The sequence below is a fragment of the Eptatretus burgeri genome, chromosome 2 (genome assembly GCF_056783735.1).
Source record: "Eptatretus burgeri isolate ZD-2024b chromosome 2, Ebu_testis_v1, whole genome shotgun sequence".
Classification (NCBI taxonomy): Eukaryota; Metazoa; Chordata; class Myxini; order Myxiniformes; family Myxinidae; genus Eptatretus; species Eptatretus burgeri.
Window position 1 is genome coordinate 70,808,929 of NC_140962.1, and position 130,000 is coordinate 70,938,928.

The window sequence follows — 130,000 nt, forward strand, 5'->3', positions numbered from 1 at the left end:
CCCCGCCCTCCATTTGCTGACCAATAATTCCAGCCAATGATGTCCCGGAGTGAGGGGGTGGGCATAAAGGAGTGTGTGGCATGCCAGAAAACTAAGCAGACGAGACGTTTGTGCTCATTTTAGTTCGCTGTTCACGCCTCAGTGTTCGCGGCTCATTTGTACAAGTGAGAAAAGGATACGAACAAAAAAAAAATTCATTCGTACGATTTTTAAAGGTTGAAAAATAATTTTCTTTATTTTCTTTTCAATCCTGTTGGATAAAGCATGATTATCCATTTATTTAATACGCAAAAATGGCAGAATTCCCCTTTTGAAGGCCAAGGGGTGGCGGGCTAATGTGACATGGTGCTTCACAGAGGGGAGAAGCCACATGACCTCAGGGTCTTGCTGTTGATCACCATCTCAGCAAAATCTTGAGAAGTCGTACTTGTAAAAATACCCTTCCCCGCAGTGTCAGGATTCCCACGTGATCGATAAGTTATCATCAACCTGGAGCTCTAGTTGCCTCCGTCACCGAAGGTGAAGGAAGTTATGTTTTCACCCCTTTCTGTTTGTTAATAACGAAATCTAAAGATTTCGGATAAGCGGTTCCCAAGTTACGGCCATTTATCTGTTAATCAATGACAAGACACGGTGCTATGACATCACGAATGACGTCACAATTAATGTTTATTTATTATTATTATTTTTTGTTTTTTTTGCACGGTTGACGTCACAATTATTCTTCTTCGTTTGATATGACGTCACAATTGACGCTGGGGACCTGAGTATGTGCCTTTTCAAGGTTTGATATCGTTCTTCATCCGTTTCAGCTGTTTCCCAAGTGTTTCCCAAGGTTTGAAAGCTGTTTTTTTCCCAAGGTTTGAATTCATTGTTGTGCTTGGTAGACATTTGTGAATACATTTACAGAGAGAGGGGCGAGAGAGGAGGGGCGAGAGAGGAGGGGCGAGAGATGGGGGGTGAGAGTGAGGGGCATCACAATTCGAGAGAGGGGGAGAGAGGAGGGGGCGAGAGAGCGGGACGGGAGAGGGGGTGAGAGAGCGGGACGGGAGAGGGGGTGAGAGTGGGGGCGAGAGAGAGAGAGGGGCGAGAGAGGAGGGGGGACAGAGGAGGGGCGGGACTAGGGGAGAGGGGGGGCAAGAGAGGGGGGCGAGAGAGAGGAGGCGGCACAATTCTTCTTCTTCGTTTGATATGACGTCACAATTGACGCTGAGGACCTGAGTATGTTTCCCAGGTGTTTGCCAAGTTACAGCCATTTATGATACGGTTGGTCCGATCTAATTGAAACAATGCCCCAATCCAGTCGTCGTTTACGAGAGCGAAGGAACGAAACTGCACGTACGGACACGCACCTATGGGCCCGCACTAGTTCTTTAAATCCATTTAAAAACCATCGTCCATTCTTTAAAATGTTATAATTTAGAGTAAGAAATACCAGTCACCTGCAGGTTAAAATGTCATTTCTTCTTCATTTAATATAAGAATCTTCTTACATTGGAACATCAAACCTCATATGCCTCTTTAAAAGAGAACATCACATCAATAGTTGCCTACTGATTTCAAATGCACTTTTACTTCAAATTTCCTCCTGTTGATGTCATCGTCAAACCACCAGGAAGTGCCTCTCATGAAACATCTCATGGTGGAAAACTGTCGTACAATACATAGATGCTCACACTGAACCTTGAAACGATTCAATTGCAGCTCTTTCACCATTTGAGGACAGCAGGTTCCAGATGGATTTCTGGTGGAGAAATAGCTTCAAATGACCTTTCTATGTTTGACTGCTCATGGAGGAGTTTGCACATAATCGCATGCAGGACAAGGACATTAGTAGACTTTGGTGTACTTTTAATGTGAATTCCAAGAAGGTTCGTAAACTTTGGACAAACACATATAGTATATGAGATTTGAACCTCGGTTACATGACATCATGAGTTATAAGATGCAATGGGAATGCTATCAGGGCAACCCTGATAGTTCCATCATCTATTTCGTAAAAGACCAAGCAATTTTCTTTCCTCTTTGAGGAGAGGCAGTGTATATTTTGTCAGACTAATGCCTGCATAATCTAAGCTTGAGAAAACATCTGATCATTCCTCACTCTTTCAAAACGGCTCTCACGATGGCCTAGCCCTTGAAGTATGCACACTCGCCTGCAAGCTGCCTTGCCTTGGTTATAATCTCACCCCAGATATAAACTGTCATGCCAGTGTTTCACAGGCAGGGTGATTCATCAGTGTGTGTGTGCCGTACCATGGAGAGACGTTAAACTGGGTGTCACATCTGCCGGCATTAGTTGGTGGACGTTAAATATACCACGGTGTCCTTTGTGAAGGGTAGGTGAGCTATCGCCAGCACCATGGCCAAATTCCAAATTGCTGTTGGAACATACAGAGGGCATTGCATTAGTCCAGCCATCTCTCTTATTTTACACCTGTAGTCCCCTTCACTTCTCTCTTCCAATCTCATGAAGACACCGAACAACAAGCATGATAATTGTGGTGAGAGTTAAATCTGTATCTCGTTGAGGGCTTTTCCTCATCCTTTCCAAAGAAATATTGCAAGTATGGAATGTGCTTCTGACACCGACTTCTGTTGTTATCTGTTAGGAATTTCGAGTGCTTGCCGCAACCCTGCAGATCAAGGTGCCTGCATGGGAAACTTCACCCGCTTCTTTTTTGATGTAAAAAAACAAACCTGTGAGCCATTCACATATGGTGGTTGCGGAGGAAATAACAATAATTTCCAAAATATCAAGATCTGCCTCATGACCTGCAAGCAAGGTTTGTGCTTTTTCTTGCATTTTATTTTTTAATGACATTTTTGAATGAAACCTGATACACCCCGAAATCCCGACCCAGCTACAAACTTTCATCCAGGTGTTTCACAGACTGTGCAATTCAGCAACATGTGTGCCATCCTTTGGATAGATGTTACACTGGTGTCCCATCTACTGACATTGGTTGGTGGACGTTAAATATTCCATGCTGTCCTTCGCGAAGAGTAGGCGAGCTATCGCCAGCACCACAAAAAATTACAAATTCCTGCCCGAACTACTTCTGTGGAGGCAATGGACAAACCACCCAGCATAACCCTTGCCAATAAACTGTTTTGGCAGCAACAATGCTCTGTAAACAGATATTGGTGCATCAGAATACTGTATCGAGCTATACTAATAAATGTCAGTGTGTCAGTATGTCAGTCAGTGTGTCTTCTCCATAAATCCAAAACCATGAAACCTCGCCATCTGAAACTTTGCATGTACACTAAGGGAACTCCAAGATGGTGCATGAATGAAAAATTGGTGTTTGGGTGAATTTAAATGCCCCTTTTGAAGATAATTTAGGAGGTGCTCATCACAAAATAAAAAATAAAAAAACCTCAACAAGATGGCGGCACACCATCTCGGTCAGTCCTCTGTCAGATCACTGGGTTCTTAACCCACCATTTTTGTTCAGTCTCATCAAAAATCTCGTGACTTAGAACAGGCTGCATTGGTTTCTTCACGATAAAGTGCTCAAATAATTTTTTCCCACTTTTTTCACTCACATCAACGAATGCCTAATCTTCATACCTACAAATTGCTGTAGACGTCGTTTTTAAGGGCTATAGTTTTCAAATTAGGAGCTTGGATTGATTTCATGCATTGTATGATGCGATTTTCCATGATGACCTCTCACGGACCTTTGCGGACCCTGGGTACCTTTGCTAGTATATGTGCTAGTATAATATGGAATAGGCAAAGCCTAGAAGCGAACGTAGAATTCTTCTTACATTTGATGCTGCAATTTCCGGTTACTTCGGCCTGGATTTGAGATCAGCAATCAAATAATCATCTGCCACATGAACACATTGTCCCTGCCCTGCTGACACGAGTTAGGTGGTTTGCAGTCAGGAATAATAAATTAAATGAAAGGTGTACATGGACCCTAGATGTAGATGTAACATCAAACCTCCTTTCGGACCTGTTGTCATGAGGGTGCCCAGAAAAGCGAGGGATCCATTCTGTTCCTCTTCATGAGTGAAACTGATGGAAGGAAAGGTTTTTTCCCATGCTGTTTGTTTTATTTAATGTGATAAAAGTTGAAAGTCGCATGTTTAAGTTCTGGGATGTGGCTTTGATTAGTGGGTCTACTTTGCCCAACCATTTGTTTGGGTTGATAAAAGGGGGGTTTAGAATTATTTCTTCACTCTTGAGAAAGGCTAGAGGATGCACGTTTGTTTTGTGGTGCTGGTTGAAACGTTGAGTAATTGGTTGTTTAATTAAAGCTTCTTGAATTTATGTGATTTTACTCCTAACCACAAGTCTTCACTTAATATGCAGGTTGTTTCAAAAAGAGTGATGCAACTTTAAATGTTTATTGACAAAGAAACAGAAACCTCAGGAACGTGAACCAAACATTTCTTGAAAGCTTATGACATGGTATTTTCTATCACTGATTGCTATTGCAGTGTCACTGCTAGAATTACTGAGAGGCCAAGATCTGAAATTGGCATTTTCGCAAAATCCTTGCGATTGACGTTCTCGATGTGTGCCCTCCGCGGTTCAGCCAGGCATTGATTCTGACTCCAGGTTCTGTCAAACTTTCCTGTAAATCTCATGTGGCATGGCCTGGAGGTAGTCTGACACCTGTTTCAGATCATCCAGTGTCGCAAGGTGGATGGTGTAGACAGAGCCCTTGGCAGCCCCCCAGAACCAGTAGTCCAGAGGGTTCATGTCGGGGTTATGGGGTGACCAGCCATGAGCGGTACCCAGGGCTACAAAGCAGTTTCTGAAGAGCTGCCACAGGAAGGTGATGGTGTCACTAGGTGTATATGGGGTTGCACCATCCTGCATAAACCAGGTCATGCTGAGCTGGTTTGGGGTGACCTTTTGGGTGAGATCATTATGGAACTTCTGGAGCATGGCCCGGTAGCGCTCACCATTGATCGTCACCGTCCTGCTGTTGTCATTCTCAAACCAGGAAGGCCCTCACGTTCCCAATCTGGCATTGAAGGCAAAGAAGCATGTGACCTTAGGCCCTTTCAGGTACCTCTCAGTGATCTCCTCAGGTGGTTCTGTCCCCAGAAAATGTTGTTGTGGTTGTTGATGGCATTGTTCATGTGGAAATGAGCTTCATCACTGAATAAGATCAGGTTGATCCAGTTTGGGTACCACTCCATCCTGTCACTGAGCCAATTGCACAAATCAAGTCTCCTTCTCATGTCATCTTGACTCAGTTTATGCTGAATAGAGATGATGTATGGGAAAAGCTTCAGTTCCTTCATGAGGATACAACAGACTAATGTTGGTTTGATATCGAGCTCCCAGGAGTGCCGGCAGTGGGACTTCTTGGGACTGTCCAATGCATAATCCCACACGCGTTGATGTTGGTTTGGCTCTTGGTTTCTGATGCTGGCCTGCCACCGTTGCCCTTGCTCTGGTTGTGCACTGTACCTTTGTGCTCAAAACGTTTCACAATACATTGAATGGCACAATTTATTGGTCCATCACGTGTTCTGAGGTCGTATTCCCAACAGAACCTCCGGCGGGTGTCTACATATGATTTAGTCTCATACCACAGAGCCAGCACTTTTGTCTTCTGCTCCACTGCCAACGGCAAAGTTGAGTTACGGAGCTAGAAATCCCAGGGAACAAATACCACGATAACACCACCAAACACTGAAAAGGAAAACTGTATAGATCAAAAAACACAAAGAAATGGCAGGAAGTTGAAGTTGTATCAATCTTTTTGAAACACCTGTATACTACTTGTGCGGTGATTGCGTTTCCCCCACCCCACCCCACCCCCCTTTCTACAGACACACACACACAGCTTCAATTTTTACTGTGAGTAAACATGCACGTGCAATTTTGAAAACTCCTCAACAAATAGCCAGAGCCTCCCCCTCCCAACTCTGTCCCATCTTTGCTCTCCCTTCCCCACCCCCACAACCCCAAAGCCTCAACCTCCCCCTTCCACAGCTGTCCTATCTTTACTCTCAGCCTCCTCTCGCTCATAAAAGTAAATGGGCATTCCCACGTTGAAACAGTGGAATATGTAACGCTTTCTGATCCCCTGTCATGCTATCACCTACTTCACAGAAACCTGTCACAATTTTAAGAAAAAATAGTCTGAAATAACAGCAAACTTGCATCATCTCCGCAGTAAAAGCGCTGCTTCAGGTGCCGCAGGCAAGAGTAAATTCTAAAATTCTAAACGGTGAATGCTAAAACAGGGGTGGATCCAGGAATTTCAAGATTGGGAGGAAGGGGTGTGCACCAGGCCATAGCGTTGAACGGGCGGGGGGGTAAGGGTTTGGGGGGTCCTTCCCCAGGAGATTTTGAGAAATTGATCGTTGGAAACTGCATTTCCTGCGTTTTGGAAGTTTTCTGCAGTTCGTTGCTTTCTTCCCTGGCCCAACAGTTCAGCAGATTCACGATGACTATTGGGCCAAAGTGGCAAACTTGCCCAGCCGATCCTTAGTTTAAAAAGGCCTGTGCACATCTGTCATGTGAAATGATGGCGTTGACCGACTGTGTGCATGTCAAAGCCCAGCACCCCCATGAGCCAAGGCTGCGAAGCTTATAGCAGGGGGGGGGGGTTCCCCACAAAAGAGATAAGAAAGGACAGCAGAATGTGAATTATTTTATTACTCGTAAAAGCTATTTTGGAATCGATGGCACTTGTGTTTCCGAATGAAAATGTCACCCTCATCATGTGTATGTTCATGAAGGCCAGATATGCCATCCAATTTACTCCCATGGAATCTCTTAGGTAGGTCTTCAGGCACTGCAGGCAAGAAAATAAGTGTTCAGCCTCACAGGAGCCTACAGGGAGGGTGCATCCAATATGGAGTAGGACTTTCATCGATGGAAATTCATCTCCATTTTATATCACATGAAAACGATCCTGCAGGCCTACCCTGTTGTGCCTCATCTGCATTTATTCTACAAGCCAATCCACACACGTCATAACTAGTTACTCTATGATATATAATTGCCACGTGCAAAAGACAAACATTCCTGGTTATACGTCAGGTGAAGAGGCCCAAAACATCCAACATCCATAGGTTGTAAAATACGGGAACAGTGCGGAGGAAGAACAAACAGCACAATATTGTTTTGCTTGGCCTAGTTGATCATGTCAATAGCTATGTAGCTTCTGTGACCATTATACAGGACAAGTATTGCGTCTGAAGCAGCCTGACATTGTACATATTTAACAAGAAAAAGAGCAATCAGAGATTGCAGACCTTCGCCAGGACTTCGTTTGTATGGTGTATTTTGTGTGGCGTTTGTGTACTGGTGTGTTACATAATTAATGAGACATAATTAGAACTGCCACTTAATAACTTCTGGCAGTGATGACCCGGTACCAGTGATGGGGTTGCACCATGACGTTTTTTTATTATTATTCATTCTTCAATTGAATTTAGAATGGGATTAAAATAAATTCAATTCAAATTAAATGGAAGACAAAATAGGTACAGTCCTGCATCGGAGTAATCAGAAGGAACCCAAACGAGCAAAAAGCAAAGATGAAGTCATCAGCAGGAACCTCGATAGGATTCACATTTCAGCTGCTACTCCTCTACCCTCAAACCCATCCTGGCACAGCTAAGTCAATCTTATTCAAAAAATGTAAAATAAAAATGTACCCATTTCAAAAAAATAAATAATTCTGGCTGTCAAGACCATGTGTCTGATCAAGTTGTATTCCTGTATTCCCTTTCACGACTAGATCATAAATGTGAAGTTTCACATCAATTGTTGAATTAGTTTCAGAGAAAACATTATTTAATATTTTCTTTATTCCAATATGGCTGCCAAACCGTATGACCTATCAATTGTTCCTTAACAAACTTGTACACCCATGGCGTGCGGAACAATTTTTGTGAAGTTTCCCCTCGATTTGTCTAGCCGTTCTGGAGAAGAATATTTTTTTTTTATAGATTTTTAGCGTAAATCTAATATGGTGACCAAACCATGTGACCTATGATGTCATATGTGTGAACCTTTTGTTCCTCATGAATAGGCGATCATACTTGTAAAGTTTCACCTCGATCTGTTCAGCCACTTCAGAGAAGAGGATTTTTGAAGGTTTTTTTTTTCTTTAACAATATGGCTGCTAAATCACGTGACCGATGACGCCATCAAAAAATTTCTGTGGACCACTTAATCCCGAGATGACCCTCAAAATTTTTCATACTGATCAGATGTGGTGTTTTACATATGTAATAGTGACGTCATAACAAAGGTACCTATGATGTCATCAAAAAAAATCATGCTTATTCGTGATGAATACTTGCTGTGTGTCAAGTTTCAAATTTTTTTCTTGGTATGGTTTCAGAGATACAGAGGTCCAAAGTTTTTCCATTTTTCCCCATGGCTGCCACACCACATGACATCATGATTATGATTACAACATGTAGTCTGAAAACCTGGGAATTTGACCATCCCATCTGTCAGGATTCCATCAGCACCAACAGTTTTCCTGTTAAAAATGATGCAAGCAAATAATCATTTAAAGAAAGTGAAAAGGAACAATTGAGGTAAAGAAAAATGTGTCAATCAGTGAGTGAGTGAGTGAGTGAGTGAGTCTGCATTGATTTTCAGATTTACTGTCAACTATTTACCTTGGTGAGGCTCTGCATTGCTAAATGCTCTGTCTTGATGCTATAGGATTCAGGGTTCATGTCAGGTTGAGAAGTTTTAGTTTTCATAAGGAGTCACTAATGAAATAAATAATTCCATATTCTTTCACATAATTTCCTGAGTGCACTGTCAGATTGCTTAACCTAAACGTCAATTACCTTTCATTTCTAACAACATGATTATTTCAATACACTAAATGTTAGACACTTTACATCTACTTCACAACGCAGCAGACTTTCTTGACCATCTCAACCTGACGCATAAATCACCCAAAAAGGTGGTTTGTAGAATGGGTGGGTCACTGTTCGTTTGTACAACAATTTTCCTCTTTAAAATGAGATTCTTCAATGCTCCACAAAAATCTCAACCCCTTCTGGTTGAAACACCGTTAGTTTGCAGTTCTGCTTTTGATTTCAGCGTGCATTGCATTGAGCGTAATATTTATATAAACTATGCTCAGTCATTCGAGGTTGCTTGAAATTTCATGTCACTCTCATTGTTAGTCCATAAATGGTCGATATTGAAAGAACAGAGGAAGCATTTTCCTCGAGACAAAACGTGATGATCATCAGAGTGGTTTTAGATGTTTGTTGTGTTTTTTTTTATGTGATGTATGTTTATAATTGTTGTCCAGACATTCCCAATGGAAACATGGCTATGTTTCCTCGAAGAGGGCGAAGACTTCAACGAAGACGTCAACATAGAATACACATGAGGAGAATGGAGAGGCAGGAATAAGAAAAGTCTTACATCTTTTATTCCATTAAACACTCATGATAAAATGTGTATTGCTTTCGGTGCACCACTCCATTATCTTTGTTTTCTTTATCATTGCATTTATTGCTATTATATTGTGACTTTATCTTGTATCATGTATCCTCATTGATTGAATAGTCAATTGTGTCTCCATTGAGGATTGTCAGAGCGTGATCGTCATTTGGAAATATTAAGGTTGACTTCCCAACTGAAGATGAGGATTTCTTCAACTTCTGCTCGTAGTTATGACAGCTCCCCGTGTCCTGGTTCTTAATGAAGGTATCATATTGCACTCGGACATAACTTGAAAAATGTCCTTGAGTAATCTGATGCATAGAAAACTTGGGTATAGCACCCTTCAAATGATTGTTCCTGAACCTTGATTATCCCAGTTGGTTAAGAATAGGAATGGATTGCAATATTTGACCTGGAAAAATTTTACAGGTGATAATATTTGAACAAAGGTCTATTTTTCTGCTTATTGTATACTGTCTCTCTCTCTCTCTCTCTCTCTCTCTCTCTCTCTCTCTCTCTCTCTCTCTCTCTCTCTCTCTCTCTCTCTCTCTCTCTCTCTCTCTCTCTCTCTCTCTCTCTCTCTCTCTCTCTCTCTCTCTCTCTCTCTCTCTCTCTCTCTCTCTCTCTCTCTCTCTCTCTCTCTCTCTCTCTCTCTCTCTCTCTCTCTCTCTCTCTCTCTCTCTCTCTCTCTCTCTCTCTCTCTCTCTCTCTCTCTCTCTCTCTCTCTCTCTCTCTCTCTCTCTCTCTCTTTCTCTCTTTCTCTCTTTCTCTCTTTTCTCTTTTTCTCTTTTTCTCTTTTCTCTTTTTCTCTTTTTCTCTTTTTCTCTTTTTCTCTTTTTCTCTTTTTCTCTTTTTCTCTTTTTCTCTTTTTCTCTTTTTCTCTTTTTCTCTTTTTCTCTTTTTCTCTTTTTCTCTTTTTCTCTTTTTCTCTTTTTCTCTTTTTCTCTTTTTCTCTTTTTCTCTTTTTCTCTTTTTCTCTTTTCTCTTTTTCTCTTTTTCTCTTTTTTCTCTTTTTCTCTTTTTCTCTTTTTCTCTTTTTCTCTTTTTCTCTTTTTCTCTTTTTCTCTTTTTCTCTTTTCTCTTTTCTTTTTCTCTTTTTCTCTTTTTCTCTTTTCTCTTTTCTCTTTTCTCTTTTTCTCTTTTTCTCTTTTCTCTTTTTCTCTTTTTCTTTTTCTTTTTTTCTTTTTCTCTTTTTCTTTCTCTTTCTCTTTCTCTTTCTCTTTCTCTTTCTCTTTCTCTTTCTCTTTCTCTTTCTCTTTCTCTCTCTTTCTCTTTCTCTTTCTCTTTCTCTTTCTCTTTCTCTTTCTCTTTTTCTTTTTCTTTCTCGCAATGCCACCTCCATCTTGTGCCACCTGTGTGATATTCGAGCAATGTTCCACCTCCTTCACGCACTGCACAGCACGTCCTTCTCCTGTAAACCCAAGATCACATGGACCAGATTTCTGGCCACTCCCCCTTTTAATCCCCTGGCCCTCGCCTCACCCGTGACTTCACTTGACCCTGCCCTTAAACCTCTCAGTTCACCCCCCCCCCCCCCGAAGATTTGAAATGGCAGAACCACACCAATACTTGTGCCTCAGTCGGTCTGTAAGGCTGATACTATTCAAAAAATATTTAGGACAGATTACAAAAGGATGAAACCTTAAAAGGGGATTATGAAACAAGTGGTTTTAGACAGACATTAGCAAGGGAAACGACAGACTTTACATTGAAAATATCGATCCATATTCTATTACAATTAATTTACCTCACTCTTGTGCTGAAACATACAACAAGGAAAATTACTATTTCTAAGCTATACTTTCTTAATCCCGAGAAGCCACCAGCTTCCTCCTTCAGACTCTGCTGAGTTTGCACCCAGCGGGGGAGCAGCATTGGGTCAAACTCCATTTACCGTACAAATAACTCCCCATCCGAGTCTACTCCCGCATAAAATAGTCCATCCCGAGTCTAATGCATCAATTCATTATTCCTACACATGCCTTCACTATGAACTCACTTATACTCTACCGGAATTATTTTAACAAATGTGGTTTGGAGGGTGAGTGTTCCAGGAGGGATACTTCTTTTTCTCTCTCTCTTTTTCAATAAAGAGTTTATAAAGTTCTTTGGAGTCCATTGTTCCTCCCTTCCTGGAAACACCTTCGAGCTAAGGTCAGTTCATTGGGGCCTGTGGCCCTGACACATGTGTCCTTTGTGGTGTCAGCACACAATAGTATTTGGCAGATGACCTAAGCAATGGTCCATGTAGCCGCTCCACAAAGGTAAGTTGCATTGGCCTGAAAAGGCCCAAAAACGAACCATGGTCTGGCAGGCAACAGGTGGCACAGGCTGGCCGGCAGGTACAAGGACAAATGGCAGGCAAGCTGGTGGATGGCAAAAGGCTACAGAAACAAGCTCATCGGTGGCAGCTGTCGCTGGTGGTCAGGAACGTGCTTATTACTACCGGCTTCAGCTCTAATCCTATCCTAACCCAACCTGCCCCACTAATCCCTCTATTCCACACCTGTTTCTCGAAACTAACCTATTCCTCTCAGCCCCCTTATCCCATGAGCTATCCTATCTCCCAGGAGGAAACCAAGGCACGTGCAGTGACTTAAAGGTTGAGGTGGCATGACCTTTCCTGGCTCACCAGCGAAGTGCCTTGATGGTGAGGGGGGTGATGAGAAAGGGAGGAGGGAAGAGCGAGGAAAGGGGAGGTGGCTTCTCCTCAACTAACACTTTGGAGTCAAGGGGTCCTTGCAAAGTCCAATTGCCCTACTCCTGTTCTCTAGTGGCCATAGACATCAAAATGGTGTGAAGGAGGAGCATCTCTATTAACACTCCCCCCCCGCCCCCCCCCCCAGCCTCTATCATGGGTCTTCGTAACCAACTTAACCTCTGCACCACATGTTGGTGCTCTACTCCGTTTTGGAGCTGACCCTCAAATTTTCATTCTGCACAATCTCACAATCTCATGGCTGGGCACTGTGGACCCTTTGCAGGATCTCTGCCTACTCTCTAATTTGGTACACCAGAGCCGCTAGGGCCACCTTGTTAGCTGCCTTGCTCCATATAAATTGTGAGGGATCCTCACTGGCTCCCCCCTATAGTTGCACTCTCTGGCACGTAGTGCCGCGGCTCCTCTCCCGGGTACCCAAACTTACATCAACAACAAGTTTAGCTGCCCTTCATGGCATCCACGGCCTATGTCAGCCCAGCCGATGCACTCCCAGCATCCAGGGTGTCCTTCCTCCTTGAGCTCTGGCTCACTCTCGGACCACACTCCCAATCTTAATTAATTCCACTTGTTCACCCATTGCAAGTGTTATTTGCTTCTCTCAGCACCAACACCACAATGGCATCCATGTTCTAAAACAGCTGAATCCCCTCTATCATAAGAATGGGGATACATCTATACAGGGGTGTGGGCGGATGTACTTCCTCTTCATCAACACATTCACACCCACTTCGCACCATGTCACTCGATCATCATCACAGTAAATTTCAGCCCACACACCTCAATCACATTTACTTATTAGTTCAACATCCAATCCTCCATTCATCCCTAATCACAAGCCAATCTGAATCCAAATTCCAATCCCAGATTTTATAACCAATTAAATTATCTTCATTTACAATTTAAAATTTCAATTTAAAATGTCTTCCAATAGTGGGGCAACTTTGCATAACAATTGTGCATTTTATGAGGAAAGCACCAAATTTGGCACACGAGTAGCCTAACATATTATGAACACATTTGGATATTGGGCCATCTAAAAATTTTTGATGGCAGTGGAAAATGGCTGCCACAGCCATCAGCGGCTGAATTTGAGATGGCCCAATATCCAAATCTGTTCATAATATGTTAGGTTACTAGTGTGCCAAATTTGGTGCTTTCCTCACAAAATGCACAATTGTTATGCTGTATTTAGCTAAGTTGCCCCACTACAAACCCTTTTAATTCTATTTGTCTCACACATCAGCTGTCTATTTCTGTCTCTGCCTCTATTGTTCCCTCCCCCCGGCTGAGATCCTTCAGCCTTGGTACCCACATCCCCACATCCGATGTACACTCTGCACGGGGTTCACTTGTGATCCTCTCCTAACCGTTGCGGTACTCGTCTTACCCCCCCCCCCCCCACTCAATTTACTTTTCAGCCCCTTCCTTTTCTCCAAGACTTACGACTATACAGCATGCACACCCTGCAGTGTTTTCCTTTTTTCACACCGAGTTATCCAAAAGACCCAGAGAGACCATGACCTTCCACTCCTATCTATTCTCTGGGGGCCCACCATACAACACCACCGGCTTGTCCCTCGGCTCCACTCAAGCTGGACCCATTCTCTCTAACTCAGTGGGGAGTCACCCTGCAGGTTCTACCCCTAACCAGTCGATCTCTAATGGTGAGTCCCCTGGTGGCGTTGGTCCTCCTTCCTCCTTTACATCCATACTACCCACCTCATACACCATGCTCACCTCACTCACCACACTTACACCCTCAGATTCACACTTGCTCATGCCCTAACTCTCACACCCACCCATGCTGGCACACACGGGCTGTGCAGCTTCGGTCTTCCGTGCTGGCAGCTTGATGTGCATCAAAATACATGCTGCACATACTAGCTGTTCGACGACCTCAACCACACAGACCCATGCCGTGCCAATTGATGCAGGTAAGGGCAACTCGCGTGTAGATTATACTTCACACCACACACTTATCTCCCTGAGAAGAGTCCCCATCCAGCCATGCATTATCTGGATGTGCTGTCCATTAACACCATTACTTGGCATCCATAGACCTGGCAGCAATGGCCACTCCATCTGCCGATAGTACCTCTCCTCCGACTGTCCCAGCACTGAGTCCTGCCCCTTTGGGCCCTCATGGACTTCACACCTATCTGGCCCAACATGTCCTTGAGCCTCCACTTTTATTTTTCCCTTCTCCCTTTTTTCTCCCCTAATTCTAATTCCGCTTCTTGCTTTCCCATTTATATCCTCTCATCTATTTCCTGCTTCTTTATCTCCATCTTCTGTCCAATCTCCTCTATTTTCCCGACTATCTTCTCATTCCTCTTCTGGCATTCCATTTTAATTGCTACTTCTAATTTCCTCTGCCCTCCAAATTTCTCGATCTTCCCACCATTTCATTTTATTTATTATTTCAAATCTTCTCATTTCCTTCTCAATCCCTTTACTTCCCTTATTGACACATCTACCTCCCCTTATTGTCAGGTCAGGCCAGATTAGATCTGTGACTTGCGACAGGTACCATGTAAACCTGTACTTACCTGTTTCATGGTTGGGTTGTCAGCGACCAAACCGTCTCCCCCACCAGGTTTTCTGGTGAGGAGGGTGTATGATATGGACACCCAGCAAGATTAAAAACAAAAACCCGTCAAAGGGCGGAGGAGCTCCTTGTGAACCAATGGCCATCCATATCTAGTGCCCAACTGTGTCTGTGGACGTCCTCCTACAGTTGGGTTACTTTTTCAGGAGGTAGGTGGCAGGACTTGCACTCCGACCACCGTAAAACCCTTCATTCCACAAAACACAAGAAAAATGCAAAGAAGACTGACAACCCACTCCGTGGGAGTACCTTTTGTGCAGCCGCCCATCACAGGGCTGCTCACCAGATGACGGCATTGGGGAAAAGCATTCGGGACCCCCACACTTTGATGATAGGAGGAAAACCACATGGTAACCTTCCCGGGTGAGATTGTGGTAGTGTGTGTCGGGGTGGTGGTGAGGAGTCGTTGACCAAACGGTGGTCTCCTTTGGTTAACCTGAGGCGGTCCATTCGGGTGGGTGCCTGGAATGTGCTATTCCAGGAGAGGATGATCACTGGTCTCTGTTATCATCTGGGCTCAAGCTTTTGAACATCAGTATTGCAGCACTCTCTGAGGTTTGGAGACCGGATAGTGGCGAGATCATGGCGGTTGGGTACATCTACTATTGGTCTTGTCACTCTGATGGTTACCATGCCCAGGGAGTTTCTGTAGCTGTGTCCAATAAGCTGACTCCAATGATAATTGAGGTAACACCGGTCAATGAGCGTATTATGAGACGAAGGTTTCGTTACTCCTTGGGTGTCATTTCCCTGGTCCCTGTATATTCTCTGACTGAGGTGAGTGACCTCACCATGAAGGACGCATACTATGCCATGCTCGAGTCTGTGGTTGATCAGTGCACCAGGCAAGATAGTCTTCTGGTCTTGGGGGATTTCAATGCATCAACAGGAACTGATAGGGATGGTTATGAGACGTGTATTGGTCCCCATGGGTCGAGAACTGTGAACCAGAATAGCACTAAGTTCCTTGACTTTGCAAAATGTCATGGACTTCGGGTGGCTGGTTCATGGTTTCAGCACCCACAGGCTCATCGTTGGACTTGATATTCCAACACTGGTGGTGTGGCAAAGGAGATTGGCCATGTGCTCGTTGATGGTCGCTGGAGGATGATCCAGAACTGTAGAGTCGACCAGAGTGATCAGTTCCTCAATGTGGACTGTAGGCTTGTGGTGGGAACTCTGAAGTTGCAGCTTAAATCTGGGAGAATGGTACCATCCCAGCCTAGGCTGGGTGTTGGCAAGCTCAAGGATGAGAGGGTAGCTGAGGAGTTTGTGAACAGGCTGAGTGGGGATTTGGGGTGTCTGAGTGCTTTGGGGAATCTCTGAAGATTTGTCGAGTGCCTTCAAGACCACCATCCTTGAGGTTGCCGGTGGATGTCTTGTAAGTCACCGTCGGGTGAAGAAGAATTTTGCCTCTCAAGGGACACTGGATACCATTGACCAAAGTCGAAGGACCAGGCTTAATGGCAGAGCTGAGCTGTTTAGTGAGCTGAGGCGTAAAACTGTACGTGCACTAAGGGTGGACAAAGCGGCCTATGCGAGGAATCTGTGAAGGGGTAGAATATCACCTGTGGTTCGGTGATTCTGGTCCTGCTTACAGGGCAATTCACGCATTACGTTCCCCCAAGCTCGTCCCTCGGTGTACTGCAATTAGAGTGGAGGGTGGTGGGCTCTTGACAGAGGAGTCCAAAGTGAAGGCCTGCTGGGCCAGATACTTTGAGCAGCTGTCCCAGGCTGACCCACCAGCCAATGTCAGGGGTGTTACTATCCACATTGCTGACACTCCAATCAACTGTGATCCACCTTCGTTTGTGTAAACACAGGCTGCAGTGAACCGGTTGAAACGGGGTAAAGCTCCTGGGATCTGTGGCATCCATGCTGAACTTCTCAAGGCTGGTGGAAATGTTTAACTCATGTCATTGCATGCGGTTCTGTGCTCTGCCTAGAACACAGGCATCATCCCAACTAACTTGAAGAGGGGCCTTGTTGTCTCCCTTTGGAGAAGGAAGGGTGATCGCCAGGACTGTAACAACTACCGAGAGGTGACGTTGCTCTCAGTGCTGAGCAAGGTCTTTACTTGGATAATTATTGATAGAGTTCGTCACCATTTGCTTGAGCACCAGTGCCCAGAGCAGTCAGGCTTTACACCAAAGAGGTCTTCACTGAATGCAAATGAGAGTTCCAGAAGGGGCTGCTTGCAGCCTATGTTGATCTCTGCAAAGCATTTGATTCAGTGAATCCTCGGGATGCCCTCTGGTGGATTCTTGGTCTTCGTGGGGTGCCCCCAAAACTGATCAATCTGATGTTTGAAATATACTCTGGTACTGAGAGTGCTGTGAGATGTGGTGATACCATCTCCAACTTATTTCCAGTTGTTACTGGAGTTCTTCACGTGTGTGTACTGACCTCCACACTTTTCAGTGCTTATGTATGGACTGCATTCTGGTGAGGATGTCGGAGAGATCAGGCTGCGATGCATCGTTTGGGAATGTGAAGATCTCTGACTTTGATTTTGCAGATAATGCAGTCATCTTTGCAGAGACTCTGGATATCTTTTTAGGTGCCCTTGAGGTGCTGAATGAGGAGTCCGAGCCGTTTAGATTATGGGTTTCCTAGGTAAAAACTAAGATCCAGGCTTTCAATGACATCTTGGATGCTGCAAACTTGTAGTAGTAGTAGTAGTAGTAGTAGTAGTAGTAGTAGTAGTAGTAGTAGTAGTAGTAGGTGTAACCACTTGCCATGATCTCTCCGCAGTCCGGTCTCTGAGCCTCAGAAAGTGCTGCAATATCGATGTCCAAACGCTGGAGCTCAAATGATAGCAGAGACAGGTGATCATCCTCTCTGAGGGATAGGACATTTCCAGGCACCCAACCAAAGGTAGCACCTCAGGTTAACCCAAGGAGACCGTCGTCTGGTGGGCAACGCCTCAGCACTACCCCGACACACAGCACTGCAATCTTACCCAGGAAGGTTATCCCGTGGCTTTCCTCCTGTCATCAAAGATTGGGGATTCCGAAGGCTTTGCCACAATCTTGTCATCTGGTGAGCTGCTCTGCGAACGAGATACTCCCACCGAGTGGGTTTTCAGTTTTCTTTGCATTTTTAAAAATGTGTTTTGCAGAATGAAGTATTTTTCCGATGGCCATAGTGCGAATCCTGCCACAAACATCCTAGAAAGAGCTACCCAACTGCAGGAGGGCGTCCGCAAATGCAGTTGGTCACCAGATATGGATGGCTGTTGGCTCACAAGGAACTCCTCTGCCATTTGACGGGTTTTGTTTTTAATCCTGCTGGGTGTCCTTCCTCCTCACCAGGAAGACTGGTGGGGGAGACTGCTTAGTTCATTATGAGATATTTTGTGTAGATTGGTGACAACAAAAATTAAATTTAATCTATTTTAAATTCAGGCTGTAACACAACAAATTATAATGCGACAAGAGTCGAGGGGTGTGAATACTTTCTGCAGGCACTGTACACACACACACACACACACACACACACACACACTCACACACACACACACACACACACACGTACATACATAGAGCTCTGGAAAGAAATAAGAGACCACTCGAAAAAATGTTTAAATCAGCATCTCCACATGTATGGCAACCATTCCATTCCAGTGTCTGTTGAATTCCAACACAGGCACACCTCATTCTACTTTGTGAGGTGCTGATGAGGTGATCACCTGAACGGAATCATATTTAACAAGGAAAAGTATAAAAAAACCACTGCTGTGGTCATCACTATCCTCTTGCAATAGGACCAGCTGGATGGCAAAAACAGTGCTAGTAGTACCTCAAAAGTAATTGGAATCAAAAAAATAACTATTGACCATGCCAAAAGAGTTGAAAAGAAAAGTTTTGAGTGAGGAAAAGAAGGGTTCAATTCTGGCTTTACTGGCAGAGGGATACAGTGAGCGTTATGTTGCTTCCATCCTTAAAATTTCAAACACGGCGGTTCATCAGAACAAGGTCAAGCAGCAGACATTGGGGACAACAAAGCTACAGACTGGCAGAGGGCAAAAACGACTTTCCACTGACCGGGATGACCACCAACTCATTCGAATGCCACTCAACAACCGTAGGATGACATCAAGTGACCTACAAAAAGAAAATATAAACCTGTTTTGTTTGTATTATTTGAGGTCTGAAAACATTGAATCTTTTTTGCTATTTTGACCAGTTGTCATTTTCTGCAAATAAATGCTCTAAACCAGTGCGACTCAAAGTGGTGGTACGCGGACCGGTGCCGGTACGCGAATCATTGACTGCCGGTCCGCGGCGAGTTTCCAGTTTCACATTATCATAATATATAACATGTAATGTATAAAATGAAAATGTATAAAATCTTGAAAAATAATATATTGTTGCGGTTGAGGAAATTCGCAAACCACCATTCAGGTCCTGTAGGTGAGATATCTCTGAAAGTACATGTGTAGTTAGCCCAAAGCTGTTGTTTAGAGGGAATAAATGTGATTCATTCGGGCTGCGACCCTTTGAGATAGTCGTTTTTCTGTTCTATCTTTATTTTGAACCAACCACGTCTCAACCGCCATCACACAACAACCACCAACCACAACGCCGCTTCACAACAGCAACAACGCCAACAGCCATGATCTTTACCTTCACAACTCGCTCCCGCAAACATCGCATCACCGCCATTCCAAACGGCACCATGGCCATAAACCACCACCATAAACCCTCCACCACCTTTACCTCTCCTCCTTCTACCGCCATTCCCGCACCACCTGGGAACACCGAGCGTCGGGCTGGCCTGGGCTCGTACAAGGTGCGCGCCGAACCGCGAGTGCAAAATGCGGCCTTTCCGAGGAGAATTCGGATCAGGAATGCTACACGCCACCTTCTGATCCATCCAATCAGCAAGCGCAGGGCGGTTTGGCCCCGCCTCCAGGCGCGTCGGTGTAGAATCGAGATATGCAAATTCTCGGATCAGGGGAGACTCACGCCCCTTTTTGTCCGTCCAATGGGCGAGCGTGGCTCCACCCCCAAGCTCGTTCTGATCCAGAAATTTGCATATGGGTTCTCCTGCCGGCCTATAAAGCACCGAGCCCAGGGCGAATTTGAGCAGTCTGTCGGGGTTCGGAGTCTGTCGGGGAGCTGCAGAGAGAAGAAGCCTGGAGCCTGGAGCCTGGAGCGCAGTCGAATCGGTTTGAGCGCAGAGTCAGCCTTGGAGGAGCGGGGAGTGAGTCGGGAGGCGAGGGCGTACGGGTGGTTTGCTGCAGTCGGCTGAGGAGAATGGGGGAAGAGACCGAATAGCTCGGGTCCGAGGCAAGGAAGAAGGTGGTCGGCGACGAGCTCGCAGTGGAATCGCTCGTCGCGGGACCCAAGCAAGCCAGCTATCCTCTTACCCCAGAGCATCAACAATTCCGCCCCCCCTTCCCCCCCCTGCGCTGAGATAGTGCGAAAAGGGGGCCCCGTTCCCACCCCACTCCAAGCAGTGCCAACGAAACTCGCGAAGGAGCACGAAGTCGGGGCACCGCCGCACCGCCACATTTGCGGCTCATCACAAAGACACGGGTACAATCCACCCGGTCTCGCGGACCTGACCGCTCTTTCAGGTCCCGTGCAAATATTGGCCCACAGGCCCCGTCTGCTCCCTTGTCTTTGAGGGTGGTCCTTTTCTTTTACTTTTGAGTAAATGTGTTGTTGGCGCCGTCTGTAAAGTAAAACTGTGTAAGTGTTGCCGTGTGCTCGCGTAGTCGGTAGTAGATCTGCATTGTTGTGTTTCTTTTGTTGCATTTACTGTAGGTGCATTCTGTTTAATTGTATATGTGTGCTCTCCGTGTGCCGCGGAATAAATCTGCATTATGTTGAACTGTTTTCCCGTTTCGCTTCGTCTTTTCTTTAATTGAATCTCCATCTTGCTTCACGTAAAGGGTTGGTAGTGGGCTTAATACGCCCGATAATTAATCGGAACCGTCGAGGCCGACGATAACACCGCTCGGTTATCCCGATAGTACGGAATGGGTCGCTTAAGTGGCCCGTGTCCGGAGTCGACCTGCGGCGAGGTGCGATCGGTACTTAGGTTGGTCGAATTTGGCGAACAACCCTATCCCACGCAGGGGGCCGATTGGCACGATCGTGGTGAGGCCGAAAGGCCCACCCGTGACTAGCTCCCGGCGTTAGTCCGAGAGGGTCACGACAGAATTGTCCGTCCGGTGGGCGACGTGCCGCGATTCGAGTTACGTCGCTGTTCGCACGCCGGCGGGCGCGAATTCGCAACAATATTTAAGCCGACAAATTCAAAATACGAGAGAGAGGTCTATATATATATATATATATATATATATATATATATATATATATATATATATATATATATATATATATATATATATATATATATATATATATATATATATATATATATATATATATATATATATATATATATATATATATATATATATATATATGTGTCAACTTTTATTATATTCATTATATTTTAATATTTTTCCTGTATAAATTAATATTACTCCAGATGTTCAAACAATATTTTCTCAGATAATAAACAAATAATATGGTACCGGCATATAATAAGGCATAAATATGGTACCGGTCCCTGGCAGATTGGAAAAAAATCCTGCCGGTCCGCTACATCAGATAGTTTGAGAAGCACTGCTCTAAATGGCAATATTTTTTATTTGGAATTTGGGACAAATGTTGTCAGTAGTTTATAGAATAAAACAAAAATGTTTATGTTACTCAAACACATACCTATAAATAGTAAAACCAGAAAAACTGATAATTTTGCAGTGGTCTCTTAATTTTATTCCAGAGCTGTATATTCACTCAGTGTACAAAACATTCAGAGCACCTTCCAAATATTGAGTTGCACCCCCTTTTGCCCTCAGAACATCCTCAATTTGTGAGGTCATGGACTCCACAAGGTGTAAAAGCGTTCCCCAGGGATGTTTGCCCATGTTGACTCCAATGCTTCCCATAGTTGTGTCAAGTTGGCTGGTAGTGGATCTCTACTCCGAATAGCTCGTTCCATCTCATCCCACAGATGCTCAATTGGATTGAGATCTGGTGACTGGGCAGTCCACTGCAGCAAGCTGAATTCACTGTCATGTTTGTGAAACCATTCCTGGACAATCCTAGCCTTGTGGCATGGAGCATTATCCTGCTGAACAAATCCATTCGCAGATGGATGCATTGCTGCCACGAAGAGATGCACCTGATTGGTAATGATGTTCAGATATCCTGTGGCATTAACATTAAATTCCCATGACATTGCCTGTTCCGTTTAAAATGGAATAACACATATTTATGCATAACATTCCCTTCGTTGCCTTTCATGTATAAAATTATGTAATGATTGACTTTATACATCTCAATTTTAGGGGCAGTGCCACCTGATTGGAACAAAAACTTAATTAATAGCTCATGACACTGTGCTGTGGAATGCATGGAAATCACTCAATCTTTCTGCTTCCTTCCATCTTCCCGTTATGCCACAACCCATTCTTTTTCTCTGTCATTATTTCGCTCCACCCCATTAGCTTTACCCTTCCTCTCGACGTTCAATCTGACAAAAAGCTTTCTTTCAGAAGATATTCCCATTTCATTTCATCTTTGCTCATCCTGAGGTTCATTCACCTGCATACTTCCCTAACTTCAATGCACCAGACTTTGTGGGTGCAGAACATGAGAAGAGCAACTGAATAGATCGAGAGAACCAAGAGACCCAGTTTCTTCTGCTCCAGGTAACTGCTTCCTTGCTACTCGGCCGTTTCTGTGCCCCCCCCCCCCTGTTGATTTGGACGTTTGCATTTGTCATCAGATCTCAAAATCTCATGCCAACTTTCTCCCTCCACTGCTCCATCAGCCAAGGAATGTTTTAAGGTTCAGTCTTTTACAATTTGCTGGCCTTTCCACTGAAAGTGACGGGAATTAGGAATTTGCTCAGGGTGCCGGTGATAGCTCACCGACTCATTGCGAAGGATTTTAATGTCCACCAACTAATGCGTACCTCCAAATGGGACACCCAATATAACGTCCATCCGAGGAATGGCATACACATTGATGTATCGTGTGAAACATCAGGGTGACCTTTTTTCACTGTGCCAAGATTCAAACCCAGGGCTAAACAACTAAGAGGTGAATGAGCATACCTCGAGGTCTTGGCTATCCCATTAGATGATTATGACCTGTACCAGAATTCTTCACAAAGCCTCGATGCTGCCAAAGTAGTCTTTAATCACGGATTATGTTAGGTGGTTTGCCATTGCCTTCCAAGCAGTCAGTCAGGGCAGGGATTGAAACTTTGTTTAGGCCTCCAGCGATAGCTCGCCTACTCTTCTCAAAGAGACACTGGGATATTTAACGTCCATCGACTAGTGCTGGCAGACGGGACGCCCAGTTTAACATCCACTCGAGGGATGGCACACACATTGATGAGTCGCCCAACCAATAGCCAGCTACCCTGTGCAGCCTGTGGCTGCTGGTTGCATCATTTTCTGGAGGTGCAGCTGTGCCACTGATGCAGTGCCCTATATTATGAGTACACTCGTACTCATTTCACCGACATTGCAAGGATAACAGGCTGAGTCAACCCCACCTGGTGGTAATTAGATGGCCGACAGGGGCTCAAACTCAAGACCCTAAGATCTTCATAAGATCTTAATCCAGCCACCTTAACCGTCAAGCCAAGCCAACCCCCAGGCTTTCCCAACCCATTAAATACTGGGATGACAATTTATAGCCGTGTCGGGATTCGAACTCCGACGAGACAGCTCAGAGAGGTGTGTGTGTGTGTGTGTGTGTGTGTGTGTGTGTGTGTGTGTGTGTGTGTGTGTGTGTGTGTGTGTGTGTGTGTGTGTGTGTGTGTGTGTGTGTGTGTGTGTGTGTGTGTGTGTGTGTGTGTGTGTGTGTGTGTGTGTGTGTGTGTGTGTGTGTGTGTTAAACCTCTTAGCTTGATGCAGCAGAGCAAGGCACAGATCACTTTCCATATATACTGTAACAGCCGAAGCTGTGCGAAATGTGAGCAACAATGGCCATCTGCCACATGAGCACATTCAGTCTCTGCATCTCTGCACATGGACTAGAAGGTGGTCTTGCGGTTGGGCGTAACAATAAACCAAAACAAAACTTTCCGACCCGATAAAGGCATCACAGTCTTAAACGTAATATGCACATCACCATTAGGGTGTCCACTCTGAGTCTGGGAGGTCGGGGGTTCAAATTGAATCCCTGCTGAATAATACTAAAGGCTTTACAAATGGTACGTGCTGCTTCCTTGCTTGATGTTCAGCATTTAAAAGGATAGAGCAAGGACAAACAAGGCTGGGAAGGCAATGGCAAACCACCCAGTGTAGCCCTTGCCAAGAAACTGCTTTGGAAGCACCAACGCTCTATAAAGAGTATGGTACATCGTACATCTTATCAATAACTAGTAGTAATGCCTGGCGTTGCTCAGGCTAGCAATAAAGCCTGGCGTTGCCCGGGCTTTCTTGAAAATTTCCTGAATAGCTGTTAGCGGTTAGTGGTTAGGGTTAGGGTTAGCGGTTCGGGTTAGTGGTTAGGGTGAGGGTTGCAGTTTGGGTTAGGGTTAGCGGTTAGGGTTAGGGTTAGTGTTAGGGTAGCTAACCCTAACCATAACCCTAACACTAACCCAAACCCTAACCCTAACAGCTTGGCGTAGCAGAGGTAAACAGTGCCCGGGGCAAAGTGGAAATTTGCGTCCCCCGTAGACCTTAAACTTGAGTGGATTTGAATGGAAAATCCCATAAGGGATATCGATTTATCGATTTTTTTCGAATATCTGAAGTGTTATGGAAAAAAATTTATAGCCAATGACCTAAGTTGGACCAAAAGCCATAATCGTACCGAATTTGAATGGAATCCGTTGGAGTTTGTGAAAATGCATCAAAACGAATTTTGAGGGGCCTCTTAAGGAAGAAGATAATATCATTAGTATATGTGCCAAATCTTGTTTCATTTCATGCAGTAACAAAAATCTGATGGTGGAACAAAGAAAGGGGAGTGCCAAAATATTAATATAGACTAGACGACCCGTGAACCCGTTGGGTTCCTGTTGTGACAGCGGTTGATGAAAAAATCATTTCAAAAAAAATAAATAACATAGCTCCAGCGAACTAGACCGCTGAGGTTGTTTTCATTGATCAAATACTTCCGAAGAGTACTTGAATGAATGGGGAATTGATTTTTAAATAATTTTTCCGTTGCCCGATTTGAACGAAACTTGATGCTGCACACCGCAGGAGAATGTTGAGTAAGGTGGCACTAAATTTTTTGTGCTGCCGTGTATCGTTTTGGCTGTATTTTGGGAACATACATATATATATATATATATATATATATATATATATATATATATATATATATATATATATATATATATATATATATATATTTGGAGACAGAAAAAAAATTCAAATAATGTTGATTGATACAACTGTGGATGTTCAAAATACATAAAGTTAATAAATGTAGTTATGATGTTTACTGTGATTGTGATATAAAAAAGACACCTATGCTATTTAAAATACATGGTGTTGTGTGAGGTTTTACTAAATGCATTCCTTTACAAATATCAAAAAACATTATATCCCGTGTGAACTCTTCACATTGGATATAATATTTTTTGATATTTTGTCGATCAACTGATATTTCCAATATGATGCATTTAGCTTTCAGCTCACCTGGAACATAATTCTGGAGAGCTTATGGGATGGCGCGTCATCAGTCCGTCAGTCCGTTCATCCACAAACATGAGCAACTTCTTCTCTGAAACCACACACACGATTTTGATGAAACTTGACCACAACCTTCATCACCCAGAAGGAACTAAAGTTTGTTCACGGCATGGAAAAAAAATCGGGTCAAGAGGGGTCCAGAGGGGAGTTTCCCCAAAAAATGATATTTGCTTTCTTCTCAGAAGCTACACAAACAATTCTGATGAAACTTGACCACAACCTTCATCACCCGTGATGTACCAAAGTTCTTTTTTATGCTATTTAAAAAAAATTGAGGTCAAAAGGAGTGTACGTGGGGGTGGGGCGGGGGGAGGGGTTGCCCCCCAAAATAGGTATTTGCTATAACATTGGTTCATTGGTACACTTTGCTGATTCGCATGTTGACTTCCTCCTCAATATCATTATTCTACCAGGTGAGCGTATTGCCCTTATTTATTATTATTATTTTGTATGCAGCCATTTTTATGATTTTCCCCATTGGACTTCGTGCGAAACAGGGGCTTATGGATTTGGTCTCGATTTTCGTGTCAGTGCTTGCATGCGTGTGTGCGTGTGTGCGTCCTCTTCAGTGTGTGCGTGTGTGCGTTCAGTATTCTCTGAAGACTGGCCGTGACGTCACAGGACAGAGCAGCGGATGGCTCCGCCCCGTGGTCACGATTGGCAGAAGGCGACGGCAGTGGGCCAATAAACGGCTCGATTGGAGGTGACGAGGGCAGAAGGATAAAAAGGTTCTGTTCGGGGTCAAAAAAGGAAGAAGAAGAAGATTACAACCAGAAAACTCGTGTTTTTTTGGTGTGGAACCTGTGCTGGCAGAGAGCGTCCTGGTGGCTGTGCTGAGTTGATCGTGCTCTTGATCGTGTCTGGGAGCCTTGCCGAGCCTCGTGCCTCGCTTTGGTTGGCTCTAGGGTTCTGCTGACTCGGAATACGGGGTCGGGCGGCGGGTGGACCTGCCTCCCTCTCCTGCTCGCGGCTTGGCGCGGGAGCTGGTTCCCTGGCGGCTGTGGGCGGACTTGGGCCAGGACCAGGAGGTCGACAGCACCGCGGTTTCTCCTGCTCCCCCCCCTGGCGAGAGCAAGGCCGGCTCGTCCGGCGCCGATCCAGGGACAGTTGCGTCCACACCACGGTCCAGCCTGACCACCAGAGATAGCTACGTTTTGTGTGTGTGTGTGTGTGTGTGTGTGTGTGTGTGTGTGTGTGTGTGTGTGTGTGTGTGTGTGTGTGTGTGTGTGTGTGTGTGTGTGTGTGTGTGTGTGTGTGTGTGTGTGTGTGTGTGTGTGCTTGGCGCCTTAGAGGGATTGAGAACTGTATATTCATTGGAATTGTCTGTGTTTTTCCCCACGCCCGATCCCACACCATCCCGTCGAAGCGCCCCGGATCCCTCTTCTTGCCGAGTCTTGTTATTTCTGGTCAATAGTAAAAAGAATAAACATCATCAACTCAGTGAAAAGTGACTCGTGCCACCTTCCTCGTCCCGTTTGCGGTAGAGCGATTAAAACTGCCATGTTTGGGTTATATAAAAATAAACCGCCTCCATCATTTCGGCTCATTCTACGTTGGCGGGACTGTTCAAGTCCCGTGGACATCACATTGGTGTCAGGAGTGGGATGTTCGAACCCCTCTAAATTATATACCAGGATTAAAATCTCGCCACGAATTGGACTATAAAATTATTACAGGAAAGCGCGCGAGCGCGGGAAAATTTTGGCGGGATTTTTCAAATTAAAATTAATTTGCGGCAAACGGGACTTCTGCACCATGGCGGATGTGCAGATGTTTGAGGAGGAAGGCCACGTGTCTGGCAGCGAGTCGGGGGTAGGGTTGGAACCTCCCCCATTCCGAGCATGGACCGTGCTTCATCGCCCGTAACGGAGCCGGCAACGCCGGAAACCGGCGTGATGTCGATCCAGACAATGTTGGAACGTTTAATGAGTGCAATTACAGCACAGGGGGCAAAAATGACGGCACAGGGGGCACAAATGGAAAATCAATTCATGACACAGAGGGCAGAAATGACAGATCAATTGAGGGTAATGGGGGTACAGTTGGGTGCACGGATTTATTTAATGAGGGATGAATTGGGGGAAAAGATGGAGAAAATGAAAACTGAGATGCAGGAGTGTGTGGATGTTAAATTGGGAGAAATACAAAGTAAATTCGAGGATAGATTGGAGGAAACAAAGGTAGAAATTACATTGGAGGGGGAAAATATACGTAAAAAAATGGTAGATAAAATTGATGCAACGAACATTCGGGTTGATAAAGTGGATGAAAGCCTGGAACGTCATCGTGCCTGTGTGGATGCTCGTATGCAGCTGCAAGTTGAAGAGTGGGGAGAGCTGAGGAAGCAAGGGATGAATTTGGCGGAGGAGGTAAAAGGATTGGAGGCTCGTTTGGACGAACAAGATAAAATTATGAGCCAAGATGAAGTCTTGGATAAAGGCCTGGTAGAGCTGTCTTTTGTAAGTAGAGTGTCCGGGTTGGTTGAGGAGCAGCTACAAACTCGCGACGGAGCCTTGGAGGAGGTTGTGCGGGCCCAGAAGATCCTGCGGGAAGAGGTGAATCGGTCCATTCAACGTTTGGAACAGCAGGCAAAATTGACCCATGAGACCCTCACCACAAAACATCTTTGGCCACAGTGGGCTCCGAAATTGGATACGCAGCCACAAGGGTGTTTGATCCCTGGGCTGGATTCGGACAAGGGAGAAACTGAGAAGCGGGCCACCGTAAAAGTGATCCCCCTGGTAAATTTCGACGGGTCAGGGAGCGTTGAAGCTTTTCTGACGCAATTTGAGTGCATTTCCCGACTAAACGGGTGGAATGAGCGGGAACGTACAGGGAATTTGGTGGCAACGTTGCGGGGACCAGCCGCAGACGTGTTAAACGTGATCGCGGAGGGGATGTTGATCAGCCCCCACATTTGCGAGGCGTTGAGCCGTCGGTTTGGGTTCGCGGCAAACTGTGATCTGGTGCGGGCCCAGCTCCAGCACCGCAGATTAAAGCCGGGTGAGACATTGCAGGAGCTAGCACAGGACATTTACCAATCAGTCAGGATCGCGTATCGGGACCTTACAGTGGAGGCGTGGGACAGACTGGCACTAGAGAAATTTTTAGCTGCTCTTCCTGACCCTGAGGTCCGAGCGCTAGTGGAGTTACAGGATCCACCCACCGTTCACCGAGCGGCCGAGTGCGTGGCCAGGCTGGCCTCGTGGAGGCGGCCGGGTCGGGTGCCCGAGAGGCCATCGGTGACGATCCGACAGGCGGAGATCCAGGATCAGGGAGGGGGGCTGGGAGAAATTGGCATCACCCAAATGCTTCAGAGGATGAATCCTCCTGCTGAACCGCCAGGTCTATCCGAGATGCCCTTTCATAGGTCGGGTCCGGAAATCACTGTCAGGGGTCGGGGAGACTAGATTGGGCTGAACATATACGGCCATGCTCGGCTGCTGAGATAGTGGCGAAGTGCCCTCCTTTGGTGGAAAAAAATGAATTGTGGAAAAATTGGCATGGGTTTGTAAGTTCTGCTGGGTTTTAGAGTGACAATCGGGACAGTGGGTAATTGGAAACAAAGCGGGTACGAGTGGCTGTCCATTGGCTGGTGCGTGGATCGGGTGAGAAGTGCTGTGTGAGTTGTCTTAAGTTAAGAAGTGAAATGTATGGTGCACACATTGATTTTTTTTATTGGACATGGTGTGGTAACAGGGAAGGTCATGGTCGGTGAAGTGTTAGAAATGCAGGTGTCACATGTAAGGCCGATGGGGTGGGGGAGTCATGTGGGTTTTGTGGGTGGGGATGATGTGCTTGTCCACAGGGATTGCTGAAGCTCACGGTGAGCGTGAATTGCGACCCCCTTCAAGGAGATTCACCACCTGGTGGCTAATGGTGACAGTGTCTGGAGGCAACTGGGAGAGGGTCTGGTTGGGCGACCAAGGCGGGTAGGACCTTGGCGACCCAGGAAGGCCAGAGGAGCCAGTGAGACCCCTTCCATAGTGTTGTCCGAGATTAGAGCTGATGGCTACCAGGGGGGAGGGAATCAAAGGGAGCGGGGCGGAGAAACGTCCGGGTTGGACTAAAGCTTACCTGTGGGCATGGTTGCACCTGAGATGCCCCCATCATCTTGTGGTAACCCACCCCACGGCCATGACGGGATTCAGCCTGCATGATTAAAATGAGGACCATGACCAAGAAATGTGATGATGACCATGGTGTGAGTGTTGTGAAGATGTGTGAGTCCCACCCGATCCCGCACAACTTGACAGGTGTAGCAAGGGCATGATGTCCGCATAATTTTGGGGCAAGCAAATTTGAAAATTGGCTCCCCAGGTAACGCTGGGTCTATTAGCATCCACTGGGGGAGGCGGTCAAGTGTAAATATCCTGTGAATAGTGTCATGAAGGCTTAGAGTAGGAATGTAAAGTATAAGTGTTGTGTTTTTGTGGAACCTTTTGTTTCCCCTCCCCAGATCACTGGAAGAGTGCTGGGCAAGAGCGATGATCCGGAGGATGGAGTGCAACTTCGCTCAGTGCTCTCATGAAATAAAATAAAAAATAAAAAATGAATGATTGTTTAGGCGAGGATAAGGCCATAAGGGGGTAGTACATTAAGCAGGATAGGTAAGTTAGCTGCGACTCGCAGCCCATTGCCCCTCCTACTTTATTTCGTTAGGTTAATTAGGTGTGAGTCAGTAAGTGTTAAGGCTGGTATGGTAGCGCCTGTGATATACCTTGCAGGAGCTGCGGTACCAGAGGAGGGGGCAGTGTTACGTTTGAGGGGGGGGTATGCATTCAAAGGGTAATTAGGATGTTTAATTAGGTATGCCATGCTGTTCGAGTTTACCAGGATCTCGATGTAATAAGTAGTAATTCAGTGGTGATAAGTTGTCTAGTAAATGTTCATTTCTTCAAGGGGGAAATGATAAATGTCACGTAATTAGATAGGGACACGGGATAGGGTAAGTGTGTCTGCGTAAACCCCTTTTGGTATTCTCTGAAGACTGGCCGTGACATCACAGGACAGAGCAGCGGATGGCTCCGCCCCGTGATCACGATTGGCAGAAGGCGACGGCAGTGGGCCAATAAACGGCTCGATTGGAGGTGACGAGGGCAGAAGGATAAAAAGGTTCTGTTCGGGGTCAAAAAGGAAGAAGAAGAAGATTACAACCAGAACACTCGTGTTTTTTTGGTGTGGAACCTGTGCTGGCAGAGAGCGTCCTGGTGGCTGTGCTGAGTTGATCGTGCTCTTGATCGTGTCTGGGAGCCTTGCCGAGCCTCGTGCCTCGCTCTGGTTGGCTCTAGGGTTCTGCTGACTCGGAATACGGGGTCGGGCGGCGGGTGGACCTGCCTCACTCTCCTGCTCACGGCTTGGCGCGGGAGCTGGTTCCCTGGCGGCTGTGGGCGGACTTGGGCCAGGACCAGGAGGTCGACAGCACCGCGGTTTCTCCTGCCATCCCCCCCCCTTGCGAGAGCAAGGCCGGCTCGTCCGGCGCCGATCCAGGGACAGTTGCGTCCACACCACGGTCCAGCCTGACCACCAGAGATAGCTACGTTTTGTGTGTGTGTGTGTGTGTGTGTGTGTGTGTGTGTGTGTGTGTGTGTGTGTGTGTGTGTGTGTGTGTGTGTGTGTGTGTGTGTGTGTGTGTGTGTGTGTGTGTGTGTGTGTGTGTGCTTGGCGCCTTAGAGGGATTGAGAACTGTATATTCATTGGAATTGTCTGTGTTTTTCCCCACGCCCGATCCCACACCATCCCGTCGAATCGCCCCGGATCCCTCTTCTTGCCGAGTCTTGTTATTTCTGGTCAATAGTAAAAAGAATAAACATCATCAACTCAGTGAAAAGTGACTCGTGCCACCTTCCTCGTCCCGTTTGCGGTAGGGCGATTAAAACCGCCATGTTTGGGTTATATAAAAATAAATCGCCTCCATCGTTTCGGCTCATTCTACGTTGGCGGGACTGTTCAAGTCCCGTGGACGTCACAGTATACACATATATTTGCACGTCATTATTTTTGACATCAGATCCAAGATGGCCGACTGGCACCATTTTACTTGAAAAAAATCCTGATGTTGAACACGTCTTCAACCATTTCTCCGACATGCATTTACCGATATTGTTAAGACTTGGCATCTAGATAAAGAATGATGACTTGCATATGGATGTCATAGGATGAATTTCTAAAATTGTCAATTTTCATCCGATTCACTTGAAATTTTAAGAGTTGTATATTTGGTCATTGAATTCACCCAGCAATTATTTTTGAGATCAAATTTGTTTTATAGATTTTGTGAGTATGGTGCTCTGCACGACGTCTTTTTCTTGTTTGTTTGTTTGTTTGTGTACAGGATATCTCAAAAAGTTGTGGACGGATCTGGATGAAACTCGGTGGACATGTTAGGTTGGGTGTGTGGCAAGGACGAATTGATTCTGTTTTGGTGAAGATCAGAATCCGGACCTGGATACGAGAATTATTATAATTTTTAAGTGATTCTTCACTATTGAGAGATAGGGCCAAAAACGATATAGTACTGAATCGCATGATATTTTTAAAAATGTATTGGGGGCGATATGTTCTCGTGGATCAGGCATTGTGTGGTGCAGGTACATGCTCTACCGAGTGCCCTTCTAGTTTTATATGTGGCTGCTGGTTGCATCATTTCTGGAAGCGTGGTTGTGCCGCTGATGTTGTGCCCCATATTACCAGTAAGCTGATACTTATTTTGCCGACTCAGAAGGATGACAGGCTGAATCAATCCACCCGGTGTTATGTAATGGCTTTATAGGCTCTGAACTCAAGACCAAAAATCTGAAGCCATTCACCTGAACCTTTTTGCCAACACCAGGCATACATGCATTCACTAAAACTTCATGACTCCATGTATTTCTATATACTATCAATGTGTGTTTTATTCCATCGTAAACCTCATAACTTTATATATTTTCAATATCCACAGTCACTATTATCACTATTAATATCACTCAACATTATTCGATGTTACTTTGTTTGTTTTTGTCTGTCTCCTTCGCTTTTCTCTTCCCTTTGAATTTTATAATTTATGGACATGTTAGTTGCATTTACTACAATGTGTCAATATTAGGATGTAAAGTACAATCTCGAGGCAAAATATATGGATTATCGAATCATCAGTTGAACTATTTACCTTATTCTCACGAAACTGGAATCTGTCCTACTTTGCCTTTGTGTCATTCTGGTGTAGCAGAGCAAAGCAAAGCACATTGTATTGCTAAATGTAGAATGTTCTAGATTGCATATAATCACTTTATGCAATAAATTGATCGACTTTTTTTTCCAGCAGTAATTTTCTTATTTGAAGTCTTGAAACAAAATAACAAGTAGAAATATCTTTAAAGATTGGCAAGAAAGTGATCTTGTAATGACACAAGGCCATGTTTTGGCAAATATAATGTTGCCTTTTTTCAGCTTTTCATGCCTGGTGTTGGCTTAGTGGTTAAAGTGGCTGGCTTGGGATCCTAGGGTCCTGAGTTTGAGTCCCGTTTTTTCCAATGAATTAACACCAAGGGGTTGACTCAGCCTGTCATCCTTCCGAGGTCGATGAAATGAGTACCAGTGTACTGGTCCCAGTGTATGCCCCAGTTAGAATAGGTGTACCATATCCCTGTGTGTCGTAAGAGGTGACCAGGGTTGGCGTCAAGAAGGGCATCCGGCCATAAAAAAACATTGCCTCAAGAAGGGAACCATGATTGCATGGAGCCCGCAAAAAGCTAACCCCTGCTCAGCAGGGAAAAATGTCTGTAAAAAGGCTGTTTTTTTCAGCCTTTCACAAGCACCTTAAATCTATCGTACATGACACGTTCCGTTATGAACCACCCACGACCTACATTCAACTCGCACTTGTTTGTGCTGTCGATGCAATAATGGTGTAACCTTTAAGATAGGCCATAGCATAATGGTAATTGATCCACAAGCAGGCAATGTCTTGTTTCATATCTTCACTGGTTTCCTGATTCTCAAAGTTTATCAATAAGCATGGCCATACCAGCGTATAAGGAGGCCTAATGCATCTATAAGCCAAGTGTGTGGCTTGATGGTCAAGTTGGTAATATTTTATTTCATTGTCCTTACTCATGTGGGTTTCAATTTACATGACCGCTTAGCAGAAATCCCTGAATGGATGGAGTGGCAACCTGTACAGGATTAATTAGAACCTTGCAGCACTCCCGTGGTGTGAGCACCCTGATACTGAATATATTGTAAGGGCTCAGCCAACACCTCTCTTAGTTAACCTCCGCCATCGAAGATCGGAGGTTACTGTTTTCACCACTTTCTGTTTGTTTGTTTGTTTGTTTGCGAACAGTATTACGGAAAAACTCCTCGACGGATTTCGACGAAACTTGGTGGGGGGTGGGGGTGGTTAGGTATGGTCCAAGGATCATGCCATTAGATTTTGGACTTGGTCCCCCGCCCCCCCCCCCCAAAAAAAATTTATTAGAGAAAATTGTTTTTTTGCATTTCTACATGTTTTAAGTGATTTCCAACCCCCCCCCAAAAAAAAAATTTTCGAGAATTTTTTTTTTGCATTTCTACATATTTTAAGTGATTTCCAACCCCCCAAAAAAAATGTTAGAGAAAAAAATTTTTGCAACTTTTTTTTTCAACAAAATTTTGATTTCTTTGTTTTGCATTTCTACATGTTTTAAGTGATTTCCAACCCCCCCCCCCCCCCCAAAAAAAAAAATGTTGGAGAAAAGAACTAAAACTGTCAGCACTGTTGACATCATATTTAATGAATAAGATATAAGGTTCACTTGAGTGACCCAGCAGTATTGGCGGCGGAGGTTTTGCACTCTCCCGAATGCTCCCCCTCTAGTTGTCTCTGAGTTAAACTGACATGTGATTTTCAGTTTTGCTTCATGTCTGTCACAATATGTATCGATCGTTTCACGACGTTGGATTTTCGACATTTGAAATCTCCATCAGCTGCCCTGCAGGTTCAAAGTTTATGAATAAAAGGTGTGGTTGTCCTGCACCTGATCACCAAAGAGATGTGTGCATATTTCATTGTTCTGCTTGTTCTTCTATCTAATAAGGTAAGATCCAATGAGAATCACTTCAATCTTGGACTTCAATGACATTTGCCTAAAATGTTATATCGTCCCTCAACTGTTGATTGAAATCGGATGTTTGTAAGTAAACTCATCGTGCTTTGAATACAAACTTACTTGCATCAATTACACATTTGTTTGACTGAGCTGAGACCTCATGTTATGCTGTTTGTTGAATAGTTCCTTCTCGGAACCTGCATGAGCTATGAACAATATTTGGCTCAATACCAATGCTACAACAAGATCATTGGAGACACCCCATACAATGGTTCAGGCAAGTGAACATAATTACGAGGTATTGCTGTAATTTGGTAAAGAAGTCATTATTTTTAATTTTAGAAGCAGTCAATGGCTGGATGGATGGATGGATGGATGGATAATCCTCCTCGTATCGTTGGGCATATCAGACTGCCAAGGCAGTTTCATTGGCTGCAGGGGGTACATGTATTGCAAAGCAATTCTCGCTCTTGTTGTTGTAATATCAATTTGATTAAGAATTGCAATTCTTTTATTGTGATGTTGACCCATGCTACAATAATGTGGTACTTTTTAAAATCTCTTCAAACTAAGAATTTTTCATATCAGGCCAAATTTGTGACTTCGCCTTATCAATCTAAGCCAACGCTTAACTAGTCTTCTGTCCCCTTTGCTCTCCATCTAGAACCCCACTGCGAGCGAACATGGGATGGATTGTTGTGCTGGAACGATGCTCAAGCGAACACGACAGTTGAACAAAACTGCCCAGGATACTTTCATGACTTTGACACCTCTGGTGTGTTTCGTTTTTAGATGACAGCAGTCATTAATGCTCATTTGGTTGAATAATTTCACTTGAGTAAGTTTGGTAGGACGAAAATTTGACATCATCAAGCAATTTATTTTCTGGAATTGTCAAGCGACTCAATGAAAAATGGCAATAAGAGAAGATGTTTATTTGGACACATAGAAATGATTGACCAAACATAAATTTCCTAATGTTACATAACAGTAGTGGTGGTTGTTATTGTTGTTGTTCGGTGGTATTCTTGCTTGTTGGTTGTTGTGGTGGTGAATGTTCCGGCCCAAAAGGGATAGTCCCAAACCTACTGTCCTAAATCTCCCCCACTGAGAGTTTCCTTCTGGATCCATATTGTCCACCCCATGCATACTCTCCTGTCCCCTGAGCCAGGTTACTGCATCGGCCAACTCGGGAAATTGTGGGTAAAAAAAATAAAATTATATATATATATTGTTACGGATTTCAGAATCCGGTCTGATGAATGCATCCAGACATCCAGGTCCTCAGACAGTTATTTCCGTAAATGCATGTTCAGATTCGCCCCATCCCCATGTCTAATGGGATCTTAAATGTGATGCGTTGAGAAGGTAAAGGATAGATCCCCTCTCTTGTGGGAAGCTTTTTTCTTTACGACAGACACGTTCACACACATTTCTTTCACGAGCTCTGAAGCCCACCCTTATTCTTCCTCAGGGGCAATCTTTCGTGAGCTCCGACGCCCGCCTTTTTTCTGGGAGCGCACGGGTCGTCATGGTAACAGCGCCCCAATTGGGCAGGGTGAGCTTAGGGTGGGCGGCACCCCGTAGAGACGGCCCGGAGACATAAAAACGAGCAAGAAGCACGTTCTGAAGAAAAAAAACGTGAGGAGAAAAGCGTGAGAAAAGAAAAAGTGTGAAGAGAAAAATGTGATGAGAAAAGCAAAGGGCGAGAGAAGCGAGCAAGAAGCTGGTGTATGACCAGCGCCGATGAAACAATTCGTCCTTCTCAGTGCTTGGGCAAGCAAGCATGTGGTGCGCGTGTGGGTGTGAGCAGCGCCGCCAACAAGTGAGGCACGAGTCGATCACCAACAACACCAGGATCTAAACCTGCGACGGATGATCTTGGTGCCCTCCAGACTTCGACTGGCATTCAAGGCTGCCCCGCGAGAGGGTGCACGGCAAAGCTGGGTGCTGGCGATGGACGTGACACACATGCACGCACTTCACGACGTTTTAGCTTCACGAACGACTTTCTGCTGAGCGAGACGATTCTCCCCCCCCCCCCCTTCCCCCTGAATGATCTGCTGGGTACCCTTCTCTGTGTTTAGCTGTAAGTCAACCCCTGATAAGCATCTGCTCTTTGTCTCTTTCCTGGCATTTTGATTGATTTTGCTTTGAAATTTATTCTTTATTTACCTCAGCAAATAAAAAGTTCTTTTTATTTATTTATTTTATTATTAATAAATTATTTTTCGATTTCCAACCTGTCCGTGTTTGTCCTTTCTTTCTATTGGTCTAGCATTGTCCGGTCGAGATAGACTGGGAGGTAATTACCACAGATTTGACCAAAAATCATCAGCACGCACCAGCAGTTAAAACGCTCGGCCGCCCTAATTAAAATCGAATCGGATAACATTGATACTTTGTGAGGGCACGCTCCCCGCTCAGGTAACCACGTGACCTCTAGTAAAACGGAATAATTACACGGCGGACACTGGAACTCGTGGTTGACTGGGTGGCGTTCGTGGTTTTAAAACAACCCACCGTACCACAACGTTAATTGTGAGCGGTGGCCCCAGGTTCGGCTCTATCGAGGACAACCGGGGATTAATCCCCCTGAGTGACAAGCTGGTGTCTCGGTTCCCATCACCGTAACATCTGGTGTCGGGAGTGGGATATTTTTCGAACCCCTTGATCAATAAATTGGTGTCAGGTCGTGGACCTGTGGAGCGCTTCACGCACCTCGAAATTCAGAGTGGTTAGACCAAATTTAAGTGAAATTTATTGGGACGGACAATGGCGGACCAACACGTGCAGGTCCCGGTGGGCCGTGTAGATTATGTAAATATGGATACGGAATTGACCCAGGACCCGCATGAAGTCGCAATGGAGGGTGAAGAGGAAGCAATGGGGGAGATGGGAAATGCGGCGCCGATGGCGCAGAACGCAGGGTTATCGCCACCAGTGCAGCCCGAGAATGACATGATGTTGTCCATGAGGAAATTAATGGCACAAATGAAAATGTCGAGCGATGTGATGAGCAGAAAAATGGACGAAAACAGAAAATGGACGTGATGGGCGATGAAATAAAAAGGGAGATGAGTGAAGCGATGGGCAGAGAAATGGCGGCGGTACGAGAGGAGGTTCGGGAAGAGATGAGGGAGAGCGAGACCAGACTGATGGGAGAGATTGGGAAGATAACGAAGGAGGAAGAAGGAAGGACTGACGATAGGACAGAATGAGTTGAAGGAACAAATGGAGAAGAACACAGGGGCGATAAAGGAGTTGAGTCGCCAAGAAGGAAACGACAAGAGGAATGACGGCAATTAAAAACAAATGTAAAATGGCACACGAGAAACTGACGAAGAGAGTAGAGGAGGTGACACAGACAATGGGAACACAGGGAACGGGAAATGGAAACACAAATAGAAACAACGAAGGTGACGTTAGAGGAGGAAATACAAGAGGGGAATCGGGAATTGACGATGGTTAAAGAGGAGGTGGATGAGGTAAGGAAGGAGATAACTGAAATCAAAGCAAAGCAGGTGGTAAAGTATAAAACGAGGAGATTATTGAATTCATGGACGTGTTATATTTACAGTGTGACGGAGTGCTCGAAGAACGGGAGGAGGTGAGTGAAACAAAGGTGAGTTATGGCGAGACCGGGCACGGACATGATGCGATTGGGTGTGTGTCGAGCTTGGGGGGGGATGAAGGACCCGGGGTTTCTTGGAGTGTCCTATGTGCGGAGTGCACACGAAGGAGTGGGACACGGATCGACCCGGACGGGAGGAGTGGTCAGTGTGGCGACCGGAGGGGTAAGCCTCCTGAGTGGGACACGGATCGACCCGGACGGGAGGAGTGGTCAGTATGGCGATCGGAGGGGTAAGCCTCCTGAGTGGGACACGGATCGACCCGGACGGCAGGAGTGGTCAGTATGGCGATCGGAGGGGTAAGCCTCCTGAGTGGGACACGGATCGACCCGGACGGCAGGAGTGGTCAGTATGGCGACCGGAGGGGTAAGCCTCCTGAGTGGGACACGGATCGACCCGGACGGCAGGAGTGCTTATTGTGGCGAACGGAGGGGTAAGCCTCCTGAGTGGGACACGGATCGACCCGGACGGGAGGAGTGGTCAGTATGGCGATCGGAGGGGTAAGCATCCTGAGTGGCACACGGATCGACCCGGACGGGAGGAGTGGTTAGTGTGGTGACCGGAGGGGTAAGCCTCCTGAGTGGGACACGGATCGACCCGGACGGGAGGAGTGGTTAGTGTGGTGACCGGAGGGGTAAGCCTCCTGAGTGGGACACGGATCGACCCGGACGGGAGCAGTGGTTAGTGTGACGACCGGAGGGGTAAGCCTCCTGAGTGGGACACGGATCGACCCGGACGGGAGGAGTGGTTAGTGTGACGACCGGAGGGGTAAGCCTCCTGAGTGGGACACGGATCGACCTGGACGGCAGGAGTGGTTAGTGTGGTGACCGGAGGGGTAAGCCTCCTGAGTGGGACACGGATCGACCCGGACGGCAGGAGTGGTCAGTGTGGCGATCGGAGGGGTAAGCCTCCTGAGTGGGACACGGATCGACCCGGACGGCAGGAGTGGTCAGTATGGCGACCGGAGGGGTAAGCCTCCTGAGTGGGACACGGATCGACCCGGACGGCAGGAGTGCTTATTGTGGCGAACGGAGGGGTAAGCCTCCTGAGTGGGACACGGATCGACCCGGACGGGAGGAGTGGTCAGTATGGCGATCGGAGGGGTAAGCATCCTGAGTGGGACACGGATCGACCCGGACGGGAGGAGTGGTTAGTGTGGTGACCGGAGGGGTAAGCCTCCTGAGTGGGACACGGATCGACCCGGACGGGAGGAGTGGTTAGTGTGACGACCGGAGGGGTAAGCCTCCTGAGTGCGACACGGATCGACCTGGACGGCAGGAGTGGTTAGTGTGGTGACCGGAGGGGCGAGCCTCCTGAGTGGGACACGGATCGACCCGGAGGGGAGTAGTGGTTAATGTGGCGACCGGAGGGGTAAGCCTCCTGAGTGGGACAGAGGTGTATTGGAAACCACGCCGGCTCCACGGAACTTTGTGTACGAGGTACGGGAGTGTGCGGTTGGTGCTTTGAAAACCGCCCAAGCACGGATGGTGGCGCGATGTGTTGATGGTTTCAGAGGGGCCGGCATGTAAACCCTCCGTGAGAGATACATCACTGGAGCACGGACGGCAAAACAGAATAGAACGGATTTGGCTGCAAATTGTTTTCCACGGGGACCAGGTGTGCAATATGCACGGTACCCACGGCAGGAACAATGGGCGCGGCGAGCACGGTTTGGTTCCCAGTGGGAAAACCCCAATTCCCAGTGGCAGGAATTCAAACACAAATTGGCTTCTAACAGACATGTGACTGAGCACCTCCGCGGATGCAGAGGGCTCATTACCATAGGAGACGGTGACAGTAATCCCTATGTGTGGAGCACAGTGGTGAAACAGCCCCACACATACCGGACCCAGGAGCACTAGCCTAGGGGGATGGCATTGTTAGGCCCGCATGGGGGTGCCAGCGATGGTAGCCTTTATGTGGGTACCGAAGCAGCGACCATAAGGGAGGGCGAGGATAAATTTTGGGACTAAGAGTGACAATAGGGACTGTTTAGGTGGAGACGTGAATGTGTAGTGGGGACGTCGCTTTGCAATGGGGTTAAATGGAACGTGCGTAGTATTAAGGGATAACGAGGGTGCACGAGATAGTTAGGGGAAATTAGTTAGGTGATGCTGTGTCGGTGAGTGGAAATGTGCTTGTGTGATTGATGAATTATGAGTGTGAGGGCAGGGCAATGGCTGTTATGAGTGTGAGTAACGGAATGCATGATGTGAAGGATGGAATGGGGGAGTGGATCCCACCCAAGGAAACCCAGGGGTTAGTTTAAAGTTAGGTAGAGGGATTACGTAAATTTATACATGGATCCCGTAATGCTGTTGGTGCTGATTGTGGTAAGTTTTTAAAAAAATTGTGTGTAGGGTGCAGAAGATAATGTACCAGCTGGGGGTGTGACTCGTCAGTGTAGTGTTCGGATGAAGCAGTTTACCTGAGCGCTGGGGTCTCGTCGGCCAGGTGAGGCCGTAGGTAGGTCCAGGAGGGCATTAGTGTATTTGTGAACGCATGTACCCAAGGAGAGGGGCCTGGCGTGCCAAAATGCCAAGTGGGCATCATGAGGGGGAGTGCCATTGAGGGCATTCCCCATGTTAGGGGAAGGGGCAGGCAAGCTCGGAGGCAGCTTCAACGACCCGGGGGTGTTCATGGTGAGTATGCAGGTGGGCAGACCTGCTTGTGGAGCCACACTACCCAGCCATGAAATTGTGCGATGGCACAGAAAGAAAATTTGGTGGGCAAGGCCCAAAATTGTAAGACCACCAACACATAGGTGATGGGAATTTGGGTTTTTAGAACCCCATAGTATAACAAAGGCCTCTTGGCAGGGTATAACCCCGGGGAAAATTTAAAAGTGTAACAATATTAGCGTAGTTAGGATTGATGAAGATCCCTTCGCACCATCCACTGTCAGGATGATCGCCAGCTGCTGGACTTGCCCTCCTGTCGGACTTGAGAATGAGACATGTCACGATGTAAGTGTAAGGTTGCATGGAGTTCGGTTCTTCCTTCCCATGGAACCTTGAGGCAATAGGGATAGTGGGATATAGGAGACGAGACGTAGCGACGAATTGTAAAAAGAGGGGGGCTGGGGTAGTGTATATGGAAAAGACAGATGGGTGCGGACGAGTAGAGCCAACCTCAAGCTCTCTCTCCCGGCACCACTGCCACTGCCCCAGGTATGTGCACACCAGGGACCGGCTGACTATGTTGGTCGGACCTGGTGTTTGGCATTACCTGGATTACCTTTCTTCTTTTCATGGTGTTTGCTGTTCGCCTTGCTGTTTTGCTTTGTCTCGCCACTGCCCCAGGACCATCCACGCTGTTCTACATCAAGGCATTGCTCGCCTTGCTGGAGCACCTGTCTACATCGACATCACTCACCTCACTTCACCATTTGCTCCGTGACCTGTGTTCCACCCACACCTGTTCTGTGGTCTGCTACTTACTTCAGCCTCATGCCAGGTGACACCGTTCCAGTTATCATGGTGGTTTTGTTTGTTTTATTTTGTTGAACTGCATTCACTGTAGCAGCATGCCACCACACTTATGGACTCTCCCTTTGTTGCACCCCCTTTGCACCAGCTTCATACCAGCTCCTTCCAGTTCATACCAGCTCAGAACAGCTTTACACCAGCTTCATACCAGCCACATACCAGGCTCATGCCAGTTTGCTTCACTTGATTTGCCACGTATCACCATGGCCATGAACTGCACGCACGCAGCTCTGTGGAGGAAGTGGCTGTTCTTGTTGCTGCTTCTTGACCATTTTTGTTTAGAAGGCCACAACGTTTATGGCCTGTATGCCGCTCACTGGCCTGCCAGTTTATTTTGTTAGGTGTGCTGGTGAAGAGCATGAAGGTGGCAAGAATCAGCAGGTGTTCTTCCCCCCTCCACAATTTTTCTTATGCATTTCTACAGGCCCTGGGTCAGAAATTGTATATAGTTGTATAGTTGTCAATTATTAAAGCCCAGCCATTGTGTGTTGTAGTTTCAAAAATTCCGACAATTTCGGTGTAGCATAAAGTTGTCTGTGTGAGTCAGTTGGGTAGTTCCCAACGCATAAGGTGGGACATATCTAGCTTAAATTGTCGCTCACACTGAAGGGTAGATTGAAAATGTACGAGGTAGGGGGTAACTTCACCTGCATGTCACACGGTAGTGCTAATTGCAATTTTGTAATTTAAAAATATATATTTTAACCGCTGTTGCCAGCTGTTGGACGATTCGGGATGAGTCTGGGATAGGGAAAGGGGTAGTGTTACGGATTTCAGAATCCGGTCTGATGAATGCATCCACACATCCAGGTCCTCAGACAGTTGTTTCCGTAAATGAATGTTCAGATTAGCCCCATCCCCATGTCTAATGGGATCTTAAATGTGATGCGTTGAGAAGGGTAAAGAATAGATCCCCTCCCTTATTGGAAGCTTTTTTTTCTTTACAACAGACACGTTCACACATATTTCTTTCACGAGCTCTGAAGCCCGCCCCCATTCTTCCTCAGCGGCAATCTTTCGTGAGCTCCGACACCCGCCTTTTTGGGGAGCGCATGGATCGTCATGGTAACCGCGCGCCAGTGGGGTGGGATGAGCTTGGGGCAGGCGGCACCCCGCAGAGACGGCACGGAGATATAAAAACGAGCGAGAGGTACGTTCTGAAGAAAAAAAAAACATGAAGAGAAAAGTGTGAAGAGAAAAACGTGAGGAGAAGCGAGTGTCTGACCAGCACCGATGAAACAATTCGTCCTTCCCAGTGCTTGGGCAAGTGAGCGTGTGGTGCACCTGTGGGTGTGAGCAGCACTGCCAACAAGTAAGGTCGCCAATGGGCCGATCACCAACAACACCAGGGTCTAAACCCACGACAGATGATCTCGGTGCCCTCCAGACTTCGACTGGCATTCAAGGCTGCTCCGCAAGAGGGTGCACGGCAAAGCTGGGTGTTGGTAATGGACGTGACACACACGCACGCATTTTCAGGACGTTTTTGCTTCACGGACGACTTTCTGGTGAGCGAGACGATTCTCCCCCTCCCCTCCCCTTGAATGATCTGCTGGGTACCCTTGTCTGTGTTTAGCTGTAAGTCAACCCCCGATAAGCATGTGCTCTTTGTCTCTTTCCTGGCATTTTGATTTTATTATTAATAAATTCTTTGTCATTTTCCAACCTGTTCGTGTTTGTCCTTTCTTTCCATTGGTCTAACATTGTTCGAACCGAGATAGACTGGGAGGTAATTACCACAGATTTGACCAAAAAATCGTCGGCACGCACCAGCGGTTAAAACCCTCAGCCACCCTAATTAAAATCTAATCTGATGATATTGGTGCTTTGCCAAGGGCGCGCTCCCCGCAAAGGTAACCACGTGACCTCTAGTTAAACAGAATAATTAGACTGTGGACACTGGAACTCGTGGTTGACTGGGTGACGTTCGTGGTTTTAAAACAACCACTGTACCACAACGTTAATTGTGAGCGGTGGCCCCAGGTCCGGCTCTACCGAGGACAACCGGGGATTAATCCCCCTGAGTGACAAGCTGGTGTCTCGATACCCATCACCGCAACAATATATATTGAAACAGTATGTATTTTTTTCACATTTCAATAATATATATTACACTTGCACACCAAATAGATATTTGTTCATCAAACGGGAAATATTAAGTCAGAAAAAGAAATTGCACAAAGTAATGGTGTTATCCAATTGAACTCGAAGAACTCCATCTCACAGAATGCCATACTGTTTTCAGGTTGAACAGTGAACGGTTGCTGTTGGTGGTGTTTCATATCTGTGTGTGCGGTGCACACTGTAATTATGGGTGTGGATGGGCTGGAAACGATTATGGGCCGAGGGCCCACGGACTGTTTAATCCGGCCCTGCCTGTCCCCCATTCCTTCCCACACCCATTGTTTGTCTGCCTCCCTTTGTCTTGGCCTTTGGCTCTGCTATTGATATCTCTTTCTCTCTTTCTCTCTTTCTCTCTTTCTCTCTTTCTCTCTTTCTCTCTTTCTCTCTTTCTCTCTTTCTCTCTTTCTCTCTTTCTCTCTCTTTTTGTCCTGTTGCATCCTGATCTGTTCAGTGCACTCATACAGCTCTTGCACTTTTTACACATACGAGGTGTGTTCAAAAAGTATCCAACCTTAATTTTTCGTGCGTAAACAAAGGAAGCTAGGGAGGCATGGTTTGGTGCACGTATGTAGGCGATCCTAATCCGTATGCGTGAATATTTTCCCGCCTGCAGAAGCTGTCAGTCGCCAACAGACCGCCGATGAGTGAGGAAGTGTAAGTGAGCGCCATCGGATTTTCGTTTTTGACAAAATGACGGATCACTGTGGTCTCATCGCCAGTGATCACTGTGTTGAAGAAGTTGGGATCGCTGTTCACAGTCTCCAGCATGTCCTGAGTTTCCAAACAGAGTTGCTTCTGCTCGATCGTTAGCAGCTTTGGCACGAACTTCGCTGAGATTCTCCTTAAGCCCAAATCCTCACTCACAATGGAATGAACGGATCCAATGCTGATGCCCGCCTCGTCTGCAAGTTCTCTGATCGTGATTCGACGATCCTGCATCAGCAGGGTCCTCACTTGGTCAATGACTATCTCGTTGAGGGCTTACTAGAACGTGCTTCACTTTCCACTGATGTGCAACCATCTTTGAAGCGGTTGTACCACTCTTATCTGTGTGGTGCCCATTGCTTTGTTCCCAAAGGCCTGTTGAATCTTGCAGATCGTTTCCACTTGGGAATCGCCAAGCTTTACACAAATTTTGATGCAGTAGCGTTGTTCAAGTTTTTCTGTCATTTTGACAAAAACGAAAATCCGACGGTGCTCACTTACACTTCCTCACTCATCGGCGGTCTGTCGACGACTGACAGCTTCTGCAGGTGGGAAAATATTCACGCATACGGATTAGGATCGCCTACATACGTGTACCAAACCGCGCCTCCCTAGCTTCATTTGTTTACGCACAAAAAATTAAGGTGGGCTACTTTTTGAACACACCTCGTGCATATATATATATATATATATATATATATATATATATATTTATATATATATATATGTATGTATATATAAATATATATTTCTATATATATATATATATATATATATATATATGAAACACTTTATAATCCCACCTTTTACCTGTGGACTTAGGAAATCCACCATAAATAACAAACTTCACGAGTTCAGCAAACCAATGGCAACTCCTCATCAAAAACGCATGATGAATGTTCCATCTTCCAAGGTTTCAGTCTGTTATCGAAACTGTCAAACCACCATGGTTTAGCAATAATTATTATATATAGGTTGTTTAAAATGGTTCTCAATTTCTGTAAAACTATTATTTTTGCCTCTTACCACTAGAGATTGCTTCCAAAGTCTGTGACTCAACTGGGAACTGGTTTCAGCTTCCAACCAGAAACTATTCATGGTCAAACTACACACGATGCATCTCCATCAAGAAAGATGAACATGATGTGCGTTTTTTCAACTTGATTAATTGTGTCAATATTGTTATGGTTGTGGGGGTCGGTCAAATGACTTTAGCTGAGATAGGAATGCATAGCTTAGCATGGGCCATGTGACGCGATTAGGAACGACAATGCCGTCACTTTAAGTAAGGGAACCTGTAGTGTGAAGGCGTATTTTTGTTCCCCCCATACAGGGGGTGGGGGGTCGTGATAATTAGCATAGGGATTATATGTTGGATCCCCTCTTCGTAACAACCCCTTGTCGCCATCCCTATGTTTGGGAAATGAGGACTGGGCTTTTGCGGTATTGTCGCAGGCCATGATGGAAATGGAGGCTGCAGTGAGTGCAGGATATAACAGTAAAAATGCACCAGGGGAGGAGGAAGGGAGCTTTAGAGATGAGAGTATCAGGCTGGGAGAACGACGTTGGAGAATGTAGGGTCGATGGAGATCACGATGGCAAACTAAAAAGAAGGTTCGAGAAGATCCTGTGATCAGGGGTTATAAAAGAGGTGAACCTGGGCTGGTTGTGCCTCTCGTTCTCATTCTCTCTTTCTCTCTTTCTCTCTTTCTCTCTTTCTCTCTTTCTCTCTTTCTCTCTTTCTCTCTTTCTCTCTTTTTCCCTTTCCCTTTCCCTTTCCCTTTCCCTTTCCCTCTCTCTTTCTCCATCTTTCTTTCTCCATCTTTCTTTCTCCATCTTTCTCTTTCTCTTTCTCTTTCTCTTTCTCTCTCCATCTATCTCTTTCTCTTTCTCTTTCTCTTTCTCTTTCTCTTTCTCTCTCCATCTATCTCTTTCTCTTTCTCTTTCTCTCTCCATCTATCTCTTTCTCTTTCTCTCTCCATCTTTCTCTTTCTCTTTCTCTCTCCATCTTTCTCTTTCTCTTTCTCTTTCTCTCTCCATCTATCTCTTTCTCTTTCTCTTTCTCTCTCCATCCATCTCTTTCTCTTTCTCTTTCTCTCTCCATCCATCTCTTTCTCTTTCTCTTTCTCTCTCCATCCATCTCTTTCTCTTTCTCTTTCTCTCTCCATCCATCTCTTTCTCTTTCTCTTTCTCTCTCCATCTATCTCTTTCTCTTTCTCTTTCTCTTTCTCTCTCCATCCATCTCTTTCTCTTTCTCTTTCTCTCTCCATCCATCTCTTTCTCTTTCTCTTTCTCTCTCCATCTATCTCTTTCTCTCTCCATCTATCTCTTTCTCTTTCTCTCTCCATCCATCTCTTTCTCTTTCTCTTTCTCTTTCTCTCTCCATCTTTCTCTTTCTCTTTCTCTTTCTCTTTCTCTCTCCATCTTTCTCTTTCTCTTTCTCTCTCCATCTATCTCTTTCTCTTTCTCTCTCCATCTATCTCTTTCTCTTTCTCTCTCCATCCATCTCTTTCTCTTTCTCTCTCCATCTATCTCCTTCTCTTTCTCTTTCTCTTTCTCTTTCTCTTTCTCTCTCCATCTTTCTCTTTCTCTTTCTCTCTCCATCTTTCTCTTTCTCTTTCTCTTTCTCTCTCCATCTATCTCTTTCTCTTTCTCTTTCTCTCTCCATCTATCTCTTTCTCTTTCTCTTTCTCTCTCCATCTATCTCTTTCTCTTTCTCTTTCTCTCTCCATCTATCTCCTGGTCGTGCCTGCCCCACTTCAGCCTGAACCCTGGTTCCATTGCCTCGCGTTTGCAATCTTTGGTGCAGAAGATTGGCATTGGTCGCGGTGGGGTGCATCTGAGGAGATTTGGTCGGCGCCGAGCGTTTCGCTCCAAGGGGCGATGGATGTTTTTTTTGCCATCCGCTCACAAGACACCTTTGCCTGCTCACCAGACAGATAAGCCTGGCCTCTGGGGGATTTTCTGGGTGTCTTTTTTTCTACCCCATTGTTTGTCGAGTGCGTCTGTGTGTGGGAGTGCTTCCTTTATTTATTTGTTTCTTGGTGCCTACTATTTGCTTTTGCTTGATTCCTTTCCTTGTACATAATTGTTGAACATTTGATTATTATAGTTATTGTTGCATTTCTTGCATTATTGTATATTTTTTGGTTTGGATGCTTCAACCCGCAAAATCCTCAGTCAAGTCTCCGTTGCTTGGTATTCCCACGCGCGCGAAAGGTTCCCGCCAAAAAACTCGAACGCCTCGGCTGTAACTGTTTGGCCATCCGTGCATGGTCGATTTTAACTGTCTGTACACATGACAATATTGTTGTTTCGTAAAGTACTCCAAGAATGAGGAATTCAATATTCTCCAACGGTTTTATTCAACCAAACATTGGAACGTAACAAGCTTTGCATTGCACACCCCCTGACCTCTCACCCCGAACTCCTTCTTCCTCATCGCACCCTCTCGTGTCCAGTTTATGCACAACACCACATATCCCCCTTTCTTTAACCAGATACATACTGTATCTCAGTGGACAACAATAATATCTATTAACTAGAAGTTGAAATGTAGTAATTCCCACAGCATGGATTAACCATAAAACAAGTAGTCATAAACATGGCAACAGTTTAAATTAGCTTCCTTTCCTTATTCTCAAAGGACTTTAGTTCATCACATAAACTTGAGTCCAAATTGGAGGTCTGCGAATTCTGACATCCTGGCCGACCGGCACAGATTGTGATGTCTTGCGCTGGTGGTGCGGTGATGTCAGGAAGGAGTGGTCACTCGGCATCACCTCTTCCATTCCTTTGAGAGGCAGATGCTAAATGAGACGCATTCCAGATCCGTCCATCGGACAGTTTGTACGTGTGTGATCCTCTTTGCTCCATTACTTGCAAAGGCGCTGAAAATTTGGATTGTTCTTTTCGGAGGATGCCAGGTTTTCTCACTCGGACGAAGGAACCACATTCAAAGTTCACATCCTTTGTTCCATGGCATTTGGTGGTGTACACCTTTTGCTTGTTCTCCTTCTCTTGTACTCTGAGCGCCGTGTCTTTTGTGACGGGATGTTGGGCTTTGGCATCTGCAAACCAGATACATGTAGCTTGGTGTGCATCTCGCTCCCATGAAGCAATTCAGCAGGTGATCACTGTGTTATGGCATGTCGAGTTGCCCGTTATGTTTGAAGAAAGTCCGTTGTGAATGTTTTCCAGTCTTACCCCTCAATGTTAGCAGTGAGCAAGCTTTCCTCCAAGCTTCTATTTAATCGCTCAATTCCCCCATTTACTTGTGGGTAGTGCAATGCTGACTTCCTGTGGGTAGTGTCTCTGTCTTTCAGAAAGGTTTCGAATTCCTGGGATGTGAATTGTGAACCATTGTCAGATATCAATTCCTTTGGGTTACCTTCTCTGCTAAAGACAGTTGACAGGAACTTTATCACTGTAGTGGAAATGACCTGGGAGGTGAAGGCAATTTCTGGCTCTTTGCTGAAGTAATCAATGAGAGTGATAGCGAAACGCCAATCTAGTGGCACAGAATCGAAGGTCTCCACTCTGTCGATTGCCAATTTCTCCCAAGTGGCATCGGGATAAGGAACCGGCAGTAGTGATGATTATGCATGTCATAGCTGTCTTGTCGTGCTGCTGGCAAGTAACGCAAGCCTTGATTGCGGACTCGACGTGCGCGTCCATTCCCGGCCACCAAAACGGATCTCTTAACCGCTGCTTTGGCCTCACTAAGCTCTGGTGCATATCATGCGCTAATTTGATGAAATGCGGCTGTAACGTCTCCGGAACAAGATGGCGGTGAGTACCTCTCATCACGCAGCCCTCTTGTAGTGACAGTTCAGTTTGCAATCTGAAGTAAGGAAGGAGATCTAGATCCAGGCCTTTTGACATTTTCGACCAGCGCTTTGTAAGCAATTCACGCAATTCTGTTTGAATGGGGCACGAAATACAGGCAGTTTTGAATTGTTCAGCAGTGAGGGTCAATGTGAGCGTGACAACCTCAACATCATCCTCCAGACTGGGCTCTGAAGTAGGTAGTGGAAGGTGAGACAAGCAATCAGCTGTAACGTTTTCAGAGCTGGACTAGTACTGAATGTCATTAAATGACACAAGTTGGGCGGACCATCTGGCGACGTGCATTCCAGCTCTTCCCAATCCTTTCGTGGAAAGCAGTTTAGTGAGAGGACTGCAGTCAGTGCGTAAAGTGAAATGTCTACCTCAGAGATAAGTCCTCCACTTCTGTCACCCACACGCATCCAAGTGCTTCCTTTTCCCCCGTGGAATATTTTCTTTCCGATTCAGCCACCGTTCGGGATGCAAATGCGATAGTTTTCTCCGTTTTGTCAGCATGAATTTGCGTCAGGACCGCTCCAAGGCTATGCTCGGAGGCGTCGGTTGTCACTACGGTGTGGAGCTACGGATCAAAGAGAGTGAGAGCTGGACTACGGACAATCATTTATTTAAACAAATCGAAACTTTGCTGTGCTGTGACTGACCAGGAGAAGGTGGATGTTCCCCGCAGTAATTCTCTCGGGTTCAATGACCGATGCATAGTTAGGGATGAACTTCGCATACCATGATGTGAACCTGAGAAAAGAGCACAAACTCTGCATGTCTTTTGATGAGGGTGCTTCTAACACCGCAACAACATGGGCAGGGTCAGGTTTCAGTCCTGTGTGTGACACTATATGTCCTAAAAATGACAGCTTTGTCTGTCTGAAGTGGCATTTTGAAAGGTTCAGTTTCAGTCCAGCTGCATCAATTTTCAGTCCAGTTTGTCATGTGCTTCGGGAGTCCCTCCAAAAACGATTACATCGTCAAGGTAACACCGAGCTCCAGGTTGGTGTTTTTTATAATGGCAGACATTATCCTCTGAAAACAGCCTCGTGCTGAAGCAGAAGTGATGTCACCATTCAGTAGTTGCATGTGAAGTGCAGCAACCAGGTCTCTGACCAGAATGGCAGTGCCGCTCCGCACTATCTAAAATTCAGTGGGTGCACAGTAATTCTCGAAAGTCACATCCACATTCAGGCAACCACGCACAGGTATCACATTTCTCAGGTAGCTAACCAGGTGTAGTTTTGGCTCAGTCACTGACGCATTATTGAAACATTGCAGGTAGACAGATTCAGGAAGTATTGACACTGCCGAGCCTGTATCTAACAGTAATTCAATTTCCATCAGCTCTCCCCCGGCAGCAGTAACTTATTCAGTGCACATTATCTCATCAGCATATCGAGCCCTTTTGTCTAGCCTATTGTCCATTGTCGTAGTTTTCAAAGACACGAGTCCAGGCCATAAAAGGCATTGAAGGCTCACCCGGGTTTTTCAGAAAGGGTGTCAGTGGATTCAAGTTCAATCCCATCTTCGTCACCAGTTTGTTGTATTGTAAAATACTCCAAGAATGAGGAATTCAATATTCTCCAACGGTTTTATTCAACTGAACATTGGAACGTAACAAGCTTTGCTCTGTACACCTCCTGACCTCTCACCCTGAACTCCTTCCTCATCGCACCCTCTCGCGTCCAGTCTATGCACAACACCACAAATATAAAGGCATCAATCACCTGATGCGGAAGTGTATCGATACAGTATCTACAGAATGTATGTCTCTACGTGAAGTTTTGCGACATGTTTGATGAATCCTGTTTTTGGAGAGCTCACACTCAGTCTAGTTTTTGGATATCTGCAGGAAACTGAAAACATTTACTACTTGTCTCTCGTTGGACATGCACTCTCCATCGTTTCACTTTCCACATCTGTCTTCATATTCTGTTACTTACGGTGAGGATGTTTGTGGATAATGTGAATATTGATTGCTGAAAAGGTGGAACAATTTTTTTTACATGTCGGGGGCATTTTGAACAGATAATTTTTGTATAACAATTTGCACTGATATGATGTTGCTTTGCAATACCATAATTATAACAAATGTGATCGTGACAGTTACACAGTTACTTTCATATTCAAGATGTAGGAACATTTTTAGTACTGTTTTCAAAAAGTTTGATATTTGTTTATTTTTGGTGTATTCTTTTCTTTCTTTTTTTTCTCTCGACAACATTGAGACTCATCGAAGAGTAAGGTGATTGTGGGTAAGAAATGAGAGTAGTGCAGTAGGACAACTCTTGAACACAATTGACAAATAAGAAAATATGACAGCAGAGGGGAGTAAACACAGAAATATGAAAGAAAGAGCGATAGATAAGAAAGGGTTGATGGGGGTTTGGGAATGGTGGTACACCACCTGCTTGAAGCTTTGAATGGAAGAGGAGGATAGAATGGCCTGGAAGATAGCTCCATAGATGGGAGAAGTGAGGAACAAAAGAGTTTAAGTGTGTAATGTGAGTTAAATCAGAGGAGAGGTTTTTATAAAATAGAAAGGCCACTGTCCTGCCCATGATGTAGAACAGCAGACTTTGTGCTTCAATCTCATTGCAGGAGATTTTAATGTTGATAGATTTAGATTCCACACAATCCAGAAGAGAGAGAAGTGATGTTGGGGTTCCAGTCCATAGGAGAGCAAGCATTAATCCATTGAACTACGGAGTGTATGTAGTTCTGACTTTTCAAGGAAACACTGTGAACTTAAGAGGATTCCCAGTCTGCTTTTGGCGTTGGAGGCTAAGTTTGCCATTTGATCGACCCAGGAAAGATCCTGGCTGATAGTAAGGCCTAGAAATTCACAAGACTTAAAACCTCTTTCAATGGCTAACTATGGAAATGGAAAGGTGGCTTCTTTTGATGAGTCTTCCAAAGTGATCAGGTGAGACTCAGATTTCCAAGGATGGAAGGGCATGCTCCATTTATCAGACCAGCATCTAATACTTCCCAGATCAGCAGAGTGTGATGAAGCTACTATGTGTCTACCATTGAGTATAATACTGTATGACACAGTGGAATTGCTTGCAAAAAGGAAGTGAGAGTTTTCCCCGAGCATTTAGAGTGGTCGTTTATGTGGATAAGGTACAAGGAGGTGTCCAGCATACTATCTTGGGGGGGGGGGGGGGATATTTCAGCCAACAATGCGAGTCAGGAAACCTCAAAATATTATGGACAAAAACAGAGGGTTCCATTGACTGCATGAATGGAGGAAATCAGAAATCCAGGAATGAAGGCAGCCTTGTGAGCTACAGGCAGAAAGTTTGGCAAGCAAAACAGGATGCCAGACTGTCAAATATTTGACATATGTCTAGGGAGATGCTCCTGACTACTTGTTTGATTGAGATTTAGGTCTTTCAACCATTGTTGAGAGGAGCAGCAGAATATCCAGAATTAATTGTGGAAGATTGGAATCCAAAATGATGGTCAGAGAACAGGCTCAGGTTTGAAACAGGAAAAACTTAACATTGGCAGAAATGATGGATTGCACGCGTTTGCTTATAATATAAAAGTGAACTTTCTTCTCTATAGTTGAAAGGATCCGTTTTTGAACACTTCATGTGAATGGGATTGATGTGGCCCATATTTTAGGCAGATGGGAGGTGGACTTCTTCAAAGGATGAAGGACAAGAGGAAAAAAGCAGACAAAGGTAAAACAATAGAGTAGGATTTGAAAATAAAGGCATTGTTGCCTTTTGGGCTCACCACATACTCAGAATTTTGTCCACCATCCTCGGTCAAAAACTCACAATTTTCAGGAGGCAGTGTGGGTAGTGTGATCCCCCAGTGTGGGTTCTGGTTATAGAGTGAGATTAGTTGGGACAGAGAGGGGTGGGTTGGGTTCACAAGCCTTGGAGGTGAATGATGACCTCAAACATTTACCTAATTGTGAACAGTCTGCAGTTAAGCCATACCTGGTGTGGGAATGGGTGGAAAGGGGAAAACGCATCAAATACATCAAATGCACGACATTAAATACAAGGCATGACTTCGTCCTTGAGGAAGAATTTTCGTGGCACAAATGCTACAAACATGAAATTGACCTACAAGACCCTCATGTCAAACATGATCACAGACCTGGCTAATTCAGGAGTCACCACTTGAACTCCACTTTTGTTCAATATATCATCACAGTTTTGCTGCACCTGACAAAGCAAGTCACAGGTGGACTTTATATAGGCAGCCAAACTGGTGATGAGTACCAGCCTCCTGGGATGATTGAGCCATTCGAGTATCCTGCGTCGGAGTGGCGACCCATTCAGGCTTGTGCCCAGTAGCCCAGGAGACTGCTTCGGCAGCACCGACGCTCTGCACAGAGTATGGTTCCAATGGATTTAGATGTTTTTGGAAACTAGTGATGGGATACCATTTGGTTTGATTTGGACATGCTGCAGAAGCTGCTTTTTGTGTATATATATATATTTTTCTTTTCCATGGCCTTGTTCACTGTCAGAAATTGTAATGGTGGCCAAAAACTTACCTTCTAGCTTATTGGCCAAAGCACAATATTGGCCAATACTCATATTTTACCAAAAGGAGAAACAGAGTAAACATGCACCGAAAGGCCAGTGTATATCATTTCACACAAGGCGATAAGGCGAGGAAAAAAAAAACCTCAAATATTTGATGAGACAAAAATCAATTTATCGGGCCTGACGTAAACACGGGATGTATGCAGACCAGAATGCCTGCATGACTGGCATGCATTTCAGAGACAAAACGATGGACGGTTTCAATGATATTCGGAATATATAATTCATTGACGTTGTCACTAGGCATCAGGAAGTTTCACATTCCCCAGTGTCTCAATCCCTCAGATTAAGCAATGTGTGCTGACCTTAATTGGTGAATTTATCTTGGTAACACACATTTGCAGAAAGTGTGAATTAAGGCCATCAGGTACCATTCCTTTGATCAGCCTGAGTTTAGGTATGGCTGGATGTGTCCACGTACCTGTCTGTGGCAATGTCATAGCCTTTTATGTGCACACATATCGGTCCAGAATTTGTGTGCTAATGCATTCGTGAAAACGAAAAATGAATTTGTGCAAAGATTTTATGTGTGTTTTGTTACCTTGGAAAACGATGCCTTTCTGCGGCGGTGGTGTTTTCCACCTTAAATGACGAGTGTCGAGGTGTCCGACTAATGGAGATCTCATTTGTCTCTAAATCCTCAGCATCCTCAGCTGCCAAAGGGTGACTTTGCACAAAAACCTTTTCTGTTCCTACATTTTCAACTCGATCCTCATCATCTTTTTCCTCACCACACTGACCAACCACCACGAATTTGTGGAAAGACATTCGGTGAGAATTTATTCCATTGCTGTTAATGTCAACATTTATATCTGCAACTCATACCATGACAATGTGCTTTTGGCAACAGAAACATACGGGACTGGAGCAATTCCCCAAGATATCCACAGTGATCCCCTTGCTCAGAAAAAATTGGCTTCAGTGCAATTTGGTCAACAAGCTGGTGTGTTGAGTGTGTGACTTAACTGTGATGATTGCAAAACAAGACCAAGACCAAGGCCTTAGAACTTGGCTTCAAGCTCACAACACACACACACACACACACACACACACACACACACACACACACACACACACACACACACACACACACACACACACACACACACACACACAATACGTGGACATTGCAAATCAACTCGAGAGCCTTTAGGCAGTTCTCAACACGATTCGTAACTTGGTCCGTAAGATGGATAATTGTTGAGGTTGATGCTGAGTGTAATGAAAACATGTCAGGTGATTGATAAATAAATAGTGGCATTTGGAGCAATGCATAACTTGTATTTACATCATTTACATGAAAGTGAATCGTAACAACAAACATTTGCCAAACTTTAATTTTGAGAATATCTTGACGGAACAAATGTGGTGCTGCTTTTCATTGTAGGGTGTTTTTAAGATCCTGCACATCCTGCACCAGTACATGACTTCTTGTAACTACTTCTGGATGTTGTGTGAGGGTGTCTACTTGCATTCATTGGTTGTCGTCGCTGTGTTCATTAATAAACCACACCCTGCATGGTTCTACATGCTTGGATGGGGTAAGGATCACAATACATCACATGAGTTATAAAATCTGACCGAGTCTTTTCCTACACTTGCTCAATACTTGGTCAGAACTGCAAAATAATATTGTTTCAGAAATGACTTTTTGAGGCTAAGAATGCATATATTTGAATAGTTATTTCCTTGGTTCATGTTTTAGCACAAGTGTCAGGGGAAAATGAACTGTAATCGGAATATATATATATCGATAATCATATAGAAACTATGTCATCTCCTCTCACATTGCTTGTGTCGAAAACCGCTTTTCTGTGAGCCCCTTTTTATTGTTTTATCCCCAATATATCTGGCTTTTATGTCCTTTACAAAGAAACTGGCCTTTCGAGATTACTGAAGCACAAGTTCAGGCACGCTCTTGCTAGATCTCAAACTTTTGGGATGGACCAAGAAGTTTAGGAGTGGAGCTTCATCTTGGATGGTGCCTGAACAGCCAATGAGCATATAGTGAGCAGGGATAGGTGACGTCACGCGGTGGGGAATGAGCTGGGGGTATAAAAGGGTTGGCGGAGAGTACGTAGTTCAGTTAGGTTACAGTACGTCTGCAGGTAAGAATGGAGAAGTGTAGAGGGCTCACCGGATGGGGTAGAGAGCACAACTACCTCCCACTGTCGCACCATTCTCTCCTCCCCCACCCATGCTGCACCTCCAGCATCATGCCAAGCCTCCCTTCTGACCTGCATGACCATGGTCCTGCCTGCCTTTCGCTGCTCCAGACACACCCTGTTGGACTTGCGGTGCCTGCATGAGCCTTAATAAAGTATTCCTTGTGTCTTGTCTGTCTCCCTGGTATTCTCCAGTGGTATGTTTGAGGCCTTAAGGTAGATAAATAAGATTCTTTCATTTGTACAAAACCCCAGGGCACATATTTCAATTGTATATGAACCTCTGTTCTTTTCCCTGCCCGTGTTGAATACAGAACATCAACACACTGGGTCTTTATTTGAGTTGTATGGAATGACAAAACGACAATTTTTTAAGAACGACAATCGGTAGAGCGCGCGTATCTCTGCCAGGCTGAACGGTTTTACATTTTGTATCCAACTGATTGGCCGGATCTGAATCTGGACCTGAACCAAAATCTAATCGGCTTGTATTTGTTTCCTACCCAACTCATCCACCAATCTTTGTAATCATCCATCCACAACTTTTTGAGATATCGTACGATGTATTGTTTTTGGCCCATCACTCAATGGTGATGAATCGCTTAAAAAATTGTACTATGTTATTCCGGATTTGGATCTTCACCAAAATTGAATCATTTGGCCTCATCACACAACCAACCTGTCCACCAAATTTAGTCCGAATCCATTCACAAATTTTTGAGATATTGTGCTCACAGACAAACAAATGGACAAATGGGTGAAAACATAACCCCTGTCGACCTTCAGTGACAGTTGTAATTAAAGTGGAAATGGAAGTAGCACCAGAGAAAGAGACAGAGGAAAATAAAACAGAAGTAGCGCCGGAAGAGATGAACATAGTGGAAGGGGAGGTCATGTTGGGGCAGTAAGGAGTGAGGTGTGTGAGCCCCCCCCTCATCCCAAAAAGAAGAGTGATGGATGTAATTGATAGTGACCATGGCACAAATTTAGTCATTGTTTATTTAATGGAATGGTGTGAAGAGGTGGGTGAGAATAGAAATAAATGGAAGCACCCCCTCCCCAGCCCCATGTGGAGATGAATCCCCATTTTAGCAATTAGTATATCGAGGGGATTCAGTGGTTTTTGAACATGGATGCCATTCCAGTGTTGGTGCTGAGAGAAGCAAGGTAGAATTGAAATTGGTGCAAGAGTGAATTAAAGGGGTGGGACTCGTGCGTGAGAGTGTGGTCCAAGAGTGTGCCAGAGCTCGAGGAAGGGAACCTTGGGCACTGGGAGTGCATTGACACGACACAGGCCAAGGATGCTGAGAGGGGAAAGCTAAATTTATTGTTGAGATGGGCTCGGTTACTTGCCAGAGGACCTGAGGCGCTATATGTCAGAGAGGGCACATTTAGGGAGCGGAGAGACCTGCCCAGAAGTCGGCCGGGTAAGGCAGGTCATAATTTGGCCCCAGCAGTTGGGGGTGCCCCATTCGAGAGCAGGCAAGGATCCTGCATGGTGGGGCACATTGCCGAACTACAAGATTGTGCAGGAGCACAGAAAGAAAATTTGAAGGCAAGAACCACATCGAGTAGAGTAGCAGCACGTGGAGTGCCAGATAAATTTGGTTATGCATCACCACAATGGAGGGGGGTTAAGAATAAAGATGAAAATGTGTTTTCTTTCTGAAAGTGCTGTTAATGAAGAGATGCTTCCCCTTCTCACCATTTTAATGTCTATGGCCACTGGATAGAACAGGTATAGGGCAATTGGATTTTGTGAGGACCCCTCGAGTCCCCAATTGTTAATTTAAGGGAAGGCACACCCCCATCGAGCCACTCTGCCAGTGAGCCAGAAAAGGCCATGCCACTCCAACCTTAGTCATCACACGTGCCTTGAGACAGTTTAGTTTCATAAGATTCAGGATCTTGGAGTGACAGGTTAGTTTTGATGGATTTAGATTTTAGAGGGGCAGGTGCTAGGTATAGAATAGAGGGATTAGTGGGGCCGGTAGGGTTAGGATAAGATTATGGCTGAAGCCGGCAGTCCAATATCTGCTGCCTCACGCATGCTCCTGCCCAACAAGTGCTGCCACCAGCCTGGATGTTGCTGCAGGCCCTTCTACCTGTCAGATATCACCCATCAACCTCTCTCGTGCTGCAGGCTCATGTGCCTACCAGTCAGCCTGAGCCGCCTGTTGCCACGGCCATGTTTGTTTTGGGCTAAAAGGGCTAGGCCAGCCCAAGAAGGCTTCCATTTGTTAAGATGCCACATGGGCCATTGGTTAGGCCATCTTCTGTCTACTGATGTTTGCTGCTAGGGCCCTGAAGCCACCTCGAACACTTTGTTGCGCCAAGGCCCAGAACCCCAGTGAACCGACCTTGGGTAAAAGGGTTCTTCTCGGGAGAGAGGAATAATGAACTAGTGCATGAACTAGATGAACTCTTCAATGAGTCAAGGATGCAGGTACCCCTCGTGGCACACTCACCCCTCCCAATCGCATTTGTATAAAGTAAAATAATTCCGGTTTGAGTATAAGTATGTGCATAGTGAGACCATGTGTAGGAACAGTGGATTGAAGTATTACATTAAGAATGGACTTTTTGATTACTGCATGCAGGTGTTGACAAGGATGGAGTCACACCCATTAATAATGTGTGTATATATATATATATATATATATATATATATATATATATATATATATATATATATATATATATACATATAAATAATACACAGTACATACTAGTGCGGTATGCTTACACATTGTGTAAGCACATAAACCGTGCTTCCCCATTGTCTCGAGTCGTTCACCTGCATTTGATTTTTCATTTGTTTATTTTCATTTCGTTTTTTTTCTTCATTTATTTATCTTTTCATTTACAGATGCTTTCTGATGGTTCTGTGATTTTTGTTTTTCCCTGGTGTAGCAGCTTTAATGTCTGTCGTCACTCAAAATTACCCTGCTTCCCCATTGTCTTCGGTCGCTCACCTGCATTTTGTTCATTTATATATTTTCATTTATTTTTCTCCATTTATTTATATTTTTATTTATGGATGTTTCCCAATGATTCTGTGATGTTTCCCAGTGGACAAGATTTGATGCCCATTGGCATGCAAGATATCAGCTTTCTATGTCACCCGGAAGGTACCGATCTTTAATATCAGTCAGTGAGTCGGTGGTTTATGCCTGTTCTTGGCTTAATGGCTAGGCTGGTGGGCTTGGGTTCATTGGGTCCTGAGTTCAAATCCTGCCTCCTATTGAATTAATACGAGGTGGGGTTGACTCAGCCTGTCATCCTTCTGAGGTTGGCAAAATCAGTCCCAACTTGCTGGGATGAGCAAGTCATTCAAGTAATCTTAATAACATGGAAAGTTGTTGGAGTGGTGACCTGTCCAGGATGGTAGCCAATCCTCCAGGAGACTGCTCTGGCAACACCAACATTCTGTACAGAGAATGGTCCCAATGGATTTGATGATCATTGGTTTGCAATATATATATATATATATATATATATATATATATATATATATATATATATATATATATATATATATATATATATATATATATATATACATATACATACACACATATTCATGGGTTGTCCAAACACATTGTGTAAGCATATGATCTGTGTTTCCCTTTTGTCATGGGTTGCTTACCTGCATTTAATTTTTCATTTTTTATATTTTCATTTACGGATGCTTTCCAACGGTTCTGTGATTTTCACTGGTGTATCGGCTTCGATGTCAGTTGGCACACAAAACTACTGTGCTTCCCCATTGGCTCTCGCTGCTTACCTGCATTTTTTCCCCCTTTTTAAAATTTATTTATTTATTTTTAATTTACTTTTTTCATTTACATATATTTTCATTTATGGATGTTGTCTGTTGATTTTTTTTTTCTTCTTCTTCTTCTCTTCTGGTGTACTGACTTCGATGTTCATCGGCACGCAAAATTTCAGATTTCTTCATCACCAGAAGGTTCCGATCTTTTATATCAGTCATTTATTCGAAAGAGCCTTATATTTTATACTCGTAGTAATGCCCGGCGTTGCTCAGGCTATCAATAAAGCCTGGCGTTGCCCGGGCTTTCTTGCAAATTTCCTGAATAGCTGTTAGGGGTTAGCGGTTAGGGTTAGGGTTAGCTGTTAGGGTTAGGGTTGGGGTTAAGGTTAGCTGTTAGGGTTAGGGTTAGCTGTTAGGGTTAGTGTTAGGGTAGCTAACCCTAACCCTAACCCTAACAGCTTGGCGTAGCGGAGGTAAACAGTGCCCGGGGCAAAGTGGAAATTTGCGTCCCCCGTAGGCCTTAAACTTGAGTGGATTTGAATGGAAAATCCCATAAGGGATATCGATTTATCGATTTTTTTTCGAATATCGGAAGTGTTATGGGAAAGATTTATAGCCAATGACCTAAGTTGGATCAAAAGCCATAATCGTACCGAATTTGAATGGAATCGGTTGGAGTTTGTGAAAATGCATCAAAACGAATTTTGAGGGGCCTCTTAAGGAAGAAGATAATATCATTAGTATATGTGCCAAATCTTGTTTCATTTCATGCAGTAACAAAAATCTGATGGTGGAACAAAGAAAGGGGCGTGCCGAAATATTAATATAGATTTATGTGTGTGTGTGTATAAATATATATATATATATATATATATATATATATATATATATATATATATATATATATATATATATATATATATATATGTATATATATACACACACATAAATCTATATTAATATTTCGGCACGCCCCTTTCTTTGTTCCACCATCAGATTTATATATATATATATATATATATATATATATATATATATATATATATATATATATATATATATATATATATTGTTACGGTTGTGGAAATTCGCATTACACCATAAAGGGCCCTCAGGTGAGATATCTCCATAGGTACATGTGTAGTTAGCCCAAACCCGTTGTATAGAGGGAATTTATGTGATGCATCCGGGCTGCGATGCTTTGAGTTAGTCCTTTTTCTTTCTCTATCTTTTATTTCAAACAAACAGCATCTCAACAACCACGCCATCCCCACCACAGCACCAACCACACTACAACAACGCCACACCACCACCTTCGCCTTTACCTTCACAACTTCATCCCACATCATCCCTTCTTCGGCCATTCCTGCACCACCTGTGAACACTGAACGTCGGGCTGTCTCGGGCCGGTTTGGCGATTGGTGCCGAACGCACCGAGCCGCGAGCACGAATGGCGGCCTTTCCGAGGGGAAAATTCGGATCAGGAATGCTTCACGCCCACTTCTCCTCCATCCAATGAGCAAGCGCGAGGCGGCTTGGCCCCGCCTCCAGGCGCGTGTAGGCGAATTCCGTCTCGGTCTGTCTATGCAAATTTTAGGATCAGGGGAGGTTCACACCCATTTTTGCCTGACCAATGGCTGACCGGGGGGTCAGCGGTGTGGCCCCGCCTCCAATCGCTCGGGCTGGAGTTGCGCTGGAGTTGAGCGAGGAGGTGAGTGTGTCGTAAAAGTTGCTTTTGGAGACAAGGAGCGTCGCGTTGGTGGAGTTGAGTCGAGTGCGCGCGGTGGAGCTGCAGGCGGCTGGTCGGGGCAAGGAAGCTCGGGTCCGAGGCAAGGACGACGGTGGTCGGCGACGAGGTTGCGGTGTGGGGGATCGCTCGTCTCGTCGCAGGACCCAAGCCAGCCAGCCACTCCCCTCCCCCAGGGCATCAACAATTTCCCCTTCCCCCACGCTGAGATAGTGCAAAAGAGGGCCCCGTTCCTGCCCCACCCCAAACGTGGTGCCAACAAGCACGCCAGGGGCCTGGAGTCGGGGAACAGCGGCGTGGACACTTTGCGGCTTGCCCGCCAACGCGTCACGAGGACGCGGGTAAGACCTCCCCGGTCTCGCGGACCTAGCCACTCCTCTAGGTCCCGCGCACATTTGGCCTACGGGCCTGTCTGCCTCCTTGTCTGTGAGGGTGGCTTCTTTCTTTTGCTTTTGTGTAAATGTGTGTTGGCGCCATCTATGAAGTAGAACTGCGTAAGTGTTGCCGTGTGTCGGTTAGTCGGTTGTATTACATTTGCTTTTTGTGTATGGCTGTATATACGTGCTTTCCGTGTGTTGCGTAATAAAGTGCTTGCATGTTGAACTGTGCCCGTTTCACTTCGTCTCCTTCCTTTTAATTGACTCTCCATCCTGCTTCACGTAAGGGGTTCGTAGTGGGTGCAACATCCCGGTAATTAATCTGAACCGTCCAGGTCGACGATAACACCGCTCGGTTACTCCGATAGTATGGAATGGGCCGCCCAAGCGGCTCGTGTCCGGAGTCGACCTGTAGCGAGGTACGATCGCCCGGTTTACCATCCGCATGGGTACTTAGGTAGGTAGAGTTTGGCGAACAACCCTATCCTACGCGGTTGGCCGATTGGCACGATTGTGGTGATGTCGAAAGGCCCACCCGTGACTAACTCCCAGCGTTGTTCCGAGAGGGTCACGACAGAATTGTCCGTCCGGTGGGCGACGTGCCACGATTCGAGTTACGTGGCCATTCGCACGCCGGCAGGCGCGAATTCGCAACAATATATACAGAATATATATTTCAAATGCAAGAACAGGGGCTGTTTTTTGGGACAGGCAATCGCATGGGGTGCCAAATTTGGGGAGCCCCAGCTGCTGGACTTGTGGTGCCACGAAGATAAAACAAGGAAATTTGATGCAGGAGAAGGCAATTCGGCCTATTTTGCCTGCGCTACACCAACACCAGATTAAATATATCTGTCAAACTAAGGACTTATTTTCATTAGGTGGATGGGGGAGGGAGAGAAGTGGTGATGAGAAAAGTGTGGCAGACAGAGAGGTATCACTATGTACCTTCCAAAACTATTTGGGGCCAGGGCTCTCTCAAATTTCAGATCCCCCTCCCACCCCAATAAAAAATTCAACACAGTGGCACATGTAGAAAAATAGGCTAGTCGTCATCGTGGCCTATTGTAGCCAAGGGGTAAAGATAGATGTGGGGCACAGCAAAGAACATTTGGGACACATTCCCATGGGCCAGTGCCCAACGACGCCCTTGGTGGCAGCCACAGGGATTGCACTTGGGTGTTAAAATAAAATAAAATAATTGTGGGAGAGGAGAGAGGGTTTGGTTGGATGTGGTTTTAGAGTGAATATTACACACCAACCACACAATCCCTTGATGGGACCCTCTAACTAACAGATATCACACTCAGCAAAGATGCACACAATCACCCATCCATTTTCAAGCGACCTGCAAGTCCTGCCAATATCACTGTACCCCTCTGTTTTCAATGCTTTTAGGTACTTATCAAATTCAAATTTAAACCTTTATACTGTTTCTGGTGCTACTACCTTTCCAGGGAGACCATTGCATGCTTTAACTACCCTCTGAGTGAAAGATACTTACCTTACACTCAGGCTATTGCCCTTGGTCCTATCACTGTCTGCTCTGCTGAAGACCTCTTCTGCACTTATTTTGTCTGTACCCTTCATTACCTTAAACATCTCTCTCCTCACTATCACCTCAATGAATGCTTGCCCTCGCTGGCCCCTCACCACTGCATGCATTCAGAAGTTAAAGAAACGGAGAGTCCAAAGCAATAAACAATCCACTGCAACTAATGTGCTTCTGCCAAGAAGGCCTCTTCACATTAAGGGTTGCGTGAAATACCATTAAAAAAAATTCTCATATTTTGCTCTGTTGTTTTTTTTTTGTTGTTGTTGCATTTGATATCATTGCTATAATCTGTCTGCCCAAGGAAGAGAAGGAGAAGGTTTACCATCTCAAGTTGCGTTAATGTAAACTTTAATGGTATTTATGAGAAGTTTCAGACTTACCTCTATTTAAAAAAAAAAAACATTTATAATTATAATAATAACAACTCCTTGATGTCATTTCAGCCTTCCCTGCAGTCCCAGTTCTCATTTATTCAATAACACGGAAACTTTACCTTGATGACAGGTGAGGGCATTCTGACAAAGGCTCGTGAAGTATTTCTAAATAAAATGGAAATGTTTTCTGTTCTTTAATTTGAATTCAGGAAATCTTTTAAAACCCTCTGAAGATGTTATTAATATAAAATGATGATTTTAGATTAGTTATTGATGAATGACCTCTGCACACTTGTGTTGCCATTGTAGATGTTCATAAGTGAAGGGAATGGTATTCCTAAAATAAACTGCACTTATCCCTCAGAATTTTCCCTGAAAAGATCTGCTGTTCTTCCTCCGCTCCAGTCGGTTCTTCTGACCACGTGCTTATTAAAGTGGACATCTCTCTGGCTGTTATCAGAGAACCACATCAGCGCCGTCGAGTCTGGCATTACACTCAAGCTGACTGGCAGGGTCTCCAAGCAGCCATTAAACTTCTAGACTCGTCTCGCATCTCTAATTTCTCAAACATCAACTCATCCTGGGAATTATTTCAAAGAAACTTGCTCTCCCTCATGCTCAGATTTATCCCCTCTCGTCTTCAGTTGTCCTACCCTTCCTCCCACCCATGGTTCACTGAAGCATGTGGTGAGGCAGTTGTCCTGAAACAACTCGCCTTTGCCTCATGGAAAGCAAACCCAAATGAGGGCAATCTCAGTTCCTTCCATAAAGCTCAGAACAATCTTTCTCATCTCAAGTCTGAACTCTCAAACCTCTCTCCCTCCTCAAAATTATGGTGGCGTCTAATCAAATCTGTTTCTGTTGTATGTTCCCTCCCTTACATCAAATGGCTGCACTGCAGATACCGCACGTGAAAAGGCTGAATGCCTAAACTCGGTGTTTGCATCGAAATATTGTGTCCAAAACCCATCGCTTTCTCTACCCACCTTACCCAGTCGCACCCAGCTGTCCCTGGACTCTGTGTCCTTTTCTGCTGACAAGGTGGAGAGCTTGCTGTCAAACCTTGACTCTGATTCTGCAACCGGTCCAGACGACATCAGCCCACGTTTCCTAAAAACATGCTACTCTGCTCTTGCTCACCCTCTCTCTGTTCTATTCACCCTCTCATTTGCTCAAGGTCATCTGCCATATGCTTGGAAGTCAACAAACATTACTGCCCTGCATAAAAAGGTGCAAAAATAGATCCCTGTAACTACAGACCAAGCAGCCTTCTTCCAATCATCAGCAACGTTATGGAATCCATCATTGCTTGAGACAATAAATCCTTCCTCTTCTCCAATGGCTTGATTTCCGATCATCAATTTGGTTTCAGACCAGGTCACTCTAACCTGGATATGCTGCTTCTGTTCTCCCAACAGTGGATGGAGGTCCTCAATGTCGTACATGAAATCAGAGCCATATCCCTTGAGATTGAAATCCGAGCCGTATCCCAAGACGTATCGCGTGCTTTTGACACGGTCTGGTACCCTGCCCTGCTCACCAAACTCTCTTCCTATGGTATCCACGGCCATCTCCACTCAAGGCTCGCAGACTTCCTCTCCTGTCGCAGTCAACGTGTGGCCCTTAATGGAGTCCTTTCATCCCCTCTTCCTGTCCAGGCTGGAGGTCCTAAAGGTAGCATTCTGGGCCCTCTTCTTTTTCTCGTTTTCATCAATGATCTCTCCGACTCTCTGGAAACTCCTCTTTATCTCTTTGCTGATGACTCCACCCTCTGCCGTACCATCTGTTATCACTCAGACTGGCAAGCAGCAGCTTCTTCGCTCACTGCAGATCTGGGTAAAATCACAAACTGGTCCAACACGTGGAACATGTCTTTCAATCCGGACAAACCTCACACTCTCACTATGTCTCTCTGAGAGGACCGTTTGGAACCCCCCCCCCCCAATCTACTTTCTCAACAATCATCTGGAAGAAGACCTTCCTTTCAAGCTTCTGGGTCTCACTATCTGCCATGACCTTTCCTGGGAAAGCCACATTTCCAACCTGTCCTCCAAAGCCAGTCGCCGACTGGGAATCCTCCGTCGTGCAAAGTCCTTCCTCAGCCCACCTGAGCTCCTGACCACAAACAAAGCTTTTGTCTGCAGCCTGATGGAGTACTGCTCTCCTCTCCGGGCTGGTGCTCCTGCCTCCCACCTTTCTCAGCTTCACGCTGTGGAAACCAAGGCATTTTGGATCATTGGCATCTTCCGTGATGAGGCTGAGTCTTTGGGCCTCTCTCTCTCACCACAGGTTGGTCGGTGGTCTTTCTGTCTTCTTCCATCTCCTCTCCGGTCTTGCCCCCCCCCCCGCTGTGTCTGCGATTTTTCCCCACCTTTTTTCCGCAGCGTGCTCAGGGTCCGCCAACAACCCCTTCTCATAAAACTACCAAAATCACGAATCACTCCTCACCTTCACTCTTTCATTCCTCCTTTTTCCCACCTTTGGAATAAACTCCCACACTCCATTCAATCCCTTTCTTCCCTCCAGGCCTTCAAAACAGCTGTTCACCACCACCTCTTATCGTCTTTTCTACCCCCGTTAATCCACCCCAAACCCACCTCCTTCAAATTCCCTGCTTTCCTTCTTGAAAGTCCCTGTAATGTCCATCTTGTTTTCCCCGTGTTCCCCGCCCCATCCCTCTCCCGTCCTCAGATCTCCTCATGTCTGTCCCCACTGTTTTATCCTTCCCACTCCTGCCCCTCTTGTCTCATGCCCCCCTTGCTGTGTGTTGTGTGTTCGCTCTCATACAAACCTCGACAAGGTACACAAAAAAATTTTTGTAGTTATTACTCTATTTAATTGAAAGTTTTTTTTTTTTAATCAAGGGTGGGTAACATGCTTATTATTTATATACTGAGGTTAGACATCTCAGTTGCTTTGTATCTACTCGCAGGTTCTATGCTTTCCAAGTCCAAAGTGCTATGTTGTGCACAATTATACAGGAACACAAAATGGAAACAGGAAGGTTGAAAAATTCTACCATTTTGTGTACATAACAAATATAGGGCCTTGCAGATGTTCCCATAAGTACAGCATTGCTTGTTGCCTGTGTGCAGATACTGGATACGTCCGACAACGCTGCTGTACATCGTCCATGGCCCCATATGTGTTGCTCTTCTGGTAAGTTATTTTCCAGGGTCTTCCACAACTACATGCTACATTCACACCGTTAGCTGTGCCACAGCAAGGTCTTACCACAGCAAAAACAATTCAGGGATGAAATTTCAGTTTCACATTTCTGGAACATTGTTCTCCACTTTGTGTTATGGAACATTTATACAAATTCAAGGATGCAGCTCAATAGTAGTGTGGGTTAAGGCTTCTTATATCGTTGTAATTGGAATAGGTTTCATTGCCACACCTGATCAAAAATAAATTTTTCACTCTTGCTACAGAGTGATGACTCATCCAGTTTTAACTCCTTCCTTATAAACATCCATAACTTGTTATGAAGACTCCACACACTGTTAAGGAACTCCAATACCACCACCACTACCACCACCAGAAAAATCCACAGACTTTTCATCTGAAATTTTGTTTGAATTGTGTATATATTTATTTATTTTTATTTTTCTTGGCATAGAAATGGATAGTTCCCCCCTCCTACCCTCCAGAAGTCTTGACCTCGATTTATACTCAAAATTGATTTATCTATGGTTTAAAGAAAAAATAGAATTGCACAAATGAAAAAAAAATTGCAGAAAGTGACATGTTCTGAAATAAATTGTATAATTGTTCATTTAAAACACTACAAAAATCATTGCCCGGAATGTTTTCCAATGGAGTTAATCGAGCAAGTGAACGTTAATCCGGTTAGACACATGCAAAATTATCAAATCGATAACAAGCATGCACTCACCGTTTGTTTGATCCATCCCTTTCAATCCAAATCAAACGTACCCATTCTTACTATGTCATCTCAAAATTCCTCCTGTAAATAGGGTTACCATATTTTAACTTTCAAGAAAGAGGACACTGGAGAGGGACACTGCAACAAATAAAAAAGAGGACACTTTTCAAGAGTTTCCTTTACATATTGAGCAATCTTATCAGCAGTCTCTATTCGGTGTGTTTAGGACCTCGATTAATTTTGACTGCAAACTGCCGTTATTCCAGTCGAAATCCTGAATTATTACGAGAAATATTGTGCTTGTCTGAGTCCACATGAGAGTATAAATCAATAGCACCTTTATTATCCACAGAGACGGATGTACCAACTCTCTACATACCAAGCACTCTGCTTCCCATTCTTCTTGACCACTTCAAAGACACGGGAATTGTGTTGTTTAAGCCACTGTCACACCTTGAAGATTTAGCCAGCGTATGCCGACGTATGAAAATTTGTCTAAAACGCTGGCAAACGTCGAATACGTTATGGGTAAGCTTTGTATACGTTAAGAGCACGCTGGTATATGTCGTAGTACGCCGAGCTCGTCGACAAATTTTAACATGCTCAAAAATTTTCGACATATGCCAGCATATGACTCACACGTTCCGCATACGCTGGCCATAAGTTGAAGGCACGTTACGCGATCGTTGACACATGTCGACACACGTTACTTGTAAGTTACTCATAAGTCGAAACACGTCGAGGTAATCTTTAGCGTCAGTGTTCCAGACTCCATGGTTTTTATTTTATTATTTTTTATTTTTTTCTTCGGCATGACAGTGATGTTGACACTTCGATTTCTAGTGCGGTTATAATATAATATAATTATTAGGCTGCCGCTCAATGATTTAAATCATAACCGCACTAGAAAATGAAGTGTCAACATCACCGTAATGCCGAAGGAAATAAATTAATTAATTAAAAAACCATGGAGTCTGGAATACTGACGCGTTCCTCCTGTGTGAACCCCATTTTTATATAGCAATTCCCCTAAACGCTGCCAATACGCCATTATACGGTAGCTGTAAGTTAGTAACACATTCAGTAAGTTCTGTGGTTGTCCGGAAGACGTCAAATACATCTACATACGTCAATATGCGTTGGAAATACGTTACCCATACTGTAGGTTCAAAGCACGTTACTCATAGGTTAGAAATAAGTTTCGGGTACGCTAAACATTACCTCAACGTGTTTCGACTTATGAGTAACTTACAAGTAACGTGTGTCAACGATCGCATAACGTGCCTACAACTTATGGCCAGCGTATGCAGAACGTGTGCGTCATACGCTGGCATACGTCTAAAAATTTTCAGCATGCTTAAAATTTGTCGATTTACTCTGCATACTACGATGTATGCCTGTGGGCTTCAGCGTGCTATTAACGTACACAAAACTTGCCCATAACGTATTCGACATTTGCCAGCGTATTCCGAAAATTTTTCATATGTCGGCATACTCTGGCTAAAACGTCAAGGTGTGACAGCGGCTTAACACTTCAATGTCTAGTGCGGTTATGATTTGAATTGTCGAGCCGCAGCCTTTTAATAGGCTACACCACGTGATCATCGGCAATACGCTGCCGCGCTATACATAAGTTAGACTATCGTTGGGCATAGGTTGTGAACGCCGACAACACGCTAAGCATTCGTTGGTATAAGTTATCTATCAGTTATCGAAACGTTTCGTTTACGTTACTAATACGTTATGAATACACCCAAAACTGGAAAAAAAACATCAATAGTTGAGCGTATGCCAGCATTTTACATACATTTTGATACGTTGCCATATGCTGGCTAAAACGTCAAGGTGTGGCAGTGGCTTTAGTTCTGCAGTGATTTACACTTTCCTTTTGCATTGTAAACAGCTCTTGATGAAAATCAAAGAACTGGGTATGGTACAGACTCAGAAAAGACACTGAATTGCTGATTGGGCACACCACTCTCTCATTGCAAGGTTGGACAGAAAGTAGACTCATGGGAAGTCGATGTTCAAACATGTCCATTATGCCATGACAGAGTAGTACAGACTTGTACCAAACTGTCCTAGTCCAAACATTGCATAACCGCATTTTCTCACCATAACAAAATGTACAAAAATTGTTTAACCGTCTAAATAAGGTAAAAAAACAAAAGTATCCCAAATCTTAAAATTTATCGCTGTGAAAATGCAAAAGCAAAACAAGAACAAGAGCAATCAGAGATTGCAGACACTTGCCATGACTGTTGTGTGGTGTTTGTGTAGTTTTGTGTGGTGTGTTACGTAATCAATAAGAGACAACTATAATTGCCACTTTGTAACTGCTGGCAGTGATGAACGGGTACCAAGATGTCCCGCTTTGATGCAACCCCGCTTTGATGAGAAAACTACCCTGACCCGTGACTTTTTTATTATTATTATTCTATTGAATTTAGAATGGGATTAAAATAAATTCAATTCAAATCAAATGGAAGACCAAATAGGTTCAGTCCTGCATTGGAGTAATCAGAAGGAACCCAAACAAGCAAAAAAGCAAAGATGAAGTCATCAGGAGGAACCTGGATAGGATTCACATTTCAGCTGCTACTCCTCTACCCTCAAATCCATTCAGGCACAGCCAAGTGAGCCGTATTTATAAAATAAATAAATAAAAAAGAACCCACATCAAACAAAAAAAAAATTCTGCCTGCCAGACCATGCATCCGATCAAGTTTAAATTTAAAATATATATTCCACATCACGACGAGATCATAATTGTGAAGTTTCATGTTGATTGATTAAGCAGTTCCAGAGAAAACATTATTTAATATTTTTCTTCCATACCATATGGCTGCCAAACCATGTGACCGATGACATCATAAGTGTGAACCTGTTCCTCATGGATAGATGGTCATACGTGTAAGGTTTCGCCTCGATCTGTTCAGCCACTTCAGAGAAGATTTTTGATGTTTTTTTTTTGTTTTGTTTTTTACCAATATGGCTGCCAAATCAAGTGACCGATGACATCATCAATTTTTTTTTTCTGTGGACCATTTTATCCTTAGATGACCCTCAAAAATGTTCAGACTGATCAGATGTGAGTTCTACATATGCAATTATGACATAACGAGGGCACTTATGACATCATAATTGATCACTCATTCCCCATAAGAAGTACTTGCCATGTGCCAAGTTTCCATTTTTTTTCCTTGGTGCGGTTTCAGAGATACAGAGGTCCAAAGTTTTTCGATTTGCCAACATGGCTGCCACACAGTGACCTCTGGCATCATAACTATAATTAAACATTCTGGGTGAGTAGTCACTCCGGTGAAAATTTGTCTCAATCCGCCAAGTGGTTGCAGAGAAAAAACATTAACGTTCTTTGTGGACAAACAAATAAACAAACGGACCAAAATGCAATACCCTCTCCTTCTGTGAAGGTAAAAATGGCAACATCTCGTACGTTTTAAGATACTTATGGTATTTTTAAAATCTTACCAGACAGAGATTTAAGGACCAAAAAGGAGGACATGTCCGGGGAAAACCGGATGTATCGTAACTCTACCCATAAAAGCCACGCAAGTCATACGCGGCAGCTTTTAAGTTGGAAGTTAAGTTTGTTGAGGAAAATGGCTACGCACAGGAAGTTTGGTGTCAGCGAGAAATGTGTTCGGGACTGACGTAAAGCGAAGGATACTTTGTGGAGTACCAAGAAAACCAAGAAAGCTAATCGCAGCCACAAAGCTAGGTGGACAAACATCGAGTGCTTGTCTTACAATAAGTGTCAGGTGTTAATGTTTACTAAAGAGTAGTGAACTACAACAAAATGTAATGTGCTTTGAGCCAATGCTGGTAATGATTCTGTAGCTTGTCTTAAATACTGTACCTCTATATAATAACAAACATGTTGGAAAAACTACTTACATTCTTCATTTATCCGAAAGGTTGTCCCACAAAGTAGTTCAAATATTATGTACAAAACAGCTCATTAATATTCATCACCCTGGAAGTACCATAGGCAGCAATGGGATGCATTTGTTAGTCATGGAGGAATTAACACCTCTATTGTTCTGGCTTAGACAGTTTTGCGAACTACCATAGTTGATCTAGCTTTGTCTTTTACTCCAAATCGACTTATCTACAAATGAAGGAAAGAAAAATAGGACCACAGGACCTGTAGCTTATCTTGGCCCTGGCCTAATGCTGTAACCCAAATTTGTTAGAATTTTAACTACTGCGTCTGGTGCGGAAGACTTTTAAAGGAATTTATGCAATTTTCCAAATATTTTACTAAGTTCACCATTTTGACACATTTCCGGTCATGTGATTGACATGACCTCCGCAATTTAATCTCACGACCCTATCTTAATGTTGGAACCCAAATTTGGTGGCATTCTAACGGGTGGGTTTGGAGAAGAAGATTTTTAAAGGAATTAATGCGATTTTACTAAAAGTTGATGAAGTCGGCTATTTTGACACACTTCTGGTCACGTGATCTGCATGGCTTCCACAATGTAATTAACATTTCTATCCTACTATAATGTTGAAACCCAAATTTGTTTAGCATTCTGAAAGGTGGGTCAAGAGAAGAAGATTTTGGAAGGAATTTGCGCAACCGCCATTTTGACACTTGCAGTCATGTAATCAACATGGCCCCCACAATTTAACATTCAGACCACATCCTAATGTTGTGACCCATATTCAGTAAGATTCTGACTGGTGTGTCTGGAGAACAAAATTTTTGAAGGAATTTTTGCAATTTTCACAAAAATTGATGGTCAGCCATTTTGACACACTTCTGGTCAAGTGATCAGCATGGCCTCCACAATTTAACATCAGGATCCTATTTTCATGTAACCCAAATTTGGTAGCATTCTGACTGGTGGGTCTAGAGAAGAAAATTTTTGAAAAAAATTTACTAAGTCTGCCATTTTGACATACTTATTCATGTGACCGGAATGATCTTTGCATTTCCCATTACCAGTCAGGAGAGGAACGTTGCTGCAAAACAAACCGGAGAAGTAAAAAGGGGATGGATGGATGGACGGACGGTGCGTGATAATAATGCCTCGTCTGGAATATAAATTACAGATAAGCTAAAAATGGGGAAATTTGTCAATTTGACTTGTACTCCACATCAAAACATACGGTATACTATGCTACTCGTAAGGTACTCCTTTCAGCCTGGCAAACTCTAAAACACGAGAATGAAAATGAGTGATTGAACAATTTAGTTCCCATGTTCTGTAAGCATTACCAATGATTAATTATCATTGGATTTTGAGATTTTCACTTTCTGCCACATATACAAAAGAGATAACATTTTAAGAGTTTCAACTGACACTAAAATCACACCTCTGAAACCAAATGGAAAATTTCCAACCTGTACTAAAAAAAAATTTTCTCCTCTTTGGCAGCTCAACATGACTTTCCTGCTCAACATCATGCATGTGCTGGTCAGAAAGTTGAGGGATACACATCACTACAAAATTCACATGTACATGAGGGCAGTGCGTGCAGCACTCATCCTTGTGCCGCTTCTTGGTGTGCAATTTATACTCATCCCATTGAGGCCTAAAAACCCACTACTGGGCAAGATCTACGACTACACAATGCATTTTGCTGTAGACTACCAGGTAATCGCATGCACAATGGTGTATTTTTTTATCAATACGTATGGTTCAAGACTCGTAATGAAGCAGAAAATTGATATTGAGAGGTTGTGAGTTGTATATAATAAAATAAAATGGTTTGAAAAGACAAAAATTAGAATAACGCAAAGTAAAATGCAGTCCTGATAGACTGGAGTTTGACAATTAATGGATGGATCATTTTAAAGGCCGGACCGAGGGCAGTGAGAGAGGTTGTTCTCGAGAAGGAAAATAATGGAATGAAAGAATGAAGATTGGTTAACTGCCTGAACCTGAGAAGAGGGGTCGAGAAAAAGGCATTGTCCACTGTGCACATTATGCTGGTTTGGGTTATCGGGTATGTACAACTGAGTGCTTGGTCTGTGAGAAGTTGGTCAATGACGAATCGGCAACCAATCGCCCTGTGATGTTTGAGCAGTATGCCTTGCTCCATCACCTTCTGATTGGAGACGCAATTGATTCCCTCAACATTTTATTCCATAGCAACAAGGAGAACCAGGTGACTACATTGCCTATAGAAAGTGTACACCCCATTTCAAAATTTTCACCTTTTGTTGCCTTATAGCCTGGAATTAAAATGCATTAAATCAGACTTTTCCCATCTTTATTTACACATCGTAACCCACAAATTCCACAGATTTTAGAAAATTAATTAAAAATATAAAACTTGAATACCTTGTTTGGATAAGTGTCCACCCACCCCCCCCCCCGCCCCCGCCCCCTTATAATAGCAATTGTAAATTAGCTCAGGTGTATCCAATCGCCTTCAAAATCACACACCAAGTCAATTGGCCTTCACCTGTGTTAAATTGTTGTGATTCTGATTATTTCAGAATAAAATCAGCTGTTCCTATAGGTTTCCTCTGCTGGGTAGTGCATTTCATTCTGTAGTTAATAAGCACCAAGGAGCTTTAAAAAGACCTCTGGGATAAAGTTGTTGAAAGGCACAGATCAGGGGATGGGTATAAAAAATATATATCAAAGGCCTTGAATATCCGTTGGAGCACAGTCAAGACAATCATTAAGTAGTGGAAGGCATATGGTACCTCCAAGACCCTGCCTATATCAAGCCATCCCTCCAAACTGGATGACCAAGCAAGGTGGAGACTGATCAGAGAGGTCATCAAGAGGCCAAAAGCAACTTCGAAAGAGCTACAGGCCTTTATGGCAAAGACTGGTCACTGTGTGCATGTGATAACAATATCCCAAGCATTCCACAAGTCTGGCCTTCACAGTCGGGTGGCAAAAAGGAAGCCATTACTCAAAGCCCACCTTGAGTCCCATTTGAGGTCTGCAAAAAAAACACTCCGGAGATTCTGAAGCCATGTGGCAAAAAGTTTCGTGGTCTGACAAAACCAAGATGGAACTTTTTGGCCGAAATGCAAAACGTTACACTTGGCACAAACCCAACACAGCACATCAACGAAAGAACACCATCCCTACTGTGAAGCATGGTGGTAGAAGCATCATGTTATGGGGATGTTTCTCATCAGCAAGGACTGGTGCACTTGCCAGGATAGTAGGGAAAATGCAAAGTGGACACTTATCCAACCAATACATTCTAGTTTTGTATTTTTAATGAATTTTCTGAAATTTGTAGAATTTGTAGACTTTATATAGCCACTGTCTATGGTAAACTGGCTTGTAGTGATGAGATGCACTCAATAATGCTTTGAATGAAAACTGTTTTATGCTTTTAGCAACTAAGGAGTACTAAGAAAGGACTTTGCATGGTCAAAGTTGCCCATTAAGTACTTAGCATCCGATGAAAGCATGGAGATGTATTTAGTCCAGAATAATTCAAGATGGATGGTCAATCACCAAGGAGCTTGAGGAATAGGAATGTGTCAATGACTGACCTCAGAATTAAACTTGGGGTTTTTTTTTAGGCAACCTTTTCTGGGAAATAGAATGAAGATGTATCATAACTTTGGACTTTTGTAGAGTTTCATTCTGTGGCATATTTTGGATTTCTAGGTACTTTTGTGCAGGTGTAAAGATCAAATCAGTATTTTTTTTTTTGTTGTGCCTCATTCATCTCTACTCTGCCTGCCATTTCCCTTCCTCCCTGCAGGGATTAATAGTGGCTACAATCTTCTGTTTTTCAAATCGAGAGGTACGTCGCAATGGAATCAAAATGGTTTTCGCAATATCATGACAGACATTAAAAAAAAACTTCTGCCCATTGTCGTAATTAATGCAACTGTATGGAGATTAAACAAATCAAGTGTTTGTCATTTTGTTAGTGAAATGAGAGCGAGAGATGAACCTTCAGAGTTTAGGCTTTATTCCATTTGATTGGAGCCGCTTCTACGGGCACACCGGGGAATACAGGTTCAGCTAGGAGTACATAAGCAGTAACGTATACATGTGCGATTAATCATTGCAGAATAAATCCGCGTAAGCACGGAGTTCGATATAATCTCCATTCTCACCAGTCAATGAGCACCTTCAGTTAACGAGCATCAAGTGAACAGCCGATGTAAATGGCAATGCCCCGGGGACAACCACTCGTGCCGCAGAGACCTCCCCTTATACGCGAGACGCACAACATGTGATCCCGCGTCATGTCCCTCAATTCACCTCAATTCACCACATTCTCCTCACCTTTAAAATGTAACTAGGGGCCCATCTTACACACCATGATTGCTTTAGCACTATAGGAGTATACATTTCAAGCAACGCGGACTAATAGGTCTACAGAAGCATACATGCCAAGCAGTGATTATTTTGAGTTGTAGGAGCATGGAAATGAGCATCGATATATGATATAATGGGCATATAGGAGCATGAGCAGCGAGAATGCCGATAATCCCCTTTACAGATTGAGTCGTCGAGGGGGCCTTATTCGTCGACCTCTCCGGGAGTAAATGGCAGTTTCACTTGAGGGAGACTCCCGATCCTCTTGGTGAGCCTCGACTTGTGCCGGGGATGACTCCTCGATCGCTCTCGGGTGGAACGCGGCAGCCCCGTCGCCCGGCGGAGTTCCTGGGGGGGGAAATGTCAGAAGGAGGAGTGCCAGAAGGTGGTGTACCTGCGGGAGGAGTACCTGAGGGAGCCAGATGGCGAACCGACACAGTGGTCTCCCTGCCATCCGGGAGCCTGACATGAGCATACTCTGGATTAGTGTCAATGAGTTCGACCCCCTCCACCAGGGGTTCATACTTGCTTTGTCGTACCGGGCGTTTCATGAACACTGTACCGGGATGGGTCAGCCAGTTGGGCACCGTTTGACCGTCAACATAACGTCGTTGGTGAGTAAACATTCGTTCGTGAGGAGTGGCATTGGTGGACGTGCAGAGCAAAGAGCGTATGGAATTCAGAGCGTCGGGAAGAGTAACCTCCCACCGCTCGGGGCCCAGTCCTCTCGATTTCAGCGCCAGAGTTACGGCTTTCCAAATTACTCCATTATACCGTTCCACCTGCCCGTTTCCCTGTGGGTTGTAACCCGTCGTTCGACTAGTTGCTATGCCGAGCTCTAGTAGGAATTGTTTTAGCCCGGCCGACATGAAACACGGCCCTCTGTCTGAATGTATGTACGAAGGTTTCCCAAACATAGCGAAGAGGTCAGAGAGACATTTCACGACAGTGCCCGAGGTCATATCCGAGCACGGAAATGCGAAAGGGAACCTTGAATATTCATCAACAACGGTGAATATGTATCTGTTGTCTGTCTCGGTCGGCAGGGGCCCTTTGAAGTCGATGTTTAGTCTCTCGAAGGGGGAAGTAGCCTTGATCAGTCTGCCAGATGCCGCGCCAAAGAATCTGGGTTTTAGTTCAGCACAAACAGGGCATGAAGCATTCATTTGTTTAATATCTTCAACAGAATAGGGAAGATTTTGTCTGCGCACGAAATGTGCCATCCTGGTTACCCCCGGGTGGCACAGAGACACATGGAGGTCTTGCAAAGCCTGACTGATTGTTGCCGAACTGTAGACCCGAGAGAAGGTATCTGCAGCAGGGTTTTCTTTCCCGGGCCGGTAAACAATGTCGTAACTGTAGCAAGCTAGGTCTATCCGCCATCTCATAATTTTTTCATTCTTAATTTTTCCGTTATTTTTCCCATCAAACATGAATGCCACGGATCGTTGGTCCGTAACGAGCGTGAAGTGGTTTCCCAGTAAATAATGTCTCCATTTCCGCAGCGCTTCAACGATGGCGTACGCTTCCTTCTCTATTGCCGAGTGTCTCTGCTCGCTTCTAGAGAGAGTTCTCGAGAAGAACGCGACCGGCCGCCCAGACTGATTAAGTGTAGCAGCTATGGCGTGATTTGAAGCGTCGGTTTCCACCACGAAGGGCACCGAGCTGTCGATCGATAAAACCACGGACTTACTGATATCATCCTTGAGGTTGTGGAAAGCTCTTACAACAGCGGCATCTGGTGGAAAGTTTTTGCAATGCACTAGGGGATGTATTTTCTCGGAGTATTGCGAAATCCATCTTGCATAGTAAGCGAACATCCCGATCACCCGGCGCATTGTCTGCAAGTCCTGAGGTGGTGGAAGCTCACGGAGCGGGCGCAATCGCTCAGGATCAGGCTTAATTGTGCCATCGGCTATCGTGTAGCCGAGAAGGTCAATTGACCTTGCCGAGAATACGCATTTCTCGTAGTTGAGAGTCAGATTATATTTTCTAGCAATGCTCAAGAATCTGTCCAGATTCCTATCATGTTCCCCCTGATCCCTACCGCACACTGTGACATTATCCACGTAAACAAAAGTGTCTTTGAGGTTTTCATCTGAGATGATGTCGTCCATAACCCGTTGGAAGCAAGCTACCCCATTCGTGACACCGAAAGGTATTCTCCTGAATTGGTAGAGGCGCCTCCCTGCCTGGAATGCAGTGTAAGGTTTGTCTTCCTCTCGGATGGGAATTTGATGATAGGCGCTTCGCAAGTCGATGGTACTGAATACCTTATAATTGGCCACGCGTTCGACCATCTCGTCTATGCGCGGCAGGGGGTAGGCATCGAGTTGGGTGAAGCGATTGACCGTTTGGGAATAATCGACAACCATTCGTTTCTTATGGTTCTGACTGCTGGTTACTAACACCTGTGCGTGCCATGGCGAATCGCTCGGTTCTATAATTCCCTCTTCCAGTAATCGTTTGGTTTCCGAAGTGATGAAATTCATGTCAGCAGTGGTATATCGCCGCGATTTGATCGCTATCGGTTTGCAGACCGGCGACAAGTTAGTGAACAGCTGGGGGGACGTCACCTCCGCGGTGGTCAACGCATTTAAAATTAGACGAGGTTTGCTTCCTCCAAAGGGTATTTCGACGCTCGTGTGCTGCGTGAGGACATTATGACCCAGAATTACGTCTGCGCACAAATCACGAAGCACCAGTACCCTTACATCCCGATGCGTGTACCCTTTTACGTCCAATTCAACATTGCAGTACCCTCGTACGCGGGATTGTAGTGAGGTGGCGGCCATGCATACCGTATTGTCAGTCGGGTGGATTACCCATTTCCTGCCCTTCACTAGCGAGCTGTTGACGAAACTTTCAGAGCTACCGGTATCAATCAGTGCCTCAGCCATATGCCCGTTAATTCGTACGTTGATGATAGCCTTGGATAGATTTCCCGGGGAGGCTGCAGTTAATTTATTCTGCGAGTAGAGAGCCGCAGAAGTGGGTTTATTTCTCCTTAGAGTAGATTTACATACCCTGGCATAATGCCCTTTCTTGTCGCAATTCATGCATGTGGCATCTCTGGCGGGACATTTTTGACGAGGATTTTTTTGTACCCACAAAAGAAGCATTTACCGACCGGAGCAGTTGCTGAGGAGTTTGACGTGGCCTGGGTATCCGGCTCCTCGGGTGTTTCTCCATCCCCTATGTCTGGCTGTGTCTGTGCCAGTGGGGTTCCTTGGGTTCCCATCGTAGCGGCGTTCATTAGCAGCATCGGTGTCCCAAATGACTCAGATTGCTGCTGAGCCGTATCCATCGCTCGTGCCTGATCGACTACCTTGTCAAGCGTGGGTTGCGCTTTCTCTAGTAAGCGTTGCCGTATGTGGGCTGATCTGAGTCCTTGGATGAATGCCTCCCGTGTGGCTTCCTTTCGGTGTTCCTCGGCGCTTACGGCCCGGAAGCTGCCATCTTTTCCCAGCTGATTCAGAGCTTGCAGGAACTGATCGATTGTCTCCCCGGCTGCTTGCTTGCGTGTGTTGAGAAGATGTCGTATGTATACCTCGTTCTTGGGCTTCACGTAGAGCGCCTGCAGCACGTCAATCGCTGCTTCGTAAGTGTCGCACTCCGAGAAGAGCCTGTACACGCTGGGCGAGACATGATTCACGAGAGCGGCAAATTTGTCGGCTCCTTCCTCGATGATGGTCAGATAGTGTGAGAAGGAACAGAACCAATGCGACCATTTCATTTCTGCGTCAGTCACGTTTGGGTCTGCGTCGAACCTCTCTGGTTTGTAGATCTTGTCCATCGTTGGTTGAGAGAGCCGAGAAAATCAAATGGAATAAATTGAAATGAGAGCGAGAGATGAACCTTCAGAGTTTAGGCTTTATTCCATTTGATTGGAGCCGCTTCTACGGGCACACCGGGGAATACAGGTTCAGCTAGGAGTATATAAGCAGTAACGTATACATGTGCGATTAATCATTGCAGAATAAATCCGCGTAAGCACGGAGTTCGATATAATCTCCATTCTCACCAGTCAATGAGCACCTTCAGTCAACGAGCATCAAGTGAACAGCCGATGTAAATGGCAATGCCCCGGGGACAACCACTCGTGCCGCAGAGACCTCCCCTTATACGCGAGACGCACAACATGTGATCCCGCGTCATGTCCCTCAATTCACCTCAATTCACCACATTCTCCTCACCTTTAAAATGTAACTAGGGGCCCATCTTACACACCATGATTGCTTTAGCACTATAGGAGTATACATTTCAAGCAACGCGGACTAATAGATCTACAGGAGCATACATGCCAAGCAGTGATTATTTTGAGTTGTAGGAGCATGGAAATGAGCATCGATATATGATATAATGAGCATATGGGAGCATGAGCAGCGAGAATGCCGATAATCCCCTTTACAGATTGAGTCGTCGAGGGGGCCTTATTCGTCGACCTCTCCGGGAGTAAATGGCAGTTTCACTTGAGGGAGACTCCCGATCCTCTTGGTGAGCCTCGACTTGTGCCGGGGATGACTCCTCGATCGCTCTCGGGTGGAACGCGGCAGCCCCGTCGCCCGGCGGAGTTCCTGGGGGGGGAAATGTCAGAAGGAGGAGTGCCAGAAGGTGGTGTACCGGCGGGAGGAGTACCTGAGGGAGCCAGATGGCGAACCGACACAGTGGTCTCCCTGCCATCCGGGAGCCTGACATGAGCATACTCTGGATTAGTGTCAATGTGTTCGACCCCCTCCACCAGGGGTTCATACTTGCTTTGTCGTACCGGGCGTTTCATGAACACTGTACCGGGATGGGTCAGCCAGTTGGGCACCGTTTGACCGTCAACATAACGTCGTTGGTGAGTAAACATTCGTTCGTGAGGAGTGTCATTGGTGGACGTGCAGAGCAAAGAGCGTATGGAATTCAGAGCGTCGGGAAGAGTAACCTCCCACCGCTCGGGGCCCAGTCCTCTCGATTTCAGCGCCAGAGTTACGGCTTTCCAAATAACTCCATTATACCGTTCCACCTGCCCGTTTCCCTGTGGGTTGTAACCCGTCGTTCGACTAGTTGCTATGCCGAGCTCTAGTAGGAATTGTTTTAGCCCAGCCGACATGAAACACGGCCCTCTGTCTGAATGTATGTACGAAGGTCTCCCAAACATAGCGAAGAGGTCAGAGAGACATTTCACGACAGTGCCCGAGGTCATATCCGAGCACGGAAATGCGAAAGGGAACCTTGAATATTCATCAACAACGGTGAATATGTATCTGTTGTCTGTCTCGGTCGGCAGGGGCCCTTTGAAGTCGATGTTTAGTCTCTCGAAGGGGGAAGTGGCCTTGATCAGTCTGCCAGATGCCGCGCCAAAGAATCTGGGTTTTAGTTCAGCACAAACAGGGCATGAAGCATTCATTTGTTTAATATCTTCAACAGAATAGGGAAGATTTTGTCTGCGCACGAAATGTGCCATCCTGGTTACCCCCGGGTGGCACAGAGACACATGGAGGTCTTGCAAAGCCTGACTGATTGTTGCCGAACTGTAGACCCGAGAGAAGGTATCTGCAGCAGGGTTTTCTTTCCCGGGCCGGTAAACAATGTCGTAACTGTAGCAAGCTAGGTCTATCCGCCATCTCATAATTTTTTCATTCTTAATTTTCCCGTTATTTTTCCCATCAAACATGAATGCCACGGATCGTTGGTCCGTAACGAGCGTGAAGTGGTTTCCCAGTAAATAATGTCTCCATTTCCGCAGCGCTTCAACGATGGCGTACGCTTCCTTCTCTATCGCTGAGTGTCTCTGTTCGCTTCTAGAGAGAGTTCTCGAGAAGAACGCGACCGGCTGCCCAGACTGATTAAGTGTAGCAGCTATGGCGTGATTTGAAGCGTCGGTTTCCACCACGAAGGGCACCGAGCTGTCGATCGATAAAACCACGGACTTACTGATATCATCCTTGAGATTGTGGAAAGCTCTTACAACAGCGGCATCTGGTGGAAAGTTTTTGCAATGCACTAGGGGATGTATTTTCTCGGAGTATTGCGAAATCCATCTCGCATAGTAAGCGAACATCCCGATCATCCGGCGCATTGTCTGCAAGTCCTGAGGTGGTGGAAGCTCACGGAGCGGGCGCAATCGCTCAGGATCAGGCTTAATTGTGCCATCGGCTATTGTGTAGCCGAGAAGGTCAATTGACCTTGCCGAGAATACGCATTTCTCGTAGTTGAGAGTCAGATTATATTTTCTAGCAATGCTCAAGAATCTGTCCAGATTCCTATCATGTTCCCCCTGATCCCTACCGCACACTGTGACATTGTCCACGTAAACAAAAGTGTCTTTGAGGTTTTCATCTGAGATGATGTCGTCCATAACCCGTTGGAAGCAAGCTACCCCATTCGTGACACCAAAAGGTATTCTCCTGAATTGGTAGAGGCGCCGCCCTGCCTGGAATGCAGTGTAAGGTTTGTCTTCCTCTCGGATGGGAATTTGATGATAGGCGCTTCGCAAGTCGATGGTACTGAATACCTTATAATTGGCCACGCGTTCGACCATCTCATCTATGCGCGGCAGGGGGTAGGCATCGAGTTGGGTGAAGCGATTGACCGTTTGGGAATAATCGACAACCATTCGTTTCTTATGGTTCTGACTGCTGGTTACTAACACCTGTGCGCGCCATGGCGAATCGCTCGGTTCTATAATTCCCTCCTCCAGTAATCGCTTGGTTTCCGAAGTGATGAAATTCATGTCAGCAGTGGTATATCGCCGCGATTTGATCGCTATCGGTTTGCAGACCGGCGACAAGTTAGTGAACAGCTGGGGGGACGTCACCTCCGCGGTGGTCAACGCATTTAAAATTAGACGAGGCTTGCTTCCTCCAAAGGGTATTTCGACGCTCGTGTGCTGCTTGAGGACATTATGACCCAGAATTACGTCTGCGCACAAATCACGAAGCACCAGTACCCTTACATCCCGATGCGTGTACCCTTTTACGTCCAATTCAACATTGCAGTACCCTCGTACGCGGGATTGTAGTGAGGTGGCGGCCATGCATACCGTATTGTCAGTCGGGTGGATTACCCATTTCCTGCCCTTCACTAGCGAGCTGTTGACGAAACTTTCAGAGCTACCGGTATCAATCAGTGCCTCAGCCATATGCCCGTTAATTCGTACGTTGATGATAGCCTTGGATAGATTCCCCGGGGAGGCTGCAGTTAATTTATTCTGCGAGTAGAGAGCCGCAGAAGTGGGTTTATTTCTCCTTAGAGTAGATTTACATACCCTGGCATAATGCCCTTTCTTGTCGCAATTCATGCATGTGGCATCTCTGGCAGGGCATTTTTGGCGGGGATTTTTTTGTACCCACAAAAGAAGCATTTACTAACCGGAGCAGTTGCTGAGGAGTTTGACGTGGCCTGGGTATCCGGCTCCTCGGGTGTTTCTCCATCCCCTATGTCTGGCTGTGTCTGTGCCAGTGGGGTTCCTTGGGTTCCCATCGTAGCGGCGTTCATTAGCAGCATCGGTGTCCCAAATGACTCAGATTGCTGCTGAGCCGTATCCATCGCTCGTGCCTGATCGACTACCTTGTCAAGAGTGGGTTGCGCTTTCTCTAGTAAGCGTTGCCGTATGTGGGCTGATCTGAGTCCTTGGATGAATGCCTCCCGTGTGGCTTCCTTTCGGTGTTCCTCGGCGCTTACGGCCCGGAAGCTGCCATCTTTTCCCAGCTGATTCAGAGCTTGCAGGAACTGATCGATTGTCTCCCCGGCTGCTTGCTTGCGTGTGTTGAGAAGATGTCGTATGTATACCTCGTTCTTGGGCTTCACGTAGAGCGCCTGCAGCACGTCAATCGCTGCTTCATAAGTGTCGCACCCCGAGAAGAGCCTGTACACGCCGGGCGAGACATGATTCACGAGAGCGGCAAATTTGTCGGCTCCTTCCTCGATGATGGTCAGATAGTGTGAGAAGGAACAGAACCAATGCGACCATTTCATTTCTGCGTCAGTCGCGTTTGGGTCTGCGTCGAACCTCTCTGGTTTGTAGATCTTGTCCATCGTTGGTTGAGAGAGCCGAGAAAATCAAATGGAATAATTTGAAATGAGAGCGAGAGATGAACCTTCAGAGTTTAGGCTTTATTCCATTTGATTGGAGCCGCTTCTACAGGCACACCGGGGAATACAGGTTCAGCTAGGAGTACATAAGCAGTAACGTATACATGTGCGATTAACCATTGCAGAATAAATCCGCGTAAGCACGGAGTTCGATATAATCTCCATTCTCACCAGTCAATGAGCACCTTCAGTTAACGAGCATCAAGTGAACAGCCGATGTAAATGGCAATGCCCCGGGGACAACCACTCGTGCCGCAGAGACCTCCCCTTATACGCGAGACGCACAACATGTGATCCCGCGTCATGTCCCTCAATTCACCTCAATTCACCACAGTTAGACTTGGTCAAATAGAGTAGTTTCTTATCATACTATATAACGTTATAATGAAATTTATAATGTACACATCTCGTGAACTCTGTGTGCAGTATGGCAATTATCAAACATTTCATCTGTTTCTTCTGTTTTTTGTTTTTTTTTAATAAACATCCCACGAAAGAAACACTGGTTCTTTAGGGTGATTTAATCCACCTCCATTCATTCACTGCTTTTTAAGCCAAAATTGTTTGATTGTTGTAGCATAGTCAATATTACATATAATCGTTCACTCAGAGCATTTTATATTGAATTCTCACTCGCTTGTATGTTTCATTTGGGAAGCTGTTGGCAGGAGAAAGACTGCAACATGGGGACTTCACTAAGAGGCTAATTATTATCAATAGCTGATATGGGAATGTGAACACTCACAAAGTTTCAGAAATGCAGAATTACTTCAGGTGATGGGAATTGCCAGGTAGCCCAGCTTAGATGATTTACTCATCTTTCAGATGTCTAGTTTTGGGTAAACTATTGGCCTCATTAGAAACTGTAAACCTGATGCTTTGTACACAGGGTGTCATGTGTCGCATAAATAAGTACCGTATCCTTTAATTTATTTTTCGTTCTTTTTTCTTCATTTTACACATTTGCTTTTTCTGGTTCTTTAAAATGAATGAACTATTACAGATGATCTGAGTTTTCATCATGTCTGTTAGCTTATCAAATGAGTGTTTGTTAAATGAGTTCTCATCAAATTTGTTTTCAACTTGGAAAGAGAACTACATGAATGTATGGCAGGCTGAGACAAGTTTCTGGAAAATTGTGCAATATTATGATGATTGAAGGTACAGATATCATGAGTTCTGGATGTACTGCCACACTCAACTATTATTGTGAAATGATGAGCAATATCAGTTTGGACAGGCTGGAGATCTCAGTATTTTATTCTTCAATACTCTATGTCAGGTCAGGCACGATCTGTGACCTGCTACAGGTACCATGTAAACCTGTACTAACCTGTTCCATGGTCGGGTTGTCGGCGACTAAACCGTCTCCCCCACCAGGTTTTCTGGTGAGGAGGGTGTTTGGATATGGACACCCAGCAGGATTAAAAACAAAACCTGTCAAAGGGCGGAGGAGCTCCTTGTGAGCCAACGGCCATCCATATCTAGTGCCCAACTGTGTCTGCGGACGTCCTCCTGCAGTTGGGTTACTTTCATTAGGAGGTTGGTGGCAGGATTTGCACTCCGGCCACCGTAAAACCCTTCATTCCACAAAACGCAAAAACGCAAAAAAATCTGAAAACCCACTCCGTGGGAGTACCTCCTGTGTAACTTCCCTTCGCAGGGCAGCTCACCGGATGACGAGATTGGGGCAAAGCCTTCGGGACCCCCAATCTTTGATGATAGGAGGGAAACCACGGGGTAACATCCCTGGGTCAGATTGCGGGAGAGTGTGTCGGAGTGGTGCTGAGGTGTCGTCCACCAGACGGCGGTCTCCTTGGGTTAACCTGAGGCGGTCCCTTCGGGTGGCTGCCTGGAATGTCCTATCCCTAAGAGAGGATGATCACCTGTCTCTGTTATCATCTGAGCTCAAGCGTTTGGACATCGGGATTGCAGCTCTCTCTGAGGTTCGGAGACCGGATTGCGGCGAGATAATGGTGGGTGGTTACACCGACTATTGGTCTGGTCGCTCTGATGGTTACCATACCCAAGGAGTTGCTGGAGCTGTGTCCAATAAGCTGACCCCAATGATAATTGAGGTAACACCGGTCAACGAGCGTATTATGAGATTAAGGATTCGTCACTCCTTAGGTGTCATTTCCGTGGTCTCTGTTTATGCTCCGACTGAGGCGAGTGATCTCACCGTGAAGGATGCATTCTACGCCACGCTCGAGTCTGTGGTTGATCAGTGCCCCAGACGAGATACACTTCTAGTCTTGGGGGATTTCAATGCATCGATTGGAACTGATAGGGATGGTTATGAGGTGTGTGTTGGTCCCCATGGGTCAGGAACTATGAACCAGAATAGCACTAAGTTCCTTGACTTTGCAAGAAGTCATGGACTTAGGGTGGCTGGTTCATGGTTTCAGCACCCACAAGCTCATCGCTGGACTTGGTATTCCAATGCTGGCGGTGTGGCAAAGGAGATTGACCATGTCCTCATTGACGGTCGTTGGAGGATGATCCAGAACTGCAGGGTCTACCGGAGTGCTCAGTTCCTCAATACTGACCACAGGCTTGTTGTAGCAACTCTAAAGCTGCACCTTAAATCCTGGAGAATGGTACCATCCCAGCCTAGGCTGGATGTTGGCAAGCTCAGGGATGAGAGAGTAGCTGAGGAGTTTGCAGACAGGCTGAGTGGACACTTGGGGGGTCTGGGTGCTTTGGAGGGTCCTGAAGAGTTGTGGAGCGCCTTCAAGACCACCGTCCTTGATGTTGCCGGTGGATGTCTTGGAACTCACCGTAGGGCAAAGAAGAATTTTGTCTCTCAAGGGACACTGGATACCATTGACCAGAGTCGCAGGGCCAGGCTGAATGGCAGAGCTGAGCTGTTCAGGGAGCTGAGGCGTAAAACTGTACGTGCACTGAGGGTGGACAAGGAGGCCTATGTGCGAGGAATCTGTGAGGGGGTAGAGCATCACCTGTGGACAGGTGATTCTCGTCCCGCTTACAGGGGAATTCGTGCATTGCTTTCATCCAAGCCCATCCCTCGGAGCACTGCAGTTCGAGCAGGGAGTAGTAGGCTCTTGACAGAGGAGTCTGAAGTGAAGGCCCGCTGGGCCGGTTACTTTGAGCGGTTGTACCAGGCTGATCCCCGAGCTGTCGAGTTGGACGTCAAGGGTGTTACAATCCCTGTTGCTGACCCTCGAATCAACTGTGGTCCACCTTTGCTTGTGGAAACACGGGCTGCGGTGAACCAGATGAAATAATAGGGCAAAGCTCCAGGGATCTGTGGCGTCCATGCTGAACTTCTCAAGGCTGGTGGAAATGCTGCACTCGTGTCGTTGCATGCAGTTTTGTGCTCTGCCTGGAACACAGACATCATCCCAACTGACTGGAAGAGGGGCCTTGTTGTCCCTCTCTGGAAAGGGAAGGGTGATCGCCAAGACTGCAACAACTACCGAGGGGTGACCCTGCTCTCAGTGCCGGGCAAGGTTTTTGCTCGGATAATTCTTGATAGGGTTCGCCACCATCTGCTTGAGCACCAGCGTCCAGAGCAGTCAGGCTTTACACCAAAGAGGTCAACGATTGACCGTATCCTTGCTCTTCGTGTCCTCACCGAACGCAGACGAGAGTTTCGGCAGGGGCTGCTTGCAGCCTATGTTGATCTCTGTGAAGCGTTCGATTCAGTGAATCGGGATGTCCTCTGGAGGGTTCTTGGTCTTCATGGGGTGCCACCAAAACTGATCGATCTGATGTCTGAACTCTACTCTGGTACTGAGAGTGCTGTGAAGTGTGGTGGCTGTTAGTTGCCCCCACACTTTTCAGCACTTGTATGGACTGGATTTTAGGGAGAATGTCGGAGAGATCAAGCTGCGGTGCATCGTTTGGGAATGTCAAGATCTCGGACCTTGACTTTGCAGATGATGCAGTCATCTTTGCGGAGACTTTAGACATCCTTTTGGGGGCCCTTGAGGTGCTGAATGAGGAGTTGGAGCCACTGGGATTACGGGTTTCTTGGGTCAAAACTAAGATCCAGGCTTTCAGTGACATCTTGGATGCTGCTGTAATGTCTGTGTCTGTTTGTGGTGAGGATGTTGAGGTCGTGGAGAGATTCACTTACCTTGGCAGTGATATTCATGTCTCTGCTGGCTGCGAGTCAGAGGTCAATAGACGTCTGGGTCGGGCCTGGGGAGTCATGGATTCACTGGATCATGGGGTGTGGCGCTGCCGGTACCTGTGCGGGAGGAGGAACGTCTGAGTCTTCAGGTCCTTGGTACTTCCAGTCTTGCTCTATGGATGCGAGACTTGGACTCTGACCAAGGATCTCAGACGGAGACTTAATTCCTTTGGTACCAGGTCTCTTCGGAGAATCCTTGCCTATCGATGGTCGGATTTTGTGTCCAACGAGCGGTTGCTGAGAGAAACTCGGATGAGATTTGTTACCTGCATAGTCCGTGAGCATCAGTTGCGGCTGTATGGACATGTGGCTCGTTTTCCTGACGCTGATCCTGCTCACCAGATTCTCTCAGCGAGGGAGTCTCATGAGTGGAGGAGGCCAGTGGGCCGACCACATGCCTCGTGGTTGCAGCAGGTTGACCATCATCTCAAGGAGATGGGGATGGGCCTGGCATCTGCCTGGAGGATGGCCAGACGGAGGCCTCTGGAGTACCGGCGGAAAGTGGACGCAGCGACGCGCTGTTCTGACACATGCTCCCATACCTGACCTGATCTGAATATTGTGGGTCTGAGCGTGTTGGACATTGACTTATATGTGCCTCCTTGCAGTTCAGACCAGTTGTAAGGTAAGTTTTCCAGACCAGATCCATCATGTCTTTCTATTATAATTTCATCTCTGCACACCTGAGCTTCCAAACACTTACAAAGCTTTCGACCTCAGTCTGATGGAGTATTGCTCTCCCCTCTGGGCTGGTGCTCCTGCCTCACACCTAGCTCGACTTCACGCTGTGGAAACCAAGTCTTTTAGGATCACTGGTATCTCCTGCGATGAAACTGAGTCTTTGCGTCTCTCACTCTCTTACTGGAGGCAGGTCGGTGGTCTTTCTGTCTTCTACCGTCTCCTCTCTGGCCTTGCCCCCCCCACCCGGCCCTTTGCTCTGTCTGTGATCTTTTCCCCCTATATTTCCTCAGGTTGCTCAAGGTCCACCAAAAAAACCCTTCCTGTGAAACTGCCAAAATAAAAAAATCACTGCTCACCTTCACTCTTTCATTCCTCTTTTTTCCAACCTCTGGAACAAACTCCCACACTTTCTTCAATCCCACTCCACCCTCCAGGTCTTCAAAACAGCTGTTCACTGCCAACTCATATCTTCCCCCCTCCAAAATCTTGATCTTTACTACCTCCATTAATCCACCCCAAACCCACCTCCTTCAAATTCCCTGTTTTCCTTCCTGAAAGTCCCTGTCGTACCATCTTGTTTACCCCGTGTACTCCACACCATCCCTCTCCCTTCCACAGATCTCCTATTATCTCTGTTCCCCACTATTTTGTGCTTTCCTCTCCCACCCCCTTGTCTCCTGCCTCGTTATATGTTTCTGTGTATTGGCTCTTTCACGAGCCTCGACTTGGTATACAAAAAAAAAAATCCTGGTTTTTCACAGGCAAGATGGTTCATCAATGCGTGCCATCCCTCACATGTCTGATAAACTGGATGTCCTATCTGTCAGCATTAGTTCCTGGACATTAAAAGATCCCATGGTGCCCTTCATGAAGAGTTGGCAAGCTATCACTGGCACTTTGGCAAAATTCCAAATTCCTTCACTTTCAGTCAATCGTCATCTTGGCCAGCCGGTTCTTGAAAGACTTAGGCCAAAAACGTTCCTCAGCCGGCCCACTGTTAGGTGGGAATCGTTTGGCCAGTGAAAGGAATAGTAGTAGATGAATGTGCCGATCCCAAAGCTTATATGAAGGTATTAAGAGTCAAATACAAAGTGTGGAGGGGCAGCACCTGTAGATGTTGTCATTCTCAGAGTGGTTCAGTTTGCAGAAGACTAGAATGCAAATGTTTAATACTGTTGCCTTCAACAAATATGTCACCCTCAATCATTCGCATCCCAATCCAATGTCTTCAGCTGTCCTCAGCACTTAGAATGAAGAACAATTCTTGCTGGTGAAGGCTCATGTCTATCTGCGTTGGCAGCCAAGTAGAATGGATGGAATTTTTTTTCTGCTCTGACGAAGGTTTAACGCCCGAAACTTCAGCTTCTCCATGCATCCCATGCCAGTTAGCATTCCTCAATCACCGTCCTGTTGATTTCATCCATCGTCCTCAACACTAAGCCACTGTGTGATTTGTCATATTTGATTATTCCTCAATTTTTAACTCGGTCATAGAATTTAAAAGCAGAGTGAAAGTGACCAATGAAGGTGTACCAACCCTCCAGAAATATTCTGTAGGATTCTGTACATTTTGTACTATGAGGAGTTGGAGAAATGTTGACTTTTTTTTTTCGAAATTCTTTTGCAAGGAAACAAGATTATAAATATATAATAATGACCGTTTTTACAGCCATTTTTCCCTGCTGTGCAGGGGTTAGGCTTTTTCTTGAGGCAATGTTTTTATGGCCGGATGTCCTTCCTGACAACAACCCTGGTCGCCTCTTACGACACACAGGGATATGGTACACCAATTCTAACCGGGGCATACACCGGGACCAGTACACTGGTACTCATTTCGCCGAGCTCGGAAGGATGACGGGCTGAGTCAACCCCCTGGTGTTAATTCAGCAGCCAACGGGGCTTGAACTCAGGACCCTGGGATCCCAAGCCACCATCCTAACCACAAAGCCAACACCAGGCTCAAGGAAACAAGATTAGTTCTCTTTAATTAAGATTATGGCTTGAAAAAAGATTAAAGCTCTAATTTTTTGACCTTCCCCTATTTGAACCCAACAGGTACAGATGGCAATCAAGATCTGTTGGTTGAGGCAGAAGATCAAATTGATCTGTAACTGCTGTGATCATTTTGCAAAGCAGCCCACATCCATCGCCGTGGCTTTGGAAGATTACGAGACCCCGGCGGGCACATGCAGAAGTCCTTGCGAGCAGAGACAGACCTGCGTAGTACGTCCAGAAAATATTGTAGAGGTAAAAACACTGTGAGAAAAATGAGAAATGGCCTGAAAAGCCCTGAATGGATGAATACGAACGTGAAGCCTGAGTCAAATTTATTTATTTCCAGTCTGTGGACACAAAAACAAAATCTTTAAAAGTAAAAAGTCAATTTCAGTTTTATCATTTTACATCCCAAAATATTGTACAAAGCACTAATGAGCAGAAAATGCAACCGCAGTGAATTTGCCAGTAGTTTCTGTGACGGCAGCCTAACCCTGACATCGTCATTGGTAATATCTCCTTGCTTGTCCACAATTGGCTGTGAAATACTCTTGTGATGTCACTAATGTGTTTGTTGGTCCACGATTGGCTATGAAGCATACACATGACAGAACATGTGAATTGATTATGCATCATCTGCATAACTGTACCATTGTTTATTGGGATTTGCCGATGCTATTGAGTTAGAATGGGGGGAAATGGAGGAGGAACAATCAAAATTACCACATTTCTTGTGTACCTCGGAAACAGATGGTTCTAAATTAAGGTTGGCTTTATTTGGGGGTGTTTAAAACAATGTGGAGGATTTAGAACTTGGTTTTTTTAATACAGGTGTTTCATACACAACTTGGTAATAGAGGGGCTCGGGGAAAACATCACGCCAGTGGAAAGGATGAGAACAATCAAACAGATGCGATGGAGCGAGACTGCAATGAAATATCATAACTATAGACACAATTTGTCATAAGATAGCAGAAAGCTACCACTTTAAGGAGACTGGAGGAAAAAAAGCAGGTGTGGACTGGCTGGCGGCCATTTTTATCGAGATGGGAGATAAGGGGGACCAAAAGGTGAAGGTGAACAGACAGTCAACGTGGAATCATTAAGTTGTAATGTTCTGTATAATGCACAGTATATACAGTAGACATCTGTTCAAGGTTGTTTCATTAAGTGTGCTGCACAGGTATACACATACCTTTCTTACCCTTGTGTCCATTGTTTTCCTCGTGTTTATTGGGAATTGAACAGGTCAAAGTGAAAAGTGACTGTACATGACTAGATATGTAAGTGATTTTTGCTTTGGGTTTTCATCACAGAATGAGTTGCCTTCGCAAATATCGCATGTACATAAAATTTAAATTGTAATGGGAATTGTGAGGTGTTCGCACCTTTCGTTTTGACGTCTGTCACGCGCAGTCGGTACTCTGGAAGCTTCCGTGCAGTCACGCGTTACTCGATTGTATGATCAATTTGTGTTTCTGACGGGACAATAAATGTTGGAGTGGCTATAATTTTTGTCTGTAAATCAGTCAATGAGGTGTGTTATCATTTGCTTAACCAACACTAGGCCAAGAATAATTGACAATCAATAGGTTACTGTGGTTGTTTTATGGATGCGTTCACATACTTTCCCATAGAGTTAGCGATCATAAATCAGTATTAAAACAATTTCCAGAACTTTCTGGAAGATACTAAAAAGTTCAAGCCTGTCACATGATCTTGTTAAATGAAGCTCAATTAACGTTCCAAAAACTGACATCATCCAGTGGGTTGACTTCAGCCGCAGCTCGCATGATCAGTCTGACGAGGTCATCGTGGTTTGTAACCACGACCAATAGCTAATAGGAATGTGTGATGCTGATGCCAAATTGGTAGTGTTTTAAGAGTAACGTTCTTGTAAGATCATTTCTGAGCTTCTGTGTTATTTCATTGCACCGAGTCAGCAATAGGCTTGTATTTCTGCTTTTATTATTAAATTCCATAACATGACAAGTCCTGTGGATCTCTGAAAGCAGTCATCATAACATACAACACTTCCTTACTTGTTTTGAATTTTTGTTCAAGGAGTGCATTTCATCGTACACCTAAAGTTTGGAAGAATGCCAGGGTTCTTTGCCATATTAGTCCAACCAAAAGCCTCTACTGTAAGTCTAAATGGACGTTTAATTCCTTTTTGACTATTTAGCCTGCGAAAGACAGAATAATCTACCCCATCATTGATTGAAAAAAAAAAACAAATAAGGAGAGAAAGAGAGACAATGAGTGACAGAATGCATGTTTACACTTACCTTAACTGAATGTCATATTCCCAATCTCACACCTGATTGATTTCTTGATCGGGCTGAAAGAGTAACTTACAGCCTTCTGTCAATGGAAAATAAAAACATATGGGGCAATACCCCCTGGGTGTTCACCCGGTAGCGGCTGGATAAGATGACCAGCGAACCACTGGTAGGCATGGATGACCCACAAAATATCTCATGGAGATGAAAGTAAATACCTATGGATGTTTTTTTTTTTTTCCTTCAATACCATGCACAAACCTTGGTACATCACAGGTGATAAGGGTTGTCGTCAAGTTTCATCAAAATTGTGTGTGTGGCTTCGGAAAAGAAAGCAAATACATATTTGGGGGGGGGGGGCGCAACACCATTACACCCCCAATGGAGCCCGATTTTTCTAATGTCATGAGCAAACTTTGGTACATCACGGGTGATGAAGGTTGTGGCCAAGTTGCATCGGAATTGTATGTGTAGTTTCTCAGAAGAAAGCAAATACCTATTTTGGGGGCAACACCCCCGTACACCCCTTTAGACCTCAATTTTTTTAATGGCAGGAACAAACTTTGGTACATCATGGGGGATGGAGGTTGTGGTCAAATTTAATCGAAATTGTGTGTGTAGTTTCGGAGAAGAAAGCAAATGCATATTTTTGGGGGGTGGCAACCCCCCTTACACCCCCTGAGAGGCCGATTTCTCGAATGCCATGATCAAACTTTCATATACCTTGGGTGCTGAAGGTTGTAGTCAAGCTTCATCAGAATTGTGTGTTTTGTTTCTGAGAAGAAAGCAAATACATATTTGGGGGGAGGGGGGCAACTCCGGAAGATGCCCTTAGGGCCCAATTTATTTATTTTTATTTTATTTTTTTAAACGCCTTGAACAAACTTTGGTACATACACGGTGGTGAATGTTTTGGTAAGGTTTCATCGAAATAATGTGTGTCGGTTCAGAGAAGAAGTTGAAAGTATTTGTGGATGGACGGACTGACAGACGGACGATGCGCCATCACATAACCTCCTTGCTTTTCCACAATTGGCTAAGAACTAAGTTCCAGCATTCTAAAAATCAGCAAACTCAGCCAAAAATGGCAAAAACAGGATTTCTGAAAAAGTTGTGGACAGATTTGGACAAAACTTGGAGGACAGGTTGGGTATGTAACAAGAAAGAATTGATTCGATTTTGGTGAAGATCTGGATCCTAGAATATTAAAGCGATTCTTCACCATTGAGTGTTAGGGATAAAACGATGCATAGCATGATATTTAAAGTTATGGACGGATTCGGACAAAACGTTGTGGGTGGGTTGGTTAGGTGACAAGAACAAGCCGATTAAATTTGAGTTCAGGTCCGAATCCAGATCTGGCCCATCGGTGGGATACAAAACGTCAACTAATCAGCCTGGCAGAGGTATATGCTCTCTAATGTGCCCTTCTAGTTGGTATTCAATTACAGCCAGTGACACCAAACTTCACAAAACAAGAAGGGCACTCGTGACAGTGCATACCTCTGCCATGTGATGCCTGATCCATGAGAACATATCGGGCCCAATACATTTTTGAAATATGCTATACCTGTATATCGTTTTTGGCCTAATCTCTCAATGGTGAAAATCACTTTGGAAATTAAATAATTCTCGTATCCAGATTCGGATTCGGATCTTCACCAAAATCGAAGCAATTCGTCCTTGTCACACACTCAACCTGTCCACAAAATTTCATCCAAATCCGTCCACAACTTTATGAGATATCCTGCACAAAAGCAAACAAACAGATAAACAAACAAGAAGAACTTGCAAAATCCATAAAACAAATTTGACCTAAAAAATAATTTCCCGGTTGAATTCGGTGACCTGATATGCAAATCCTCTTCAAATTTCAAGTCAATGGGATGAAAATTGAGGATTTTAGAAATACCACCTTAGTTGTTGACTTTTGGCTGATGTTGACCTTTTCATCTCAAACAAAAGACTTCTTCCTGATAACAAACTCTACCATGTGGTGAAGTTTCGTGAAGATCGTTTTAAAATTGTGACCTGTAGGTGACAGACAGACAGACAAGCCGGTAGATGACATGGCTGCTCACTCTCGATTGAAAGCTGGCCGACGTGACTAGCCAATATTCATGTATGTGCTATCAATCAATTTAGCACAATAAATATGATTATCACAGCCCTCTTAGTTTTTGCCCAGAAACCCACCCTGTGAAATTTCAGGCATGTTTCCAAAGAGACTCTAACAAATGGCAGCCCTGGTAATTCCATTTATCTATTCGCTAAAGATTTTATTTTTTTTATATGATGCTGTAAGACATTCTCCATGGGCACAAAAAAACAGGTCCCTCGGAGGTCCAGTTTCGGAGGTATGGATTTTTTTGTACAGTCCACAATAAGTGTACGATGTACGATAAAGTATTTTAGCTGTTCCTAAGCAACGGAGGTGTGCATAGCAACCATTCATTTTTGTGTACATGCTAGCCACATTGTACACATTTCACCCAAGTTTCATCAAAACCAGACTCTTTCTCTAAGAGATATTCCCAATTAACCGTTTTTGAAATGTTCTACATGTACTCGCCCAAAACCTATCTCCTCCAACAAATATTTTTTGTTAGGGCTGCAAATTGGCATGAAGGGAGCAAGATAGATTGCGCACAGAACTCTAAGCTTCGATTTTTCGTTTTTTTTAGATATTTTTTTCGATTTTTTGACCACTTGAAAGGGCCGTTGATATGCTGTTGCCAGGGCCCGTAGTCCCATATTCGAAAGCACACGATTCCCAGAAATATTGGTCCTACCTACCAAATTTCATTGGAATCGGTTGAGTGGCTTAGCTCCGAGGTTTGACCAAAGTTTTGCGGACAGACAGACAAATGGAAATGTCCAGAATAAGGGTGCTCTAAGAGCAGCCGGACCGAACAGTCCGAACAGACAGAACAAGCCGGTAGGCAGACATGGGTAGTCGACTACCCAATAGAACCTGACGCGATGGGCCCGTTCGATGGGGAATGACCTGAGGATTAAGCACAAGAAAATTCATGATTCCAGCTTCAAGGGTAAATGCTGCAGATTGTTTTTTCTTTAAAATACCTCCACATTTAGAGGTTTTTCGGCCGTTGCTAGGCAACGGAGGGGTCCATAACAACGGTTCTTTCTCACACATACCTAGGAAATACCATTAACCTACCATACCAGTTTCATGTATATCTGACTCAGTCTCTGAGATATAACGAACTTCGCTTTTTTATTGTTTTCGACCAGGGTTCATTCAAAGTCTATCTTCTCCGACAGTTTTCATAGGATCCGGCTGGAAATTTTTGAAAATATGGCTGAATGTACTGCCCAGAGTCGCTCATGGCCCAATTTTTTTTTTTTTTCGAAAATTTTTTTTTTTATGATTTCAAAAATTTTTCAAAGTCCCATTGCTAGGCAACGGTGGTGTCCATAACAACTGTTCTCATTTGCACACAACTAGGTCATGGTATGAACCTAACCACCAAGTTTCATCAAAATCGCAATTGTATTAACGGAGCACTGGACCGAACAGACAGACAGACAAATATCCAATGTCACCCGCAGGGTGACCCGTATCTTGCCAAAAGGTGACCAGGTGTGACTTCTTTAAGGTCACACTGAGGTGAACAGAGCTGCTATCCACCCAGGAGCGACTCCTTGAGGAATATCTGCCTACGAGAGATTCCGATGAGAATCGTTCTACAGAGTAACCATGAAAAATATGCTTTTACCTCATAATGTCACCAAATGACGTCATAATGTATCAAGCTTGACATATCTAGAAAGCACTCATCGAGGTGTTCAATTTGAGGTACTACACGATATGGTTCCTAAAACTTGAAAATTTGACCTTGGGGTCAAATATGTTTGACCTGAGGTGCTAACCATGAAGGTCAAGGCCAATCGCCACCAAAAATTAATCAGCTGAGCGCCAGACTATGAAATATATTCCCATGAAGTTTGAAGACGATCCGATCAAAATTACTCAAAAAATAAGGGTTTCGTCGACTCCCCTGATTTGCGCCAAAGTGACCTTGACCTTCAAAATTTTGTGCACTGAAAGGGACCTCTATAGGCCTCTGATATGCGAAGTTACAAAAATTTCCGATGATAACTGTGCTCTGCAGAATTTTTTGTGCGTGATTTCAGACAAACAAAAAAAACAAAAAAACATACAAGCTGACTAACATATCTTTCAAAAACTTCGTTTTGGCAAGATAACAAATCGACGGAAAAACTGATAATAAGGGAAGAACAAATTTTTTTTCAACTGGATCGACTCCCCAACATATCGACAGAAATACTGATAATAAGAGAACAAATTTCAAAAAAATTGTTTTTTGAAAAATGTTTTTTTTTCGACTATACTATATCGACTACCCAATATATCGACGGAAATACTGAAAATAAGGGTAAGTAGGGTTGAGTATACTGATTTTGGCTCACTTTCCCCCATGTAAGTGAATGGGGGATTTTCAGCAATTCATATTTTTTTCCCAAAAAAATAAACCCCCTTTTTAGCCCAAGGTATATTTATTTGTCTCCCCTTTTAACCTCGGGGCACTCTATTCAAATAACCAATGCAACAAGATAAAGATTTGTTCAAGTAGCAAAGTAGTAATGTGATTTGTTAAAAGTGATTCTGAAGAAATATCTGAAACATGCAAGCCTAGGGGCAATCTTTTTCAAATAACCAATGCATATTGTTTAGCTCACTCATTGAACCTATAAAGATTTGTTCATTCTCAAATTCCTTCAATAGTTTCATTTTCTTTGCACAATAATCCCCACCTAAAATATTTTAAAATAAAACATTTGAATCTTTATATTTTTCAAGATACCCCTTTTGTGTCATTATGAAATGATATACTTCTCTCATTGATCTCATCTGACCACCCCCTGAGGTGCATATCATTTTGAGATTGTAGTAAATTATTTTTTCATTGTTTAATTGATAACCATCAAATTTTTCAGTCCATTCAAGGATATTTATTATTTTCTTTACATCCTCTAACTTATTGGTTTTTAAATTGATTCGCTCTTTTGTTTTATTTACCTTTGTTTTAGTTATTTTTTTCAATAAGACTTATTTGATATTTTTCACATTCATTATGTTTTCCATTTATATACCAAGACTGAGATTTTCTCCACTCTTTAGTTTGATTAATACTTGGTTCGACCATTTATATATTGTGAAAAACGCGGCGGTAGCCCTTAAAAACCCTAACCCATCTTCCCATCGTTAAAACTTGTGTCCATATGGAACACAATCTATTCTATTCACTCTATCATATAATATCCATATGGAACACAATCTATTCCATTATCTAAAATAAATCTCTTATCATCAAAGGCTCCTAATGCCTTTTTATTTACTTCTTCACTATATATCTTATGTTTATACCGGGCGTAGTGGCGTGCGCCTGTAATCCGGCTACTCGGAGGCTTGGGTTGGAGGATCGCTTGAGGACGGGGGCTCTGCACTGGGCAGGGTGTAGAGCAGCCTGGAATCATGGTGAAACCCAAATCCTGATCCCTGTGTCGTAAGAGGCGACCAGGGTTGCGTCAGGAAGGGCATCCGGCGTAAAACCTGTGCCAAATCAGTATGCGGATCATAACAGATGATCCGCTGTGGCAACCCCTAACGGGAGCAGCCGAAAGATGAACAACAACAACTATATATCTTATGTTTATAACTTCTTATTGTATTCATTTTCCTATATACTTCTCTCTTATTCATCAAACAATTATAATAATTTCTAAAAGTTATTGATTTCTTTATTACATATTTCTTTATTTCCTTTAACCTTTTATCAATCTGATCACCATACTTATAAGCATATGCCTTTGCTCTCAATCCAATAAACTCGCTCATTATTTTTCCACCCAACTCATCCTTAAACTTACCAATAACCTTTTCATTGTTTTTTGAAAATAACTCGCTCTTCTTACTAAAATTACTTGTATCATATACTCCAATATTTTTCTTCATATCTTTATAAACATCATCAGTTTTTTATACCTAGAATAAAACTATCAGTGTCCATATACAACAATGAAACATTTTCACCAGACTCTTTCTTTAAGTCATTATACAAATAATCATACATCAATATCTTTGATAAATCAAGAACTGCTGTTCCAATATAAATTGGTTTATCCATTACAATACTTTCCTTTTTCATATGAATAGCAGAAAAGTTCTCTGAAAAACCTCTTCTCTCTCAAAACTTGGTTTATTTATCAATCAAGAAGCTTCTTTCCAAGATGTTGCGAATCTAATGTTTTGCCTGTTTCTAACATTTTCCATAGTCTTTCGAAATACAGCATTATTCATTAATTTATAAAAGTCCCCTTCAAATTTTACTTTTGTATTGCTCTCATATCTGTATTGACTTTAATATACTTTTTCATCCAAGGACTTTGTTTAAATTTTAAAACTCCATGAATTTTAGCTACTCTCAACCCAGCAGATAAATATTGTCTCAAGTTCCTTTGATGCAAAACATATCCCTCTTTATCATAGAATGTTGTTAATAACTTTTCTGTTGATTTGCCTTTAATATTAAAACTTTTATGATAATCAGTTAACCATTCTTTCTTTGGGGTTTCTTTCTCACATGCAAAAGGAAGGTCTTTATGCTTATTATGAAGATCACTCGGGTACCTCAAATCAACTTCAAAATAATAACCTTCTTCTTCCTCATTCAATTCCTCTTGAGAAGAAATAACAATATTCATCAAAGCCTTTTCATAATCCTTTTCTTCCACCCACTCTAATTTACCATAAGGCAGAGATTGAGACATTGCCCATCCATACAAATTATTAGCATCAAAATACATCAAATAATTTGGAAGATATTTATTATTTGCTTTTGCATATCTTTTTGAACATACTTGTGATATTCCACCTCTCTTAGACTTCTCAATCATCAAAAGCATATCTACATCACTGATTAAATCTATATATTGTTTTGTCATTTTCAACACTCCAAGCAAAACCAGGAGCTGTGAAATAGGGGGCAGGATCTAATCCATAACATTTTTTTTATCATGACAGAGTGATCTAAAAGCTTCAAACACATCAGCTAACAATAAAACATCTGTTTTTAGATACAAATAATGATATTCTCCAAGGTTCTTTATCTTAAATATTTTCCAAATTTCTTGTGCGTGTTTATATTCCTTATCACTTATCTCTTCTTCATAAAGGTTATTATAGAAACTTTCTTTTGAAGGAAGTTGTGTTTCTTTAAATCTCATAAATGAATCCATATAATCATAAGGATAAATTCCCTTACTAGTAAGAATTTTCTCTTTACTTTGAATTTCCTCTCTAGTTAGAATTCCCTCTTTAATCATAATTTCATCTATAATCAGAATTTCCTCTTTAGTTCGAATTTCATTCATTGTTCGAATTTTCTTTATAATTAGAATTTCATCTTCAGTTAGAATTTCTTCATTAATTTCCTCATTAATTAGAATTTCCTCTTTACTTTGAATTCTCTCTTTAATCTGAATTTCCTCTTTATTAGAATTTCCTCTTTTGGAAAGAATGAATTAAGATTTGGAAAAGAGCCCGTGGAGCTTAGATTTGATGCTAGGTTGGCTAGTGGTGTTCCCATAAACTTGTAAGAATCTAGAAACCTAATACGAGTTAAAGGTTTTGTGAATATCATTTTTGTAAATGAAATATACTTTTGACTTGTGTTTGTTATGGCAGAAATATTCCCTGGTGTTTTTGAAAGTTCATTTATGAATAGATGTGTATTATAGTTGGCGCTGTTGTGAAGAAAGACTGGAATAAAAGAAGGTAATTTATAATTAAGATTACAACAGGAATGAGCGGGACCTCTATATTTACCAGTAAGATGACAATGATCCTTAACTTTAGACTCCTCAATTTCCTCCTCACAAATATGACAGATATTGTTCTTTCTAAATCCTAATTTTTCTTCTTTGGTTAATTTCATCAGTTCATTTGTTTCTTTCATTAATTTCGTTAGTGTTATACAATCCTTTTCTAATCGTTTTACAAACTCTTGTGAAGCTTTTTTTCCACTATAATGTTCAAGTTTATTATACTTTTCTCCAACAGATGATTTGATATAATAACAGAAACCACAAGGAATATGTTTTTGATATTTATTTGTATATGATTCTTTTGGATTAGGAGAAGCAGTATTTATCTTTTTAAGGATACACTCAAAATCAACGTATATCACAAATGGGTGCATGATAGATTTATTATAATCTTCAAAAGAAATCTTTTCACCAGATTTAGGCATTGTAATTACAGCTGATTTATGATTACCACAAAATTTTGAATGTTGTTCTAATCGTTCTTTTGTATGAAATGAATTAAGACATCGCTTACAAGGATATATTTTGTTTGCTGTTCTGAATACCTGAGAAAAGATTAATCTTGATAAATTATTGATGTATGTGTAATGTGAATTCTTTCCAACACTAAAATATAAAAGATCAATGTGTGTTTCTTCATTTTTATCGTTGTTTGAAATTTTTAATATTTGAACTTTGTTTGTATCCGTTAATCCATATACATTAATAGAAAGATTATTCTTTTTCTCCAATTTAGGAATATCTGTTAGTGACATTGGGAATTTAAAATCTTTAATATCCAAGGTATTCTCATATTTCATATATTTTTTTACTCTTTCTGAATTACATTTTGGTGGATGTAAGTGAGCAAGAACAGACCAGAGAAAACATTTATTATCATTGTTCTTAATATTAACAACTGCCTTCTTTCGTTTTCTTTCTTTTGGTAATTCAATATAAGAAGAAGCTTTAAGAGGGTTTGATTTTAGAATGTGTATATCTAAAAAGATGATTTTTAAAATATTAAATCCACTTCCTACCACTGTATTATTAACATCCTCCTCTTGTCTTGATAGTTCTTCATAAACCCCACTATTCAAAAAATCTTGAAATGATGTTATAAAATGAAGATCTGTTCTCATATAAGGAGTTTGTTCTTCATCTTGTCTTTTCATATTCATTTTCACTCCCATATAAAACTTTAAAGTTTTCATTTCTTTTAATGTTTTTTTTAATAACTTTTTCAACATTAGGTTTCACTATTTCAATTGATTCAGCTATTGATGATGGATCGGGTTCTCCAAATTGAAAAATCCTTATTTTTATATGCCCTTTAAATGCCCCATCAGTGTTTTCAATATAAGTCTCCCTTTACTTTAAACTCATTTTTCTTGTGTTTTTTGTGATTGAAGGTGATTCTTATAACTACTCTTCAAATCATCTTTTGAGCAGATATCACAATGTTTTCTTTCCAACTCAAGAAGGGATATTTGATGAAATAGATTAAATGTGTGTTTGTTGGTTCAGAGGTGTTTTCTATCATGTTTATATTCGTGATTACAAACATCGCAGTACGTTGTATTCACCATATTTATATAATAAAACTTTGCTTAAACTAAAATTTTCTTGATGAAAATTTCGTTTATTTTACAAGTGAATCTGTGCTTAAAACAACTTTATCCTCCAACTTTTTTCACTTAATAAATACAATGTTTCAAGACACAAAAGACAAGTTTCAATCAATCTTCATTTGTAAAAGATACTGAGAAATATGTCAAGTATGTAAAATTGAACAAAGATAAATATAACAACTATTGGATAAAAACAATTATGGTAAATAATATGAGTTCTTCAATTTCCTTCAGTGGAAGGGCTTTTAGTGCACCTGGAAGAACATCAATTAAAGTATCTCTAATAAAAGTTTCTCCTCTCCTTCTGGTAATATATTCAAAACTAGAAAAAGCAATGAAACAAGAAAAAGTATCAAAAAATACAAACCTTATGGATGAAGCTTTAGAAAGAAAACATAAGACCATCTGTAATATGCAAGGAGAAATTTGTATTTTTTTCAACAACCCTAAAGATATAAATCCTGATGAAATAAAGCATGTAAATATATCAGGTGAAATGACATTTAGTTCAATAGTTGTTAAGGATCATTTTAAAATTACCTTTAATATAAAAAATGTAGCAGTTGAATCTGTTAATGAAAAAAAGTATATAGATATCGATGGTAATGTTTTTTTCTACTAATTAAATATGAGTCAATATTCAACTGAATATTTTGAAGATTATGAGAGTGATTATGATACCGAGAGTTTGCATTCAAACGATAGTTATGATACCGAGAGTTTGTGTTCAAACGATAGTTATGAAAGTATAGATGATTCTGAAAGTATTGAAGATGATATCGAAGATGAATTTCAGTTTAAGTCAAGTTTTACTTCATAAATATGAATAGTTTACTCGATTTTGAGCCTCTTGAATTCCCTGATTCTCCATATGACAAATTTGAGAATTGTCCTGCGTGTGAAAGATGGGGATTAAACACAGAGTCAAAAGCCTATAAACAATGTATATTTTGTGATTATCTTCTATTTAATGATAATAAAAAATTTAAAAAGGAAAATAATTCTTTTCGATTTACACCAAAAATGAATTACTTTACAAGATTGATTAGAGAAATGAATGTAAAGTATGAGGGGGATAACACACCTTTCCTTACAAGGGAAGAAACTGAACGCATTCGAGAAATGTTCAAAGGATTGTTGTTATATATTATTCATGGATGTGATTTTCAGGGAAATATCAACACAAGATATTGCATAAATAAAATAATGGATTATCTTGAAATTAAACCTGAACTTAGGATAAAATATAGAGTTTCTAAAAAAGCCAACAATAAATTAAATAACCTGTTTTCCAAATATATAAATGAATGATTTTTTACCCATTTGGGAAAATAAGATAAAATTTAACAATCATAAAAATCTTCCAAATTCATTAAGATGTCTCATAGTTGGTTCAAGCGGATGTGGAAAAACCTGCTTACTTTTGAAGATGCTCCTGACTCCCAACTTTTTAGATTAAGATAATTTAATAATTTTCACAAAGTCGAATTTTCAACCAGAGTATCAACTACTCTCGCAAGGTTTTAATGCTGGTCTTCAAAAAGAAGATATAATCGGTTTATTTAACTTCATAAAAACCTAAATGATTAAAACATTGAAGATATAATTCAACTATTTTGTGATACACAGAGATGTAAAAAGAAATCAAAACCGATAACTTGTATTATTAGTGATAATACGGATGATATTCCGTCTCCCAAAGATTTGGATAAATCTAAAAAGAACTTCGTTATCTTTGATGATTGTGTTAATGAGAGAAACCAAACGGTAATGGACAGCTACTACACAAGACGGAGACATTCATCTTGTAATTGTATTTCTCTTAATCAATCATACTTTCAACTTCCTCGTCGTTCCATCAGAAACAATGCTAATACTTTTATTTTATTCAAGTTAAATTTGATAGATATAAACAATTTTTGGAGAGACAATTGTTCTACATTATGCAGTAAAAAGGAATTTGGGGATTACATGAAGCACACGACTGAAAAATATAAATATATTGTTGTGAAACAAGATGAGATATTAATTGATATTTTCCAATAAATAAATAAAATGGATGTGAAAGAAAGAGCAAGAAGATTTAAGGAACATCAAACGTTGGTTTCAAAAGTTGTAAAACAAGAGGGAGACATAAAGAAGAAACACAGACAGAAACTAACGGGCGAACAAACATTTGAAAGGAAACAAGAGAAAAATTTTAAACCACTTTCAAAAACTTCCCAAGAAAAAATTAAAGATGTTTACACAGTTCTCACAGTAGAATATACTCCTAAAAAACTTCAGATGTTAAAAGATTTTGATCAAATGACTGAGGAAGAATTAGAGCATTTAGGAGAATTGGAATATGATGATGAAGGTTTATTTCAACAACTGGAAGAGATTAATCGACTCCCTGATTATATTGTGAATGCTCTTCAAAACAATGAATATTCAGTGGATTCAAAAACCAAAGCAGGACTCATTCCAACAGAACAACCAGCAATATTTCATCTTGTTCAAGAAAAGGTATTGATATTTAATGATGAATTAAAGTTCTTGGGTTCTGCTCAACCCCCTGTTAAACGAACTCCGAGATTCATGTTTCTTCTCATAAAAGATGGAAGACAAGGTTCCACTGTGAGGGATAAATCAAAGTATATTGATAAACCATTGGATATGAAAAATAATGATGATAGAGTATATATTGATCTGCTGAACACTTAATTATAGGGTTAGTATTTCTGGTAAAAGTAGGAAGAATGAGAAGGAGAAACACATTATTCAGGCTTTAAGTATCCTTGGTTCAGGTATTAGTTTTCTTCCAAATGACTCATCGCAATTAATTAATAGACTGTTATTGTTGTTAGGCAGTAAGAAGGCTGGAAATAACAATTGTTTTAATGAAGCATCAGCCATTTTAGACCAGTTGATGAACATGAAAATAATTAATAAATCTCAATATAAAGACATTTTATCTCATATTAATAAGATGAGAAGCACAATCCTGAGTTTTAATTTCACAACAAGCGACCACACATTTTCATTCCCATACCCACTACAACTTGACCCAACAAAAGAATATGAGGCATCTTTATTGTCCATGGAAACTTATAATACCTTATTTAATATAACTGATAAAAATGACAAGTTTAGTTATAATCTGGGAAGTGGATACAAAACGATAACAGTCTCACCCAGAGCATATAAGATTTCTCAAATATCTTCCGAAATTGCTCGTCTTATGAAAGATGAACCAAAAAATATTGTTATAGACATTCAAAAACGTACTTCAAAATCAACGATTAAACATATAAATAACTACAAGGTTGATTTCACAATTGATAATTCATTTCGAGAGTTATTGGGTTTCTCCTCAAAAAAGATTGAAACTAATGGGACATTTTACAGTGATAATGTCATTCAAATATCCTCAGGAATAAATTCGGTATTAATTCACTGTGATTTGATTGATGGTGCTTATAATGATGGAATAAAAACAAATACAATATTTTCATTCAGTGCATACTCAACCCCAATTGGTTATAAATTCAATATGGAACCCAAACATTTGGTTTATCTCAATGTGTCAGGAAAAAACATACACAGAGTAAATTTTAGGATAACCGACCAAGATAATCATATGATTTCTTTTAATGGGGAAGTTATATCCATCAGAATTCACCTACGTGAAGTTTTCCAATAAATACATACGATGGTTATTGTGAAGAAACACGAGTTGGGAAAATATAAAATAATTACAGGGGATGGGATGTTCCTTTCCCCATACCACAAGGGTGAAGGTATGTATCTTTGTAGAGGATACTATAAACCTAAGAGAAAATGGGGTGTAGGACATCAATTTAGAGGAGATGGGATAATTGATACTCATGGGTATCGGTTCAACTATTCTTAAACATAAAGACCTAATTGGTTCAACTGCTTCTGCTGTGGGAAATGTAGCAGGTGCTGTAAAGAGCATAAAAGATGCCCAAAAGGAATCTCATAAATTACAAGCAATTAAAGAAATTAAAAAAGGTAAAACTCAGTTGTCTCCCCAAGAATGACATAAAATAATTCAAATACTTGGGTCAGGGTTTCAAAAGTTTTAACATCTTTTTTCCTAAATAAATACAAGTATGGAAGCAATTGATAGTATATATGATTTGGATGATACCATTGTTATCTCAAACTCCACTAAAAAAGACGATTACTTCAAGGTAAATGCAATAACTGGAACAGACTGGAATGCAAATGGTACAAAAAGTTTTGAAAATAAATAATCAACAAACCTATTTGAATATATCCGAAAGTTTCTTGTTGTGTCAATTTAAATTCACGAAGGCTGGGAATAACACAAACGCTACACTCGTAAATGATTTCTTCTTGAAAATGTTTGACAGTGTTCGTTTGTACATTGGAACACAAGAAGTTGAAGCGGTTCATTATGTCTCTGCTGTATCTGAAATGATGAAATTTACACTATATACATTCAGTGATAGAATGGGAAAGGGGGCTGTCGAAGGTTTTATTCCTGATATGTCAACGGGAACAACCACAGACCCTAGATATACTCAAAGGAAAGGAACGTATACTGATGATACAAAAGCAGTAAATAGTTTTACTGTGGCAGTTCCTCTTAAAGGTATATTTAACCTCCGCCATCTTCGAAGATGGGTGGAGGTTCCTGTTTTCACCCCTTTCTGTTTGTTTGTTTGTTTGTTAAAAGTATTACGGAAAAACTCCTCGACGGATTTTGACGAAACTTGGTGGGGGGGGGTTAGGTATGGTCCAAGGATCATGCCATTAAATTTTGGACTTGGTCCCCCCCCCCCCAAAAAAAATAGTTGGAGAAAAAAATTTTTTTTTTCATTTCAACATGTTTTAAGTGATTTCCAACCCCCCCCCCCCAATTTTTTTTTAACCCCCCCAAAATAGAGAATTTTTTTGCATTTCTACATGTTTTAAGTGATTTCCAACCCCCCCAAAAAAAAAATTGTTACCCCCCCCAAAAAATTGTTAGAGAAATTTTTTTGCATTTCTACATGTTTTAAATGATTTCCAACCCCCCCCCCCAAAAAAATTGTTTGAGGAAAAAAAAATTTGGGGGGACTTCTACATGTTTTAAGTGATTTCCAACCCCCCCCCCCCAAAAAAAGTTGGAGAAAAGAACTATAACTGTCAGCACTGTTGACATCATATTTAATGAATAAGATATGAGGTTCACTTGAGTGTCCCAGCAGTATTGGCGGCGGAGGTTTTGCACTCTCCCGAATGCTCCCCCTCGAGTTGGATTTTGTGATCATGATAAAGTTCTGTATGGTCTTAAAATTAGATTTAAACTACAAAGGAATGATAATGAAAATAGATTACTTTTTGGTGTTGGTAGTGCTTTTGGTGAGCAGAATAAATTTGCAATTGATGACATGAGTTGGTATATTAGTGAATATACTCCTAATCTTAAAACAGAAGAGATGTTGAACAGAAGACTTAACTCAAAGAAACTACTCAGTGTATCATACCTCAAAAGAAGATGTCAACATGTTAAACTAAACCAAACCACTTACACGTGGAATTTGGGTGTTCTGGAAGGAAAGCCACGATATCTGTGGATCATTTTTTTAAAGCCAGATGGTGATACTGCGACTGATAAGAATAATGCATTGAGTGATAATGCTAAGGTGAAACAACTTCGTGTTTCTCTAGATGGAACATTTTACCCACGAGATAGATTGGAAATTAATTGGGAAGAAAATGATTTTGCTGAAGCATACAAGTCTTACCAAAAGGTGTGCGAATGTAATGGAAATAAATAACCCATTTTGGATATGACAGCATTTAAAAGTTTGTATACAATCTATGTGTTTGACCTGAGTGCTCAAAAGGAAACTATAAAGTCTAATCGAGTGGATACTTCCCTATACATTGAAAGAGGAGAGAGTGAAGATGTTGATGCATATTGTTTGCTTTTGGAAGAAACAGAATTACAGATTAATACAGATAATGGTGTTATGATTAGTCTCACATAATTTTTTGTTGAATAAATGAGTGGCAAAGTACCAACAGGGGTATATGTTAAACAAATCAATCTTAATAAACTATCATCTTGTGTTCAAAATCAAAAGCCTTGTACGATTAACGTTAATACAATTCAGAGAAAAGGAGCAGTGAGAATTGATGTTTTGCTCACAAGAGAACAGGTTAAAATCTTGAACGATACTGGCTCACTTAAAATTAAAATGACAAAACCAATGTTGAAAAAATATTCAATAAGAGAGACGAGTGGAGGATTTCTCCCATTTCTAATTCCTTTATTTGCTGGTTTAAGTGCGGTTGGAGCATTGACGGGTGGTATTTCAACAGCGGTGAAACTGCCAACGGAAGGAAGGCTCAACTCCAGGCTCAAAAATAATTGGAAAGACATAATAAAGAGTTGGAGAAACAAATTAGTGGAAGTGGTGTAATTGTAGATTTTGCTGAAAAACTTAAAGGTCTGCCTGATAAAGCGAGATTGTTAGTTGGAGATATGCTTTCTTCTATTGCACAAGCAGGTGTAAAATTAACTAAAAGGGGAATGGATTATATCTTTCTCATAAATAAATGAGCATTGATGAGTGGTTTAAAGAATTTGGAAAGAATACAACATCAAATTTACAAGTTGTCAAATATTGTAAGAAATTAAAAATTCATAATATGGTTATTTGTATGAGAGATGAATTAAGAAACATGCCTAAACATACAAAGAATATTATTATGAATTTAGAAGATAATAATGGGAACGGTTCTCATTGGGTTTGTATTTTCAATAATCAAGACAAATATTATTTTGATAGTTTTGGTCTTCCACCACCTGTTGAAGTCATAAAATTCTTAGAGAATGGTGTTTATCAAACATTAATCAAGAATTAAATTCCAAGTGTTGTGGTCAATTATGTCTATATGTGTTATTTCAACTCAACAAAAATACATTTTTTATGACATTATTTTTAATCTAATATAAATGACTTATGTTGGTAAAGATTGTTCTATCTTTGGTGTATCCCAAGAACTGGATATTGATTTATCAAATTATTACACAAAGGCACAGGCTGAATGACATAAATATAATATAACCAAAAATATTAATATGAAAAATGCTTATAAATTAAAAAATTATCCAAGCCCAACTGACACGAATGACTTGGTGAGATTAAGCGATTTATCACAATACATATCCTTAAATAAAACGGCCGTGTATTCCAAAGATACAGAAGTGTTGATTTTATCTCCAGGTCATACAGAATTCACAGTTCGAATTAAAATAAATTATTGTAAAGATGGGCGTATCATTTGCATGAGAATAGAACAATGGGGGTATGATATGAATGATTGAGGGTATAATTGGTCATTTAAAATTGACCTAAAAGACCTGGAGCAATTAAATCAGTCTCGTAAGGAAGAATATTATCCACTTGGTATAGAGAATGAGTTTTGTGGAGCCACGATTTGTAAACAACAAATAAAAGAATTTAATAAGGGTAAATATAATAATGGTTTTGCCCTAGTTTATATCATGAAAACAGAAAAAACAGGATTATATATAATAAGTAGGGAAATACAAAATGATTTAACGATGGGAAGATGGGGAGGTGTTTCGTGTCATAATATTATTCTAACATATATTTCTAATACATAAATGATGGCAAGAAGGCTTCAAGAAATTATCATTTCTGTGTCCAAGCATACCTTCAAGAAAAGGGTATTCGGTATTTTAATAAATATGTTCTACAACATAAGAATGAGGTATTTTCAATAAAAGATTGGCATTATGCTGATGTTGATAAACCGACAACTTTAGATTTAATTAGAATGTTAAATAATGAAAAAAATTATAAAGTTAAGAAAACGTAAGGCTCTTTTGGAAATTCAAAATAAATTTTATTGGTTTCCTGTTGCAAAAAAAAATATTTTGGATACAGGAATAACAAGAAATCCTGATGAATATATGTATGATATTCTATGGGGTGTAAGCGATTCAAGGATAGTAAGGGACGAGGAAGTTGAAGAGAGAGAAGAGGAGGAAAAGGAGGAGAAGGAGAAGAAAGAGAAAGAGGAAAGGCAGAAGAAAGAGAGAGAGAGAGAGAGAGAGAGAGAGAGAGAGAGAGAGAGAGAGAGAGAGAGAGAGAGAGAGAGAGAGAGAGAGAGAAGAGAGAGAAGGAGGAGAGGGAGGAAAGAGCGAGACTGAATAAATATCAAAATATGGAAACCAGTGAGATTTAAAAAAAGATTGGTGGTGTTACAGAAAATAACTCAACCCACCGAGGAGGAAAACAAAGAATTGACAAGTCTATTAGCAGTATTTTCGACAAGACCGTTGACATCGTTTTCATGGAGAGGATATTGATGTTAATTAAAGTTTTTTTTTTATTTTTTCTTAAATAAATGGAGGAGAGATTGAAGGCATTTCTAATGATTCTTTATGTTTTAAAAATTAAGATTCAAATGTGCATGTTGGAAACTAAAAAGGTTTTTGCACTCTGTCGGAATTTTTCTCAGAAATAAATGAGTTATTGTCTCAAATGTAAAAAGAAAACTAATACTAAAAATATCTCATATTTTAAAAGTAGAAATAACAGGGTTATCCAAAAAGGTATATGTTCGGTGTGTGGTTAAAAAAAAAAATCAATTTATCTCCAAACACAAACTCGGAGGAGATATACAAAAGTTTTTATCAGGAAGTAAATTTACAACTACTGGAATACTGGGGGAATTACATCTACCAGGGTATTTTTTCTCTGGTCCAGGCACAAACTTGGATGAAAGATTAGATGAGGCAGACAATCCTAAACCATGGAGCAAACCCATCAATAGGGTTGATGAAGTGTGCATGAGGCACGATATTGATTCTGGGAATACCACAACGTTGGAAGAAAAGCATGAAGCCGATAGAGAAATGTATATTTTGTCTCTGATGCAAAATCCAACCTTGAGAGAAAAAGTTGATCGGTTCATCGTGAAGAAGATGATCAGTGCTAAATTGAAACTTGGACTTGGAAATTCAAAAAACTTATAGGCTCTAATGATGTCATTAAGATTGAAGAGCAATTCCCTGATGAATTACATAACCCAATATTCACAAAGTTTCAGAGAAGGAAGGTTTATTCCAAGGAAGTAGATTATATCTGGTCCGCTGATTTGATTGAACTCAATAATAAGGGGTAAACGTATGCTTTAACCGTTATTGATTTGAGGAGTAGATATGCATGAGTTGTCCCTTTAAAAAACAAAACAGGTAATACTCTTATGTGAGCCTTTCAACAGATATTTAATAAAAGTAAGAGAAAACCTAAAAAATTGTGGACTGATTAGGGTAGAGAGTTTTATAACAAGACATTAATGAATTTTCTAAAAAATAACAGTATTACATTATACAGTACCTTTAATGAAGGGAAGGCCGTTGTTGTTGAACGTTTTAATCGTACCTTAAAAGAGAGACTATATAAATAATTCACACAACTCGGTTCACAACAATTGTCATCTTTTATTCAGGATATTGTGGATAAGTATAATGACACGATTCACATGTCAACAAATATGAAACCATCAGAAACATTTACAAAATTAAAATATGAAAAAGAGATTAATGTCAGAAAACCTAAGTTCAAAGTTGGTGATATCGTAAGAATATATAGGTGGAAATCTCATTCTGAAAAAGGATATATTAAACGATGGATGAACGAACTTTTTAAAATTGTTTATGTAATAGATACGGTTCCTTGGACTTATAAGATATATGCTTTGGAAGGGGAAGAGATTTTACATTCATTTTATTCACAGGAATTACAAAAGACAAAACTAAGCAGATAATACCCATGGGAGCAATGGGTTGTCCCTTCACTCCCTCCTACTATACACCTTTGTGGACACTAGAGGGCCAAGTCCAAGGTGTATAACAGTATATAATGTGTGTCAAAGGGGGACGTTCTTAGATCTGTGAACCCCAAACACAGAATCCTCAACTGAATAGTCAAGGCTTCACTTTTGTTTGTTGGTGTGTGTGTGTGTGTGTGTGTGTGTGTGTGTGTGTGTGTGTGTGTGTGTGTGTGTGTGTGTGCGCGCGCGCGCAATGGGAGCAATGGGTTGGCGCTTCACTCTATCCTACTATACACCGTTGTGGACACTCGAGGGCCAAGTCTGAGGTGTATAACAGTATATAATGTGTGTGCAATGGGAGCAATGGGTTGGTGCTTCACTCCCTCCTCCTATACACCGTTGTGGACACTCGATGGCCAAGTCCGAGGTGTATAACAGTATATAATGTGTGTGCAATGGGTTGGTGCTTCACTCTCTCCTCCTACACACCGTTGTGGACACTCGAGGGCCAAGTCCAAGGTGTATAACAGTATATAATGTGTCAAGGGTGACGTTCTTAGATCTGTGAACCCCAAACACAGAATCCTCAACTGAATAGTCAAGGCTTAACGTGTGTGTGTGTGTGTGTGTGTGTGTGTGTGTGTGTGTGTGTGTGTGTGTGTGTGTGTGTGTGTGTGTGTGTGTGTGTGTGTGTGTGTGTGTGTGTGTGTGTGTGTGTGTGTGTCCTAACCCTCACACTCAAAATCTCAACCCCAACTCTCACATTCAAAATCTCAACCCCAACTCAATCCTTGCCCAACACAATGTCTTTTTCAAAATGAGACTTCCACCTATATATATTTTTAACATTTTTTTTTCTCTTCTTCCAATTCTGTCTTTTAAGGCCTTCAGGTTTGATGATGTAGAAAGGGGGAGTAAGCCTGCACTTTCTTCCCAGAACTAACAATATATATTTTTTATGTTTTTTTTCTCTTCTTCCAATTCTGTCTTTTAAAGCTTTCAGGTTTGATGACGTAGAAAGGGGGAATAAACCTGCACTTTCTTCCCAGAACTTTCTTGATCTTGCTCCCATCAAGCACCATCCGACAAAGAACTACATCGATAGGTTTAGATCCCAAAGAGTGATAGCATTTCAAGTCTCCAAAATGAACCCAACTTTCCAAGTCTTCAAGGTATAACCACATTCCTGTTGAGTTTCCAAGATATGTATCACATTGTGAGTTATCAAGCCAGAACCCACATTTCAACTCTCCAAAATAAAACCAACTTACAAAGTCTCGAAGGGATAACTCATTTCCTGATTTTTTTTCAAAAATTTTGAGTCTCCAAGGTTGGTCCCAAATTTAGAACCATCTTGGCAGAACCCTTTTCCTGAGTCTCCAAGGTAGTTATTTAAACCATCAAGGCAGAACTCATTTACTGATTTTTTTCAAAATTTGTGAGGTCTGCGAGGTAGGTTTCATATTTAAAACCACCAAGGATAACTCATTTACTAATTATTTTCAAAATTTGTGAGTCTCCAAGGTAGGCCCCATATATAGAACCATCTTGGCAGAACCCTTTTCCTGAGTCCCCAAGGTAGTTATTTAAACCATCGAGGCAGAACACATTTACTATTTTTTTTTCAAAATTTGTGAGTCTCCAAGGTAAAACTTGTATTCTGGCTCATCAAGGTATAACTCGTTCATTGGGTATTGTCTTGACAACTCACAATGAGTACTATTGCTATAAAACTCTTTTTCAGGATTTTGCTGGTCTCCGAGGTATAACTCTTTGGTTGGGCCATCAAGGTCGAGCTCGTTCTGTGGGTCTTGGTCGCTCATAAGGTCTTCAACCAAGCCAACAATTTCGCCCCAAGTTGTGGCAAAATCGGTATTTTCATATTGTATTTCAGATACAATTTCCTGTGAGAGAAAATAATAATGTATTAATTAAGTTATTTAATTATTAAATGAGTCGATGCTTAAAAGGAACTGAAAATATGAAATTAAAAATCTTACCTCAACAGATAAGAGGTTTGAATCCAGGTCATCAACTCGAAGGTTTAGTTCCACACAAATATTCGATCTGCAAGCAAGCTCATCCCACTCAAGGACAGTACAGCACTACATTGTCAATTTTTTTTTAAATGCAGTCTGGGTTGAACCTTTTATAAAGAAAGACTGGTGGGGGTGTTTTCCTTTACTTCCTGATTGACTTCCTGATAAACATATCGAAGGAAATACTGATAATAAGGGGAGAACAAATAAAAAAAAAAATTTTTTGAAATAATTTTTTTTTCGACGACATCGACTACCCACCCAACAGACAAACATGTCGACGGAAATACTGATAATAAGGGTAGAAAAAAAAACTCAAAAAAAAATTTTTTGAGACTTTTTTGACATGATCGACTCCCCAATAACAAAATCGTCTAACCAATATACTTGAAAATCTTCAATTTTTTAAGTCACAAACAGACAGAAAGGGGTCAAAACCTAACCTCCTTCACCTTCGGTGGTGGAGGTAGAGAGTTCATAGAACATATTACCCTGTGCAGTGTTCAAGTATACAAATCAATTGAAATAAAACAAGCCGTAGGCGGACATGGGTCGTCGACTACCCAATAGAACCTGATGCGATGGTCCCGTTCGATGGGGAATGACCTGAGGATTAAGCACAAGAAAATTCATGATTCCAGCCTCAAGGGTTCCAGCCCCCACATTTAGAGGTTTTTCGGCCTTTGCTATGCAACGGAGGGGTCCATAGCAACAATTCTTTCTCACACATAACTAGGACATACCATGAATATACCATACCAGTTTCATGTATTCCTGACTCATAGTCTCTGAGATATAATGAACTTCGTTTTTTTATTGTTTTCGACCAGGGTTCATTCAAAGTCTATCTTCTCCGACAGTTTTCATAGGATCGGGCTGGAAAGTTTTGACAATATGGCTGAATGTACTGCCCACAGTCACTCGTGGCCCGAGTTTTGATTTTCTAAAAAATAAATTTTTTATGATTTTTCAAAAAATTCAAAGTCCCGTTGCCAGGCAACGGTGGTGTCCAGAGCAACGGTTCTCATTTGCACACAACTAGGTCATGGTATGAACCTACCAACCAAGTTTCATCAAAATCACCATTGTATTGACAGAGCACTAGACCGAACAGACAGACAGACAAACAAATCGACGGAAAAACTGATAAGAGTAGAACAAATTTCAACTTTAAAAAAAAAAATTTTTTTTTTGAAAAATAAATTTGTTCGACGATATCGACGACCCAACATATCGACGGAAATACTGATAAAAAGGGAAGAACAAATTTCAACAATTTTTTTGAAAAAAATTTTTTCGACCAGATTGAGTCCCCAACATATCAACAGAAATACTGATAAGGGTAGAACAAATTTCAAAAGTTTTTTTTCAATTTTTTTTTTCGACTCGATCGACGACCCAACAGAAACATATCGATGGAAATACTGATAATAAGGGTAGAAAAAAAAACTCAAAAAAAAATTTTTTTGAGATTTTTTTCGACGAGATCGATTCCCCAATAACAAAATCACCTAACCAAAATACTTGAAAATCTTCAATTTTTTAAGTAACAAACAGACAGAAAGGAGTGAAAATCTAACCTCCTTCACCTTCGGTGGTGGAGGTAGAGAGTTCATAGAACATATTACCCTGTGCAGTGTTTAAGTATTCAAATCATTTGAAATAAAACAAGCCGGTAGGCGGACATGGGGAGTCGACGACCCAATAGAACCTGACGCGATGGTTCCGTTCGATGGGGAATGACCTGAGGATGAAGCACAAGAAAATTCATGATTCCAGCTTCAATGGTTAATGCTGCATATTGTTTTTTCGATAAAATACCCCCACATTTCGAGGTTTTTCGGCCTTTGCTAAGCACCGGAGGGGTTCATAGCAGCGATTCTTTCTCACACATAACGAGGACATACCAGGAATCTACTATACCAGTTTCATGTATACCTGACTCGTAGTCTCTGAGATAAAACGAACTTCGTTTTTTTATTGTTTTCGACCATGGTTCATTCAAAGTCTATCTTCTCCGACAGTTTTCATAGGATCCGGCTGGGAATTTTTGACAATATCTCTGAATGTACTGCCCACAGTCGCCCGTGGCCTGATTTTTGATTGTCTAAAAAATAAATTTTTTATGATTTTTCAAAAAATTCAAAGTCCCGTTGCCAGGCAACGGTGATGTCCAGAGCAACGGTTCTCATTTGCACACAACTTGGTCATGCTATGAACCTACTCACCAAGTTTCATCGAAATCGCCATTGTATTAACGGAGCACTGGACCGAACAGACAGACAGACACACAAATCGACGGAAAAACTGAAAAGGGCAGAACAAATTTCCAAACATTTTTTTGAAATATATATTTTTTTCGACTGGATCGTCTACCCAACATATCGACGGAAATACTGGTAATAAGGATAGAACAAATTTCAACATTTTTTTTTTTGTAAAAAAAAAATTTTCGACGACATCACCGAACAGACTTACATATTGATGGAAATACTGATAATAAGGGTAGAAAAAAAATCTCAATTTTTTGTTTTGAGATTTTTTTTTTTCGACTATCGACGACCCAATAACAAAATCGACTGACCAATATACTTGAAAATCTTCAATTTTTAAAGTAAGAAACAGACAGAAAGGGGTGAAAACCTTATCTCTTTCACCTTCGGTGGTGGAGGTAGAGAGTTCATAGAACATTTTACCCTGTGCAGTGTTCAAGTATACAAATCAATTGAATTAATACAAGACAGTAGGCGGACATGGGTAGTCGACTCCCCAATAGAACCTGATGCGATGGGCCCGTTCGATGGGGAATGACCTGAGGATTAAGCACAAGAAAATTTGTGATTATTGCTTCAAGGGTTAATGCTGCAGCTTGTTTTTTTGTTAAAATACCCCCACATTTAGAGGTTCTTTGGCCTTTGCCAGGCAACGGAGGGGTCCATAGCAAAGGTTCTTTCTCACACATAACGCGGACATACCAGAAACCTTCCACACCAGTTTGATGTATATCTGACTCATAGTCTCTGAGATAGAACGAACTTCGTTTTTTTAGTTTTCGATCAGGGTTCATTCAAAGTCTATCTTCTCCGACAGTTTTCAGAGGATTCGGCTGGAAATTTTTGATAATATGGCTGAATGTACTGCCCACAGTCGCTCGTGGCCCGATTTTTGATTTTCGAGAAAAAAAATTTTAAATGATTTTTCAAAGATTTCAGTCCCATTGCAAGGCAACGGTTGTGTCCATCACAACAGTTCTCATTTGCACTGCACGAGGTCATGGTATGAACCTATCAACCAAGTTTCATCGAAATCGCCATTGTATTAATGGAGCACTGGACCCAACATATCGACAGAAATACTGATAATAAGAGTAGAACAAATTAAAAAAAAAAATTTTTTTTCAATTTTCGACTCGATCGACGACAACTTATCGACGGAAAGATTGATAATAAGGGAAGAACAAATTTCAAATTTTTTTTTTGAAAAAATTTTTTTCGACTATCGACGACCCAACATATTTGCCGGAAATACTGATAATAAGGGGAGAACAAATTTCAAAATTTTTTTTTGAAAATATTTTTTTTTCAACTAGATCGATTACCCAACAGACAAACAAATCGACGAAAAAACTGATAGGGGTAGACCAAATTTCCCCAAAAAAAATTTTTAAACTTTTTTCGACTGGATCAACTACCCAACATATCGATGGAAATACGGATAATAAGGGAAGAACAAATTTCAACATTTTATTTTTTGAAATTTTTTTTTAGACGAGATCGACGACCCAACATGTCGACGGATATACTATACTGATAATAAGGGTAGAAGATTTTTTTTTTTTTAAATTTCAAAAAATTTTTTTTTACTACATCGACTACCTACCCAACAAACATATCGACGGAAATACTGATAATAAGGGTAGAAAAAAAAATCTCAAAAAAAATATTTTTGAGACTTTTTTTCGACGAGATCGACCACCCAAAAACAAAATCGCCGAACCAAAATACTTGAAAATCTTCAATTTTTTAAGTTACAAATAGACAGAAAGGGGTGAAAACCTAACCTCCTTCACCTTCGGTGATGGAGGTAGAGAGTTCATAGAACATATTACCCTGTGCAGTGTTCAAGTATACAAATCAATTGAAATAAAACAAGCCGGAAGGTGGACATGGGGAGTGGACTACACAATAGAACCTGACGCGATGGGCCCATTCGATGGGGAATGACCTGAGGATGAAGCATAAGACAAGTCACGATTCCAGCTTCAAGGGTTAATGAACCCTTGAATAAGAGTAGAACCAATTACAAAAAAAAAAAATTTTGAAAAATTTTATTTTTCGATTGTCTCGACTCCCCAACATATCGACGGAAATACCAATATAAAGGGTAGAACAAATTTCAACATTTTTTTTTTGTAAAAAAAAAAAATTTCGACTAGATCACCGAACAGACAAACATATTGATGGAAACACAGATAACACTGAACAACAAATTTCAAAAAAAAATTTTTACTGGAGATGTGTAAAGTGATTAAGACTAATTTGGGTACGCTGATTTCAAAAATCATAACCGTTTTGCTGTATCACGTCAGGATTTTCAGGAACAGAAATATTCCCATTGCCTAGAAGTCAGGATTTCAATGAAATTTACATATGTCTTTAATATGTCTATTTCGTACAATTGTTGTTAACTTGTGTTATATTTCTTTCTTTCAGATAAAGATGAGTAGGCGTTCCTGTACCAATCATCCTGACAACTTCTGTTATGTCTGTGGTCGGTATACCAAAAAAGATCAACAGCGAAGTATATCTACAGCAGTGAAAATGAAGGCCGCCTACTTTCACTACTTCGGGTGTAAGGTGGGGGACCAAGAACAGAGCTGGGCACCACACATCTGCTGCACAAGCTGTCACACAACCTTGACTCAGTGGTTGGTGGGCAAGCGCGCGAGCATGCCATTTGCGGTGCCCATGATATGGCGTGAGCCGCAGAATCATCATGATGATTGTTATTTCTGCTGCACAAGCATCGCCGGCTCCAACAAGAAGAATAAAGGTCACATCAAGTACGCTGACTGCGTCTCTGCTCGTAAACCTGTGCCTCATGATGACGAGAACCCCGTTCCAACACCTCCAGCTGATCAGAACATAGCTGTAAGCAGTGGTGAAGAGATGGTGATGATGAACCTTTTGAACCCGACACTCAAGAATCACACCTTCTGAACCAGGGAGACTTAAATGATCTTGTAAGAGATCTCTCGCTGTCAAAGGCGAAGGCAGAGCTGCTTGGATCAAGGCTGCAGCAGTGGAATCTACTTGAACCTAACACCAAGATATCCTTGTTCAGAGCACGTCACAGAGACATGGCTGAGTTCTTTGAGATGGAAGACACGATGACATTCTGCAGTGACATCAACGGTCTGTTGAAAGAACTTGGGTGTGATCACGATCCTGCAGACTGGCGCCTCTTCATCGACTCGGGGAAGAACAGCTTGAAGGCTGTTTTGCTCCACAATGGCAACGAGAAACCATCAGTCCCACTGGCTCACGCGTTCGGCATGACAGAGACCTATGAGACTATGCGGCAGCTGCTTGATTCCATCAAGTACAATGACTTCAACTGGCACATCTGCGGAGACTTGGAAGTGGTGGCGCTGTTGTTAGGGCTGCAGTCAGGCTACACGAAATACATGTGCTTCCTTTGTCTCTGGGATAGCAGAGACGACAAGAATCACTGGACGAAGAAAGATTGGGAAGAACGAAAAGAGCATGTACCTGGTCGACACAACATGAAGCATGTCGCCCTTGTCGACCCAGCCAAGGTTTTCCTTCCACCACTCCACATAAAGCTCGGCTTGATGAAAAGTTTTGTACGGGCAATGGATCTGAATGGGCGTGGGTTTTTATACCTCAAGGAAAAGTTTGGCAACACCTTGTCGGAGGCCAAGATCAAGGCTGGTGTCTTTGTTGGACTGCAAATCCGACAGATTATGAAGGACGAAACTTTTCCGACAACTCTAAACCCCAAAGAGCTGGCAGCGTGGAGGAGCTTCAAAGCTGTGACGGACAACTTCTTGGGGAATGAGCGCACGGACAACTATGAAGAAATAGTGCAGCAGCTGCTGGAGTCCTTCAGGAAACTTGGCTCCAGGATGTCCCTGAAAATCCATTTCCTACACCAGCACCTGAACTTCTTCCCTGACAACTTGGGAGCAGTCTCGGACGAGCACAGCGAGCGATTCCACCAAGAGATTTCACTCATGGAGACGCGTTACCAAGGGCGGCACAACCCGAACATGATGGGCGATTTCTGCTGGTTCCTGCATCGTGAAACTGACACAGAGCAGCACAAACGCAAAGCCAAATGCCTAAAGCATTTTTAATTACATTCTAGTGGAGTTTTTCTGTAATTTCTATAATTTTGAAGCATTCATGATGAAATAAATGAATAAATGAATTTTTGTAAATTTCATTGAAATCCTGACTTCTAGGCAATGGGAATATTTCTGTTACTGAAAATCCTGACGTGATACAGCAAAACGGTTATGATTTTTGAAATCAGCGTACCCAAATTAGTCTAAATCACTTTACACATCTCCAGTAAAAAATTTTTGTTGTTCAGTGAATAAGGGTAGAAAAAAAATCATAAGGCATATTGTTTTTTTCATTAAAACACCCCCACATTTAGAGGTTTTTCGGCCGTTGCTAGGCAACGGAGAGGTCCATAGCAACGATTCTCACACATAACTAGGACATACCATGAACCTACCATACCAGTTTGATGTATATCTGACTCAGTCTCTGAGATATAACGAACTTCATTTTTTTATTGTTTTCGACCAGGGTTCATTCAAAGTCTATCTTCTCCGAGAGTTTTCCAGGGTCCAGCTGAAAATTTTTGACAATATGGCTGAATGTACTGCCAACAGTTGCTCGTGGCCCGATTTTTGATTTTCGAAAAAATAATTTTTTTTATGATTTTTCAAAAATTTCAAAGTTCCGTTGCTTGGCAACTGTGGTGTCCATAGCAACGGTTCTCATTTGCACACAACTTGGTCATGCTATGAACCTACCCACCAAGTTTCATCGAAATTGCCATTGTATTAACGGAGCACTGGACCGAACAGACAGACAGACAAACAAATCGACGGAAAAACTGAAAATAAGGGAAAAACAAATTTCCAAAAATACATTTAAAAAAAAAATTTTTTTTCGACTGTATCGACTCCCCAACATATCGACGGAAATAGTGATTATAAGGGTAGAACAAATTTCAACATTTTTTTTTTGAAAAAAAAAAATTTTCGACTCGATCGACTACCCAACAGACAAACATATTGACGGAAATACTGATAATACGGGGAGAAAAAAAGTCTCAAAAAAAATTTTTTTGAGACTTTTTGTCGACGAGATCGACTGCCCAATAATAAAATCACGAACCAATATACTTGAAAATCTTCAATTTTTTTAAGCAAGAAACAGACAGAAAGGGGTGAAAACCTAATCTCCACCTTCGGTGGTGGAGGGAGAGAGTTCATAGAACATATTACCCTGTGCAGTGTTCAAGTATATAAATCAATTGAAATAATACAAGCCGGTAGGCGGACATGGGTATTTGACAACCCAATAGAACTTGACGCGATGGGCCCATTCGATGGGGAATGACCTGAGGATTAAGCACAAGAAAATTCATAATTCCAGCTTCAAGGGTTAATGAACCCTTGAATAAGAACAAATTTCAAAAAAAAAAATTTTTGAAAAATTTTATTTTTCGACTGTATCGACTCCCCAACATATCGACGGAAATACTGATAATAAGGGTAGAACAAATTTCAACATTTTTTTGTGTAAAAAAATATTTTCGACTGCATCACCGAACAGACAAACATATTGATGGAAATACTCATAATAATGGTAGAAAAAAAATCATAAGGCATATTGTTTTTTTCGTTAAAACACCCCCACAGTTAGAGGTTTTTCAGCCTTTGCGAGGCAACGGAGAGGTCCATAGCAACGATTCTTTCTCACACATAACGAGGACATACCTTGAATCTCCCATACCAGTTTCATGTATTCCTGACTCATAGTCTCTGAGATATAACGAACTTCGTTTTTGTATTGTTTTCGACCAGGGTTCATTCAAAGTCTATCTTCTCCGACAGTTTTCATAGGATCCGGCTGGGAATTTTTGACAATATCTCTGAATGTACTGCCCACAGTCGTGCATGGCCCGATTTTTGATTTTCGAAAAAATAATTTTTTAATAATTTTTCAAAATTTCAAAGTCCCGTTGCTAGGCAATGGTCGAGTCCACAGCAACGGTTCTCATTGGCACACAACGAGGTCATGGTATGAACCGAACAACCAAGTTTCATCGAAATCGCCATTGTATTAATGGAGCACTGGACCCAACAGAGCGACACAGACAAACATATTGACAGAAATGATGATAATAAGAGTAGAACAAATTTCAACTTTAACAAAAAAAAAAATTTGAAAAATAAATTTGTTCGACTATATCGACGACCCAACATATCGATGGAAATACTGATAAAAATAGGAAGAACAAATTTCAACATTTTTTTTTTGAAAAAGATTTTTTCGACCAGATCGAGTCCCCAACATATCGACGGAAATACTGATAAGGGTAGAACAAATTTCAAAAGGTTTTTTTTCAAAAAAATTTTTTTTTTTTCAATGAGATCGACAACCTAACAGACGAACAAATCGACGAAAAAACTGAGAAGGGTAGAACAAATTTCCAAAAAATTTTTTTTAACTTTTTTCGACTGGATCGACGACGCAACATATCGAAGGAAATTCGGATAGTCAGGGCAGAACAAATTTTTAAAAATTTTTTGCAAATTTTTTTTTCGACTACATCGACTACCTACCCAACAAACATATCGACGGAAATACTGATAATAAGGGGAGAAAAAAAATCTCAAAAAAAATTTTTTTGATACTTTTTTTCGACGAGATCGACTGCCCAATAACAAAATTGCCGAACCAATATACTTGAAAATCTTCAATTTTTTAAGCAACAAACAGACAGAAAGGAGTAAAAACCTCACCTCCTTCACCTTCGGTGATGGAGGTAGAGAGTTCATAGAAAATTTTACCCTGTGGCGTGTTCAAGTATACAAATCAATTGAAATAAACCAAGCCGGGAGGCGCACATGGGAAGTCAACGACCCAATAGAACGTGACGCGATGGGGAATGACCTGAGAATTAAGCACAACAAAATTCATGATTCCAGCTTCAAGGGTTAATGCTGCAGATTGTTTTTTCATTAAAATACCCCACCTTAAGAGGTTTTTCGTCCATTGCTTAGCAACGGCGGGGGGTCCAGAGCAACGGTTCTTTCTCACACAAAACGAGGACATACCATGAACCTACCATACCAGTTTCATGTATATCTGACTCAGTCTCTGAGATATAACGAACTTCATTTTTTTATTGTTTTCGACCAGGATTCATTCAAAGTCTATCTTCTCCGAGAGTTTTCATAGGATTCGGCTGGAAATTTTTGACAATATGGCTGAATGTACTGCCCACAGTCACTCGTGGCTCGATTTTTGATTTTCGAAAAAAATAATTATTTTATGATTTTACAAAATATTCAAAGTCCCGTTGCTCCGCAACGGTGGTGTCCATATCGACAGTTCTCATTTGCACACAACTAGGTCATAGTATGAACCTACCCACCAAGTTTCATCGAAATCGCCATTGTATTAACGGAGCACTGGACCAAACAGACAGACAGAAAAACAAATCGATGGAAAAACTGAAAAGGGGAGAACAAATTTCAAAAATTAAAAAAAAAAAAAAAATTCGACTGGATCAACTTCCCAACATATCGAAAGAAATACTGATAATAAGAGTAGAACAAATTTTTAAAAACATTTTTTTGAAGTTTTTTTTTCGACCATATCGACTCCCCCAACATATCGATGGAAATACTGATAATAAGGGTGGAACAAATTTCAATATTTTTTTTGGAAAAAAAAAATTTTCGACGAGATCGACTACCCAACAAACATATTGACGGAAATACTGATAAGGGTAGAAAAAAAAATCTCAAAAATTTTTTTTCTCAGATTTTTTTTTTCGACTACATCGACTACCCAATAACAAAATCGACGAACCAATATACTTGAATACCTTCAATTTTTTAAGGAACAAACAGACAGAAAGGGGTGAAAACCCAACCTTCACCTTCGGTGGTGGAGGGAGAGAGTTCAGAGAACATTTTACCCTGTGCAGTGTTCAAGTATACAAATCAATTGAAATAAAACAAGCCGGTAGGCGGACATGGGTAGTCGACTACAGAATAGAACCTGACGCGATGGGCCCATTCGATGGGGAATGACCTGAGGATTAAGCACAAGAAATTTCATGATTCCAGCTTCAAGGGTTAATGCTGCAGATTGTTTTTTTCGTTAAAATACCCCCACATTTCGAGGTTTTTCGGCCATTGCTACGCAAAGGAGGGGTCCGTAGCAACGGTTCTTTCTTACACATAACTAGGACATACCATGAACCTACCATACCAGTTTCATGTATATCTGACTCATAGTCTCTGAGATATAACGAACTTCATTATTTTTTTTTTATTGTTTTCGACCAGGGTTCATCCAAAGTCTATCTTCTCCGAGAGTTTTCATAGGATTCGGCTGGAAATTTTTGACAATATGGCTGAATGTACTGCCCACAGTCACTCGTGGCTCGATTTTTGATTTTCGAAAAAATAATTTTTGTATGATTTTTCAAAAATTTCAAAGTCCCGTTGCTAGGCAATGGTGGTGTCCATAGCAACGCTTCTCATTTGTACACAACTTGGTCATGGTATGAACCTGCCAACCAAGTTTCATCGAAATCGCCATTGTATTAACTGAAATCGCCATTTTAAATACTGATAAGGGTAGAAAAAAAAAATGTAAAAAAAAATTTTTTGAGATCTTTTTTTTCGACTACATCGTCTACCCAATAATGATTTTAAATGTCATAAAATATATTCCTGAAGATTACCACCATTGTTCAGTGTCTTATACACCACCTTATTTAAGTGTTTGAATGTTGAATTTTTCCAGGATACAATACAAAATGTGGCATTTTTTCAGGCAAACTGAATGAAATGTAACCAGTGTGACCACTCCTCATTTTCCTAAATGCCAAGGTGAGCCAATTAAAAAAGCCAAGAATTCACAAGGTTTCGGAAAAGCGATGATAATGGAAAACCTATATGCTAAGAAAACCTATAGAAAACCAAGACACCAAGGTGAACAACGAATAGCCAAGATCTTGTGAAAAGAGCCAAGGAGTGGTCACACTGAATGTAACATGTTTGGTATTATGTATTGTGAAGGAGTTCTCCACCTTTTACACCACATACTATACATTGGGTAACCGCTCAGATCATAAACTATAATTTTTCATACACAAAATCAACATTACTTCACACTGTTTAGAACTGATTGGAAAAAGGTCTATTTGCCTAACACAGGCGTTTTTAACACATGAGTTTGTTCTGACCCCGTTTTTTTTGTTCCATATCACTATTGTAATGCAAAAACGTGTGATTTTCATCAAATATTGTGTATTTTAGTTTTTACAAAGCAAAACAACACATTTACTCAGGAAACCCTATTCATTCAAAAATGGCCGTGTTTGCTTAAAACAAGCATTTTTAACACTTGGTTTGTTCTCTCCTCGTTTTTTGTTTCAAATCACTATTTTAAGGCATAAACGCTTGTTTTTCATCAAATAGTGTGTATTTTAACTTGTTCAAAACAAAGCACAGGTTACACAAAGAACTTTTTCATGCAAAAACGAAGTTATTTACCTTTTTTTAAGCCTTTTTAACACATTAGCTTGTTCTGACCCCGTTTTTGTTCCCAATCACTATTGTAATGCAGAAACATGTGTTCTAAAGGGGTTTACAGGGGGGTTGCGCCCCCCCCCCACAAAAAAATAGGTCTTGCGTCCTTATCAAACTACACACACAATTCCCATGAAGCTTGATTAAACCTTCATCAACCGTGATGTACGAAATATTCTTCATGACGTTTAAAAGTCATGGTCTAAGGGTGTGTGTGTGGGGGGGGGGGGATTGAACCCCAAAATATGTATATGCTTTCATCTCTGAAACTACACACACAATTTTGATAAAACTTTGCGCCAGTAACAAGTCTGTAGAATGGCGCTCCCGGCTTTCTCCTTCAGATAAAATTGTCTTCATTTGATCGAACTGGTCACGTCTCGAAGCCGACGTTGCCTTGTTATCATGTTATCACCTATTTTGTCCCTCAACCCTCAGGCATTAACTTATTTTATTGGCTCCATGTTTGTTACAAAGCTATGGAACATGTGCACTCAGTGGATGTAATATAATATAGATTTCTAGAAGAGGGTTATAAGGGCATATGAGATGTTTAAGACACCAACTCCAGTAACAGGTTGGTCTTTTCCCCTTCGTCGATTGCATTTGCAGCCAAAATGCATCGCATCTGTCCATGTAGTCATCCAAGCACTGGACTTTCTCATCGAAGGGGTCAATATTTCCAAACACAACCATCCTTTATGGTTCCTGAACATTCAACAACCTTTGTCTCTGATTTGTTGTATCCTGGATAAGCAAATATGCTGAGTAGTCCAGTGTACTAGCCTGAGGAAATGTACATATGATTCAGACATAGGGAAGCCATAACCCAAGTACTTCATTGCGCATGCGCACGCTTCACCCTCCATCCCCCCTTCCACCTTCCCCTGTTGACATCAATCTCCGCACATTCCAGTACATGCCTCTTTCCAACTTTTTCTGATATATATTGTTACAAAGGTGGTTTATAATGAATTCCTTTCCACTGAATATGTTATTCAAGATGGCATCCCTGTGAGCTATGAGAGTTTTCTTTGTCAATTTTATCCCTTCCCTGCTTTTGGAGCGAAGCATCAAATTTCAAAATCACATATTTACTTATTTTAATGGATTTTTAATATTCTGCAATAAAGTTAAATCAGTTGATGATTAATTAAACACATGAAATATCTGCACAATAATTTATATTTAATTTCAAGTCAGTTATATTGATCTTTGCCAATTATTGCTCCAATAATAAATTAAAGATGATTGGAATCTCTTGAGATAAAGTTGAATTGATGGGCCTATCACTTACCCATTTGCGGTCCCTCTACCCCCTCCATTCGTCTTGCACCTTCTGCTCTTGCTGTGCTTTCCTCCGAAAGGAATTGGAACATTACACGTACAGGTTACTGGCTGATGTAAACAATAGGTGTCGCTCAGCCCAGCATCCTCGGAGCTGGTTTAAACCCAAGAGCCAGCATCTCGGAGCCTCAGAGCCGGTGTCACCCATATCCCAAGAGTGATCGCCTTGCCGTCGGATTCCCTAGCAGTCTGGGGGCTCGGATACTTTGGTTTCAGAAAGTATGGCCATCGGGAGGGAAACGTGATCTGTGAGGACCGGAAAGTGTTGAAGACTGTGAGGGAGCCACCCACTCCTTTACAAACGACAGTAGTGAACAGTGAGAGTGGCCAATGGCAAGGGAGGGCCTTAAAATTTGTTTATCAATTGCCAAACTAGTGACTTGCATGAATGCAAAAATATTAAGCCTTTTTACGCCATCTCGACAAATCAATTTGTCCACTCGTGCTCTCGGTGTTGGGGACTACAAAGATTCAGATAAAATCTCGGCACATAGGAAATATCCATTGTTCATGGAAGTGCAAAGCAAGAGTTAAAAAGACCCTTCCCTTGTCCTTTTTCTCAAGACTGTGCAGGGTACGGTCTTCGATGAACTCGACAGTTACCGCCGTCACCGAAGGTGGACGGAGGTTATGTTTTCACCCTTGTCTGTCTGTCTGTCTGTCTGTGAGCAGGATATCTCAAAAAGTTGCGGAGTGATTCAGACGAAACTTGATGGACTGATTAGGTGTGTGACAAGGACGAAATGATTTGGTTTTTCTGAAGATCTGGATCCGGATACGAGGATTTTTAAAGGGATTCTTTACCGTTGAGAGATAGAGCAAAAAAAACGATATATAACGCAATATCTCAAAAAGTTGTGGACGGATTCGGATGAAACTTGTTGAACAGGTTGGGTGTGTGACAAGAAATAATTGATCAGGTTTTGATGAATGGCTGGGAGACAGATTCAGCCAATGAGTGGGATCCATCCATCCATTGGGACCATACTCCGTGCAGAGCGTTGGTGCTGCCTAAGCAGTCTCCTGGGTTATTTGGTACAATCCTGGACGGGTCACCACTCCGACGCAGGATACCAGCAACTGGTACTCATTTAACCAACCACAGAAGGATGATAAGCTGTCAACCCCACCTGGTATTAATTCAACAGCAAAGCAGAATTTGAACTCAGGACCCGAGAATCCTAAGCCCACCACTCCAGCCATTAAACCAACACCAGGCGTAATGAGTGGGATACAAAACATAAACTGTTCAGCCTGGCTGGTGTGTACGTGCTCTATTGAGTGCCGTTCATGTTAGCCCCTCTATTCTGTTCATACAGCCCCCACTCAACGGGAGAGTGGATTTTGCAATAACGTGTGTGTGTGTGTGTGTGTGTGTGTGTGTGTGTGTGTGTGTGTGTGTGTGTGTGTGTGTGTGTGTGTGTGTGTGTGTGTGTGTGTGTGTGTGTGTGTGTGTGTGTGTGTGTGTGCGCGCGCGCGCATGCGTGCGTGTCCGTCCGTGCCAGAACGTTTTTACTATTTGACCTTTTGTCATCAAATTTTCAACAAAGCTTTATTATGATGATATGGAGAAGACAAATTAATAATTTTGCTAAAAGGTCAAAGGTCAGCATCACCTAAAATCATCAATTTTCATTATTATTGTTATTCTTCAACCCTTTTTTTGGTATTTTTTTTTTTTTGCTCTATTATTAAACATTTTTTTTTTCTCTCAGCAACCACTTGTGCGATTGATCCAAAATTGTCAGGGAAGGAGCAACCCCACCATGGAGAATATTTTAATAAATGTAACGTCATATATCACGTGGTATGGCAGCCATTTTGGATTAAACCCACAAAGTTAAAACGTTATATCCCTGAATCTGCTGATTGGAAAAATTTGAAATTTGGTTCATCACATTGGACTACCAATGGGGAGTATGGGGATTGTAAGGGTGACGTCATCGCTGAAGTGGTAGACCAGCCATAACTGTTTTAATCAAAATCCTTGTTTACCATTGAGATTCGGTGTGTGTCCAGGCCGTAACATTCTTAACTCACCTGGACTTTAGTCAGGTGAGCTTATGCGATCAAGCAGTGTCTGTAGGTTGGTGAGTGAGTCAGTCAGTGAGTCCGCAAACACTTCGGTCATTATCGCTTGA

The 130,000-nt window shown here is 42.6% G+C and overlaps 1 protein-coding gene and 1 pseudogene across 2 annotated transcripts in view; both read left to right on the forward strand.

Moving 5' to 3' along the window:
* Positions 1–9,554, forward strand: part of LOC147032270 (tissue factor pathway inhibitor 2-like) — a 23,105-nt gene extending 13,551 nt beyond the window's left edge. Inside the window, exons 4-5 of the mRNA XM_085869703.1 lie at positions 2,613–2,786; positions 9,276–9,554. Of these exons, the coding sequence (XP_085725829.1) occupies positions 2,613–2,786; positions 9,276–9,379 (278 nt within the window). The 3' untranslated portion in view covers positions 9,380–9,554. The remainder of the gene's footprint in view (positions 1–2,612; positions 2,787–9,275) is intronic.
* A 24,516-nt stretch (positions 9,555–34,070) lies between these two features.
* LOC147032271 (calcitonin gene-related peptide type 1 receptor-like) lies at positions 34,071–92,591 on the forward strand (annotated as a pseudogene). Its single transcript, XR_015055101.1, has 12 exons — positions 34,071–34,548; positions 34,744–34,837; positions 35,225–35,335; positions 45,542–45,654; positions 51,195–51,286; positions 54,561–54,687; positions 55,304–55,457; positions 63,979–64,039; positions 67,005–67,068; positions 73,210–73,428; positions 75,518–75,559; positions 91,061–92,591. The product of XR_015055101.1 is annotated as a calcitonin gene-related peptide type 1 receptor-like (transcript).
* The last annotated feature ends 37,409 nt before the right edge of the window (positions 92,592–130,000 follow it).